Source organism: Nycticebus coucang, chromosome 10 (assembly GCF_027406575.1).
Source record: "Nycticebus coucang isolate mNycCou1 chromosome 10, mNycCou1.pri, whole genome shotgun sequence".
In the NCBI taxonomy this organism is placed as follows: domain Eukaryota; kingdom Metazoa; phylum Chordata; class Mammalia; order Primates; family Lorisidae; genus Nycticebus; species Nycticebus coucang.
Genome location: NC_069789.1, coordinates 97,645,158 through 97,789,336, shown reverse-complemented (window position 1 = coordinate 97,789,336; position 144,179 = coordinate 97,645,158). Strand labels below are relative to the sequence as shown.

Sequence of the window (144,179 nt, the reverse complement as noted above, 5' to 3'; positions counted from 1 at the left end):
CAAAGAGCAGTAACCTTGTTTAAAATAAACTACCCTAATCCTTATTTTATAGATAAGGAATCTAAGGCTCAGAGCCATGAACCAGTTTCTTTGTGCTGGGCACTGGTCAAACAGGGAAGTCCTCAAAATATCAGGAGTAAGTATTTCTCTAGGGAAACAAAGGTCTGTAAACATAAGCCCTTTATTTTCACCCCCATTGGTGATTCTACTAGATTCTCCGTGTTAATACTTTTTGTTCTCCTTAGGATCCTAACAGGTATAGAAAAACAGAAGGCAGCGAAAGTTAGCTTTATTGATGGCTGTTTAGTAAAACAGAAAATACAGAGCTTCTTTGGTAAAACTGGATTTGAGATTCAGACTGAAACCAATCTGTGACCATCTTCACACCTCACTCTAAATGTCCTATTGGTGGAACAGTTGAGTCCAATACCCATCCAAAGGTCGAGAAAGAAGCTGAGTCATGGTCCACCTCTGCCAACCGGGAACAACTGCCCTGGTTCCCCTGCTTCATGATAAGAGGAAGAGGTGAGAAAGCCCAGTCTCTTTACAAAACTCAGGGCCCAAAATACAAAGAAGGAAGGAGAGAAATGTGCTTGTGTTGCCATTCAATTTAATAAACATTCTGGGTTTTTTTTTTTTTTTTTTTTGAGACAGAGCCTCAAGCTATCGCCCTGGGTAGAGTGCCGTGGCATGGCAGCTCACAGCAACCTCCAACTCCTGGGCTCAAGCGATTCTCCTGCCTTCGCCTCCCAGTAGCTGGGACTACAGGTGCCTGCCACAACGCCCAGCTATTTTTTGGTTGCAGCTGTCATTGTTTGGCGGGCCTGGGCTGGATTCAAACCGACCAGTTCAGGTGTATGTGGCCTGTGCCCCAGCCGCTTGAGCCACAGGCCCCGAGCCAATTTAATAAACATTCTTAAGTGAAGTTACCCCATAGCTCATAAGCCCTCAAATTGCAAGTCATCCATCCCTGCTCCCTCGGATGAAAGAAATATGACAGAGAGACAGAAGTATCCACTTCAATACTCTCTGCTTGATGGGGAGTAAAGGTGTCTCTTCCATGGAAATGTAAGAGAGAAAAAGAATGAGTTCTTACTTTATGGAGGCTTTTCATTTTGGTCATCATTTCTCTCCAGCTCTACAGTAATAGCCCTCTTAATCCTGTTTGCCAACATTCTTTTAATTTATGTTTTTCTCCAGTATTGAAGAAAGTCTTCCTTGTAGAAGGTTAAACCATGACTCTAACTTTCTGCCAAACCGTCAATATTTCTTTAAGAAAATCACCCACTCTTTCCATGCCTCAGTTTCCTTTTCTATGAAAAGAAGAAAATGGTAATCACCAGGCAAGTTTTTGTGATAGATGACTTAAGACCATGGGGCACTAGAGAGTGCTAGATAGTATTCTCCTCTTCGTAATTCTTTTCCTCTTTCTTCTCTCAGCTACCCCTGCCTCAGTGCACAACATTCCTATTGGTAGGTACAATAAATAATGCCACCGTTCTTAGAATAATATAGGCTTGAGGATGGAAGTACTTAGCTCTTTCACCTAATGAATCTCAGCAGGCTCAGCACACCAGGCCTGACTCGGTGGATTCTTCGGTTTAGTCCTAAGCCTTTCTGCAGACATGTCTTAGATTGTGGTGTTGAAAAGTGACATGCTGATTACCTCGAACTGAAGCAGGAGAGAGAATGGCTAGAGACACAAGTTGCAGAATTAGTCTTATGGACACAATCACTGAAAATATCACAAATGAGTGCAAAGAGTAAAGAAAGCCAAAGTCCAACATGCAAGAAATATACCCTGTTTCCCCAAAAATAAGACAGTGTCTTCTTTTAAGGTGTGCTCCCAAAGATGCGCTAGGTCTTATTTTTAGGGGACGTCTTATCTTTCCTGTAAGTAGGTCTTATTTTTGGAGGATGTCTTATTTTCGGGGAAACTGGGTAGTATCTACATTTAGGGCAGTGGCCTTAGACCATAAATATGTCTTGAACCTTTTCATCAACATTGTCTTAAGTGTAGTCACGACAAACTTATGAAATGGTGCAGATAACGTGGTGATATGGCATTATAATGGAGGTAGGATTATAGCTTCATTATTAAATAACTTGTCTGTAAATAGAACCCAGGTTCCTTAACCCTCTGCTAAAGAAAAGTTGCTAAAATTGTGTGTGGTGAGAATGGAGAAAGCCCTACTGTGGCTGATGCAAATCTTAATGTGAACTTTCAAGATATGGCCTTTAGAGAGGAAATTCATTTTCCTGCTTACCTCACTATGTTTTTAAGCTCTTGGCAGAAAGGCCCTGAAAATAAAAGAAAATATTATTGGTGTTAGAAAAGTGCCAGTTTCAGCTAAGCTCTGTTGAGTTAATAGTTCAACATAAGAGGATCGGCAGAGAGGGTAAGAATAAATAACTCGAAAGGTTCCCTAAGCATTTGAATTTATGATGTAGAAAATTCTGTCCATAAAAGGGAAAAAAATTTAGACATGTAAAAATTATAGACAAGTTCTTCCCAGGCTTTAGTTATTAGCAAAAGAGTTTTCATAAAATGTAACATTTGAGTGTTTGGGGGTTCTTAACTAGACCTAAATGTTTCAAATATTCTAGAACTAAGTGGAAGGCACAGTGCAAAGAACTAGAAAGAGACTATCCTGTCCTTGACCTTACAAAGTTTAGAATCTAGAGGAGGATAACATTGAACATTGAAAGTTCTCTAGTAATACATTTCAGATTTTTTTTCTTTTGTCTTTGAGTTACATTTAGGTAAGACAACACAAATATAGACAAGATGAACCCAATCCTCTGTAAATGCCTGTGAAATGCCTTAGCTAGTCTATTCCTTGAATTAACAAACTCTCTCTCTGCAAAGAAGACTGGCTTCTCAGGGGAGATGGAGCACATAAAGTAGCCCAGAGTAAGCAATAGATTTGCTCCGTCTTCATGGAGTTTACAAACACATCCAAGAAGCTGTATTTGAACTTGTTTTTGTTTTTAAAGTAGTAAAATCACCATGAAGAAAGTATTAAACAAAAGAGAAAAATCATCCCAAATCTCACTACTCATATACCTTCTGGCTGTAATTTTTTAGATTCTTTTGCTGATCCTTTCTTTTCTCATCAATTCTGAATGTATTTGTAGCTTGGTCTTTGGACTTCTCATCTTTTCTATCTTCACTTGTTCCAAAGTGACTTCATGTGATCTCATGATCCTAAATGCCTTCTGCATGCTGATGGCCCTCAGGTTTATGATTCCAGTCTGAATACCCTGTGACCCCTTCAGAGTTATACCCATCCCCAGCCTTAGCCTGTGTTAATCATCATTTCCAGCTCTATAATTTTGTCACTTTTGCAATCTTATATAAATGGAGCTTAGGACCTATATCATACATCTAAACTGTACAATAGGAATAATAAAATAACCTTTTGAGATTGACATCTTTTCACTCAGCACAATTCCCTTGAGATCCATCCAAATTGATGCATGTATCAGCTGTCCCTTTATATGTACCACCATTTATTTAAACATTTGCCCATTAAAAGACATGTGAGTTGTTTTCAATTTCTGGTTATTAAAAGCTTCCATGAACATTAATATACATATTTTTACATGGACATATGTTTTTGTTGTATTTCTCTGAGGTTAACACCCAAAAGCATGATTGCTGGGTTGTATGTTAAGTGTATATTTAGGTTTCCAGAAAATTGCCTAATAATTTTCCAGAGTAGCTGCACTCCTTTACATTTCCAGCAACGTACGAGAGATCTGGTTTCTCCACATCTTTCCCAGTGCTTGGTACTACACGGTGCTTTGATTATAACTGTTCTAGAGGATATGTAGTGGCATTTTACTGTGGGAATCATTTTCACTTCCTTAATGATTCAAGATATTGAACATCTTTTCATCTGTCATTTGCCACCTGTATTCTTTTTTTTTTTATTAGATCATAACTGTGTTCAATACTGCATTTATGGGGTACAATGTGCTGATTTTATATACCATTTGGAATGTTTACATCAAACTTGTTAACATAGCATTCACCTCACTTATTTGTTTAGACATTTATACTCTATTAGTATATTTGTCATGAACTCTTGCAATATGCACAGTAGGTGAGGTCCCACCGATTACCCTCCCTCCACCCGTCCTCCCTCCTCCCCTCCCCTGGCCCTCCTTTTCTCTCCTTCTTTCAGGGCTATAATTATGTTTTATCTTTCGTATGAAAGTGTGGGTGATTATATATTGATTTCATAGTAGTATTGAGTACATTGGGTATTTTTTTCCATTCTTGAGATATTTTATTAAGAAGAATATGATCCAGCTTCATCCATGTAAACATAAAAGAGGTAAAGTTTTTTATGGCTTCATCATATTCCATGGTATACATATACCACAATATGTTAATCCCTTCATGGGTCGATGGGCACTTAGGCTGCTTCATGACACCTGTATTCTTGATGAAATACCTTTCATGTCGTCTTCCTATTTTCTAATTGTTTGCTTCGAGTTTTAAGACCTCTTTACAAATTCTATGTAAGAGTCCTTGAAAATACTTTTTCCTTTCCTGTCTTGTCTTATCATCTTCTTTCACAAAAGGGTCCTTTTGCGGAGAAAAAGTTATAAAAATACATTAACTGTATTTATTTCAATATTTCTCAATTGATTTGACTAAGATCATCTCTCTTTCCCTTTTTTTTGGGGGGGGCATAATCATCATCTTATAGATCACAAGTCTTCTTTAAAACATAGTCTTGCGAATGTTGTTCCAGACATTTCCTGCCTTCCACTTCCAACATCCAATTATATCTGTCTGGTGGACCCAGTTCTCTGAGTTCTATTGTCTACTTGGGATCAGGAACTAATCTAAGAACCAAATTTGTGGCAGTGGGGACTATCCGAATGCACCACACTACCCACTTGCATATTAGTGTTTTTGCCCAGGCCTTTCTGAAGATAAATTTAAAAGAAACAAGAAGTAATTTGAAAGGTGATAATTTTAGTATCTATGGGAGCTGTTTAAAAAAAAAAAAAAGCCTTTATATTGCTTTTTATGCATAGACATGGATTCTAATCCTGAATTTACCACTAATTTTGTTTGTGACTTTGGATAAGACACTCCATCCTGGGCCTGAGTATCTTCATCTGTAAAAATGAAAGAGCTGGAACATATTTAATGTTCTATAATTCTAAGCCACACCACTACACCATTCCACTGCAGATAGAAATCTCATCGATGATGAAAGTGTTACAGAATTCCCATCAGGAACACTCAAGGATAGGGATAATTGAGTACTGGTTGTGTTAAGTGACCCATAACATCCTTTTAGGGTGAACCGATTTTTTGTAGAATCTTTCTAATAAAAAATAAAAGGTGTTTTCTGCTTCCTCCTGGTGTCAGAGTGCTCTGAAATCTACACACCATTTCTCTGATTGTTTTATTTCTAAGCTAAATCAACCCTGAAGATCAATGATCAGGAATCAATTAGAGCAGAAAGAGACCATCATTCCTAGAGTTAAGTGAAGTGTGGGAGCAGGAGAAAAAAGGAAGAAGAAGTTGATGAGTTGGCCTGTGATAACTGATTAGTAGTAGGCAGACCCACATCTGTCCAATACGAAGAGTATCATTGAAACTGATTTTGGTTTGCAATTAATTGCAACATCATCCCTACTTAAGAGGAGTTCACAAAGAAAAGTACATCTCCTAGGCGATTTTGAAATCAGTTTAAAAGAGGCTTTTATATCCTAAACTGTCATCCCACAACTAAGGAGCAAAAAATTCGTATTTGTACTGAGGGAAGAGAAGGCTGAAAGTAGTAGACAGCCTAAGAAGGCTGATATCCTGGCACTGAAGGAGAGAGGGAGAAATGTCAAAGCATGAAATAAATCAGTGGAAGTCTGAGAGAACAGGGCTGAGGGTGGATAGGGAAGAGCATAATCATGAACTTACATTGGTATTTTGAAAACAACTTGACTAACTAGATCAATAAAAGTTTAACAATCTCAGACGTGAAAAAGATTTGAAAGGTAATTTTTTTTTTTTTTTTTTGAGAGTCTTACTCTGTAGCTTGGGCTGGAGTGTAAGTGGTGTGATCATAGTTCACTGCAGCCTTGAACTCCTGGGCTTAGGTTATCTTCCCATCTCAGCCTTCCAAGTAGTTAGGGCTACAGGCGCATGCCACCACTCCTGGCTAATTTTTTTGTTTGTTTAATTTTTTGTAGAGATGAGGTTTTGCTATGTTCTCCAGTCGGGTCTCAAACTCCTGGTCTCAAATGATCCTCCACCTTGACCTCTCAAAGTGCTGGCATTTTAGGCGCGAGTCACCACACCTGGCTTGAAAGGTAATCTGTTGCCAGTCACCTTTCCCTTTTTTTCTATGCTCAAATTTCTTTTTCAACATAGCCATTCATTTTCCCATTTGCTCAGCACATACCTTTTTGAGCTTTTACTACAGGTGAGGTATTGTCATAGACATTGAGTATACCACAGTGATTAAGATACAATTCTTTTCATCAGGGAGCTGACATTTTAGTCCAGTCTAATACAGTTAGGACAATAAAGGGACAGTTACAAAATAATGAGATTTTTTTGGGCTGGGAGGTAGAGACATATTGAAAGCAAAGTAGGAATGCTTACAGCAAGTGGAATACCCACAGGAGGGGAATTGGTGGTTGGGAGGGTAAGGTTGAAAAAGCATCACAATCAAAGAGGATTCTTCAAGCCTGGGGACTCCTTGAGGATCTAAATCACCAGTTTTATTCTCTTTAAGGTATACAGCAGGGAAGGGTAGAAATCTCAACTCCCAGCTTGCTATCAACTGGCAAAATATCCCCCTCTTTTAGCGTTATTATTTTTCATATATTTCAGATTCATCCATGCTTTCTTTTGCATCTGTTTTGCTTGTCATCCAGAGAACTGAAAATAGCACCACAGAATTTCAGCACCTGAACGTATCTTATGGAATGTAACTGGATGTGACATTTGCAGGGAGGAAACCAAGACCCAAGGAAGATAGCTACACACTGACATATCCTAACACAGCTGGGACTAAACTTCTAATCCAGTTCTTTTTTCTTTTTCCCATTATCTTTCTCCCCGACTTTTTTTTTTTTTTTTTCAGGCTATACTTACAATCTCCCTAGGGTGCTAGATAATACTTGTATATTATGGCTATTTTCATTTTCGCATAATTTTCCCAGGAAGATTTTTGTTGTTTCCTCTTTCAGACATAACCCGGGGACCTCAGGCTGGCCTCATTAACTGATCCCCGTGGCACCTTAAAAGACAGAGCTCCCCAGGGAGGTGCGTGGCCCAGGACTGCTGCTCCCTGGCTGCTGTGTTCCCACCAACCCTGGCCCTCTCAGCAGCTTTAAGATGCAAGTTTCACTCCGTGTTGATGAAGACATTTATGCCTTTCACCAGTCTGCTTTCTTCTAATGTCATTTACTACCTTTGTGGTTAGAATCTGTTCATACGATAATTAAGTGATAGTTTGGGGTGTTATTGGAGAAGAAACCCAACTACTTTCTCAAAGCGTTCTTCTGGAAATTTTTAGCCCCGGGAAGATTGTATTGCAGATGGTCTCAAGGAAATAAGTTATGACAACAATGCCCTTTTCAGAATTAGTTGTCTGGGGGTGGGATATGAGTCTAAATCTGGAGTAAATAGAGATGGATTAAATATGGCCAAGTTCTTTTCCCTTCTGTATTTTTGTCTTGCTACTTACAATGCCTTATTCAGGATCCCCACGCCCAAGTTGGTATTACACAGGGGCAGAAAAATGTGGCTACATTTATATGCAATTTGGGGAAGCCAAAAGCCCTCATCTGTTAAAAAGTTTCTCTTCCCACCGAACCTCCCTCTGATGAACTGGCAAGTTTCTCTATTAACTATGTATACTTAAGCAAAACACTCAGAGCCCTATCTTCAAAATGAGAATACTAAAAGGTATATTTTAATATGTGAGGTCAGACAATTAAGTTTGCAAACTCATCCTAAAATAGTGTTGCATACCTCATTGCTGAATATCACCACAGTCACCCTCAATGTACGCCCCTTGGAAAGCTATGCACCAATGCCAGTGCCTAGGCCACCCTTCAAAGCAATTTTGTAACTCCTTTTCTGGAATAGCCATCAGAGTTGTCATCTTATGAGGTCTGACAATTGAGTTGGTAAATTCATCCTAGAAAAATTATTTTTTAATAATTATAATGCGTTGAGTGCTTGTACCATGATATTATCATAACATTAAAAAATTATCATTAAATACATCTTCCCAACAACCCAGTGATATGGGAATTACTAATCTCCTTTTACATATAGAAAACTAAGGCTCCAAAAAGTTAAGAAAAGGTAGGTAACTTGCCTGAGGCAATAAAACTAGAAAACTCTGAAAAAGGAATTTAGATCCAAAGCTTATGCTATTTTCTCATGATGCTGTACACTTCACAGGCTTTGGAATCGGACATATTTGGATTTGAATTAATGAAAATCAATTTTGTTTTGTGATTTTCCTTTTTACTTTTTTGGCAGTCTGTTAATGAAGTCTTTGGATTTTTGTTTTTTTATTGTTGGGGATTCATTGAGGGCACAAGATATGTCGCACACTGAGACCCCAGCTCCCCACCCCCTCCAGTTTGTTTTGTTTATGGATCTCATCTTTGCTTCTCTTCATTTGCCTACTTTGGATTTCTTGAAAAAATGCTCTTAGTTTATTAAAACTATTGCCAGTACTTCAAAGAGCAGGAGTTCCAGACAATTCAGTTCTACAATTTTACTGAGCAAGTATCATGTATTCAAAGGTAGTGAGCACCCAAGACATCCCTTGCACCTTGATTCACATTTTTTATTGCACTTATTACCAGCTAATGTGTCATATATTTGTTCTTTAGAATACTGTCTGTCTCTGGCTTGGCGCCTGTAGCTCAGTGGTTAGGGCGAGCCCAGCCCAGGCCTGCTAAACAACAATGACAGCTGCAACCAAAAAAGTAGCTGGGCATTGTGGCAAGTGTCTGTAATCCCAGCTACTTGGGAGACTGAGGCAAGAGAATCGCTTAAGCCCAAGAGTCTGAGGTTGCTGTGAGCTGTGATGTCACAGCACTCTACAGACACTCTTCTGTCTCCAAAAAAAAAGAATATTGTCTGTCTCTTGCTCTAGACTGTGAGTTTCATGAGATTAAGAACAAACCTCATTTTGTTTAAAGATGTGTCCTTAGCAACAAAGTCATCCTGGAAACTTGTAGGTACTCTACAAGCACCTGTTTAAATGATTGAGTGACCAGTGAGTACTGAAGGAGATATAAGGGTGCATTAGAAAGTTTTTGGTCTCAGTATGTATACCTGGTTGGAGTCTCAAGACACAAATGAATGAATCTGACAAACAGCATAAAAGGCAGTTTAGGTGGTATAAATCTGAGGCCTGAAATTGATATGTGAAAGAAATTTAACTCCTATGTTGTAACTAAACTTAAACTGAATTTCAAGCTCATATTCTGCTAGGATGGCAGAAGCTTTATGTGCTTTCTCTCCTTTCCCCAGTTTGAATCTAAGGTTTGTGGAGGGGGCTTCAGCAGGCCAAGCCTCTAGGGGCGGTGCTGTCTGGACCTCATTCATTTACCCACTCCGTCCCTCACTGCGACACCCTCTGGTCCTCTCTCAGTGGCTCTTCTAGGTCTGGAAGCTTTTTCTGTCCCTTCTTTCTCCCACCTAATGTCAAAGGAATTCTTTTGCTGCTCTTCAGCCATCTGCTGAAGACTGCCTTCGGATACTCTAGGCATCTCTGTTTAGAGAACTGGATGCATCCTCTGCTCTTGAGACTACCACAGACCTGAAACCACCTTCCTCGGCCTACATTACATGAAAAGTTAATATCTTATGTCCACAGAACTCTCTCCTTCTTATCCACTCCTTTTCATTATGTGTTCCATTCCCAAGCCTGGAGGAATATTTTTCTACTGTGTATAATGGGAAACACCTAACTCCTCAATCCACGTGTTTCCCAAACATTTCGGATTTCCTCCAAATCTTTCCTGAAAGATTTTTGGAAGAGGCTCACAAGCTTTTTGTCCTTCCATGGAATAATGAATACAGATAACTGTTAGTTTGTATAGAACAAAAAAAAGAAGATGGGGAAACATCAGGGGTGGAGGAAGCTAAATATTTCAAAAACATGATTTTACGATATTTTCATTTGGTAAATCTTTGCATTCGTTAACCATCAAGAAGTACCTACTGTATGCTGAAAGTCAGTTGTACTTTTTTACCTTGAGGCAGCTAAGGAGGGATTTTGACTGATGTACATAATAAGCCTCTTGTTTTCTTTGGCACAATCTGAGGGAAATACTTTCAATAAATATTTTCAGGCTTTAGGAAATACATCCCTTACCTAACTAATGGGTCTTAAATTTCACATTTACACAGTCATTTTTGTTTGGATTAAGGCATTATATCTTTAGAGTACTGAGAAATATGTACCTCAAGGGGTAAAACTTTATCTTGGCTAAGACTGCATATTATCCTGGAACGAACATGAGATCTATAGTCAGAAATATGGGCTTGAACTCCAGCTCTGTCCCTTACAGGCCTGAGTGATTTTTATTATCAAGTCCCTACTTAAACCTCAGTTTCATTATCTGTAAGGTTAGACTAACAGTCATGTCAGCCTCATAGGTTGTGAAGATAAAGTGAAGCTGTATCTGTGAATAACACTGTAAACGCTGAGTTGAATCAATGCTCACCTGTTCATTATCTAACCTCATCCTGGACCCCACACCCCCCATCACTGAGCATTCTGGTATGACCCATAATCTTCACTTGTGCCCCACTCCTCCCAAGACTACCCATGATCTTATCATGCACGTAGATGCCCATCTAAGAAACGGATCCTAAGACCTTTGACCTCCCCAAAGTCCTTTTTCCACTTTAAGAATCCAAATATATGGCAGAATCTAGACCTTGGAATACCATCATCTCTGGAATGGTAAATCCCGGAACTCCAAGATCTAGCTGTCATCTCCCATCCTTAGAGTCATTGTATTTCCCTTGGTCTACCTGCTTTTCAACTTTATTGTTCCTTAAATCTTGCCCTTTTCTTCCAGTTTATCACTCTTTTGATGGTTTCTTTTCTTTTTCTCCCCAATCTAGATTCACAGTGAATGTCCTAAATTACTTTCGCACTAGCACTTCAAAGTCCTTAGACTCAAATCCTTCTGTGTCAATTCCCCACCATCATAAACCCAGCCACCTGCCTTCCCCACACCTGCATTTAAGTTGCTGAGCTTTGCTATAGTATACTACATATCAGTGTGTATTACTGCTGATAAAAATTTGTAGACTCCAACTCAGTGGCAAAACTTGTACTATTTGACAAGTCTTTCACCTGTTATTGCTCAGGTGTCTCTTCCTTCTCTCATAGGGGTTGGTCCATATTTTCTTTACATTTCACAATGTAAAATGCTGAGTGTAAAGATGGATCCTTATTCTATCCCTGCTGCAACTTCAGTGATGATCATATCTGCTAAGTTTATAGAAAAAAAAGATGAAAAAAAAAAGATTATCAGACATGAACGCTGTTACCATCTTACCTGTGAGCCTAAAAACTTATAAGTTATTTAAATATATATTTATTCCCATTGTTTCCACATCTATGTCAAAAAAAGCATCTCTTTTTAGTTCAATGCTAATTTCTTCCTATATTTTCTATATTTGATCTCCTCTTCCCATAAGGCAGTTTTGCTTTTATGATTTTCTTCTAAACTATATTAACTAGCCTTTCCTTTTTTAAACATCTTTCAAGTAGGCTATAAACCGGGCCAAGGCCTCATAATAGTAATAACCATAATAGAATAATAATAATATATCTTCCTTCTCTACACCCCTATGTCTCTCCTTTTTTTTTTTTTTTAAATTAAGTCAAATACACATAGATCATGAATACATTCATGCATACATGGGGTACAATGTGCTGATTTTTTTTTATACAATCTGTTTTTTTTATTAAATCTTTTGTACATAGATCATAAATACATTTATGCCATTTTCAATGTGTTGATTATTTGTAACAAATTGGAGTGCTTACATCATACTAATCAACATAGCTTTCATCACGTTTACTCAATTGTAGCATTAGGACATTTAACCAATCAAGATAGCTTTCTCCTCATTTACTTGATTATTGTTCTCAAACATCTATGTTCTACACGTGACAGATTTGACTTGTACCCTTGTCATATGCTCCATAGGTGTGGTCCCGCCTTTTACCCTCCATCGAACCACCCCCCTCCCCTCCCACTCCATTTCTCGCCTTCATCCTAGGCTATAGTTGTGTTCTATCTATTCTGTCTTTCATAAGAAAGTGTGAGTAAATATAAGTAGGTTTCATGGAAGTAAAAGTATCCAATGTCTCTCCTTTTTATCATTAAACGCCTCTGAAGATTATATATTCTTTCATCAGTGTGTCTCAACCTCCCAATCACTCCTTGGGGTTCAGCCCACTGTTCACCCTGAAGCTGTGACTCATTTTCAACTTGGAAGGACTCTTCCAGGTTTTAACTTACTTATTCTTGCCCTGCCTCTAAAAGTCTTTCAAATAATTATTGCCTTTTTATTGCTGTCATTGTTGTTTTCTTTACCTCAATAACTATTTTTTCCTCCTTTTTTGGTTTTTCATCTTCTGGTCTACTCCTTAAAAATAAATAATTTGGGCCAGGTGTGGTGGCTCATTCCTGTAATCCTAGCACTCTAGGATGCCAAGGCAGGTGGGTCACCTGAGCTCAGGAGTTTGAGACCAGTATGAGCAAGAGAGACCCCATCTCTATTAAAAATAGAAAAATTAGCCGGTTGTTAGGGTGTACACCTGTAGTCCCAGCTACTCAGGAGGTTAAAGCGAGAGGATCATTTGAACCCAGAAGTTTGAGGTTGCTGTGAGCTGTGACACCACTGCACTCTATCCAGGATGACGGAGTGAGACTGTCTTACAAAAAAAAAAAAAAAAAATAGTAATTTGAAGGGCTTCATCCCTGGCACTCACTTATTCTTATTCTTTATACTTCCATGGGTGTCAATCAACCTCTAAATGAAAATGATCATGAAGATTACTCGTTAAGCCCAAACCTGTCCCTGTGCCCTAAACTCATCAACTGCCTACCAGGACGCTTTGTGGAGACCACACCAATGTCATCATCCAGGCCCATGGCAGTTCCATGATGAACTCATCTCCTATCTATGTGCCACCCCATCCCCCTGGGACAGATCTGCGTCTCTGTTTTTATTACAATCCCTACTTATGGCCAAACCAGATCACCTAAGTCAGAAAACTGAGAGGTACTTGAGCCTGTCCCTTCCACTCATCCTATAAAATTCTGAAGCTATTTTCTAATATTTCTCATATTCATTCCCAAATTCATCCCACTGCTACCTACTTAATTCAGACCCCATCATCTCTTCTTTGATTCTTGCAATTGTCACCTAACATGTCTTTATTACTCTGGACTTGCATGTCTTAAATCACCACCACAATGATATTTCTAAAGCATAGCGTCTTTCTTCTTCAATGGCTCCCTATTTTTTATAGATAAAGTTCAAACCCTTCAGTTGATAAAGGGCATTCATGGTCTATTACCACGCCTTGCCTCAATGTTTTTAGGCCCACATCCTGCAAATCTGCTTACTAAATGCTTATTCATTCTTCATGATTCAGCTCAAAACTTATTTCTCTCCATTCTATCCACCCCACAGCCTCTCTGAGTTCCCTCAAGTAGAATGAGTTGTCTTCTCTTTTGTATTACTAATTTTCCTTTTCTGAACTTAATCACTACATCTATTTTTGTTCATATTTGGCATTTATCTCTTCCTCTAGATTGTAATGCAAGAGAGATCAAATGCATATCTTAGTTGTCTATATAGTCCCAATAGCTATGATAGTGCCTGGAGAAGAGCTAGTTCTCAATATGCATTTTCAAAGAAATAGTGAAGTGTTAGAACTTGAAGCGAGTTTTGAATGATGAGTGAAATAATATGATACAGTAAGAAATAAGGACGAAGGATGCTCCAGAGAGAAAGAGAGGAAGAAACTGTTGTGAAAATTATACACTTCATGATTCCAGGAAGTGCCATTCATGTGATGTTATGGACTGAGTTCAGGTCTCATCCAAATTCATAAGTTGAAACCCTAAACCCAATATGATAATATTTGGAGGTGGGGTCTTTGGAAGGTTATTAGGATGAGAGGAGGTCATGAGGATGGAGACCTCATGATAGGATTAGTACCCTTATAAAAGAGACACTAGTGAACTTGTATTTTCATTCATTCTCTCTCTCCCCATGGGAGAAAACAGCCTTAGGCAAGCCAGGAATGGAATCCTCACCAAGAATCATAGAGGCCATCACCTTGATCTTATACTTCCCAGCCTCCAGAAGCACAAGAGACAAATGTATGTTGTATAAGCCACTCAGTCTGTTACTTTCTTATGGCAGCATGAGCAGACAGACACATGTCATAAAGTTTCTTTGGTAATTTCCAAGCAGAAGTTTTTATGCATCCTATGCAACCCTCCAATGTCTTTCTTCTCATACTACTCTGGTATCTACACAATGTAAAATGCATGTCTTATATAAATCAGAAGCATCTGGAGAACCCTGATTATGAGTTGTGCATCTCATAGTCTGCACAACCACACACGGCACTCCTGTTGTGAATCTGCTCCAAAACAGTACATACAACAAGTTACCATCAGTGGAAGGTCATTGGAGTTAGGGAGGGGGAATAAAGATTCAAGAGTATAGATTGTAAATAGAAATCATGAAATGAAAATTATATTTTCTAGGGGCAGCGCCTCTGGCTCAATGGAGTAGGGCACCGGCCCCATATACCAGAGGTGGCTCAAACCCGGCCCTGGCCAAAAACTGCAAAAAAAAAAAAAAAAAAATATATATATATATATATATTTTCTGAACTTTTTATTTCCATATTCTGGATGATAGTTTGAAAAATAATACTTCTTAAATTATCTGATGCTTGCCCTTTATAAACTTCATTAATTCATAGACATGCATGTGACCATATTTGGAAAATTAAGTAAGGAGTTGGATATCAAATTTTCTCCCACTAAAATATTAGTTTGCTCCCGGGTGATTTATATATAACTAACTATAACTTATCTGATCTAACTGGTTTGCATTCTTCTAGAAAATATGAATGAGGTCTGTCTGACATTTTCCCCACCTCTTGTTTTCTCTGGCATTACTAGGTAATTCAAATATTTTATCCGCTCAGCTCCTAATAAGGAAAAAAATGTATAAATTAGACACTAAATGTTTTGATGGTAGGGCTATTAAGTCTATTTCCTTTTTACAAAACATAATTATTCTAGACATAAACTGTACCTTCCATATTGGTAGAGAGCCATGGTTTTAACTATAACATCAGTCACTGGCCTAAGAAGGAGCTTGAAGCACATAACCCAGAGCTAAGGAATTTTTTCTCAAAACCAGAGACATTAAAGGTTATTTAATATTTCCACTTTACAAGAAGGAAACTAGGATATGTTGAAGTGACTTGACTAAAGTCTGTATTGACTGTGCCTTATTTCCGTATTCCTCATGCTCTGAGATTTGAGGCTTTCTTCCTGGAGACACTGTCCCTCCCAGAGCTAACTAATTCCTAGAGAAAGCAAACTCCCCAGAGTGCATGCCTTTGATACACAAACCTACCAACCCAAACTCTCATTTTCTGTTTTTATGAAACTCTCACACACCAAGACATTTCCCCTGCCCTAAATCACCTCAGGGCCAGGTACCTGACAATCAGGACACACCAATACCTCCCACAACCCATCAAAAGTATTCAAACTATCCAGTCCTGAACTTACTCACTCACCCCTTGCCAAGAAATCCCAGTAAAGGCTCTCCCCTCACTTCTTTCTGCCTCCTGACTGGTCTGGGTGATTCCCCACCTGGTCCTAGGAATCTGTCTGTATAAACTGTTCCTTGTGACAATCATTTCCACGTCTTCCATCTAATCATACCTGATTAAAGCAAATCCCAGGTACACCTTAAATAAGATCACATAGATTAGCTGTAAAAGATACACGCCTAAGACCTGAGACTCAGACGGCTATGCCTCAGTGCTGTACCCCTATATAGCATCTTCTCCTGCCATCCTGAAGAGAGGGAGGAAGATCAAGGGCACACACTGGGGAAGACTAAATGAGCTCACAAAGAGAAATTGCTCTTAGAAAGTAAAATTTTTTTAAATTATTTTACGCATAAAGTATACTGTTTCTTGGAATATCTAAAAATTCTAGAAACTATTTATGAGTACGCATACTGTACTCCTATGGGAAGGGGTTGTTATGAAATTGGGCTGGTACTAGCTTGCTCACTGTTAATTGTTAATAGGTATCTGTGTAAGACACTGTGCTTATCCTGGTGACAAATTAGAAGATCAATGGGCCAAATTCTTATTTCTAGGTGTCTCCAGTCTGGATAACATAATATCTGTCTTCAGCATATCAGAGCTGGAGGGGTGTAAGAGAAAAGATACTGTAGGATAGTATAGGAAGAAAAAAAAATCTCTTTGGGATAATCAAACAAAGTTCTACGTTTAAATAATAGATTCACATAATTCATAAAAATATGTTCATCATGTGAACTCAAACTAGAAATTAATTTGGTTATTTTATGTGTATATGAGAATGAACATATCCAAGTATCCATTCCTGTGTCTTGGTATGCATGAGGTAAGAGCCTTAAAGTGAAGTGTTTGTGCTGCATGCTTGAGGGCAATTAAGAGGTGGTATCTATTTTCCAACCAGGTCCAGGAAGAAGGTTCTGACACTTGAGAGATGAAGACTAGAAAAAACTCAAAAAGGCTGTCTTCAAGAGGAATATAGTGAAGTCAAGACAGTTCAGTACTGTTTTAGGGTCCAGGTAACAATGTGATGCAGAGAGAGGAAAGAGAAATCCTCATTGCTCTGGATGAAGTTAACAGAAAATTAAAGGGACCCAGCTTTCAAGCTCATAAAGGATTTGCAATGTTGAAAGTACAGGGAACTGGTATTTAAGGCAGTAATGAGGCGTCCCTCTCAGGTGACAGATAAGAAGGGGACAGTAATAGAAGAAGGTAAGCATACTCTTGAATGGGTCATGAGATCAAAAGTCCTTGTCTGAGGTTGGAGGCTTATAATACTGAATCACTTTCGGACTTCAAGGCAGGGAAATTTGGGTCATTAATATTAATATGATTTCATTTGTATGAACCCTAGGGTTGTAGGACCTGGAGACATGACCAGTAAGATTGGCTACATATTAATTTTCTTGTCTTATCATCATATCAGCTCCATACAACTATTATGTTATCATTAACTCTATTTAGCACATGGAAAGAAAATGGAACTGAATATTTAAATGCTTAGAATCACAGTTACTACTAACAAAACTGAGAAGATAGCTTTGCAGTTTTCTGACTCTGGTCTACCATTAGTCTCTGTTTCTTTTCCTTTTTTTTATTTTTAGGATTTGTGGGGAGTTTTTTTGATTTTTTTTATTTTTTCAAATTAATATGAGGGTACAATTTTTAGGTTACATTGTTCTCACTTCCAGGGTAAAGCTCCATTTGTAAAAGAGCCCCTCACCCAGGGAGCATGTTATACAGCCTCACAACGTGCACACTAGGTGAGATCCAGCCTCATGCCCCACTTCCTTCTGTGAAATGTCCTCCTCCCTCCTTCCTCCCACTTCCCTCTACCCCGAACTGGACTATATTAGTGTTTTACTGTTCTTATGAGCATGTGATTGTTTATATAGCAATTTTATATTAATATGGGGTCCACTGGCTATTTATTCATTAGTCTCTGTTCCATTTTGGTTTTGAATTATCATTTGGAACATGAAAATGTAATTTAATCACCAATCTTCATGTATACCAAACTGACTTGCCTGTCTTACTTTTCTAGAATACTTTGCCTCAATGAATCACATGAATGAATCATTTATTTTGACATTATCTAGAATCTCTCAAATCTAATTGGAAAAGTGGACATAACTCAAACACAGCAATTAAATAGATCTATATTCTTAAACTCTGAAGAGTCACTATCTACCAGTGTATAACTATTTATACGCTATGAAATTAGAAAGTTAGCACGTATGTATTTGAGGTCATTTCACCTAATCATTCAGAGATATTTATATTGGTGACAGAGTTCTTTTTCCTCACCTAAAAAGTTCACAAGGACCTTATAGCTTTACAATTGGGTCACTCTGTGGAATCTTCAGAAAATAAATTTACCTGTTCAGAAGAGAGATAATTGGGAAAATATACAAAACTACTGATACTCTGTCCTGCAAAAACATTTTTTTAAAAATTCTTGTTTTCATCATTAATGAAATTCATGCATCTGTTATTTGGATGTTTCTCCTCAAAGGACAACATAAAATTCAAAAGTCCTCTAGGGAATTAAGCATTTTAATTTCCCATAAACTTTTCCTTCTGAAAGCAGAGTTGAGTCAGATGATGAGAAAGAAAAATAATCACTCAGTCTTTATTTAAATATGCAAAGTCAGACTGGATCAGAGACCTTGATCTTTCCCATTCCTCATGGTTTTTAAAGCTTTTAAAAAAGATATTGCTTTACTGAAGTATAATTTGGATATTTTCCTTCCTGTAAGTATACAATTCAGTGACTTTTAGTAAATTTATAGTTTTTCAACTATCACCATATTCAGTTTTTAGAACTTTTTTATTGCCTCCAGATTTTCTCTCAAGCCCATTTGCAGTCAATCTACAAGCCCCATTTCCTCTAGCAGCAATCAACCACTGCTTTCTGTCTGTATAAGTTTGCCTTTTCTGGTCATTAAAAAAAATGGAAGCATAGACTATACAGTCTTTTGTATCTAGCATTTTTAATTTATAGTATTTCTAAGGTTGATCTATTATTGTGGACTGCATGTTTGTGTCTCCCCAAAACTAACAGATCATGAAGGTAGGGGCCCATGATGGGATTAGTGTTCTTAGTAAAAAAGGAAAGAGACTAGAGCTTACTGTCTCTGTTGTCGGATTCCCAGGAATCTGGGATTGATGATGTTTTGAGACTTTTTTCTTGTTTTCATATTTAAGCTGGGCTTTCTAGGTGTCTGAATAGCGTGATGTTTAGCTCAAGATTGGTCAGAGATTGTGCCTAAACAATTTTATCCAATAAGGCATCTAGTCCCTGCTGATAGATTTATGTGTGAATTGGTAAGGTATAATAAGAGATGTATTTGCTCATAGTCCCTGGTCTCTGTCACAGAGCTCCTAAAACCCGTGGAGTTTCCTGAGTGATAGGGTATCTTTGTTATATGGAGGTCCATTTCTACGATCACACCTGAGTTTATGCTAATGAGGCAACACAGTGAGACTCTTAGGTAGCCCTAGAATGGAGCTGGTTACCAGAAAGGCAAGAGATTACAGGGTTAGAACTTTCAGCCCTGCTTATTGACCTCCTGGGAAAGAGGAGAAGTGCTAGACCCCAATACAATAATAATTAGGACTTTTAGTCAATAAGGCATCTAGCATTGAACAGATCAGACAGAAAATCAACAGAGAAATATTGGACTTAAACTGCATTACAGATGAAATAAAGCTAATAGAAATTTACAGAACATTTCATACAACAGCGGCAGAATACACATTCTTCTCATTAGTACATGAAACATCCTCCATGATAGACCACATGTTAAGCTAAAAAAATAAATTTCAACAAATATAAGTAAATAAAAATTATATTAAATATCTTCTCAGACCATAATGGAATAAAACTTGAAATCAAGAGGAATACTACAAGCTGTACACATGGAAATTAAAAAAGATATTATCCAGAATTAATACTATGTAAATGAAGAAATTTTAAAAATATATTGAAACAAATAAAAACGGCAACACAACATCAAAAACCTAAGGGGTACAGAAAAAGCAGCATTAGCTCATAAGTTTATAGCAATAAACATCTACATCAAAAAAGTAGGAAGATTTCAAATAAACAATCTAGCATAATGTACTTCAAGAAACTAGAAAAGCAGAACAAATCAAACTCAAAATTAGTAGAAGAAAAGAAACAATAAAGATCTGAGCATAACTAAGTGAAATAGGAACTAAGAACATAAACAAAAATGAAATGAAAAATAATTTTTATAATATAAACAAAATTGATGAACAATTAGCTAGGTAAGAACAAAAAAGACCCAAATAAATAAATTCAGAAGAGAAAATGGAGACATTGCAACTGATTCAACAGAAATACAAAGGATCATTAGAGACTGTGAAGAACAATCATACATCAACACATTAGAAAACTCAGAAGAAATGGACAAATTCCTGGATACCTATCACCTACCAAGATTGAACCCCACAGTAAGTAGAAAAACAAAAACAAACAAACAAACAAAAAAACCCAATAACAAGTAACAGAATTGAATCAGAATAAACAGTCACCCAACAAAAGTACAACAACAAAAGTCCAAGAATGGACAACACTACTGCTGAATTCTACTGAACTTTTAAAGAAGAATTAACATCAATATTTCTCACATTATAACAAAAAATAGAAGAGGAGGAAATTCTTCATAGTTCATTTTATAAAGGCCAGTATTTATAATGCTAGTTCAGAACTATAGTGACCAAGAGGGCATGGTATTAGTATAAAAACAGAAAAGGACACAGCAAAAACGGAAAACTAAAGGACAATTTCCCCAATGAACATGGCTATAAATATCTTCAACAAAATACTAGCAAACCAAATCCAATCACACATCAAAAAGATAATACATTACTAAGAAATACGATTTTCCCAGGGATGCAAGGGTGGTTCAACATGCACAAATCAATAAATGCGATAAATAATATAAACAGAATGAAGGCTAAAAGCCATGTGATCATCTCAATAGATACATAAAAAGCATGTGATAAAATTCAACATACCTTCTTGATAAAAACTCTCAACAAATTAGGTATAGAAGGAGCATATCTCAACAAAATAAAGGTCACATATGACAAATCCACAGATAATATCATATCAAATGGGGAAAAATACTAAAGCCTTTCTTCTATGCGCTGATACAAGATAAAGATGCCCACTTTCACCTCTCTTGTTCAGCATAGTATTGGAAATCCTAACCAGAACTATTAGGAAAGAGAATGAAACAAAGGGCACCTACATTGGAAAATGGAAGTAAAATTGTCCCTCTTTACAGTTGACATGATCTTATATATTTAAAAACCCTAAAGACTCCACAAAACAAAACAAGACAAAACAAAAAACACCTCTTGGAACTGATAAATGAATTCAGTGTATTTGCAGGATGCAAAATTAATATACAAAAAATAAGTAATGTTTCTATACAACAATATACCAGCTAAAAAAGAAATCAAGATGCATTCATTTACAATAGCCAGCAAAAAAAAAAATACTTAGGAATAAATTTAATCAAAGAGATTAAAGATGGTTTAAAAAAATCAATGAAAGATCTCTACCAGGAAAACTACAAAAAATGTATAAAAGAAATTGAAGAGGACACAAAAATGGAAAATCATCTCATGATCATGAATTAGAAGAATAAATATTGTTAAAATGACCATATTACCCAAAGCAATCTACACATTCAATGAAATTCCTACCACAATACCAATGACATTCCCCATAAAAATTGAAAAAAAAAATCCTAATATTCATAATATTCAAAAGACCCTGAATAGCAAAAGGAATACTGAGAAGAAAGGACAAAGCTGGAGGAACCACATTACCTCACTTACATACTACAGAACTATAGTAACCAAAAGAGCATGGTATTGGCATAAAAACAGACACAAAGATGAATGGAACAGAACAGAAAATCCAGAAATAAATCCTTATATTTACAGCCAACTCATTTTGAACAAAGGCATCAAGAACATAGATTGTGAAAAGACCATCTCAAAAATTGTGCTGGGAAAACTGGATCTTCACATGCAGAAGAATGAAACAAGACCCACTTTTTGCACCATATACAAAAATCAACTCAAGATGTATTAAAGACTTAAACATAAGACCAGGAAACTATCAACCTACTAGAAGAAAACATAGGGGAAATGCTTTAGGATGTTGGTCTAGGCAAATATTTTATGGTAAGACTTCAAAAGCACAGACAAAAACAAACAAACATAGACCGATGGAACTATACGTGTATTAAACTAAAAAGCCACCGCACAGCAAAGAAAGCAACCAACAGAGTGAAGAGACAAGCTATAGACTGGAAGAAAACGTTTGCAAACTATTCACCCAACAAGAAACTAATATCCAAAATATACAAGGAACTCAAACAACACAACAACTAAAAAGCAAATAATTCAGTTAAAATGAGAAAACAATCTAGACAAACATTTCTTAAAAAACACATACAGATGTCCAAAAGGTATGTGAAAAATTCACACCATCACTAATTATCAATGAAATGCAAATCAAAACCACGTTGATATATCATCTCACTTCAGTTAGGCTATCATCAAAAATACAAAAAATGTACATGCTGGTAAGAATGCCTGGAAAAGGCAACTCTTGTACACTGTTGCTAGTAATGTAAATTAGCACAGCCTTTAAGGAAAACAGTTTGGAGATTTCTCAAAAAATTAAAAGACTAAAAATAGAACTATCCCAATACTAGGTGTGTGTCTAAAAGAAAGAAAATCAGCATATCAAAGAGATAACCGCACCCTCTGTTTATTGCAGTTCTGTTCACAATAACCAAGATGCGGAATCAACCTAAATGTCCATCAGTAGAGGAGTAGTTTTTTTTTTGTGTGTGTGTGTGTGTGTGGTTTTTGGCCTGGGCTGGGTTTGAACCCGCCGCCTCCGACATATGGGACCGGTGCCCTACTCCTTGAGCCACAGGCACCGCCCAGGAGTAGATTAAAAAATGTTCATCCATAAAAAAGAAAGAAATCCTGTCCCTCTTGGCAACATGGATCAGCCTGAATGACAGTATGTCAAGTGGAACACTTGCATTGAAAGATAAATACCATATGTTCTTACTCATATGTGGGAGCTAAAAAACAAAAATTGAGCTCACAGAAGCACACAGCAGAATGGCAGTTATCAGAAGCTGGAATAGGTAGAGGGGAAGGGAGGTTAGGAAAAGATGGGTTAACAGTAACGAAGTTACAACTAGATGGGAGACATAAGTTCATGTGCTCTGTAACTCTGTAGGAAGAATATGGTCAGTCATAATTTAGTATATATATTCAAAAAGTTAGAAGAGAGGATTTTGAATGTTCATAACACAAAAACGTGATAAATGTTTGAGACGATGACTATGCTAATTACTGTTTGATCATAACATATTGTATGCATGTATTGGAATATCACTCTGATAAATAAAATATGTATTGCTTCAGCAATGTGTACACTGAAGGTGCTAACTTCACCACAATGCCATATGTCAATGGAACAAAACTGCACTTATACCCCATGAATATATACAAATAAAAAATAAATGGGAAAAAAACTAATCCATTCATTCAATTAAATAAAAATTTTAAAACTAAGTACTTATTTTGTTTTGCCCTAATAAACCCTGATGGTTTTGATTATATTTTTATTTAATATGAAATATTTATTTCTGATATAGTGAAAAATACTAACTTGACATCTTCTTAGCAAAGTATCTCAAGAATGGAAGAAAAAATATCCAGTGTACTCAGCCCTACTATGAAACTAATTTATAGCTTTCATATGAAAGCTATAACCCAATTATAACCTAAGAATATGGGGAAAGAGACGGGAGGGGAAAAGGAAGGATGGGTGGAGGGAGGGTAATTGCTGGGACCACACCTGCAGTGCATCTTACAAGGGTACAAGTGAAACTTACTAAATGTAGAATATAAATGTCTTAACACCAATAACTAAGAAAATGCCAGGAAGGCTATGTTCAATAATTAAGAAAATGCCAGGAAGGCTATGTTAACCAGTGTAACGAAAACATTTCAAATTGTATATAAAACCAGTGCATGGTACCCCATGATTGCATTAATGTACACAGCTATGATTTAATAAAAAAATAAATAAATTGGTTCTCATTTTTACCCTATTCCAAAAAATATAATTATGTATTTTTAAAAAATCACTCACGCTGTATTCCATGAATATGTACACTTAATATGGTACCAACTAAAAATGGATATTAAGAGGGTCTATTTAATTTTTGTTTAGAAATCTTATCTATCAATCTCAGAGTGCACTATATAGGTATTGACTTACTGCTGTGAAAGAAATGGTACTTAGAAAGCACCTCCAGAGAAATTAGAATTCATTGTGAAAAAAGAGGACATCTTTGGCCCTTAGTTACCCAGAATCATACATTTCATCATAACTTAAGTAGTATATTTGTGGTTGATGCCATTTAATGAACTTCTTTATATTTGTAGTAGCTAAAGATAAAAAAAAAGAAAAAAAACAGTACTAAGAAATTATTCTTGTACTATAATGTCAAATATTTTACTTGACAATAAATATATAAAATAAAATTATAATAATTAAAAAAAGATAATTATCATAAATGAAGATTTGAGTTTTATGAAACATTATGTGTTTTCTACATCTAATGACGTGTGCCTGTGAGTTTGCTCTTTTAATAACCTTACTGTGATGGATTACATATAAAGATTTTCTGATGTTGAAGTATTCATACATTCCATATTCCAATAAAAATATGATTTAGTTTAGTATGCCTGCCTCACCACCAGGAAGTTTTTCTATGTAGAACACTAGGTCAAAGAAAATGTAAGAACAGTTCTCCTTTTAGCCTTGCTCCCCTTTTAGTCTTTATCTGGAACTTAGACTTCATATAGACACTCTTTGACCACCATATGTGTCCCCACACTTCAGAATCTCAAAGGTTCAATTAAAGAGTCACAGATGAGCTTAGAGGACCATGCCATTCACTCTTGTCATTTTAACTAGGTTGATGACTTCCACACACATATCACCCTAGTCTGATTGTGTCATAAATTTTAGACTCACTTATCCTTTGGCCATATCAACTTGGGTGTCACACAGGCACCTCAAACTTACGGTGTTCAAAACTAAATTTATTATTTATTCCAAACACAAAATTCTGCTGCTGTTCCAGGACTCAGGCACTGACATCTATGCAGTTATTCAATGAGAAGCCTAAAAGCAAGACTCCTCACCCCAGGTAATTCTACCTCCTCATATTTCTAGACTCTGCCTCTCCTTGACATCTGTATGTTGGCATATTCCAGTGTAACTGCTATTCTAGATCATGGCCCCATTACCTCTTTCCTGGGATACTAGAATCATGTTCTAAGTAATCACTTTCCTCCATAATGCAACCAGAATATGAAATAAATCTACATTCATATTTTGAATGCTCCTTTGAATGCTCCCATCTTACTGTTCTGAGAATAAAATCCAAGTGCCTGACAATGTTGTCCAACTTTGTCCCTACCTTCCAAAGCTTTTGCCAACTCCTGCCTTTACGCTTGTCCACTTGTCCGTTTCTATACACGCAATACCCCATAGTCCTTTGCTTCTGCGGTTATCTTTCTCTAGAATGCCATTCCTGCCTTTCTTAGTGTGGCCAACTCATATGTCATCTTCTCCATTTAGGCTTTTCAGAAACTCCAAGTGGGGCACTTTGTTCCTCTCTATCATCATACTCAATTTGAGTATTTTGTGACAACATATTCAAATTTAAAATCTATGGAATATGTGGCTCTCTAATGAAGTAGTAAGATCAAAAGTGGGATTGGGGGCGGCACCTGTGGCTCTAAGGAGTAGGGCACCAGCCCCATATACCTGAGGCGGCAGATTCAAACCCAGCCCCAGCCAAAAACTGCAAATAAATAAATAAATAAATAAATAAATAAAAATAAATAAATAAATGTGGGATTTGATTTTTTAAGACAATCTTTGTTCCCTGAGCTTCTAAATACATGACACATAGTAAGTACTTAATATATTTATGTAATATTAAACTGAATTGTAATATTGACTATGACCCAAATTAATCTAACCTTAGAAATGTCAGTCTTTCTGAACCTTATTTTTTATGGTCTAAACTGCTGTGCTTGGGCTAACTAATCTTTTAGGTCCAACCCTGGTCTAAATTCTAATTATATAATTCCATTATCTTATGGCTCAGTGAAAGTACAAACCATTTCATATTTAACCTCACACATAATACCTGACCATAATCTTCTGCTGTATAATTCTTGCCAGAATTATTACGCACTAAGTTATTCCAATGTATTTATAGAGATGTCTTTTTAGAATAATCTAATTATGCTTTTATTTGTTGCTGCAAAGGTTTGCTTATTATTTTACAACTAAACCCCATGTTTATATTATATTCTTCTTTCTCATGGCAATCAATCTATATTAAATTATCTTGTCCAAAAAACAAAGCTCATAAATGAATTTTTCAAAGATCCCAGATGTTAGGTCTTTCATGGTTGGAATAGAAAAAATAGGATTTCAAATATCGGAAAAGGTGCTTCTCTTGATTACTCTTTCATATCTTCACTAAAGAAAGGGTATATTTGGTTGAGCATGGTGGCTCATGCCTGTAATCCTAGCACTCTGGGAGGCCAAGGCAGGTGGATTGCCTGAGCTCAGGAGTTCGAGACCAGCCTGAGCAAGAGTGAGACCCCGTCCCTAAAATTAGCTAGGCTTGTAGCAGGTGGCTGTAGTCCCAGCTACTTGGGATGCTGAGGCAAAAGGATCATAGTGCCACAGCACTCTACTGAGGATGACAAAGTGAGACCCTGTCTCAAAAAAAATTAAATTTTAAAAAGAAGGTATATTTGATATTTTGTGAGATCAACCCGTCTAAAACCTCTACTTATACTACAGTTCTAAAAACTTATTATAAGGCTATTATAATAAAAAATCTTGAAAATGAGCCACATGGGAGACCTGAGACCAAGGTGGAAAATGATGAGCTAAAAACTTTAGTGGAAGTGAATCCATCTCAATCTATGTGTGAATTAGCAGTGAGATTTGATGTTACTATTCAACTATATTGAAAAAAGTCAGCAAGGTAAAGAAGATGGATAGATGGGTTCCACGTGAATTAAACAACATCAGAAGAGAAGTCATCTTGAAGCTTGCCATTCCTTGCTATCACAACATAAAGGTGAATCATTTCAATATCATATTGTTACAAGTGATGAAAAATGGATAAAATGCCAAAAACTGAATAGTTATGAAAAAAGCTAATGGCGTCTGTTTGGTGGTCCAGTGCTAGTATTACACACTACAGCTTCATGAAACCTGATCAGTCGAGTACAGTGGATGTCTACTGCAACCAGTTAGACAAAGAGATGAGGATGCTTGGGAGCTGAGATTGGTCAATAAAGACAGACCAATTCTCTTGCAAGAAAACACTGTCCCACAAACCATAGAAGCTAGGCTTGGAAACTCCCTGTCATTCGCCTTGTTCACTAGAGTTTGCACCAACTGACTAATGCTTCTTTCAGGCTTTAGACCACTTCTTGTAAGGAAAAATATTCAATCTCAACAAGCTATGAAAAATGCTACTTACTCTCTGACATCTTTGCTGCTGTCATAAACAAGCTACAGTTAATTGTACTTCTTGTTTGAGATACAATAAACTAAACTTTTGATTTGAAATTGGACACTTCATATTTAATGGCCTTGAGATAATCCACCAATTAAGTTTCTGGACTATCAAACTTCTTGGGGAAGTTTCAAATAGGAGAATGATGAGGCTCAGGATATACAACCCTAATATATAACTGTAGGAGTCTAGAAAATGCCATCTCAAATTTTTGCTATGATATTCCAAGCTCGTTATTTGGAGAAACTGCAGACACAAAAGTAGCTTTAAAAAGTTGCGTTATTATAAAAGAAATTTATAGCTATAAAGGAACTCTTCATTTGTAAGTTTCTCCAGCTCAACACCAGAAAAAGAACATGAAATCACTAAAGATTCTTAAACAATATAAAAGGCATTGACTTACATCTGTATAAAAAACCTTACCTTTATTTAAGATGCTTTTCCTGCCATCTCTTCTTAACTGGGTCTTTCCCAACACTTTTCTTTGTTTCAGAAAACAATGGCATTTATGTCTAAAATTTAAACTTTCTTCAAGGTCTACTCTAGAGATCTACTCATTTCTCTGGGCTTTCTTTCTCTCATGTACACATGTTTATAAAATTCTGTTTGTTAACCTGTCTTTTGTTACAGGAAATCCCAATTAAGAACTATGAAGAGGAGAGAGCAAACAATTTTTCCTTCTCTACAAGAACAAATATATTCCCAGTAGTTTCATAAAAGCATAATTCAAATATAACTGAACAAATTATTTTGAAGACATTTATAAAAATAAAAGTAATGTTTTATGTGTTTAAATTTTTTGAGCTGGGAATTGTTGACTGCTAAGTCATGAGAGAGGATCTCCAAGATTGGTTTTGCTTAGAAACTGTTGACTTATTTCTCTGAAACACTGTCACTATTGTTTAATATTGATAAGTTTATGGGACTTTTCATTTCTGTCATTTCCTTTTTGATTGAGATGACAAATTATTTTTTGAGCACTAGCAGTTTGCAAGGCACAGTGCAAGGGATGGAATAGAAACAAAACATAGGAATATAAAACATGTATATGTGCGTATCACTTCATTTGGTGTGATAGAGTAATAAGACATGTGCATGCATATACATATGTGTATATACATTTATAACAATAAGTAATAATATAAAACAATAAATTAAATCCCAAATTACTCTTAAACTGTGTATGAGGGAGAAAATTGAAAATTTCCTCTCTACCTTATGACGTTTCATTAACTGGGTCTATAAAATAAACTGACAGTAGACAGCTTAATAGGAGAAAAACCATTTTAATTATGTGCATATACACAGAGGAGTCCCACAAAAGATGGGACTCTTAAAGGGCCAGATGATTGAAGTTTTCGTAATATCTTGAGCTCAATAAAGGACTAGGGGCTTGGGCCTTTTGATGGTGACAGAAGTTGTGGGAAGGTAAGTGGAGGAAATACACAGTGAACTAAGGTGGTCTTGTTATGTAAGTAAAGTCCCTCAGGTAATAAAAGTTGTCTTGGAGGAACTCATCAAAGTAGGTATCCTGTAATCCCAGCACTTTGGGAGACTGAGATGGCAGGGTCCCTTGAGCCCAGGAGTTTGAGGCTTCAGTGAACCATGAACTTTAGGCAATAGCATGAGACCTGTCTCAAAATAAATAAATAAATAGAAGAAGAAATAGGGGATAGTGAAGTTTGTGAAAAAGTCTATCTGGGTACAGTATCGCTTCTCCTGTGAGTTAATCTTCCCTCATTGATGAGGTTCACAGACAAGATCCATGACAACTGTTCTTTTTGGAGGAGTTGCCTTTAGGCAGATCACAGACTTCACAGTTCATAAAGAGCTCTTTCCTTTATTTGATGTTTCCCAAGTGTCTTCTGTTCAAAGTTATTAACATACCAACGTGACACATTTGGGGAGGCACAGGAAGGATAAAAAAAGGATCTGACTAGTATAGACCTTTGAAACATACAATCTAAGTTGATAGTGCAGTTGTACAACTATAGTAGAAATAAATTTGAGCATCAAGTTAGTGTTTTTTGTCTTTGCTTTATTTTTAATTTTCTAAGAGAAAGGGTCTTACTCTGTTGCTCAGGCTGGAGTGTAGTGGCCATCGCAGCTCCCTGTAACCTCAAATTCCTGGTCTCAAGTGATCTTCCTACTTTAGACTCCCAAAGTACTGACATTATAGGCATGAGCCACCAGTCTTGGCCCAACAGTTAAGTGTTTAAAATGCTGGTCTTCTTTTGTGTTTATTGCCATAGATTTTATGTACTTGGAGGAAAAGGCTGTGGGGAAACAAGTTGAGGAATGGCACCTTAATGCCTTACTACTGCTTGCATATCTTTTCCAAATTTGTAGGGCTTCTACAATGCCATAAAAGAGCAATAATGAACTAAGAGGGCAGGAAAGGAACATAGAGGGGGTCTGCGGCAGAGTTTTTTGGTTTTTCCTTAGTTCTGCTGCTACAGGCTAAGTATATTATAGAGATCTCTTAATCTCTGTGTATCTCAGCTGTGTCATTTCTAAAATGAGGATACAAATACAAACACAGGGTTGTTACTATGATAGAGAAATGTGAGAAAATGCTTTGAAAGGCCAGAAGCAGATTATGTATGTAAGGTCCCGTTCTGTATTAAAAGTAACTGGAAAACAAACACAGGGGTGTTTTCTCCTGGAGGGAAATTGTCTTTGAGTCACTAGGATGAAAGATTATGAGAAATAACAGTCTGTATTCTTGTGGCCAGTTACATAGCTTCTGAGGAGAAATCACTACTCTGTCCTTTTGACTGAGGAGATATCGTCCTTTCCTAACTGAAAGACAAACATATATATAATTTTCTTTCACCAATGGTGCCCCCAGTGTTTTAAGTTAAAATTTTATTCTGACAGAATAAAATAATAATGACATTATTTTTGGAATATTTTGGGGAGGTAGCAGAAATAAACCTCTCTAAAATAAATCATATGTTTTCTCTTAAAAAGAGCATGTTACTCCAGAATATTAGTCTGATTTTCAACTTTACAGCTTTTAATACTAGCACCATCTACCATTTATATTTATTGTGTTTAACTTTGAGGTTTCTCAAGGTAAGCAGTAAAATTTCTTTTCTAGCAAGGCAGGAAGAGGAGCAGAAAAGATGGGATTATTCTGATATCTCCTGCCTGAAGTGTGATTGATATTAGTGAATCATATGGTTCTCTAAGGCTTGGAAAAAAGAAGGGATGGAAGACAATGGTCTCTGTGATTCTCACCTCAGACCCACCTGAATGGGAGCATGTCCTCTTGCAGGTGGAGGCCACCCAAACAAAAGAGAGCCAGGTTCTAAAACAGCCTAATCATCTCATTGTTCCCAGACATTCAGCCTAGATATTCATGGCTTTTTGTTTTGTTTTTTGCATTTTGTTTTGTTTTGTTTTCGAGACAGTCTCACTTTGTTGCCTTTGGTAGAATGCTGTAGTGTCATAGGTCACAGCAACCTCAAACTCTTGGGCTCAAGTGATCCTCTTGCCTCAGTCTCCCAAATAGCTGGGACTATAGGCACCTGCCACAATGCCCAGCTATTTTTAGAGATGGGGTCTTACTCTTGTTCAGGTTTGTCTCAAACTCCTGAGCTCCAGCAATCTACTTGCCTTGACCTCCCTGAGTGGTAGGATTACAGGTATGAGCCGCCATCCACGAGACTGCTTGGTTTACTTAGTCAGTAATCTAATTTTTACACTGTTTGGGCAAGTAGATTATTAGGTAGAAAGGTCTGCTTTCAATTCCTAACTATGTGAAGACTCCCAAGCTCTTCCCAGGTTTCCCAGTTTAACCACGTGACTTTTAAATTAGGAAGAAAATACAGCTTTCTTTGGTTTTGAGGGAATCAATTTCTAAATCTTGGCTTTTGGTTTTTGCAGTTTCTTTTTTTCAGTCCAAATAGGTATGCTGTTCTTTATTTTTAAAAGGATTTATTTCTTTATAAAGAGAAAAATGAATATGGTAGAACCTCCATAGTTGATCATCTCCCTACATTTACTGTCTTCTTAAGTTGACCTAATTTTCATAGACTGGACATGCACTACATACACATGTCAGTATAGTAGGCCTAGTTCCTTATGTTGACAATCTCCATATGTTGACCAGTTTGTCTTTTGGGTGGTCAACTTAGAGGCTCACATATTATATACACATATAGTCATAAAAGAACTTCTGATAAAATGAACATTATGAAATAAAGTTTTCTGGCCAAGCATAGTGGCTCCTGTCTGTAATCCCAGCACTTTGGGAGTCTGAGGAGGGAGGATCCTTTGAGGCCAGAAGTTTGAGACCAGCTTGGACAACAGAGTAAGACCCTGGGTGTCGTGATACATCCCTATAGTCCTAGCTACTAAGGAGGCTGAGGTAGGAGGATTGTTTGAGCCTAGGAGTTGCAGGTCACAGTCAGCTGTGATCATGCCCCTGCACTCTAACCTGGGGGATAGAATGAGACCCTGTCTCTAAAAATAAAAAAAGATATTCTGGAGACTAGAGGGGAATAAGTAGTAAGTAAACAATATGTGGTAATTAGCATTTAGTGTACTCCTACTGTGTGCCAGGTGCATGGTGGTACTTATTTATAATTTCCAAGCAAAACAAGAACATTGTTAGTCTTTTTTATACATGAACTTTATGGTACCTTGTATATAAGCAATATGAGTTTCAGGAACAGGAAATAACTTAATATCATATAGAGGGAGATTGTGGATTTGAAATCAAGAATCTTTTCACAGCATAATCCTAGCACTCTGAGAGGTAGAAGTGGGTGGATTGCTTGAGCTCAGGAGTTTGAGACCAGCCTGGGCAAGAGTGAGACTGCATCTCTTAAAAAATAGCTGGGTCTTATGGTAGGCACCTACAGTCCCAGCTACTTGGGAGGCTGAGGCAAGAGGACTGCTTGAGCCCCAGAGTTTGAGGTTGCTCTGAGCTATGATGCCATAGCACTCTACCAGATGCAATAAAGTGAGATTCTGTCTCAAAAAAAAAAAAATCTTTTCACACCTAAGCTCATGTATGATTTTTCCACTTTATCAAATTTCCTCTCTATCTAATACATTTCTTAAGATATGTGTTAAAGACAACGCTAATGGCCCATGTTTTTCCTAGATGTCATTAGTTTGGGATGATATTTTTTTTAATTTTTTAATTTTTATTAATTTTTATTTTTTAAGAGACAGGGTTCTCATTCTAGCATGTGTCACCATACCCGGCTAATTTTTAAAGTATTTTTTTGTATGGATGAGGTCTTACTATGTTATCCAGGCTGGTCTTGAACTTCTGGTCTCAAGTGACCTTCCTGACTTGGCCTCCCAACATACTGAGGTTACAGGTATGAGCCAGCATGCCCAGCAGTTTGAAATGATTCTTCACACTCTCCCAGGTTGCTCATGGTGTGCAGTGTCGCCCTGAACCAAGCATTAAGTCAAACTCCTTAGCCTACTCAGACTTCCAGCCTCCATCCCTCCTGAGGTCTCCAGCCAGGGTGTACTGGGATGACCCTGCCTTACTTTTCCAATCTCTTTTACTATTATTTCCCTTCACCACCCTGGCCATGGGCAAACCAAATGCCTAGGTGTCCTCTCTTCCTCCGTGTTGTCCCACCTCCAGGCCTTCACTCTGCTAGGCATCCCCTTCCTTCTTCCCCCACTACACTCACCTACCTTAATTCTGCAGCCACTGAAGCCACTGAAGCTTCCCTTGTTTGTGGCTGAAAGTAATTTCTCTCTCCTGTGAACTTCATAATAATCTCCCAGTATATTTCTAGTGAACTTACCACTTTTCAGTTTGTAGTATTGTTATTCATATTTGAATCTCATTTCGCCCTCTAGACCTGAGGTCAAGATCTATGTTTTATCTTCCACAGAGCCTAGCTTCTGTATTAGAAGTTAACAGAGAAGTGAAGATGCTAGATTTAGAAAAAAAATGTTTAAAAGCATAGATAGTCAAATTTGAATTTCAAAGGGAGAAAAAATAACTTTAATGTATTTTATTTTTCATACCAAATGTTACATGAAACATATTTCTATTAAAAAAATCTCCATTCCTTACCTGAAATTCACATTTAACTAAGTGTTCTATATTTTATCTGGCAATCCTCTTGATAGACACTTACCAAATAGTTTTTAAATGAATGAATTTCATCTAAGTGCTCCGAATCTGAGACTACAGCATCATCAGCACAGATTGAAGTACATTCCAATAGTCACAAATTATAGATAGTTTTGGAAAGGTTTGCAGTGGTAATTTAGCAATCTTGTAGTTTTAGGATTATTAAAAAGGGGAAAAAAAAAGAGGATCTCTCAGAGACCTCTCCAAATCACACAACTAACTAATGTTCAACTATCAAACGAACTTTTTAAAAAATTTTTTAATTTTTTAAAAAATTTATTGTTGGGGATTCATTGAGGTTACAAGAAACCAGGTTACAATGATTGCATTTGTTAGGTAAAGTCCCTCTTACAATTCTGTAAGGTAAGACCAAGACCCCATCCCCCTCCCTCCTTCCCTCTCTCTGCTCTTCCTTTCGCCCCTCCTCCTGCCTTATTTCTCTCTCTTTTCTCCCCTACCCCCACCGTGTCATTAATTGTCCTCATATAAAAATTGAGTACCAAAACTGAAACTTTTAAAAATAAAAAATAGATCACCAAGCCTCAGAGACCTACAAGAATGAAGAGAACTTTTGTATATGTGAACTGTACTTCTGTATTTGCTCAATTTATTCATGTCAAGGCTGGCCTTAGTAGCTCAATCAGCCGTTTTACTGATCTACGGCTGTACACATTTGTACACATTGTCTCAAATTATTAAGTCTCAAGAGTCACTGACTGCCTTGTCTGTCCGATCAACCCTGCGTGCTAAATGAAATGTGATGATAAAATGATCCCTGAAATATATTCATAGAGCCAGGGAAGATGCCTGTAAAATATCTAGGTCACAATTTTGATTCGCCCCACTCCTGGCTGCTCTTCTCTTCCCTCCATGCCTGATACCCCCACTTAGGGCACTCAGAGAGCCCTGCCAGCCAGGCCTCTTTCCTTGCAAGACTTTCTCTCTCTGGCACTTCTCCTTCCCTTTATCAGACCTTTCCTGCCCTGGTCTCATCTAATAGTCAGATGGAAAAACAACCTGATAAACTAACCTAAGCAAAGTTGTTAAAGGCTAACATGGATTCGATAGGCTTAATATGCATCTCCTCCAAGAACCAGAACTAATGTCATAGTTCTTCACTTTTTGTGAAGACTCTGCTGATTTACAAGGTTAACTGCTTCCTCTTGGAAGCTATCACCACACTTCTATCCACCCTCTGGTATAGTACTGCTTTTAGCTATTTATAAATACACACAACATGCCTTCTTCATATTTATACTGCCAACGTCTAATAAAGTACATGCCTAATAATAAGCAGTCAATATATATTTGTTAAATATTTTAAAATTTTATTTAAACAGGAATTCCTAGATATTTAATAGCAATACAATGATTCTTTAATGAGTAGAGGGCCAAACATTGAGACTAGTCAACAAGGAAGGTTTTTAGGTCTTGGTTTAACAAGTAGTCTTCAGTTATGTCTAGCATTTCAACCTTGATGAACTCTTCTGAGAACAGGATTATTATCAGTTCAGGAGTGTTTATAAGGCAGATCATTACTGACCCTAGATGTTTCATTTCTTCTAATTATTGTCTCTATGCTATCTTAAACCTCTCTTATTTTCTTTGATGACATCTTGGAAAGATTCTATAATTTTCTGGTCACTTTTAATGATCAAAACAGACTTGCTCCATTTAAAACAGGAGGGGAGAGAGTGAAACAGGGCAGGTTCTCCCACTCCTTCCTTCTCTCTTTCTAGGTCTATTTTTTCTGAAGTTGGGGAATGGGAAGAGGGATTAGAGAATCAGAGATCATCTTACAAAAAATCCATATGCTGGACCACGTGGCGTAAGGCATTTCTGAAATCGTCCTGGCTTGGAATGGCTGTGTCCTTTCCTGATGGCTTCTGATGCGGTGGTCTCTGCAGGGACAGAACAGCTTCTTGGAGAGGTGTCCAGTTGTCCTGTCGCTAGTCTCCCTCCAGTTCTGCTGCATATTTTTTCTAGGTAGGGCTCCCTCTGGGCCCCGCATGAGCTGCTTTACAGATTATGCACCTGACACCAACGACTGTATCCTTTCACATGGAGCTTCAGAAATGATTGATTCTAATAGACGTATTCTTTGCTTTGGTGCTTTAACACCCTACCAATATAGCCTATGCTAGTAAGCCTCCTGACTTTAAAATATCTAAACCAGAAATAGGCACTTTCCTCCATGATTACAAACATGCTCTTCTCTCAAATTCCTTGTCAAGCTGCCCTAAGAATTCTTTTACCATACTCCATTGTATTCCCATGGGAGCTCTACGGTGGGCCATACTTCCTACAGATCAGCTAGGAACAAGATGAACTCCCTTTTATTGGCATCCCTATCTACCGTGACTGTCTTGCTGCACTCCCACCCCAGCTGACTGTCCCCTCAGACAGCTCTTCTTAGGTAGGCTCAGTCATCCTCAGAGGTCAGCTGGGGGTGAGGCCACAAACTGTGCTTCTGAGGATGCTGGTACATAGCCACCTACAGAACTGATAAGGACTCTAGAAGAGGGATCGTTGGCAACTTGGCTGTGCATCTCAAAACAAACATTTTCACTATTAGAAAACTATCATGTTATTGGCAGTTTGGGGCTTTGGCACATTTTAAATTTGTTTCTAAACTATCACTCTGTTACTCTTATTTCAGTTTTATCTTAGGTTTAAAATCCACCAACACTGTCAGTGCTGCTTAAATCAGATGATCTTCTGTTGAATGGAAACTTATTCTCCTCTGTGAGACATCTGAAGTGTCACCAATTCAATTAACTTGCTGTTTTCTTTTTCTTCCCACTCTGAAGATTTCCAGACAGTGCTTGTTAAGAGTTATTTCTAGGAAAAATGAAACAAATCACATGTACTCAGCATGCTACACTCAAAGGACATTGGTAACATAAAAACAGTAAGTAATTAGTATGCAATTTTAAAAGGAGATAAAAATCCAGGGACTGTATTTTGCTCTGAGGAAAGCTGGCACATTTGTCCTGGCTTGAGCCTTCAGGATATTTATTGATGCTGCCCAGGAAGGCTTTTGGCTCATGATACTATGAACCATATTTTATGGGTTAAATTGTGTTCTCCGAAAGAGATATGTTGAAGTCCTAACCCCTAATACTTTAGAGGGTGACCTTATTTGGAAATAGGGTTGTTGTAGATGTAATCAACTTAAAATGAGGTCGTTAGGGTGGGCCTTAATGCAATTACTGGTGTCCTTATAAAAAATGGAGATTTGTATACAGAAACACACACAGGGAGAAGGCCATGTGAAGATGAAGGCAGAGATTGAGGTGGTACATCTACAAGCTATGAAATGCCAAAGATCACCAGCAAAGTGCCAGAAGCGAGGGGACAAGAATGGGACAGATTTGTCCTCACCCCCCTCTGAAGAAACCTACCCAGCAGACACATTGGCCTTACACTTCTAGCCTTCAGGGCTGTGAAACAGTGAATTTCTGTTGTTTAAGTCATCAGGTCTGTGGTGCTTGTTATGGCAGGCCTAGTAAACTAATGCACCATTTGTGCAATTCCTAATCTCTCAATTTCTGAATTCATGTATAAAAAGAACTCAGTTCCTTCTTGGGAGAAACTTCTATAAGGGGTAGAGCTAAGATAGAGAGAATGGCTGCAGGGATTCTGATTTGGGGAGGCCACTCAAAGCCCCATTTCCCACCCTTAGCTTTCTAGCTCCTGCTATCTCTCCTTACCACACCCCTTTTCTGACCCCAAAAGATGAGGCAAGGAAAAACTTATTCTAGTAGACCATATACTTATTATTTTCTCTGAAATAATTTTGTCCCATATAAACGTAGGATTCTAGATTGGCAAAGTGGTAAATAGTTGGAGAAAACTTAAGTCTTTTATTTCTGAAATAAAAATGAGAATTTTATTATTATCTTTTGAATCAGAAAGGACTTATCAAGTCACCTAGAAAAAGCCTCTCACTTTACTAAGTAGGAAATCAATACTGGAATATTTTCCAGCCCCCCAATCCTTCCATTTACTACTACTGGTAAGAATGGATAAAGCAGAAACCTGGGGATTAAGAAACTCCAACACTTGGGTGGGGCCTGTGGCTCAAAGGGTTAGGGCGCCGACCCCATATGCCAGAGGAGGAGGTGGCAGATTCAAACCCAGCCCCGGCCAAAAACTGCAAAAAAAAAAAAAAAAAAAGGAAACTCTGACATTTCTGCAACTAAACGTGAATGACATGACCTTGGCTTCAAGAGTAATTAAAAAAAAAAAAAAAGGACTTTACAAACACACAATTTGTTCAACTATAGGATTGAAGTACAAGGGGGATTTCAAAGGCAGGAAAAGAAACTAACATTTATTAACCACCCTCATTGTACCACTGCTTTACACTCACTGTCTCATCTAACCTTTATCTCAGCAGACTTATTAGCCATATTGTATACGAGACTAAATTGAGCATGTCTGGTAATCTTCCCTGAAAACAATCACCTGTAACTGGCAGAATGGAGAATGAAACCTAGATCTGTATTCATCTGCTGCATTAGCAGTTTTGCAGGTGGACCACCTGCATCTGATTTTGGGGAACTACTTTAAAGTGCTAGTTTAAAGGTCTTAAACCCAGAGATCCTGATTCAGTTGGTTTGTGGGTGGGGTTCAAGAATTTTCATTTCAAACAAGGTCAGCATCACACATAAGTTTTACACAAGTCAGCAGTGCACCACATTTTAAGAAATTTTTCTTTGGGAATGATTCTCAAGTGATTCTTACTTTTTTATGTATTAGTTCAGGTTAGTCACTTCACTACCGAAATTGGGCTACACTGAAAAAGAATTAAACCCCCCTCCCTATTTCCATGTTTACTGCATGTTTTTAATACTAATATTTACTGCAATAATATTAAATTGAATTCATACTCAACTGGAACTTAATGAATAAATGACCTATGCAGCACAAGTGAGTTACCAGGAAAGTTATTCACGACTTACATACTACGTGATGCTAGTGTGCGTTTTGCAAAGAACCATTAGTCAGTGATGCTCTGACTTCTGGGTTATTTGAATTAGTTCAAGGAAAAGTTAGGCAATGACACAGGATTAACAAGGTTGTACTTTTATAAATAGAGACATTAAAAAAATATTGTCTGTTATAATCATCTTCAAAAATAAATGATAATTTGATAATATTAAACTGTTTTTTAAATCTAATAAATTGAGCTTTATGAAAAACTTGCTGTTCCTATTTTTCACATTTAAATTAACAAAACTTCATCAGGGACCAAAACAAGTTCACAGATTAAATAATGTCCATGGATCATTGTTAACAGGTGTGCAAAGTCCAAAGAAGAGGACTCAGTTCCTGACTTTAAAGGTTTTGCAATTTAATTAAGATAATCTAATTTATCTGCATGAAATGACTCAAAAACAATATAAGATAAAAAAAAAATATGATATAATTGAGTACAACCATACTCAGACTGTGTTTAGTTCCAGACTACCACAATAAAGGGAATATTTCGATAAAGCTGAGTATTGCCTAAAGTTGCACCATCCTTTTGTTTTCTTAATAAATATCAAAGTTATGTTTACACTAGACTATGAGTCTTCAATGAGTAGCAATCTTTTTGCTGATAGAAGGACTTTCCTTGATGTTGACAACTACTAAATAGTAAGAGTGGTGGTTGCTGAAGACTGTAGTGGCTGTGGAAATTTCTTAAAACAATGAAATTGGTCACATTGACTGTTCCTTTCATGGATGATTTCTCACCAGCATATGATGCTCTTTGACAACCTTTTACCCACAGAACTTCTTTTAAAATTGGAGTGAATCTTCTCAAACTCTGCTGTTACTTTATCAACTAAATTTTGCCATAGTCTAAATCCTTTGTTCTCATTTTAACAATGTTCATAGCATCTTCACCAGGAGTAGATTCCATCTCAAGAAACAACTTTCTTTGCACAACCCTCCAGGGCAACTCATTCCTTCAAGTTTGATCATGAGATTGCAGAAATTCCATCACATCTTTAGGCTCTACTTTTTTTCTTTTTCTTTTCTTTTCTTTTTTTCGAGACAAAGTCTCACTCAGGAGTTTTCCCTGGATAGAGGGCCATGGCATCATAGCTCTCAGCAACCTCAAACTCCTGGGATTAAGTGATCCTCTTGTCTCAGCCTCCCAAGTAGCTGGGACTACAGATGCCTGTCACAAGACCCGGCTAGTTTTTCTATTTTATTTTAACTTACTTTTTTTTTGTAGAGACAAGATCTCACTCTTGCTTAGGCTAGTCTCAAACTCCTGAGTTCAAGCAATCCACCTGCCTCAGCTTCCCAGAGGGCTAGGATTACAGGTGTGAGCCACCATGCCCCGCTTAGACTCTACTTTTAATTCTAGATCTCCTGTTATTTCCATTACATCTGCAGTGACTTTCTCCACTAATCTTGAACCCTTTCAAAGTCATCCATGAAGGTTGGAATCAACTTTTTCCAAACTCCTATAAATGTTGATATTTTGATCTCCTCCCGTGAATTACAACATCCAGACTGGCAAATCTTTTCCAAAAGGTTTTCGATTTACTTTGCCTAGATTCATCACAGGAATCACTATCTATGACAACTATACCCTACGGAATGTTTATTGTAGCCACCTTCACCAATAATTCTAGCTAGATCTTTTGAATAATTTGCTGCAGCTTCTACGTTAACACTTGCTGCTGCAACTTGCACTTTTGTGTTATAGAGATGGCTTCTCTCCTTCAACCTCTGCTAGGTTCAATTTATTCTGCAGCTTCCTCACCTCTCACACATCATAGAATTGAAGAGACTGAGAGCCTTGCTCTGGGTTAGGATTTGGTTTGAGAGAATAAAGTTGTGGCTGATTTAATCTTCCATCAGACCACTAAAACTTTCCCCATATCAGCAATAAGGCTGCTGTGCTTTCTTATAATTTGGGTGTTAATTTCCTTCAAGAACTTTTCCTTTGCATCACACCTTGGCTATCTGTTTGGCACAAGAGGCCTCGCTTCTGGCCTATGTTGGCTTTTGACATGCCTTCCTCACTAAGTTTAATCATTTTCTTTTTTTAAGAGACAGGGTCTTGCTCTGTTGCTCAGGCTGGAGTGCAGGAATGGTATTATAGCTCACTGCAGCACTGAACTCCTGGGCTCCTCAGCTTCCTGAGTAGTTAGGACTACAGGCATACACCACCACATCTGGCTATTTTGTCCTTAATTCTTGTAGAGCTAGGGTCTTGCTATGTGCCCAGGCTGATCTCAAACTCCTGTACTCAAGTGATCCTCCTGCTTTGGCCTCCCAAAGTTCTGGGATTACAGGAGTGAGTGAGCCACTGCATCCAGACATATGGTTATTGGTTTCATTTTTTAACTTCTTCTGCTATGGTGTGAATGTTCTTCCCCCTAAATTTATATGTTGAAATCCTAACTCCCAAGGTGATGTTATTACATAGTGAGGCCTCTGGAAAGTGATTAATTAATGACAGTGAAGACCTCCTGAATGGGATTAGTTCTCTCATAGAGGCCCAAGAGTGAAAGACACGGAAGGTGCCATTTATGAACCAGAAAGCGGGATCTGACCAGACATCAAATCTGCCAGAGTGTTAATCATGGACTTTCCAGCCTCCAGAACTGTATGAAATAAATTTCTGTTGGGTTATTAGCTACCTGGTTTATGGCATTTTGTTATAGCAGCCTGAAGACACTTTTCTAAAACACACGTAACTAATTCAAAAATGAGAATACAGTTTTTTTTTCCTGAGGTACTCATTAACTCCCTTGAAATAAGTGAAAACAACACAGGATATAAAAATTGGATGAAAATAAAAATGTCACATTGGACAAATATTTTTAGCAATTTCCAGTTTGAGCTAATAAATCCTAAGATTCTTTGTACTAACAACATTAATATAGCTTGATGTGAAAGTTTGAGAAAAGATCCTAGAGGGGTTGGAGTGTAACACACCAATGTCTTGCTTCCTTAAAGCTTATCACAGTTTAACAAACGATGGTTATTTTATGGTTCTAAACTACAAATCCCACTTGACTTTTTAACAAAGATACTGTTTACACTACTGCAAATACATAGCTCAGTTCTCAAAACCACTAATAAAAAGGGACAGAACTGAGGAACTAAGCGGATTAATTAACAGGCCTGGAAAGATTAAAGGGTAACAAAAAGCATAGCTACTTTGAAGTCAAAGCTATTTTTCTTTTTAAGCTTGAACTCTAAACATGTATTTTAAAGCCAATAAATTTAGAATCTAATTTTTTTTCACCTAGAACATTATGTTCACCCTGTTTGTCACTCTAATTCTGTTTACTTATGTAAAGGAAAATGAAATAAAACTTTCAAAATGTGTAAGGTTAACATCAGTGCAACAGTGCCACCCAGTGAATATGCTGTACATATAAAAAGTTACTAGAATTTATCATTTTATTTAATAATAGGGTATTTTCAGTATTATCTATGGCGCCATTTATATTAAATTATACACGATTCAAAAATATATAAAACTATACATTTTTACTTATTCACTCATAATTCATTACAGTTAAGATATGTGAAGGATATTCTAATACTTGCAAATATAGTTTTGCATATTAAATGTTGCCTATAATGTCAGCAAGCCAAACACGGTGGCTGAGAAGATACATCACTATTTCTTTTCATGAAATATTACGTAAATATAAAACTATACTACTCCTTTTCTTTTGTAGTTCTTACCTATAGCTCACACTACAGTATGTAATGTCAGAGATTTTCTGTCACATGCTCTAAATAGAAACTAAATGTCTGTAATTTCACTTTGGCCTACTATTCCTGGTTAGTCATATTTTTAAGACATCAGTAAATATTATTCGTGATTCACATAAGTGAACTGAATGATAGCATCAATGTCACAACTATAGAATTTGTAAATCAATCAATAATGTGACGTGGCCAAAAATGCTAATATGATTTCATAGCATTGAAGTGCAATATCCCCCCCTTTTTTTATTGTTGGGGATTCATTGAGGGTACAAAGAACCAGGTTTCACTGATTGCATTTGTTAGGTAATGTCCCTCTCATAATTATGTCCCACCCCCAAAAGGTGTGTCACACACCATGCCTCCCCAACCCCTCCATCTTCCCTCTCTCCACTCACCCCCACCATGTACTAGGTCATTAATTGTCCTCATATCAGAATTGAGTACATAGGATTCTGGCTTCTCTATTCTTGTGACGCTTTACTAAGAATAATGTGTTCCACTTCCATCCATGTTAACACAAAAGATGTAAAGTCTCCATCTTTTTTAATGGCTGAATAGGCAATATCCCATTCTATGCTGACAAGACCATAGTTGGAGAATTGTTTTCAGTTTTAAGTCCACAAAATTGATAGGATACTTTTTATCATCTTTTTATTTCTCATAGAAGTGTAAGCAAAGGGGGGAAATGGCAAAAAAGAGCCAAAGTATACATAATAAAAAAGAACATTTCTTTTTCACTTTGACCCTCAGTTTCCCTCCTCAGGGGCTACTACTATTACTTTCTCCTGATAGATGCACCATGTTTAAACCATATTTTAAAGGTAGTTCAGTTTAACAACAAACACTGATTAGATGTCCAGTTTGTGCCAGGCATGTTGTTAAGTGCTAGGGAATCAAAGTTCACCAAGCGTCAACCTTGCATAGTAGAAACAGACACAAAACAGATAATTTCAATATAGCATAAACTTTACTTAAGTACGCAAAGAATCCATTCATCTCAGACCTCTCTTCTTGAATTTCAGATTCATTCTTCCTATTGCCACAGGCACCTTGAGCTAGACATGCTAAAAACTGCATCAACTTTCAAGTAAGTTTGCCTCGATGTTACTTCAATCAGAGACTGGCACCCCATTTATCTAAGTGTTCAAGACAGAACATTCATTCACTCATTCATAGTTATTTACGAAGCCTTAGTGTAAGGACTTACGCTAAGCTATGGATACATGATAGCAAATAGAACTTGTTAATGGAATTCTATCCTTGATTTCTCCCATTTCTGCCTTCACAATTCAGTCACCAAGTTCTGCCACTTCTCCTTCCTAAATTCTTCTGGCATCTATTTTCATCCACACAGGCAATACCCTAGAAAGGGTGACAGCTTCTTTTCCCTTGTTTACTATAATCATCTCCAAATTGGTTTCTCTCCTTCTACTAGTAGTGCCACTGTTCAATTAATTATTCTCAGAGAGCCAGATTCATCATATAAATCCAAACCTGATCCTGTTTGAACCACTCAACTGATTTAACTCTTCTATATCAGTAATACTCTTCGTTATCTGGTGGTCACTATTTACCTCTCCAGCTTTGTCTAGAATGTCTCAATCTCTAGACCAGTGGTTCTCAACCTGTGGATCGAGACCCCTTTGGGGGTTGAACGACCCTTTCACAGGGGTCGTCTAAATACATCCAGCATATCAGGTATTTACATTATGATTCATAACAGTAGCAAAATTACAGTTATGAAGTAGCAACGAAAATAATTTTATGGTGGGGGGTCACCACATGAGGAAATGTATGAAAGGGTTGCAGCATTAGGAAGGTTGAGAACCACTGCCATAGACTGTATTCTCATCTCACGCCCAGGCCTTCATAAACATTGTTAACCTCTATCTGGAACACATGACCTTCACCGTTTAAATTCCTGGCTATTCTCAAACATGAAATCAATCAGGCTGAACTGCTTTCTTTTTCTTTTTCTTTTTAAAAATTCCTTGTCTTCCTTCCCTATGAGAATATAAGATCTGTCAAGGCTATTATTAATTTTGTTATTACCAAATTTTCTTATTCGCTATCATATTTCCAGTCTTTAGTTGAGTGGCACAAAATAAGGGCTCAATGAATATTTTTTGCATGAATAAATGAATGCCAAGAAAGCATGGAAAAAAGTCAAGTAACTCGGACTATATAATAAGGAAAGGCTCCTTGGAAGACCTCTGAAAAATATGTAAGGATAAGGAAGAACTAGCCAAAGAAAATTAGGGTAGTCTAGATAGTCAGTAAGAATGAGAATAGGTGTCAAAGTGTAAAAGAGCCTCATGAATGGGAAGTGGGTATGATGGGAGATGACACTGGAAAGCGAAACAGTGGCAAGATGATGGAAACCCTAGAAAATGAAGCTATGGAGTTGGACTTATGGTTGAAGGAGAATGTGGAAGAGGGTGTAGAAATTTAAGGAGGCAAGTGAAATGGTCAATTTCCATCTGAGACTGGTCATTCTGGCTGCTACATACAAGAGATTTGGTGCCATAAGGTGGTGGGGAGGTAGAATTAGTAGTAGAAATGAAAGGAAAGGATAAATTAAGAGTTTGAAGGGCTCACGAGTCCTCCCAACTGAAGAAAATAAATGCCTAACTTGGGATTTCTTTTTTTTTTTTTTATTGCTGGGGATTCATTAAGGGTACAATAAGCCAGGTTACACTGATTGCAATCGTTAGGCAAAGTTCCTCTTGCAATCATGTCTTGCCCCCATAAAGTGTGGCACACACCAAGGCCCCACCCCCCTCCCTCAGTCCCTCTTTCTGCTTTTCCTCCCCCCCATAATGACCTTAATTGTCATTAATTGTCCTCATATAAAAATTGAGTACATAGGATTCATGCTTCTCCATTCTTGTGATGCTTTACTAAGAATAATGTCTTCCACGTCCATCCAGGTTAATACGAAGGATGTAAAGTCTCCATTTTTTTAATAGCTGAATAGTATTCCACGGTATACATATACCACAGCTTGTTAATCCATTCCTGGGTTGGTGGGCATTTAGGCTGTTTCCACATTTTGGCGATTGTAAATTGAGCTGCAATAAACAGTCTAGTACAAGTGTCCTTATGATAAAAGGATTTTTTTTCCTTCTGGGTAGATGCCCAGTAATGAGATTGCAGGATCAAATGGGAGGTCTAGCTTGAGTGCTTTGAGGTTTCTCCATACTTCCTTCCAGAAAGGTTGTACTAGTTTGCAGTCCCACCAGCAGTGTAAAAGTGTTCCCTTCTCTCCCCAGTATCTCTGGATCCTGAGCCTTCCTGGAGTTGCTTCTTATTAGCACCCAAGTGTAATTCCTACCTTCTGCTAAATTAAATAATAATCACTCTTTATCTTCTAAAATCTTGAAATTATCTCATCTTTTTAATCTTCGCATATTTTCTTGTCTACATGATATTTTTTTTAATTTCTATTACCCTGATTTCTGTGGAGTTTGGGGAAGGAGCACTGTAGTGGATTGAATGGTGGCCCCCAGAATGGTATATCACCCAGATACCTGTTATTGTGGCCTTATTTGGAAAAAGTGTCCTTGCAGATGCAACTAAGTTAAAAATCTCAATTACCCAAGTGGCCCCTGAATTCAATGGCCAGTGTCCTCATCAGAGACAAAAGAGGAGAGACATAGGGAAGAATGTAATGTGAAGAAGGAAGCAGAGATTGGAGTCACGTGTCTACAGGCCAATGAACACCAAGGAATACTGGCAGCCACCAGAAGCTCAGAACACCAGTATGGAACAAATTCTCTTTTAGAGCCTCCAGAATGAAACAACACTGCCAACATCTTTATTTCAAATTCCTGGCTATCAGTTCAGTGGGAGATTAAATTTCTGTTGTTTCAAAGCAAAAATAATAATAATAATAAAATAAAAAAAATAAAAAAATAAATGCCTAACTTGAAGGACGAGGTCAGGAATAGCAGTAGTTTTGGGATCCATGAGCAAATAGGTTAAAACAATGAGAGTAGCTATTTCCCCACGGGAAAATACAGACAGAAAAACAATTCAAGACTGAAACTTTCAGAAATACTATTTAAAGGACAGCAGGAGACTCCACAGAAGCATGAGACAAACAGACAAAAATAAGGCAAGCAAAAGGAGTTAGGTTTCAAGGAAGGTCCAATAAATGATATCCTATGTAGTAGAGAAGTCTAAAAAGAGAAAATAGGGGGGTCAAAACATTGGTGGAGAAATTCCATTTTATCTTCTGAGTTAGACAAATAGGAGAGGTAGATAAATGTGGCATTGATGGAAGTGGGGGAAGTTAAGGTATACGTTGTCTGATGGCTTTAATTTTCTCAATTCACTTGGAAGAGGGTACTGGAAATGTCTATGGCCCTAGGGAATCTCTATTCAAATGAATGGGTGCCTGAAGGTAAGTAGAGCATAGAACCCAGTCTTAATAGTTGACCTATTCCAGCCAGGCACAGTGGCTCATGCCTTTAATCCCAGCACTCTTGGGAGACTCAGATGAGAGGATCACTTGAGTTCAGGAGTTTGAGATAGGCCTGAGCAAGAGTGAGGTCCCCATCTCTACTAAAATTAGAAAAAATCAGCCTGGTGTTGTGGTGGGAGCCTGTAGTCTCAGATATGGGAGGTTGGGGCAGAAGAATCACTTGAACTCAGGCGTTTGAGGTTGCTGTGAGCTATGATGACACCACTTAACTCTAGTATGGGCAACAGAGTAAGATTCTTTCTCCAAAAAAAGGTCATCTATTTCTACCACATTAGAGAAAATGAATCATCTGATCTGCTAAAAACAAAGCAGAAATAACAACTTGGAACCTGTATCACTTAAAGAGATTTGTTTAAAGCACTAGCAGGCTGCTATAGTCTCACTGAACATCTCCATCTCGTTACTCAAAGGTACATCCATTCAGTCCTTACAGGTCTGTTGCCCAGACTTTAAAGTGCAATATATTCATAAGGCTTTTTTTTTTTTCTGCAGTTTTTGGCCAGGGCTGGGTTTGAATCTGCCACTTTTGGCATATGGGGCCAGCGCCCTACTCCTCTGAGCCATAGGCGCGACCCTTAAAGTACAATATAGAAAAGGAACAGGGAATTAAAATTAGAACAGGAACAGGCAAAACCAACTGCAGATGCATATGAATGTGTTAAGTGCTTTAAAAAAACCTTTGAGAGTAGTCTGGTCACCTTCTAATAAAGAGAGGAGGCTGGGAAGGAGATTGAGGAAAGTGGTTAAGTTTGTTGTAATAGAAATCACTGTAAGTTGTAGAATGCACCTGGGTCAGAGACACTGGGCACAGGAAAATGGATAAACCCAGCAGTACAGTCTGGAAAGGGAAGACAGGGAAAATGAAACAGAATAGCAGATGAGAGTGCAGAGGAGCATCAAAATATAATTCTACAATAGAAAGAATACGAAGTTTAATTTTCTGTAGTAGTTAGTGCTTTTATGATGACAAAACTCAAAGAATCTTGGGTGAGAATTCTGCTCTTCCATCCCACAACTCACAATGACGAGTTCAGGCAACCAAATTTTGAAAAACTCAAATTTACCCTTGTAATTAAGACAACTTGAATAAACACTCAGTATTTTCATAAATAATTTCAATTTTAGCGTAATTATCAATTTGTCATATCAATAGTTAAAGTAATACCCAAATAACATTTTTTTTTAAGAGAGTCTCACTTTATCACCCTCAGTAGAGTGCCGGGGTGTCACAGCTCACAGTAACCTCCAACTCCTGGGCTTAGGTGATTCTCTTGCCTCAGCCTCCAGAGTAGCTGGGACTACAGGCGCCCGCCACAATGCCCCGTTATTTTTTGTTGCAATTTGGCCGGGGCTGGGTTCGAACCTGCCACCCTTGGTAAATGGTGCCAGCGCCCTACCCACTGAGCCACAGGTGCCGCCCCCAAATAACATTTTTTATTGAAGACAATAAAATGGAGTCTTGCTCTTTTCTTCCTTCATCTTATTTTTCTCTTTCTACATGGTCTGTTCTATTCATGGCTATCATATAGATCACTATTTTTATCATCTAGCCTCTCAACAGACATTTGTTGAGCGCTTGCCGACTTTTTTTTTTGCAGTTTTTGGCCAGGGCTGGGTTTGAACCTGCCACCTCCGGCATCTGGGGTCAGTGCCCTACCCCTTTGAGCCACAGGCACGCCCGTTGCCGACTTTTTTTTTTAAGAGACAGAGTCTCTGTAGATAGGCTGGAGTGAGTGGTGGTCCAATCACAGCTTACTACAACCTCAACCTCCTGGGTTCAGGCCATCCTCTTGCCTCAGCCTCTCTCTCTGTGAGACTACAGAGATGCACCACCACACCTGATTAAGTTTTAAAGTTTTTTTTTTTTTTTTTGTAGAGTCTGGGTCTCACTATGTTGCTCCAGCTGGTCTCAAACTCCTGTCCTCAAGTGATGCTCCTCCCTCAGACTTCCAAAGTACTGGGATTACAGGCGTGGACCACTGCACACAACCACACTTGCCTTTTAAAAGACATTTTACTAGATACTAAGTACAAATAATATAGTCAAAATAACAGCTAATCATGCTCAAGATTTTGCCAGGCACTTTACATGAATTAATTCAGTTAACCTTCTCACACTTTATAAACCAGATAGGACTGTCACCATTACCTTACAGATGCAGAAAACAGCTCCATTAGGTTAATCAACTGGCCTAAGTCTGCACAGGTAGTAAGTGATGTAGCCAAGGATTTAAATCCAAATAACTGTGCTCTAGAGCTGTGCTCCCCACCCCTGCTTCTAAGGAAATAAGAGTTTAGTGGAGGATAATCAATTTGAGCTGGCATGTGCCAATGGGAAAGATCTCTTTTTTCTCCTTTCCTCGCTGACCTCTGATGTTTTCTAAAAACCTACTTTCCTAATTTACTTTTGAGTTTCACGTGCAGAGCGATGAGCTGAGAGAGGAAAAAGCTAAGATCAGGAGACTTGGGTTCTATTCGACAGTGCTACTCATTGTATGACTTGGAACAAACACTTCTCCTTGCATCTAGTTTTCTTACCTGTAAAGTGAGGGGATTTGACCAGATGAACTCTTAGGTTTCTTCCACCTCTCGAAACTGATCTTAAGAACAGAGAGTCAGAGGATCTGTGTCTACATCCTGGCTGTGTTACTGGTGAACTGTTGTGTGCAGCTTTGGGTCATTTGCATGCTCTCTCCGATTCAGAGCCCTCTTTTGAGCGGCTGATAATGTCTATCCTCTCCCTCTTATGTCCGCTTTAGAGAATCCTAAAAATGATTATGCCTACAGACATCTAACACGGAACGTAGCTCATAATAAACGTTCAACAAATTATCATTACTTTGGGACTCTATAACAGCCCTGTCTCATTGAGATAGAGCACCACGTCCATGTCTCTGTTATCCTCAACTTAGCAAACTCTGCTCTACTCGCTTGTGCTCTCTAAACCTCGGACCCCGAAAACACTCGCTGCCTTAGCGGAAGTCACTCACAGCTGGATTAAACTCCCACCTTGAGGTTTTCTCTAGGCCTCAGCGCTCCCACTTCCCGCAGAGTTGAGGTTCCGACTAGACGACAACTCCATTCACAACGGTTCCGTCAACAGCCCAGCGCCCTCCATCCCAAATCAAACCCCACCCCTTGAGTCTTTTGAGCCCTCCCGGCATCCGGCGCGGGCGGAAGCGGGGTTGGCGGGACGGGGTGGGACTTCCTGCAGGAGGCGGCAAGTTTGAAAAGTGGCAACCGTCAGTGTTTGCTGGGTTTTGCTTTTTGCTGTACCTGTTATCCGAACTCGCCGCCTTCTTGTGGGCGGCTCCTGCTGTAGGTGAGCGCGGACGGGCGCGGGAGGACCGAGGGAAGCTGAGGGGCGCGGCAGATGTCGGGACGCTTGGCCTTGCAGTGTTTGCCCTGTGTGCATCGTTGTGGGGGGAGGCTGACGAAACTAGCTCCTGGGAGGTGGAGTACGTGCCCGCAGCCCCTTGTTTTATTTTAGTCCCAGAACAAAACTTGAGCTCAGTTCCTAGGAAACTAATAGGTGTTGTCTGGCGCAGTATAAAGTGTAAAAGACGAGACTTGACCTGAAATCGGTCAATTTAAGGTTGCGTTTATGTCCGTTTGTTAGACTACTTATTGGGAAGGGCAGTGGTAATGGGGATTTTTCGGTTGCAGATGCTTCTCAACCTTCTGCAGTGCTCCATTGCGTAAACATTTCTTAACCAAATCCAAAGCCCTGAACCAAAAGGCCATAATATACTTAATGTAAAAGTCAAAGAAAAAGAGCAGCGTATGTATGTCACTATGCGTTCCTAACAGGACTAATTTACTCTCTACAAATTCAGAGAAGATTTTACTTAATTCATTGAACTTGGGAGTTATTTCTGTTGGTTTTTGTTTAACCTCTGTCTCGTAGAATTATGATTTGCATAGACTTGTTTATATTAGCCAAACGAAGCGTGTAAAATTTAACAGATATTCTTATAGTACCTTCTGTGCTCAGCATCCTGGTATTGCAAGCAGACGAGAAACCAGAGGAGTAATTCGCTGTTTATCTCTGCTGCTTGCTAGGCGTCAGAGGGTCACTTTACAGATATTAAGTGATTTGTATATTTTAATCCCATCTTAAGAGCTCAAACTATGGAGTTGGAAAGTGTCTCTCCTTCTTATCGCCTTCTCTCTCACACACACATTAATGAATAAATTGGAACTGGAATTGTACTTTGAAAGAGTAGTAGAATTTGGATACTAGAGGAGATTCCTAAAGGAAACTTTGGAAGTGTGGGAAAGTTAGGAGACTAACTTTGAGCAGAAAGTTCATTAGATTATTAAAGGTTTAAGAAACCAGAAAATATTTGATAATGGTGTGTAAGATGAGTAATGTAACTAATTTGTGCAGATGTTATGTTATACATGAGGTGTTTTATGAGGATTAATCCAGTAGCAGAGTAGGAGAGGGATGAGCAATAACAGTTATAAAGGTATTTTACACGTATGCTTTCTATAGTGATCATATCTTAATTCAGGTGTAGCTTGCTTTGGAAAAGTGACTTTTTCTGTAATCTTTCTTTGACCTAGTCCTTTTATCAACAGATTATAAATCTATGACTTACGTGAAAATATAGAATGCATATTTATGCAGAAAGGGGCAAATAATATGTGATGCATCAAAATCTCGATTCCAAGAGATTCTAGCTCTAAAATGAAATTATGAAATTTTGTGGTAGAAAATACAAATCCCTGATTAAGGTTCAAGTAACTAATCATGTGAGAAGAACATAGGGAAATTCTGGCTTAATAGAAGTGGGTCATGTTTACAAAGGTTCAGGATAGTAAAATTTCTAAAACAGTATCATATCAGTTTCAGTTGATTATAAATATGTATTTGTCAGTAAGTGCTATGATGTTCCAAAAGTTGCCATACATGGAGAAAATGGGAAATTGTAGCTAAATGAACCTTTATATACAAAATACTCTGTATGCATTGGCCGCCTCTTTCTACACACACACACACACACACACACACGCATGCATGGATGCACCCACACACACATATGAAGTCTTCTCCCCTGGTCATGGCAAACACGTTCCAAGAGATCTGTTGGTATGCAAGTTTCCTTGTGTATGGAGATTTTTGGGACACCGTGTAGACTAGATCAGCAGAGGCCATTGCCTGCTGTACTAATATTCTGCCCTAGGCAGACCCTGTATGGAGTGTCATGTTCAGTATGGGCATTGCATTTCAAGAAGACACTTAACAAAATAATGTGCTTTAATTTTTTATATTTCAAACATTAAGGGGGTTACAAGTGTTTGTTCTTGTTAGAGGATAATAGCATTTGCATAATGCTTAAGTCAGGGCTTTTGATGTGCCCCTCACCAGAATAGTGCCCATTGTACCCCTAGATAAGTTTGTATCCTTCTCCCCCCTTTTTGCTTTCTTATGTCCTTTATAGTGCTTTGTGTCCTTGAGTGCCCATAACTGAGCTCTCACTTATTAGTGACAACATATCAGGTATTGTTTTCTATCCCTGAGATACTTTACTTAGGATTATGGTCTCCAGTTTCAAAAATAGTATGTAATAGAAGAAGGTGAACAGGATAGTAAAGTTTCTAAAACAGTATCATGTAAGGAATATTTTGGTGTTAAGACAGCCTTGTGTAAAGAAATTATACTTACCTTATAGAAGAGAGAGTGTGACAAATTTGTGATAGCTTTCTTTACATGTTTGAAAGTGATGTCTTATAAGCATATTCTATATATGTAAATATATTCTATTTAGTTGCAGTGACTAGAAATAGGACCAGGAGGTAAAATTATAACACAACTTATTTCTATACACCATGAGGAAGAATTATCTAATGTAGGGAGACTTACTAAAGTAGGAAAAAGTAGCCTTGAGAGTTAGTGAATTCTGTGATGTTTTCAAATGTTCAGCCAGAACTGAGAAGTTATTTAATAATCTTTTAGAATGGCTTTCTTTGGGTGGCACCTGTGGCTCAGTGAGTAGGCTGCCGGCCCCATATGCCGAGGGTAGCGGGTTCAAACTTGGCCCCGCCAAACTGCAACAAAAAATAGCCGGGCCTTGTGCCGGGTGCCTGTAGTCCCAGCTACTCGGGAGGCTGAGGCAAGAGAATCGCCTAAGCCCAAAAGCTGGAGGTTGCTGTAAGCTGTGACGCCAAGGCACTCAACTGGGGGTGACAAAGTGAGACTCTGTCTCCAAAAAAAAAAGAATGGCTTTCTTTATTCATTAGAAGTCAGGCAAGTTGGCAGAACTTCATTTTAAGCTTAGTATTCAAAGAAACATTAGGAGGCTAAAGAAATAGATTTCTAAACTTGTGGACCATGTCATTTTGTTTGCATAATTGAGCATTGGTTCTCTGGGATCGTGCTGCTTCACTGGACAGTAGAGGACCTGGTGGTAACTAAACAGGTATTTAACAAATGGCTGAGACAACGGCTGCTATTGCTGCTGCTCCTCCTCTTACTATTGTTTTTCTGCCAGTCATAAGGAGAGGAAGAAAATGAAAAGATCTTAGCCTACTAGGATCACACAATGTAGTGTCAAAATTCTATAAACATAAATCCTTTAATTGTAACAAGTATTATGACAGAGTTATGTGCAAGGTTCTAGGACAAGTTTTCTTACCTGCAGTATTATTGCATTTTGGACTGGATAATTCTTTGCTGGGGGGGAGGGGGGCTACCCTTTGCATTATAGGATGTTTATTTTCACCTCTGGTCTCTACTCACTAGATTGCAGTAGCATCCCCACACCTGTTCTGACAACTAAAATTGCCTACAAACATTGTCCTGTGTGCACTGGGTGACAAAATTGAAGAACTACTACTCCGGGGGACACAGGAATAACTCACTGTCTGAGGACATTTGAACTGGTTTTGTTATTTTAAAGGTCTGGCTTTGGTGATAGGAATTCCTGCCAGTTGTGCCATCTATTCTTTATTTATTTCTTCCTTCTTTATGTACATTTTAACCTTACTAACCATCTCACTATGTATGAATTGACTAGGATGTCAAATCAGAATACAATTCTACCCTATATTGCTAGTAATTAGTCTTGTTAAGTCACCTGACATGCAAATGCAAAAAAGAAGCACATAGTTTCCCGTCTATCCATTCAACTAGTTCTCCTTTCCTTATGAAAGAACAGCATGAGGAAAAATAGCAATGACTGTGTCACTTTAGAATAAAAGTTTTTAGGATACACATATCCATATTTGTTTTTACTTTAGTGGGGTATTTGATGCTAGTTAACATTACTGTGAGTGGTTCAACGTTGGTTGTTAATTTTGTACTTCATTTACCAGTTTTGGATAATAAGAACTACTGATTATGGGGTGTTTCTGATCTTTAGTTTTTTTCTTCCTTCAGCCTAGCAGGAAACTCCCAGGATGGAAACACTGTCTTTCCCCAGATATAATGTAGCTGAGATTTTGGTTCATATTCGCAACAAGATCTTAACAGGAGCTGATGGCAAAAATCTTTCCAAGATTGATCTTTATCCAAATCCAAAGGTAAAATGTGGTTATGTGTTCATGTGAATAATGACATTTGTGAATAAGGTAAGCTATTAGTTCTTCGGTGTGTCAAGAAACACATATACTATTTGATATAGGCTAGTCATGTTCATCCAGAGAAAATCTCTCACCTCAAGTAATTTTAAAATAACATTAAGTTTATATGTGGGGCATCTTTTATATTCCCTTTAGGATTCAATTCTTTAATATGGTCGTTTTCTTATTAAGAAAAAAACTTTTAAACCATATTAAAGTATATTAAATTTTTTATTATTATTGGAATGGTGGTCTGAGGATATCATTTATTGGTAGAGATTGAAGGAACTTATTCCAAGTGGTTTCCAACCACAAAAAAAAAGCACTTAGAAACAATTCTCTTCGGAAGCTTACTTATTAATTTTTCTTGCATTATGCTCCAGGGGGAATTGACTTGTTTTGACAGGCATTGTTTCTTATATCTTTATTTATTAAATGCAAAAGTGAACTATTTATGTGTCACAGAAAATCCCAAAGTCTCCTTCCTGTTTTCTGTGTTGATCTTGAAGTGATAACATAGTGAAACCTGGTTTAATGATGTAGAACTCAATTTTTTTGATCTGATAGGTCTTTAAACTGAATAAATTTAGCTTTATGAAAAGATTACCACATTTTCTCTGTATTTCTTATTTTACTGCTCATCCAATAAAATTGTATGTGGGTCAGAACAGGTTCACAAGCTGTTTTATAATTCAAGACTTTTATAAAACATTTGGGAGCTGTTCATTTAGAAGATAAGATTTTAAAAATCCTGTATTAATTACCCTATTAAATGTACACTCCTGGATCAAGTGTTTCCTTAAAGGTTAAATCTTAGGAAACTTTAAATATCCACAGCAACAAACAAAGTTTCTGTGGTCTTTTTAAAAAGTACATCAAAAGTCTTTTTAAAAAGTAGTGTGCCATTACTTCTGCCACATGTCTGATTGCCAGTTCTGAAAGCTAACCTATCTTCTTCCCTTCCTTAGGGTGGACAGGTTGCTTGGATTGGATTTAGATATAATTACTCTTATTCTTAAACAACTTATCTTATTGAGCACTTATTATATACCAACAAACTAAGTTTGTGTGTTTTAAAATTGGGAAAAATTAAAGACTCTTTCAAGGGAAATAGAGTAATTTTGTGGTCTTTTTCTTCTCTGCTTTCATTGACTAATATTGGATGATGGTGATGATAGTGATAGAGCTTTAGGATCACACATCAGTGTGTGAAAAGTTATTTTTCTATTGTAGCCTGAAGTCTTGTACATGATCTACATGAGAGTCTTACAGATAGTGTATGGAATTCGACTGGAACATTTTTACATGGTGAGTTTAAGATGATACAAAATATGTTTTTTGCTGTATTTCTCCTGCTCACAATGCTTACTGGCTTTTAAGATAGGAAGTTCTTGATTTTAAGAAATTTAAGACTTTTATAAAATTAATGTTACTTGCAAAGGACTCTTAGGCATAGTAATCGTTTATAGTGATAGCTTCAATAAGACCATTGCCACAGTCAGAGACGTAAAGACACTTCTACATTGTTGTTGCTATGCAATTGCTCACAAATTTATAGGTTGGTCTTCAGAGACAGTAAAAAGCAACAGCAAAGTCTTCATATTGTTCTCTTCTCAGGAAGGACTCCCAAATTAACATAACAGGTATGTAGTAAGATTGAAAAGTTGAAGTGAGGCAACTGAGTTTATAGCAAATTAGGTGTTTCTAGTAAGAAATTCATTTTTATTGCAAAATCCCTAGGGTATTGTCTAAAAATGAACTAAAAATATCTCACCAATATGATTGCATATTTGAATTTTGTTTAAAAATCAAAGGTTTTGCTACTTTTTTGCTATGAAACTTCGTTAATTTCTAGTTTCTTTGGATGGATAACAGAATGTAATAGGGTTGTTTTAAAATTTAGAAGAGAATACATGTGAAATGCCTAACACAATATGTGATATTTAGTAAATGCTAACCACTTCTCCTTCATTTTTCTTATTTAAAAATATTGACTACCCTCTGAACCTAGCATTATTAATTTTGATGGCAACTCTAGCTTTGTACTAGGATCTTTATTATTTAACCATTTTTAATTTAATGATAAGTTAATTTGATTTAATCTGTGATTAAGTTTTTCTATAGAAGATTTTTCTTTTGTTGTCTAATCAATATATAATTTAGATTTTGTGATTTATTACGTTTAGATGCCAGTGAATTCTGAAGTCATGTATCCACATTTAATGGAAGGATTCTTACCATTCAGCAATTTATTTACTCATCTGTGAGTACAGAATTATTTTGTTGCCTTAGTCAGAGACGTAAAGACACTTCTACATTGTTGAACTTTATATTTACATTATATTAAACTTTCTTAATGACATAATTTTCTTTGGGAGTGGAATTTCTACCATCTTCCTCTCATTACATGCTATAAATATTCAAAATTGTAGACTTCCATCAAACAACTGCCTCCACCTCTGGCACTTTTTCAGAATGCTTTCAGTTGAAGTTCTAAGATGTTGCAAATCTGAAATTATTTGCCATCTTTGTGAAGGGCTTTGTGTTATTAAAGAGTATATCTTCAGGAGTGTGTGCTGTTATTAGAATCTATAACAACAACTCGGTATTGTATGAATACATGAGTAACAGAAAAAATAGGTTTTAGGGCCGTAGGATTATGCATTAAAATAGACTCTGGCTTTGTCCTTTGACATTGACAAATATATCCAGAAATCTCTTTTTGAAAATAGATATTTATAACCTATGGCTTAGTATATAATTTGCAATATACTTTGTAATATTCTTTTTTTACTTCATTGTCAAGGGACTCATTTCTGCCCATTTGCCAGGTGAATGACTTTGAGACTGCTGATATTCTGTATCCAAGTAAGTGAGAATTTAAAACAATGTCTGGCTTCAATCTACCATTTCACCTTTCCATCAATATATGTAAAGAAAAACATCTTCAAGGAAATTGGCTTTAGAAAGTGTTTTCTATTCTTAAGGATGAATTTTTTAATATCCTGTTGGATATTTTTTTTCCTTTATAGATCCACAAAAAAGCTACTCTTCTAATTACTTTTTCTTAACTCCTTCTGTTTTAAAAATGTTCTATGAATTTGGGAATATACTACAATAATATGCAAGTGTGATTTTATATAGTAGATTCATCATGCAAATTTTATAAATGTGACAATTACTTTTTACCAAGAAGAAATTGTCTTTTAGCGCTAATAAGAATAGTCATGTTGTTGTATTAGAATGTAAAATTCTACCTTTACTTATGTGTCCCTTAATTCATTTGAAACTCTTTTGAAATGTACTTTTTTTGTTTGGTATATTGGTATAAATTTACACACTATACAATTCAGTGATTTTAAGTGTAAATTGGATGAGTTTTAACATACGTATATTGTTATGTAAACACTAATGCAACTCTGTATAGAACATTACCATGACCTCCCACAAGTCACTCAGGTCCCTTTTGCAGTAGTCTCCTTTGGCAAACACTGTTCTACTTTCTATTACTATAGGTTTGACTTTTCCAGAATTTAGTATAAATGGAATCCTAAAGTCTGTAGTCATTTGTGTCTGACTTCTTTAAGAATTATGCTTTTGAGATTCATACGCTAACTTACACTGTAGTGCTGCTTTGCTAATAAGGTAATATGCATAGGTTCCAAAGATTAAGATCTGGATATCTTTGGGTGCCATTATTTAGACTACCACATGATCTATCTTGGTAAATATTCCTAGTACATTGGAAGAGTAGGTATCTTTGTTGTTGATGGGTGGAGTGTTCTAAATGTATTAATTTGGTGTAATTGATTAATAGTTCAAGCTTTCTGAATCCTGACAGATTTTCTGCTACTTATTCTATTGAACAGTAGATAAGTGTTGAAATCTTCGGCTATGATTGTGGTTTTGTTTGTTTTGACTGTTATTTTTATTTCTGTTTTGTATACCTTGAAGCTTTAGTTGTAGAGGTATACAGATACAGAATTGTTGTATCCTCTTAATGTTATATTCTTACCTCTGAAATATGCTTTGTTTGATATTAATATAGCCACTCTAAATTCCTTTTGATTTGTATTATCATGACATATCAAACTTTAACCTGTCTGTGTCTTTATTTGAAATAGGTTATGAACTGCATATGTTTGTAGTTGGGTCTCACTTTTTTATTCTCACTTTAATTGGAGTGTTTAGATCACTTACATTTAATGTAATTATTGATGTGATTAGATTTGAGTTTACCTTTATGTTGTTTGTTTCCTCTTTGTGTTCTTTATTTCTGTTTTCTGCATTTCCTGCCCTATTTTGATTTATTGGAATATCTTTTATTTTATATAGTAATGTATATGGAAAAGACATTCTATCTTATTATCTCCATTTTTGGCTTATCAAATATATCTTTTTTTTTGGTATTTGCAGCAGGGTTTAATATATATTTTTAACATACCATTGTCTATCTTCAAATATGTTATACCTTACAACAATATACTTTTATTTTCCCTGCTTCTGGCCCTTGTGCTATTACTGTATCATAAACTTTACTTCTATAGATATCATAAACATATGCATTGTTGTGAGATTTGCTTCAAACAGTTAATTATCTTTTAAAGGGATTTTTTTAAATGGATAAAAATATCTTTTATGTTAACTCGCATTCTGTTAAGTATATCCAAATTCCTATCTAGTATGCATTTCTTGTACCTGAAGGATTTCATTAACATTTCTTATAGTGTTGATAAAAAGCCTTTATTTCACCTTCGTTTTGAAAGGTATTTTTCCTGAATATTCTGTAGTTACAGAGGGCCAACTTTTCAAATGAAGGTTAGTTGAATTTATGGATGCAAAAACTGCAGCTACGCTTTGTCAGAGTACCATGGCCTTTTGCATAAGCATGCACGGATTTTGGTATCTGAGGAAGTCCTGGAACCAATCCCCCACCCCCACCCCCTGAAGATGCCAGCGGATGACTATAAAGAACTTAAGTTGACAGTTTTTAGTGCTTTAAAGATACTGCTCCAATGTGTCTTCTGGCTGCATTATTTCTGATGAGAAGTCTGCGTCTGTTCTTACCTTTGTTTCTCTCTATGCAATTTGTTTTTGTTTTGTCTTCCTCTCTGCTTATAAGATTTTCTCCTTATCACTAGTGTTCAGCAGTTTGTTTATAATGTGCTTTTGAGGGTTTTTTCTGCCTTTTTTCTTGTTTTGTTTTTGTTTTAGGTTTTTTTCACCTTGCTTAGGTTTGGTTACTTCCTTGGATATCTTTATATGTTATGTGAAATAGAAAATATTCAGCTATTCTGTAAAAGCTTTTCTGCTCTTCCTTTTTGTGGCACTCATTTCATATTTGTTATGCTGCTTGATATTATTCCTCAGTTCATAGATACTTTATTCATTTTTTTTCTCTGTTCTTCATTTTAAATAACCATTGATTGCTATGTCTTTAATTTCACTGATTCTTTCATTTCTTGGGTCTAATCTGCTATTAATGCCATCAATGTTCTTTTATTTCAGATATTTTATTTTTCAACTCTAAACGTTTGATTCATGTCTTTAAAATTAAACTTTTCTTTTTCTCTTAATAATGCTTATGATTTTCTCAATATATTTATAAAAGCTATTTTCAGGCTCTTATCTACTAAATTAATCATCTATGTTGGGGTATGCTTCTATTGATTGATTTTTTTTTTTTTCTTATTGATAATTTTGCCCTGTGGCTTTTTTTTTTTTTTCCATAGCTAGTCATTTTTATTGGATGCCAGACTTTGTGAATTTTACTTTGTTGGATGCTAGATTTGTTTTTTAACTACTTTAAATATTTCTGGTCATTTTCCTGGCGTTAGTAGTTTCTTCATGTTCATTGTACCAAGTAGTACTCAGGTAAGCATGAGGGGAGATGCCTCTACAGGCCTCTGGAACTCTTTGTCTTTGCAGATAGTTTTTATCAAGTACTGAGTCTCATACATCCTAGATGCTTTGGCCTCTCCAAACTCTAAACTCTGTCATCTTAAGTTAGCAAGACCTGTAGGTTTTGTTTGTGTTCCCCCTCTGGGGTACAGCCTGACAACTCTCCAAGTCATGGGCTGGTATATTTCTGGGGTTTACTTCATTTGGTTCTCTTGGAGATTGTTGTCTTATTATTGCCCCTGTGGTCCAGTCTAAAATTTGTTGCTTCATATACTTTGGTCAGTTTTTCTAGGTCTCTGTTGTTTCTTCATGACCCAAAGTAGTTTGTCTTTTTTTTTTTTTTCCCAGTTAATAATATCCTGACTTGTAAGTAAGAACAGATTCTTTGCACTTTGTTATTGCCTATCCACTCTTAGTTTATTATGGGCAGGGTAGGTGGTGGGAGAGGATGAATTTTCATTTTTAAGTTGGTTCAAAACTTTATTTAAATAATCTCACTCTATTTTAGAAGCAAAACGGACAAGTCGGTTTTTAAGTGGCATTATCAACTTTATTCACTTCAGAGAAGCATGCCGTGAGACATACATGGAATTTCTTTGGCAATATGTAAGATTTAAATATGTTTTGGGGTTACATATCAGATCAGTAACATCATTTAAAATAATTATTAATCTGTTTTGAAATGTTTGTCATAGATATCAAATTGTATGGCGTTTAGAATTTATTTTTACATTTATATAAAGTGGCAGATTTTAGTTACTGGAAGGCATTTCTCAGAATGAGGTTTTCTTTGATATTAGGTAACATCAGGGAAAGGCTGAGTTTGGGGGGTTTTATTTTTAGTCTTGTAACTGAGGTTTGTTTTCCTATATTAGGAACTGTTAGGGAGAGAATATTGATAGGCTTAAGGTCTTTTTTTTTAAGTTTGTGTATATACTATAGTGTTCTTTAAATAATTGTGATATTTGAGATTTATATTCACCTTTCAAATAAGTGCCTAACTGAACTGCTCGTGGTAGTGTTTATCATGTCTAGCATTGCATTATAAGATTCAGTCCAAGACAGTAACTTTAACAGAGAGAAAGTCATTTTTCTTTTTTCAGCAATTTAGAGAATTTGAGAAGATTATGAGTTATCTGTTTAATTTATTCCCATTTTTAGGATATTACACTCTTAGAAAAACACTGGAGTAACACCAGGCAATTAGACCTTAAGCTCTAGCTTTACTGAGCTATATAGGTAAACACTTCTTTGCCCATGTCATGCTAGGCTTATGCCTCCTAAACATCACATACTCTCCAAAGGTTGCACGTGTGTGTGCCAACTCTCCTTCTGTCTGTCTCTTTCTCATAATCACACACAATTTTGCTTGACTATTTATTCCTCTATTTTTAAAATACAGTTCAGACATCCGTTACCTCTTTGTAGCCCTCTCCAACCCATCTCCCCAGCCATTAACCAAGTTGGGTTAAGTGTTGTTCTTCATTGTTCCCATCATATTGCAAAATAACAAGCTATTTCACAGGTTTTTATTCATGTATCTGACTCTTCAAGGAGACTGAGCTATTTAAGTTCAGGAACTATGAGTTAGTCTTGGGAATTCCTAATATCTAGTACAGTTTCTAATGATGGTAAGAACTCAGTATTTGTGCTAGGTAAAGAAATTCCTCATTCGTCATGAATGCCTAGCTGTCTCAAATTTCTTATTTCTGATGGCAGAAATAGTAGAGTGAGTGAACATTTTTCAGCCTGTGCTAGGAAGCTTTTTTGGGGAAAAAAATCACCAATTATGTTGAAAATCAGAGATTTAATACGAGATTATTAAACTTGCCTTAATAGAAATCCTCTGCAGACAAAATGCAGCAGTTAAATGCCGCACACCAGGAGGGATTAATGAAATTGGAGAGACTTGAGTAAGTGGGACATGAACAAATAAAATAAATGCAGTTTCAAAATGCAAAGTGAATTGTAAGTAATATTTTATAACCCAGCAGTCCACCTTGTTTCTTTTAGCTTCCTTAATAGATTACTTAAGCTTGCCATTTCTAAAGAAAGAAAAATTCTTGTCCTTTTATCTAACTTTTAATTGTAAAATAGATTCTTTGGCTTCTTTCTTGTTGTTGGTGTGTTAGCCTGACTAGTTTAAAGTCGTTAACTTACTTTTCTAAGTTATATCTAGAGTATTTGTCTTCATAGATGAACAATAATTTTCTGGACTCTTTCTTCCTCCAGATCCATTAATGTCATTAAACATTTTACTCCAACAGAGTTTTTTGTTTTTGTTTTGTTTTTGACTTAGATTATATAGGAGAAAGAATAACTTGAAAGTTATGACTTTTGGTGTGTCCTCAAGTGTATATTGATTTTAAGTAGAAGGATTTTTTTGTTCTAATTGGTTGATGTCTTTGAGGTTATTTCCTTCAGGTGAGAACTTTTCCAAATTGTTCCTTTTAGTAAAAGTTGATTTTATAAGCTGCAGAAAGCTGAAAAGACTGGGGATAGGAAGTGGATAGAGCATGGTAAAAGACATCACAGATTAAGTCAAAGGAAAAGTGACAGACTGGGATAGAATAATTGCAGCAGATACCACAAAGCATTCCTAACCTCTGTTAACAAAATCCATGGAAGATTTCTAACATACAAGGTGCTCCTACAAACTGATCAGAAAAAAGATAAAAGAAAAATGGGAAAAAGCTATTCACAGAGAGTTTACTGCAGAATAAAAATAAATGGCTAATATGCCTGATAGGCAAAAACTAAACATGCAGCACATTCAGATGGAAGGGCCTGGACATAGGTATAAGAGATGTGGAGAGAGGAGAGCCAGAGCAAGGGTGGAGATACTAGTATTAAACAGGGAAGGGAACACCAGCTTCATTTTATTAGGAGTAAAGTTAGAAAGGGTGGACGAATGCATAGACCTGATGATAAAAAATCAAAAGAGCTCATCTGATTTTTATTTTCTCTCTGTAGTAGAGACTAGATAATCTGTTTTAAATGGCTGTCATATGAAAGCATGTAATTCAGAAACATGAAAGCAGATGTTTTCTTCTAAGTTATTTGAGGGCCAGATTTTATTTTAGCCTTTCAAAGTTAATACATGTTATTTTAATCTATTTTGCTGTGTTAGTTCTGTTCCAGTTGAAGAGCAAGAAGAGTTCAAGCAACTTTCAGATGCTATTCAGGAGCTGCAGCAATCACTGAATCAGGATTTTCATCAAAAAACGGTATCTGTTGGGAGAGACTTTAAATATAATTTTGTGTGTGTGTGGATGTGGCAGGACATGTTGAAGTGGTAAAACCACATTGCTTTCAATTACTAAAGAAAGAAAATACATTGCTGGGCCCCATATAGTGGATTTATACTTCTCTCAGCCATGTAGAATTAGGTTGGTTTGTTTCTGTTGCCAAAGTTATGTGCTGTCTTGTTGAATAAAATCTTTGAGAGTTTTTTATGTTTAATTTTGATGTTTCCAAACCATTCACTGTGGTACCCTGGACACTGCAACACACCCTCAAGGAAGCATCAAAATATTTCAGATTTTTGAGAGAAACACTACAATACTTATCTTTTGTCATACACTTTGTAACTGAACATAGTTCACAGTTTCAATGTTTGATTACTTACTTTCTTTTTCAATTTTTGTGAAACTGAGGTTTTGGCATTTACTATGGTAAAAAATAAGTACCATCTGAAAATGATTATACCACAGGAAATCAGAGTCCATTTCCAATCTGAAATACATACTCCATGGTGTGTGAAATTTATGCAGTACCTAATAGGTATACACCTCTAATTAGGGAGTAATTGTAGTTATTTAAGAATAAATTAAAAATTTTTTGTCAACTTATATGTATTATGTTTTCAGGGTGCTAAAAGTATTTATGTTAGGACATAAATACTTATGCAATTGTTTGGCCTTAATTAAATAAGGAGCTCTTGGATATTTCTTTTGGCCTAAGGGCATCATGAACAGAAAAAGTTTGAAGATCATCAGGTCTAACCCCATTTAATGGCTCTTTTTTCTTACCTTTATTTTATGAGAAAGTAGTAAGTGACTAAATTTAAATCTGTTTTGAATCATTATAAAACTTTGTTTGCTTTTTTCCCTTAGATAGTGCTACAGGAGGGAAATTCCCAAAAGAAGGCAAATATTTCAGAAAAGACAAAATATTTGGTAAGCTTTTTTTTTGTAGACTAGCATTTAAATTTGAATATATTGTGTGAAGGAGTATGTTAGCTTTGTGTGTAATTATTATAGTCAAATGTTTCATCCTTTTTCCCTCAAAATGAAGTTAACATTTTCAACCTAATATATAATAGATGATTATTGTTTTAAAAAACATCAAAACACAGAAATACAGAAAGTAAAAATCACCTGAAAGCAGCTTAGCAAACAATATGGTATATATCATGGATTATCCTTGATAATAATATAATAATAATAATAATAATAATAATTTGCTGTGCAAATATAAATATAAATGTGTAATTTTACATAAATGGAATTATACTTAACATATCTCAAACCTGCTTTTTTCACCACTTAACAAGAGGGGTTTCAAATAGATCTTCTACATTAGTGTTTGCATCTGTTGTTTGGTTTGTTTTTTTTTTTTAATTGTTAAATCATAGCTGTGTACATTAGTGCAATCAAGGGGTACAGTGTGCTGGTTTCATATACAATCTGAAATATTCTCATCAAACTGTTCAATGTAGCCTTCATGGCATTTTCTTAGTTATTGTATGTAGGCATTTGTATTCTGCCTTTAGTAAGTTTCGCCTGTACCCATTCTAAGATACACCATAGGTGTGGCCCCACCTATTACCCTCCCTCCACTTCAACCTCCCCCCTCACTTCTCCTTCCTTGGCCCTTTCCCCATAGTCTTGTGCTATAGTTGGGTTATAGCCTTCATGTGAAAGCTATAAATTAGCTTCATAGTGGGGCTGAGTACATTGGATACTTTTTCTTCCATTCCTGAGATACTTTGCTAAGAAGAATATGTTCCAGCTTCATCCATGTAAACATGAAAGGGGTAAAGTCTCTATCTTTCTTTAAGGCTGCATAATATTTCATGGTATACATGTACCACAATTTGATAGGGCGTTTGTGGGTCGATGGGCACTTGGGCTTCTTCCATGACTTAGCAATTATGAATTGGGCTGCAATAAACATTCTGGTACAGATGTCTTTGTTATATTGTGATTTTTGGACTTCTGGGTATAAACCTAGTAAAGGAATTATAGGATCCAATGGCAGGTCTATTTTTGGATCTCTTAGTATTCTCCAAACATCCTTCCAAAAGGAACGTATTAGTGTGCATTCCCACCAGCAACGTAGAAGTGTGCCCTTTTCTCCACATTCACGCCAACATCTCTGGTTTTGGGATTTTGTTATGTGGGCTACACTTACTGGGGTTAGGTGATATCTCAAAGTAGTTTTGATTTGCATTTCTCTGATGATTAAGGATGCTGAGCTTTTTTTCATGTGTTTGTAGATCGTGCGTCTGTCTTCTTTAGAGAAGTTTCTCTTCAAGTCCCTTGCCCACCCTGAGATGGGATCATGTGTTCTTTTCTTGCTAATACGTTTGAGTTCTCTGTGGATTCTGGTTATTATACCTTTATTGGAGGTATAACCTGCAAATATTTTCTCCCATTCTGAGGAGAAATGTCTGTTTGCTTTACTTACTATGTTCTTGACTGTGCAGAAGCTTTTTAGTTTGATCAGGTCCCAGTAATGTATTTTTGATACTGCTTCAATTGCCTGGGGAGTCCTCCTCATAAAATATTCACCCAGGCTGAGTCCTTCAAGAGTTTTCCCTGCACTTTCTTCAAGTATTTTTATAGTTTCATGTCTTAAGTTTAAATCTTTAATCCAGTGAAAGTCTATCTTAGTTAATGGTAAAAGGTGTGGGTCCAGTTTCAGTCTTTTACAGATCGCCAGCCAGTTCACCCAGCACCATTTGTTAAATAGGGAATCTTTTCCCCACTGAATGTTTTTGATTGGCTGTCAAAGATTAAATAACGGTAAGTAGCTGGATTCATCTCTTGATTCTCTATTCTGTTCCAGACATCTACTTCTCTGTTTTTGTGCCAGTACCATGCTGTTTTGATCACTATCAATTTATAGTACAGTCTCAGGTCTGGTAGCATGATTCCTCCTGCTTTGTTTTTATTTCTGAGTAATGTTTTGGCTATTCAAGGTTTTTTCTGATTCCATATAAAACTAAGTATTATTTTTTCAAGATCTTTAAAATATGACAATGGAGCTTTAATAGGAATTGCATTAAAATTATATATTGCTTTGGGTAGTATAGACATTTTAACAATGTTGATTCTTCCCAGCCATGAGCATTGTATGTTTTTCCATTTGTTTTTTCTTTTTTTTTTAATTGTTAAATCATAGCTGTGTACATTAGTGCAATCAAGGGGTACAATGTGCTGGTTTCATATACAGTCTGAAATATTCTCATCAAACTGTTCAATGTAGCCTTCATGGTATTTTCTTAGTTATTGTATGTAGACATCTTCAGCTATTTCTTTTCTTAAAGTTTCATAGTTCTCTTTGTAGAGATCTTTCATGTCCTTTGTTAGGTATACTCCCAAATATTTCATCTTCTTTGGCACTACTGTGAAAGGAATAGAGTCCTTGACTGTTTTTTCGGCTTGGTTATTGTTGGTATATATAAAGGGTACCGATTTATGGGTGTTGATTTTGTAGCCTGAGACATTGCTATATTCGTTGATCACTTCTAAAAGTTTTGTAATAGAATCCCTAGTGTTTTCCAGATATACGAGCTTATCATCTGCGAAGAGTGAAAGTTTGATCTTTTCTGACCCTGTGGATACCCTTGATCGCCTTTTCTTCCCTAATTGCAATGGCTAAAACGTCCATTAACATGTTAAAAAGCAATGGAGACAGTGGGCAACCTTGCCTGTTCCTGATCTAAGTGGAAATGATTTCAATTAACTCCATTCAATATGATATTGGCTGTGAGTTTGCTGTAGATGGCCCCTATTAGTTTAAGAAATGTCCCTTCTATGCCAGTTTGCATCTGTTGTTTTTTATATGTATATATTGTAATATAGAGCCTTTTAATTCCCTATTGTGGTATATGCATACATATGTACATACGTAAATTTCTGCATGAGGCTGCTTTTTATCTTACATTAAATTTCTCAATGTACGATTTCTGGATTATGGAAATACACATTTAAAATTGACCCATATTTCCAAACAGACTTCTAGAAAGATAATAATTTATATTCCTAGGAATAGAATATGAGATTATCTCTTTTCCTATATGTTTTCCAAAATTGGATGTTTTGGGGGTTTGTTTTTTTTTGTTTGTTTGTTTGTTTGTTTGTTTTGGGGGTGGTTTTTTGAGATAGAGCCTCTCTGTTGAGTGGGCTAGAGTGGCATGGCCTCAGCCTCCTAAGTAACTGAGACTACAGGTGTATGCTACCACATCTGGCTAATTTTTCTATTTTTGTAGTCATGAGGTCTCTCTTTCCTCAGCCTCCCAAAGTGCTAGGATTACAGGCATGAGCCCCTGTGCCCAGCCTGGTTTAGTTGGTTTTTATTTTTTAATTTTTGTCATTTTTATAGGGGAAGAAAATGTCATTTTAATTTGTTTGTTTTAATTCTAGTGATTTTTTGACCATTTTATTAAGTGATTTCTTATTATTTTGTGAATTACTTTTTTGTATACCTTACTTATTTTGTTCATTTTTAAAGAATCTCCATGATTTAGGCATAGTAGCTTTAGAATTAATTGTCATTCAAAACCATGATTTTTTATATTGGAAGGTTTATGTTTTTATAAGTAATATTATAATAAGGCCTTTATGGATATTGGCTTTAATTCTATACATAGAAAAACCTGCCCCCCTCAGCAGATTATTTTGTAATACTGTTTTCTTATTGTGTTTTATGTTTTCCCTATTATTTTAATATTTATAATTCAGAGACATCTGACATTTACTTTGGCATTACATATCCCTATTTTTCTATTATTCTTTTTGTTGGTGAATGCTTTTATCTGAATAGTACTTATTCATTTCTTTCTGTACCATTTAAATCTGATTAAAACAAAATAACCTTGTACTTATGTCAAGTTTGGGCCTTTTATAAAGGGAAAAAAATTGACAAAAGTTAGCACTATATAAGGAAAATGATCTCATATTGTAGAGCATTAAAAGAGTAGATAACATGATGGTTTACAGAACTCTAAGAATAAAATAACCTAATATGCAGAAATAACACAAATGTATTATTTTAAATATTTAGTTTTGGCCTCAGAGTTAGTTAATTAAAAGGTAAGAATTTTACTTTTGAAAGTTAAAAATATTTAGACGACTTATGTAAGCCTTGCCATAATACATTTCTATTATAAATTATTCAAGTTATGTGTGTGTACACACATACATATATATATGGGGGGTGGTCAAAAATGAATGGGCTTCTTATCTCAGCCCTCTTTACCTTGAGGTGATACCCTTCCTTTCCTTTTTCATGTATATATACAGATACATATAGTCATGTGTCACTTTTTTGTTGTTTTGTTTTTATAGCAATGCATAATACAGTGCTTTCACTGAATATTTTGAGGAAATCTTCCATGTCAGTACATAGAGTTATAGAGAGTACTCAAACAATATAAATGCATTTTATCAAAACTAATTTATTTTTTTTAGAGACAGAGTCTCACTTTGTTGCCCTCGCAGCAATCTCCAGCTCTTGGGCTTTGGTGATTTGCCTCCTGAGTAGCTGGGACTATAGGCACCTGCCACCATGCCTGGCTGTTTTTTTGTTGCAGTTTGGCTGGGGCCCGTTTCCAACCTGCCACCCTCGGTTATATGGAGCCGGTGCCCTCCTCACTGAGCCACAGATGCCACCCTATAGGAACTTTTTTAAAACATAATTTCAAACTGTAGTTAAGTTTTAAAAGAATTCCTAATACTTTTCACATTGATTTCTTGAATGGCTACATTAGCTTTTGAAATTTAGGAGAAGGGGATGAGCAAAGTGGCTCACTCTTGTAATCACAGCACTTTGAGAGGCCCAGGCAGGAGAATTGCTTCAGCCCAGGGATTCTAGACCAGCCTGAGCAAGAATGAGACTCTGTCTCCACAAGAAATAGAAAAATCAGCTGTGCATGGTGGCACGTGCCTATACTCCCAGCTGTTTATGAGGTCAAGATCTTGTGAGCCTGGAGTTTGAAGTTGCAGTGAGCTATGATGATTAAGAATAAGACACTGTCTCAAAAAAAAAAGGAAAAGGAATTTAATTCCATAAGCATGTATTGAATACTTTCTCAGTGCTATTACTTTGGGTACTAGAAGAACAAAGATGAGTTCGTAACTCTAATTTGCTCAGTCAATTATGAAACATATTAAATATATAATTATAGCATAAAGTTACATGGATAATAATTACACTGTTTATGAAAAAAAGTTGAGGAAGTGGGAGCAGGATTTTCAAGGATGAGTAGAAATTCAGCAGGCGGAAAGGAGTGAGATAATGATATTCTAGGAGAACCATACTGATCTAAGATAGATCACTTGGACTTGCCTAAACATAAGATTAGGATTACTAGATGTAGGGCACAGTAGGAAACAAGGGAGAGATAGAAAAGCAGAGTAAGAGGCATGTAATGCAGGGCCTTGAATATCATGCTAAGGAGCTTCATCTTTGGCCTATGGAAGAATATGTGCAATCAAGCAGGCAGGTGATGTCAGAATTTAATTTCACCACCAATAGTTCCATGTTCAAAGCAAGTGATCTCTATATTCTTATCCTTTATTGAAATCGTAAATCATTAATTTTATTTTCTATCTGATATATAAAAATGTTTTCTCAACAGAATGAACTAAAATTGTCAGTAGTTTCTTCAAAAGAAGTACAAGAGAGTCTGAAAACAAAAATTGTGGATTCTCCTGAGAAGCTAAAGAATTATAAGGAAAAAATGAAAGATACAGTCCAGAAGCTTAAAAATTCCAGGGTGAGTTAATATTTATATTTTAATGTTGCCTAGCTTTTTAAAAGCAAACTTGTATTTAATCATGTGTTAATTTTCTGATTTCTGGATTGTGTGCACTTCTCTTCCTCTTAAACTTTTTGACCTTATCCCTGATATGCAGTTCTTCTGTAAAGTGGGTATGGGGAAAAGAAATACAATTTCAAGACATTTGTTCAACTATGTGACAAATTCTTGAGGCTTTGTAATGAATGGTCAAAACAGACATTCTCTGTCCTCTGTTACATTATAATAGGGAGAACGATATTAAATAATTTTATAATTACATAATTACAAATTATAATATGTAGTATAGTCTATGTATGTATGGGGGCAAAAGGGATTATATGAGAAATCTCTGTACCTTCTGATCAACTTTGTTATGAATTTCAGAGTGCTTGAAAAATTAAAATCTATTAGAATAGCACCAAAAGTGGGGGTTGGGGGTGCAATGGGTTGGAGCAAGATGGCGGACCAGAAAGATTGGTCATCTAAGCTCTCCTAGTATGACTGGGGGGAAAAGAGAACCCAGCCATACTGGCACAGAGACTTTACCCAGAGTCATGGCTCAGGGAACACAACAAGGTGGTGAGCTAGATACGCCGTGTGATCCGGAGCCATGGAAATCTTAATTATTAGAGCAAGGACTCCTATACTTTTGGTCATGGCAGAGGAAGAGTTTGGCTTTGCTCAGGCTGAGGCCACTTTAAGACCTAAGCTCTGAGACAAGGTAATTTGAAGCAAAGGAGGAATTGAGAAGGAAAAAGGACAAGGAGTTTTACAAGAAGAAAGAACACATGAGGAGGAACCAACAGAAAAATTCAGGCAACATAAAAGGCCAAAACAGAGCACCTTCCCCCAAGGGACCATGAGGCACCTACCACAGCAGACTCTGCCTATAAAGAATTAATGGATTTAATGGATTTAAAATATGGATGATAAAGACAATAAAAGGAATGGACAAGAAAATGGGAAGACAGTACCAAAAATTGGATGAGAGATATATAGAATATAGAAAGGATATGGTGGAGCTTAAGGAAATGAAGGAGACAATCAGGGAAAGTGAAGATGCAGTAGAAAGTATAAAAACTAAATTAGACCATAGAGAAGAAAGAACCTCAGAGATAGAGCATAAAGTTTTCTAATTAACCCAGGTAGTCAAAGAGGCAGAAAAGATGAGAGAGAAAGTAGAACAGTCACTTAGAGAACTATGAGGCTCCATGAAGCATTCAAACATATGAATAATAGGAATCTCTGAAGGGGAAGAAGATTGTTACAAAGGAATGGAAGCCCTACTAGAGACTCTCATAAATGAAAACTTCCCAAGTTTTACTAAAGATCCTGACACACTCCTTTCAGATGGATATCAAACTCTGGGTGATCTCAGCTCAAACAGCTTCTCCAAGAGACATGGTAATGAACCTGTCCAAAGTCAAGATGAAAGAAAAAATCCTGCAATTGTCCAGTAGTAAGCGCCAGCTAACCTTCAGAGGCAGAGCCATTAGGATGACAGCAGACTTTTCACCTGAAAATTTCCAAGCCAGAAGAGAATAGTCATCCATCTTCAACATTCTTTTTCTTTTTCTTTTTTTGAGACAGAGCCTCAAGCTGTTGCCCTGGGTAGAGTGCCGTGGCATCACCACTCATAGCAACTTCCAACTCCTGGGCTTAAGCAGTTCTCTTGCCTCAGCCTCCCAAGTAGCTGGGACCACAGGCATCCACTACAATGCCTGGCTATTTTTTGGTTGCAGCCATTGTTGTTTGGCAGGCCCAGGCTGGATTCGAACCCCCCAGCTCAGGTGTATGTGGGCAGCAGCTTAGCCTTTTGAGCCACAGGTGCTGAGCCCATCTTCAGCATTCTTAAACAAAACAGTTTTCAGTCCAGAATTCTGTATCCTGCTAAACAAAGCTTCAAAATTGATGCAGAAATCAAATCTTTTGAGGATATACAAACACAGGAAATTTGCCACAACAAGACCAGCTCTACAGGAAATACTTAGACCTTTCTCAACACTGACCATCGCAATGGACCACCAGCAAAGTAAACACCCAGAAGCTAAATGTCAAAACTTAGCTTCCACAGTGGCACAAAGGATAAAACCACACAATGGACTTTCACAAAATAAGATGACTAGGATTCCACCACACTTACCAGTTCTCTCAATAAATTTCAATGGGTTGAATTCACCACTGAAGAGTCACAGATTGGCTGATTGGATAAAAAAGCACAAGCCATTCACGTGCTGTCTTTAGAAACACACATAACCTCGAAGGACAAATCAAAACTCAGGGTTAAGGGATACAAAATAGTATTTCAAGCAAATGAAAATCAGAAGAAAGGAGTTGCAATCTTATTTTCAGATACAAGTGGATTTAAAGCAACTAAACTTAAAGACAAAGATAGACACTTTATATTGGTCAGGGGAAAAATGCAACAAGAAATTTCAATTTTAAATATTTATGCACCCAATTTAAATGCTCTGAGACATGAAACAGACCTTGATGGGTCTGAGCACCGTGATATCCTATAATAGTTCAGGACTCTAACACTCCTCTGACATAACTGGAGAGATCCTCTAAATAGAAACTAAACAAAGATATAAGAGACTTAAATGCTACCCTAGAACAAATGGTAGTAATAGGCATATACAGAACACACCATCCCAAGCTAAAGAATATACATTTTCTCATCAGCCCATGGTACATATTCCAAAATAGATCACATCCTAATACATAAATCAAACCTCAGTAAAATTAAAAGAATAGAAATGATATCTTGTATCTTCTCAGACCACAAGGCAATGAAGGTGGAACTCAATTACAACAAAAACGTTCATCCTCAGACAAAGACTTGGAAATTAAACAACCCTATGCTGAATGATATTTGGGTTCAGGAAGAGATAAAAGAGGATATTGTTAAATTCCTCAAATATAACAACAATGAAGACCAGTTACCAAAACTGTGGATATAGCAAAAGCAGTCTTAAGAGGGAAATTTATCACATTGGATACCTACATTCAAAAAACAAAAAGAGAACACATGAACAAATTCATGAACCATCTTACGAATTAGAAAAGCACAATCTAATCCCAAACTTAGCAGAAGAAATAACCAAAATTAAATCAGAGATGAATGAAATTGAAAACAAAAGTATCATTCAGAAAATTAACAAAACAAAAAGTTGGTTGTTCAAAACCATAAGTAACATCCATAAATCTTTGGCCAGATTAACTAGAAACAGAGAAGTAAAATCTCTAATAACTTTAATCACAAATGATAAAGGAGAAATAACAGATGCCACAGAGATGCAAGAAATCATCTCTGACTACAAGAAACTCTTATGCCCAGAAATTTTACAATGTGGAGGAAATGGACCAAGACGTGGAATCACACCTTTTCCCTAGACTTAACCAAGAAGAAATAGATCCCTTGAACAGACCAATTTCAAGAACTGAGATCAAAGAAATAATAAAAAATCTCTCAACAAAAAAAATGCGCATACCAGATGGCTTCAAAGCAGAATTCTATCAAACCTTCAAAGAAGAGGTTATCCCCATACTGCAGAAATTATTCTAAAAAGTTGAGTAGGAAGGAATCTTCCCCAACATGTTCTATGAAGCAAGCATCACCCTGATACCAAAACCAGGAAAAGACCCAACTGCAAAGGAGAACTTCAGAGTGATTTCACTAATAAATATAGATGCAAAAATTCTCAAGAAAATCCTAGCCAATAGATTACAGCTACACATTAAAAAAATCATTCATCGGGCGGCGCCTGTGGCTCAGCAGGTAGGGCGCCGGTCCCATATGCCGGAGGTGGCGGGTTCAAGCCCAGCCCCGGCCAAAAAACAAACAAACAAAAAAAAAAAATCATTCATCATGATCAAGTAGGTTTCATCCCAGGGATGTAAGGTTGATTTAACATAGGCAAGTCCTTAAACATAATTCACCATATTAACAGAAGCAAAAACAAAGACCATATGATCCTTTCAATAGATGTAGAAAAAGCATTTAGTAAAATTCAAAATCCTTTTCTAATTAGAACACTTAAGAATTTAGGCATAGGTGGCACATTTCTTAATCCGATCAAAACCACCTATGAAAAACCATAGCTAATATACTGAATAGAATAAAACTGAAAGTTTTTCCACTTAGAACTGGAATCAAAGTTGTCCTGTATCACCGCTACTATTCAACATAGTGCTCGAAGGTCTAGCCAATACAATCAGGCAAGAGAAGGAAATAAAGGTTATCCAGATGGGAGCAGAGGAGGTCAAACTCTTGCTCTTTGCTGATGATATGATTTTATACTTAGAGAACCCCAAAGACTCAACCACAAGACTCCTGGAAGTCATCAAAAAATACAGTAATGTGTCAGGATATAAAATCATTGTCCACAAATCATTAGCCTTTGTCACTTGGGTTTTTTTGTTTTTTTTTTTTTTGTAGAGACAGAGTCTCACATTATGGCCCTCGGTAGAGTGCCGTGGCCTCACACAGCTCACAGCAACCTCCAACTCCTGGGCTTAAGCGATTCTCTTGCCTCAGCCTCCCGAGTAGCTGGGACTGCAGGCGCCTGCCACAACGCCCGGCTATTTTTTGGTTGCAGTTTGGCTGGGGCCGGGTTTGAACCCATCACTCTTGGTATATGGGGCCGGCGCCTTACTGACTGAGCCACAGGCGCCGCCCTCAAATCATTAGCCTTTGTATATGCCAATAATAGCCAAAATGAGAAGCTAATCAAGGACATGATTCCCTTCACAGTAGCTTCAAAAAAATGAAATACTTAGGAATATACCTAGTAAAAGAGCTGAAGAACTCTACAAAGAAAACTAAGAAACCTTAAGAAAAGAAATAGCAGAAGATAATTAGCAAAGGGAAGAATATATCATGCTCATGACTGGGAAGAATTAACATTGTGAAAATGTCTATACCTCCCAAAGCAATCTACAGATTCAGTGCAATCCCCATTAAAATATAAACATCATATTTCCAAGATTTGGAAAAAATAATTATTTGTTTTGTATGGAACCAGAAAAAAGCCCCATGTAGCTGAGGCAATTCTTACTAATAAAAACAAAGGAGGGTATCACCCTACCAGACTTCCGGCTATACCACAAGCCCATAGTGATCAAAACAGCATGGTATTGGCACAGAAATAGAGACAATGACAGTTGGAACTGAATAGAAAACCATGTGATGATACTAACCTCTTATGGCCACCTAGTCTTTGATAAACCAAACAAAAACATACACTGGGGGAAAGAATCCCTATTCAATACAGGTGTTGGGGCAGCTGGATAATCACATGTAAAAGACTAAAACTGGACCCGAACCTCTCACCACTTACAAATATTGATTCAAGATGAATAAAAGATTTAAATCTAAGGCATGAAACGATAAAAGTCCTTGAAGAAAGTGAGGAAAATATTGGCTTGGGGAAAGATTTTATGACAAAGACTTCCATGGCAATTTCAACAACAAAAAAAATAAAATCGGACTTAATTAAACTGAAAAGTTTTTGTATAGCTAAGGAAACAACCAAAGCAAATAGACAACCTTCAGAATGGGAAAAGATATGTGCATATTATGAACCGGAGAAAAGCTGGATGACTAGGATCTACAGCTCAATTTACAATTGCCAACCTAAATGCCACCAACCCAGGAATGGATTAACAAGCTGTGGTATATGTATAAAATGGAATACTATTTAGCTGTTTAAAAAGTTGGAGACTTTATATCTTTTGTATTAACCTGGATGGAGTTGGAACACAATCTTCTTAGTAAAGCATCACAAGAATGGAAAAGCAAGAATCCAGTGTACTCAATTCTAATATGAAGGCAGTAGATGATCTAATACAAGGTAGGGGTAGGAGAAGGAGGGAGAGAGGAGGATGGAGGGGGTCAGGGTGTAGGGCATACATCTTGTGGGTGGGACATAATTATAAGAGGGACTTCATCTAACAGATGTAATCAGTGTTACCTAATTCTTTGTGCCCTCAACAAATCCCAAATAATAACTTTTAAAAAGCCGAAAGAAAAAAGCAGCACCAAAAAGGGACAAAAAGTGTAAGTTGAAAAAAAAAATTACAAAAAACTAGGGTGCTTTGAGATGACGTAATGAGGGCAGCCTAATTTTGTATTGTGGGAATGAGGTGGAAGAGGGAAGGAAGGGGAAATTTATGCTAACATCTGAAGAATGAATAGCAAACTGTACATGGAAGAACATTTGAGGCAGAGAACAGCATGTGTGAATTCTGTGAGGTAGCAGGGAACAAGGTCTAGTCAAGGTTATGGGTTACTGTGGGAGATGGATGGAGGTGGAGCAGCACGAAGTTATAGATAGTTAAGCATCCTTTATAAGGCAAGGTTTTCAATCGATTTTTACAAATGCAAAAAGTCTTATTTAGCTCAGAATTTGTTATCCAAGTCATTCCTAAAAATTAAGGTTATCACACAAGAATAGACAAAGTCACTAGAACAAAAATCGGAACCCAGAAATCAATCTGAGTATTTATGGGAAAGGGATAGTTTATTTAAAAAACAGTTACAGCTCAATTAGCTATTCATCTAGAAGAAAAGAGGGTTGGGCCTACACCTTGCACCATTTACAAAAATAAATTTTATGTGGATTGCAAATTTATTTAAATTTTAAAAAGTAACAATTTTAGAAATTTTAGGAGAACATTTATTTATATAATCTTGAGTAGACTAGAGTAGATTTTGAAAATTAAGACTTAAAACCTCAAAACTAGGGCGGCACCTGTGGCTCAGTGAGTAGGGCGCCGGTCCCATATGCCGAGGGTGGCGGGTTCAAACCCAGCCCCGGCCGAACTGCAACAACAACAACAAAAAAATAGCCGGGCATTGTGGCGGGCGCCTGTAGTCCCGGCTACTTGGGAGGCTGAGTCAAGAGAATCGCCTAAGCCCAAGGATTTGGAGGTTGCTGTGAGCTGTGTGACACCACGATACTCTACCGAGGGCGATAAGGTGAGACTGTCTCTACAAAAAAAAAAAATATATATATATATAAAAAAAAAAACTCTCAAAACTATAGTAAAAGTAGATTAATAAGCACACATTTACAGCAAATATGAATACGGAATTATATCCCTAATATACAAAGAGCATTTATGAATTAATAAGACAAAGAAAAGAGGGAATAACGTGATTGGGCATTTCACTGAAGACAAACTCCAGGTGGTTGATAAGGGTAGGACAAGGGGTAGGCTAGTGGAGAAAAGGAAAAAAATCTTTGTATTGTTATAGTGGTTGTGTTCATCTTGTAATTATAGAAGAGGAATTAATCTTTCTAAAAGAATTAGCTATAATAGTTATTATACAAATGAATAGGAAGATATAAGTGAGTAAGATGATTGCCTAGGAGTAATCAGAAATAGTTTGAATATTAGCAGAATGAACTCTTTTAATAACCTTTGGAAAGTAATTCAGTGAGGGATTTAGTAAAATTATGGCAGTTTCCTTTGTTCGGGGATATCTGGCAGTTAAGAAACATAATTATATGTGCTTAGACAAATGTCAGTAGAAGTGCTTTGTTACTGACCTAGAAACTTTAATTGTTTTCTATTCTTAAGCTTTCAATATTAAGTGCAAAAATTATTTAAACACAAACAAATTGACATTACTACTGTAGTTTCATAAAGAAGAATGTCAACCTTCAGTCTGTTTTTTCTTTCAAAGCAAGAAGTGATGGACAAGTATGAAATCTATGGGGACTCAGTTGACTCCCTGCCTGCATGTCAGCTGGAGGTGCAGTTGTATCAGAAGAAAATACAGGACCTTTCAGACAATAGAGAGAAATTAACCAGTATTTTAAAGGAGGTTTGTATCGTGTGGAATTTTCATGTCTTTATTATGTAATAACTTACTATAGTTCCTTGGGTTTTCTTTTCCCTTTTTGTTATTTTCCTAAAGAAAAGCAGGATCATTCTATGGCAGTGTTTTTCAGCCTTTTTTTATCTCATGCCACATTCGAACCTAAACTTAGTACACTTACATTATGTTGATTAAAAGAAAAAAAGAGTAAAAAATATACTTACTGTGCTTCAACTGTCTTTCAAAATAATTTAATTAATCTTTAAAAATTTGTGCTGCACACCAGTTGAAATCACTGTTCTAGAGCATGATAGATGTGGCAATGAATACTGGGAAATAAAATACTCTCATTTTTAAATGTAGCAGTAGCAAGACCCATTTTCTAATCTTCTGGTGAAAAGAATAATCAGTTGACCAAGATAGCACATTGCCACATGTATTTTGAAAGATGGTGCAATAGTCCTCCCATATCGGGCAGAGAGAAGTTCCAAAACCCCCAGTGGATGCTTGAAACTGTGGATAGCAGTGAACCCTATGTGTACCCTATGTCTTGTCATATAATGTATACCTATGATAAAGTTTAATTTAGATTTGGGCACAGTAGGAGATTAGCAACAGTAACTATCAATGAGAGAATGATTGTAACAATACACTGTAGTAAGTTATATGAATGTGCTCTCTTTCTCTAAATATCTTATTGTACTCTCCCTTGTTTTATTGCAATGATGAAATGCCTACGTGATGAGATGAAGTGAATGATGCAGGTGTGGTGACATATCATTAGGCTACTACAGACCTTCTGACCATAACTCAGGAGGATCATCTGCTTCGGGCGGTCCTGGGTCATCACGCCCTTACAGTGTCTATGGCTGGGTGTTGATGACTAAAGGGCAGGGCGTATATATAGCGTGGAGACACTGGACAAAGGGATGATTCATATCCAGGGTGGGATAGTGCAGGACACAGTAAGATTTCACTATGCTGTTCAGAACAGCTTGCAATTAAAAAGTTAGAAAGTTTTATTTCTGAAATTTTCCATTTAATATTGTTGCACCATGGTTGACCTTGGGTAACTGAAACCACAGAAAGTGAACCCATGGGTGAGGGGACTGGTATAATAGAATTTTAAATTTGTTCTAGCAGTTGGAAACGATCTTATAATCAGAAAGCATAAAATCTCAACTTCGTGTCCAACACTATTGAAGTTTATAGCAAAGCTTTTGCCCTGAAGCATGGGAGCTAATGGCATTTTAGTTTCTCAGTCTAGACGTCTCCAGGTTCACTAACATTGCATTTGAGAAATGATTTCCTTTTTGGGAAGAAGTAAGGGTTAGAAGCTGAGATTGCCTGAGGTATTCTTTCCCAACTACATAATCTCCTCATCTACCATTAAGAGTCACCCAGAAACGTTTAAGATCTTCTGCTTTTGGTTGTTTCTAGGGGATACCCTTTTGTCTTTATTTGTGCTACCTTAGTTCAGACCCTAACCCCTTCAACTCTAGTCTCATGGCTGATCTGAACATACGTCTCTCTTCCAATCGCTGACAGACGGCATGATAAAAACACGTCTCTTGCTCCACTCAGCCCTCCTAGTGCTGTCCTATCGTTTCCTTTGTTCTGTCTACATCTGCTGGGCTTTCAGAATCTTAACAGTTTTATCTCATTTTAAAATTATACTTTATTAAAACTCATCCTAGGAAATATTCTTTCAATTTGCTTATAAATCATCATTGGTTTATTCACTTTAAATACTTCCCATGTAATACAGAGCCTGAACTTGGAGGACCAAATTGAGAGTGAAGAGTCAGAACTGAAAAAATTGAAGACTGAAGAAAATTCTTTCAAAAGACTGATGATTGTAAAGAAGGAAAAACTTGCCACAGCACAATTCAAAATAAACAAGAAGCACGAGGACATTAAGCAATACAAACGCACAGTGATTGAGTATGACGTTATCTTCAATTTTAGTATATTTGAAAGTAACTGGGATAAGCTAATATATCCCCTACCATACCACCCCGGCTCCAAAACTACTGTGTTTCCAAAAGGGCTTAAACAGTTTTATCTTCATTCCACATTTAGGTGACTAGAACAGATGAGTTATTTATGAAACTTACCCTGCTGAGCCTAGGTTCAGAGATGTTTTAGCTACCAGTTTGGGAGGATTAGATACACAATTCCAGTCTGAGTGTGTCATTCTTCCAGAGGGTTTCGTGCTACTGCTTGTTTCACTGTGCTGCAGTGACAGTGATTTAGAGGTGCGTTAGAGTGAATCAGCGGCTCTGTCATGGTCCAGCTGGTCTGTAGAGTTATAGCATTTACTGAGAAAAAGTCTTAATTTTTTATTCAGGTAAGAATTAATACTTTGCTAAACATGTTTTTTACCAATTATGTCAGGGTATTTCATTGGTAGGGTCTTCTCCCTGTCAGTTCTAAAAGTGTTTTCAGAACACCTGCCCCAGATACATTTATGAAGTTATTCTTTCAATCCCTAAAACATTTATTAGGGGTCAGTCATCTGAGTATTTTTTTCATATTTCCCTATGCAGATGAAGAAAAAGAGCAGAGCCTGAGGATTTTTTATTTGTTGTCAAATTGCCTTGCAGAAAATTTATATTATACTAATTCATGTTCCTAGCAACAGTACCTAAGTGTGCACAAGTGGAAAAATGTAACTTAAAATCTCCAATTTATAGACTACCTTTTGGGTGAAATTGTTCATTATATGCCGTGATGGGATTAGCACCATACTTTGGGGTTTTCATTTGTTTAGTTTTTAGCTTGAGAAGTGTTTTAGATATATCAAACAAATACTGACACAGGATCACTTTGGAATCAAAATTAGAATTAAGTGTTTGCCTTTTTAGGTGCCTAAAACAATCGTATTAGCTGTCTCTGTTTTCCTTTAGGGATTGCAATAAAGTTCAAGAAAAAAGAGGAGCTGTCTATGAGCAAGTAACTACAATTAATCAGGAAATCCAAAAATTTAAATCTGGAAGTCAGCAACTAAAAGATGCTACTGAACGGGAGGAACTGAAGTCCAAGGTGAGTATGTGTTCACAAGAAATTAATTTGAGATAATGTCAAGCATTTAAAATGTAAATTATATCACCCTCATTATGAAGATTTTGTCCATTCCTGGAGTAGAAATTGACTCCACAATTTACTTTTATTTACTTTTATTTCCATTTATAGCACCTTTCCTATTTCCTTTGTATAATTTGTCTATGTATTTCCTCTGTACCTTTTTCTTTCTTGGGTTTTTTCCCAACAACATATAACACAATGTTGTTCTTTGTAGTAAGAGTGGTTGTTCCATAGAGGTTCTGAGTTTTTTAGATAAACAAACTTGGATAGTTATTTTAAGTAATTTCCTATACAAAGTTTTTCCATTTCTGATAAAAGGATCTCAAATGTATTTCTTAGCATCACTGTTAAATGTATTTGAGATGTTAACTGAAAGGAAGCATCTTAGCTGCATCCCCAGGTGTTACAAGACTTTTAATGATATCTTTATCATAATTACCTAAATGATTTAAGTTTATTCTTTGCTTGTTTTGAGTATATTTAAGACTTACGTGCAATAAGAACAGGCATCTCGTTTTGTACCTTTCAAAATGCCGGTCCTATGCCAAACGTGAACTATTTACCTGTTTCTGTCCTTCTCTTAATTGCCAATGTCTTTAACAAGTTGTCTATTCCTGATATAGTACATTTCCATTCTCTTTAATTTTTGAAGTTGGATTTATATCATCAATTTTGTTCTACTAGAATAATTGTCCAAATTGTCCTACCAAAGTAGGACAATGCTATTCTGCTATTTATGATGCAGAATCCTTTGGCCTCCTTTTCTTTTCTCAGTATTCTACACTTTGCCTGTGCTGACACCTTAGGCCAGGTTTCTGAAATCCCTGGTACCTGATAATTATTTAAACACTTGCTGTCACTACTTTACACCATTCATACTCTATTTGAAAAATTCCTAATACTAAAAGAGTCACAGTAGACAATCCCTTACCTGTTGTCAAGGGCTTTAATTCCCCTGAAATATTATAGGGATAATCACTTTACATGTGAGCATTATCTCAAGGCTACTTTAAAAGGAAGGAAAGAAGAAAGATCTGGAGGAAGGAAAGGAAGAAAAAGAAAGTAAAAAGAAAATGAAATGGTCATGATTCCTCTCGCGTGGTCTGCCCAGCGCACTGTCCTGCTTTTTTCTGTCCTTCCTTTTCTTCCAACCGCTTTTCTTTCTTCTGACCCTTAACTGAATATTCACCAAGGATATTCACCAAGATTCACTCTTTGGCCCTCTATTTATCTCTGGAACAGAGATTTGAAAGATCTCAGGAGATACTTAATCATGTTTCTTAACCAAGTCAAATCGATAAGTATTTATGTGTTATCACATGGTCTGGGTAGTTAATGAACCAGTTACAAGTTAGTAACTGGTTACTAACTCACATTTGAGGTACCTTTGTCATAAAAGACAACCATGCCTACCTTATATTACTGTTAGTTTTATATGTCTATCTTTTGCCAATAACATTTTATGTTTCTTGACAGCAGCAATCGTGTATTGTTAACTTTTGCATAAGTCAAACCATGCCTAGAATGTTGCCTTTTAGGTAGTATGCGTTCCTTAAATATGTGTAAAATTGAAAGTTTATCTGGCTCATTGTTTCTTAAAATTAGCTATGTATTAGAATTCAATGATGAATTTTAAAATAAACAACACCCCTAACCCACCCAAATACATTGATTTAGACTGTCCAGCTTTGGGGGCCATGAACCTGTATTTTTTAGTATGGATTTTGAAAATTGGCGGTAGCGTCTGCTTGTTTTCGAAAGTATAGCACCCCTAACCACTCAAGCTGTTCTACTAGGACAGCTTTAGTTGTCAAAGTGGTGTTTCTTATTGAGTTTAAACTATTTATTTCTGTACTCTAGTAACCCAGATCTCTCTGGAACAAGTCTATGCCACATTCTACTTGATGACCTTTCAGACCTTTGAGGATAGTGATCATGATTTCTTTCAGCCTTCTCTTAGTAAGGTGAATTAGTCCCAGTTTTCCAGCCATTCTTTATGTAGCTTAAGTGTCAGATTCATTGCTATCTGTTTACTATTCTCTCTACTCTCTTGTCTTCATTCTGTTTAAAATCTAGAACCCAAAGCACAGTGCTTAATGAAGGGTTGGATTTTTAGCATCAGCATCTTGCCCTTGACTCATATTGAGCTTGTGATCAATTAAAAGACCCCTGTCTTTTTCACATACAGTTCTGCCAAGCTAGGACTTTTTTCACTGTATTTTAGTATAACTATTATTTTTAATTCAGTATTTTACCATTATTTCTTCTATCAATAGAAGGTTCCATTTTCTTTATTTTAACCTAGCTTTCAAAAATATCAAGGTCAGTTTAAATCTATCATTTTGTCATTCACATTAATTATTTCTCACTGCCTAGGGTTCCCTGCACATTTACTTAGCATATCTTTTTTTCCCCAGGATAAAAAATGTTAAGTAGAACATTTTGCTTCATTATGCTTTTATTCTTCAAAGTGGCATACAACTACTGATCAAAATTTTAGCTGTTCGGTTTGCTGGGTTATTCCAACCTACCTTTAACTTTGCCTACATCATCATACTCGTTTGTCCCACCAAAGCGTGGGCAGGCCTCTACATACTTTGGTGAAATCAAGACATTTGTTGTCAAGGAACTCTCCTTAGCTCCCTTTGTAATGTGTATGTTAACAATGCCAACTTGTTCTTCGTCCAATTCCTTCCCATAGATAACTTATTTCTTTTAGTTTCAGTTATTACCTTTATTTGGACAGGTTTCAAAAATCAGTATTTCCTGTTCTGGCTATTCACAACAAAAATAACATTCATAAAATTACATCAACATTTTCCTCTGCGTCTTCCTCACTTTCTCACCTGTTCCCCTTCTTCTCTTTCACTCAATTTCTTCCTATTCTCATAAAGAATTGAAATTTTGGACTCATTATAGATAATCTTGATATCCAAACAATCACCAAGTTAATTTCATGATTATATTTTACTCAGTGATACTGTTTATCACAATCCCTTTCTATTTATTCATTTATCACATATTTTTTTTTTGAGACAGAGTCTCACTTTGTTGCCCTTGGTAGCGTGCTTTTGTGTCACAGCTCACAGCCACCTCAAACTCTTGGGCTCAGACAGTTCTGTTTGCCTCAGTCTTCCTAGGAGCTGGGACTATAGGCGCCTGACACAATGCCCAGCTATTTTTTCTTTCTTTTTTTTTAGCAGGCCCAGGCCAGGTTTGAACCCACCAGCCCTGGTGCATGTGCCTGGCACCCTAACCACTGAGCTATAGGCGCCCAACTGATCTATCACATAATTTTATAATCCTTGCCAGGCGTGTTGGCTCAGGCCTATAATCCTAACACTCTGGAAGGTACCTCTCAAGGCCTTGAGCTCAAGAGTTTCAGAGTTTCAGAGAGCAACAGCAAGATCCCATCTGTACTAAAAAGAGAAAAACTAGCCAGGCAAAGTGTCATATGCCTATAGTCCCCGCTACTGAGGAGGCTGAGGCAAGAGGCTTGCTGAAGCCCAAGCGTTTGAGGTTACTATGAACTACGATACCATCACACTCTACCCAGAATGACAGAGTGAGACTCTGTCTCAAAAAAGAAAAAAAAAAATTTTTATAGTTGTCATGGATAGCAGCAACCCTTGCTGAATTTCTTTCTTGATTTTAGATTCTTCTATATCAAATCCACACTGAATACTAAATACTATCAATTTATCCCACTAAAATTTTACTCCCAATACAATACTTTCTTGTTTAAAACAGGAACTGTTTTTCTACAGTTTATTTATTCATTCAGACAGTATTTCAACAAATGGCCTATGCTTCTGTGAGGTATCAGGCATCATACTTGACTAAGAAAGTAAATTGTAAGGAAGGCAGGCATGATTTCCACCTCTAAGACTCAGAATTTTGTATGGAAGCTAATCATTTTCATTATTTAAGGCTCAATAGATATTATGTCCTCTATATCACTTTCTCTGACTCTTTTTATGTATCTTTGACTTCTCTCCTCTCTCATATAGTACTGTACTTTTAGTCTGTTCTAAATAATCTGGATCTGTGCTGTCCATTGGGGTACCTATTAGTAATATGTGGCTATTTACTTTTACATCAATTACAATGAAATAGCATTTAAAAATTTTGTCCCTTGTTTGCACTTTCTATACTCCAAGTGCTCAACATCCAATCTGGGATGGTTATATGTTCCTTTAGGGTAAAAAGTATAATTTCATCTTCCATTATACTATTATATTCTTTATGGAGCTACTTATAGAAGGAACCCAATAATATATTTGATTAATTAATATGTACTTGTGTGATAAATGGCTACACTGGATATAAAACTCCATAGATATTGTATAATCTTAAATATCTCATTTAAAAAGTGAGAAAATCTAGACCAGCACTGTCTGATAGAACTTTTTGCAGTAACGAGAATATCTTCTGTTTAATACTATAGCCAGCAGGCACTTGTGCCTCTTGAGCCCTTGATGTGTGGCTATGCAACTGAGGAACCACATTTTGAATTTAAATTAAATTCAAATTACAGTAAATTGAAATAGTCACCTACAATTAGTGGTACCATATTAGACAGTGTAGAACTAGTTTTTGAGTTTGAAAAATATTTAACTTCAATGCAGCTGTCACAGTAAGACTTACATGTGAATTATTGCGGATTAGTATTACAAAGTTCCACTTGGATATAGAACTCAATTGGAAACGCATCTGGTGTGTGCTGGCTTAGGACTTCGAATGTTTATTTCCTTCTTGTATGTGCCCCTGGGTTGGGCTTTAATGCTTCATCCATTTATGTGGCTCTACAGGCAGAATTAATCTCCTTCTTGGGAGTATGTTTGTTCTCAGGAGGATAGTATTCTTTGAGGTATGCTGAAATGGTTGGTTCAGATAGTTACAGATTGTATATCTTTATTTAGCCACACTTAGTTTTAATGGTTTCTTGTAAGTAATATCTTCCTACCAAATTTACTCAGCTTTCTTTTTAGCATGAATAAACATTTACTCCTATACAACTAGGAAGTTAAATTGATCTGTAGCTGCTGAATGAGTTAATTTTTTTTTTTTCTAATGGCATTCAAACAAGCTAGCAACTAATTCACCTTATTTTTCCTACAGGGTTTAAGAAATAAAGCTTTCAAAAATGTTTGATTTTTTTTCCTAATGGTTTATATTTTACAATAGTTATAGTAATTTGATATCTGTTTAGATCTTGGAAATCTAAACACACCCTCCTATTTGTGTATTAGAATTTAATAACCATGTTTGAATTTTTATAGTGCATTTAGCCTTAAGCATATACTTACAGTTACTTAATCTGAAGTAATAGTTGTTAAACTTGCATAGGTGGGAGAGCCACTGAAAATAATATTCTTTTTTTTTTTTTTTTTTTGAGCAGTGAATTCCTACTATGTCAAATTATAATCTGTGTAATTTATTCAAAATCAGAACCTATATTAGAACTTGAACTTAAACTAAGATAAGTATTAAACTATAGGTTTAAGAAAAATTGAACAGGAAAGATGCTTAAAGGGCAGCTATTTTATTTCTGTGGCTAAATATATCCTGTAGCCTTGTAGAATACCACTGTTTCTTGCATCATGGCTTGAGAATTGTTTTGTCTAAGAAACAAGAGTAATAGAAGGAGGATCAATATTACATTTGATAAGTATGAAATAGAAGAAAATATATACAGGCTAATATGTTTCTTATTTAATCTACAAAAAATTGTTTTGTTTTCATTTTTTTAAATGCTTAGCGCATTTATATAGGTTGTGAACAATCAGACCAGTTTTTTAAAGATATTAGTATATTTTTCAGTCATATATATTACTTACTAAATATGTTTACATACTTTTAAATGATGATTAGATAGGTTGGGCACAGTAGCTCAAACCTATCTATATAGTCCTAGCACTTTAGGTGGATCGCTTGCACTCAGGAGTTCAGGACCAGCTTGAGCAAGAGTGAGACCCTGTCTCCGATAAACAGAAAAATTAGCTGGGCATGTACTTTAGCCAGGGCAATGGAGAAATACTCTAGACTCTGTCTCCAAAAAAAAAAATTAGGGTCGAAGTTAGAGGTTATAGCTTATCTAGAGTAATCTAGTTATTTCCCATGTTTAGCATGGAAAACTCTAAAGTGAAATTTTTCTTTGGTCATTATAAATATTATTGTTCTTAATGTCTTGGAATTCTAACCGTTGTCACATGTCTTTGCTTTGTTCTAAGTAGCAGACTTTTTGGATGCATTTGTACAACTCACAGAATGAATTTTTAATAAGAGCAGGCATACACGTTTAGGTGTGTATGTGCATAAAAATTTAGGCTTTAAAAATATTAATGTGACTACAACTACTGGAATTCTTGGAACTCATTTTTAATTTAGGTTGCACAGAATAATTCTAATTCTATTTCATTTTCTGTTAGGAAATATTTCTAAACTTGAAAACTGCTTTGGAGAAATACCACGAAGGCGTTGAAAAGGCAGCAGAGGACTGTTATGCTAAGATAGATGAGAAGGTAGCTGAACTGAAGAGGAAGATGTTCAGAGTGTCAACCTGATTACACAAAATTACATGTCTTTTTGTAAATGGCTTGTCATATTTTAATTTTCTATTTGGAAAGAGAATAGTTAAGTTGAAGCTAATGGAAGCATCAAAAGTACCAAATGATGTAGGCTCAGTCAGTTCTTATGTACTCTCATAAGTGGATAGTTAATACGAATTCAATGTAGACTTTTATTAATATGTAATTAAAATAACTTCTGCATCTATTCATGTCTCTACTCTGCCCCTTGTTGTAAATAGTAGATGGAATAAAAGAAAACTAGTTACTTTTGAAATGTTTTTGTTATTATCATGGCTGTTTTGCTTGTTGACACACAGAGTCAGGGCAATTTTGAGCCCTGCCTGTGCCCCTAAGCATTGCAGTGGCGAATCTCATTTGATCCTCACATAGGCAACTCTAAGTACATATTTTTATTTCTACTTTAGAGATGAAGTAACTGTGAAGGCCCGCAAAGATTAAATAGCTGAGGCAGAATTTGAATTGTGTTCTGTATGGTGAAATCTGGAATTTTCATCTGTACCACACTTTCTAATGTAATCATCTGAAAGAGAAAGTTTGAGTATGGGAGTCTATTTCTTCACTGATGCCATTTTATTTTTATGAGAAAGATGAGTTAAAATATATACAATTATTAGATTAGTGCCTGACACTTGTAGACACTAAATACCCATTCTGTATTAGTATTTAGGGTCATGAGACTTTTCTCTTTGTCAGGTAGGGTAGCACCTCTGGTTCAGTAGGTAGGGCGGCAGCCCCATATACCGAGGGTGGTAGGTTCAAACCCGGCCCTAGCCAAACTGCAACCAAAAATAGCCGGGCATTGTGGCGGGTGCCTGTAGTCCCAACTACTTGGGAGGCTGAGGCAAGAGAATTGCCTAAGCCCAGGAGGTGGAGATTTCTGTGAGCTGTGATGCCATAGCACTCTACCGAGGGCGACAAAGTGAAACTCTGTCTCAAAAAAAAATAAATAAATAAACACTGTAAGTACAGACAAGGCCTTCAATGAGAAGAAAGTCTTGTAGGGGGTGGAGCAGAATAAAAACTAGGTGTTTGGGGAGGGAGAGGTGTGAGCTATTGCTCTGTCCTTTCCTTGCTTCTCTTCAAATAGTCATGGATTTTTATCTATAGAAAGGGCTGCCTGTGAGGCTAGGTGACAGGTGTAAACATGAACATATCTCTCTCTCCCATTTGAAAAGTTTTAACATCCCAGTACCTGTCTCTACCATTAGCTACTGTTCTTTTTTTCTCAGCCAAATTTCTAGAAAACCTAATGTATACCTGTAAATCTATTTCCTGTCCATCATGGCATTGCTACTTCTGTCTATACTAATCCTCTGAACTTTCAGGTGGTCATCCCAAAATTACTAGTTACCAAAATTCCATAGATACTTTTTATCTTTTTTAAATTCTACCTGTCCAATACTTTTTCCCCTTTATCCCAGTAACACTACCCTGTTGGTTCCTTTAATTCCCTGTCTGTTCCTTTGTAATTTCCCCCCTTGGGCCCCACTCTCTGTTCACCTCCTAAGTGTTTCCTTTCTCTAGGTGTCCACCCTTTGCCTTCCTCCTCACAACCTCTATACTTGTAGAAAATTTTGTCTGCACCCACAGCTTCAATCTATGCAAAGTAAACATTGTGTAACTTTTACTACATGTACATTTTATGACATTCATCTTCTGAATTTCATACTTGCATATCCCATGGTCAGTAAGTTTATTTAACCTTTTGGAATTCTGGTGAACACTAATGGACCCTTTCAGAATAATGTATTTCATGCATGAAATAAAATACAGGATTATAAAGGAAACTAATTAGATTCAAATATGATTATCAAATATTTAAAAGTAGTGTGGTTACTAATATCACTAACCGTAGTTTGGCCATTATTGGAAAAGGAATTCACCTACTTTCTCTCTTACGCCACTACGTCTCACTTTATCATGTCTGTTTAGTTAGCAAGAGCTACAGATTAAGATACCAAATCTCCGCCTTACATCCCCTTTGCTTGTGTGGCGAGTTTGCATCCTCACCATTTCCCACCTCATACACTTGCAATAATTTTACTGGCTAACCCAACTCTACAAAGGTATAAGAGTGTTTCAGCTGGCTAGACTTTGGATCTTTGGAGGCCAATGAGTAACCTTTTAGTATTTCTAGTCTAGCCTAGTACCAAGCACTTGGTAGGTAGTCACTAAAAGGTTTACTTAAGGAATAGCCATTTCTTTTCTCCCATGACCAAATTATAGTCATTGAGGCCAGGTTTATCTTTTTTTTTCTTTTTTTGAGACAGCCTCAAGCTGTCGCCCTAGGTACAGTGCCGCGGCATCACAGCTCACAGCAAGGTCAAACTCCTGGGCTTAAGCAATGCTCCTGCTTCCGCCTCCCAAGTACCTGGGCCACTACAGGCATCCGCCACAATGCCCAGCAGTTTTTTGGTTGCAATTGTCGTCGTCGTTTGGCAGGCCCTGGCTGAATTCTAACCCTCCAGCTTAAGTGTATGTGGCTGGCGCCTAGGCTGCTTGAGCCACAGGCGCCGAGCCGAGGCCAGGTTTATAATCCAGCACGAAACACTATCTTTTATATATCTTCTCACACTAAATACCAACATATGTTTTAGTAGTTTGATACTTTCATTCTCATCTCTTGTTGCCCCCAATGAGGTTAAAAGCCTTCTACATATAATAAGCCTTATTCAAGAGGCCCTGGGTACAATTCAGAGTAAAACTTACGTTTGGTGGTCTTGATGGAAGAATAAATTATAAAATATGGATTTTTTTTTCTCCCAGGGCCTTTTTGAAAATGGACCATGAAATCTTTTAAAGTTTATCAATATAGGAAGATTAATAGTCTGAAGAAAAAAGTGGCATCCTGTGCATGTGGCGTGTGCTGAGGCCTGATCTAAAAGGAAATTCCGTGTAGATACAGACTTCAGTTATCACTTAGGAGTTCAGGTACTTAGCTATATGTAGAACAAATACTTAATTTCAAGTTCAACTGACATATTTCAAGGAGCTAATCCATTTTATGACAAAGCAAGGGAAATTGAAATACGCACCTTGCAGGCTGAAGTTAATACATCTGATTTTAGTTTAACGGGATGTTTTCTATTTTTAGTAAGGTCAGAAAATTTTTATATGAAATTCCATTTCAAATTCAGGGCCTGCCACCTATTTCAATTAAGTTGGCACCTTCCCTTTGATTGAAATACACTTCTCGTCTTCCTACCCATATTGCCACCAGGGGGCATAACACAACTTGCATAACCAATGCTAAAATACCTGGATTTTAAGATTTGAAACATAAAAGCTGAAAACTTTAAAGTGATAGTAACAACTCAAAAAAAAAAAAAAAGTATGAGAACTTAGAGTCAATTTTTTGGAGTTGTACTAGGTTCTAAATACAGTAGAACTGCCACAGTTTATCACAACCATGAAGGCTGGACCTGCACCACACGTACCTATCAGTACAGTAGGTGTAATTCCTTATTCTGACCACCTCCGTATATTGGCCAGTTCATTACAGTTCCTTCGGTGGTCAACGTACAGAGTTTTTAAAAATATTACTACAAGGATGATTCTTATTCTAAGGCTCCAGTTTTGACTGTATTATCTTTTACATATTTTATTTAAGTCATCCTCTTAGTAATTGGTTCAGGATTTCTATTCTGTACAACTCTTAAAATTGAATTTTCCTGAGTTAAGAATTTGAGATTCCATACAAGGAGCAAGTCACTTAGAAAATGAACTTACAACACCATAGCTAGCATTGCTATCTCAGTGTGACATTTTCTGATAATCTGGTAAGTACCACAAACAGCCTCCTCGAATCTGTTCATACTGCCACCCGTAGACCTCCCTAAAATACTGCCAAATCTTTGACTATAACTCCTCCTACTTCGAAGGGTGATATTTTGGTGGATAAAATATTGTACATTATGGTAGTTCTCAAACCATTTGGGCTATTTGTTGAGCATGTCACACCCCAGAAGTTTAATTTGGTGGGTTTCTGAGGTTCAACAACTAAAACAAACATGTTAATTGAGCCTGATATCAAGAATCCTCTGAGATCACTTTGAGAACTATGATTAAGAGCATAAACTCAAATCAGTCTTCACTTTACTTTTCTTATAAAACAAGAACAAATACAGTTGACCCTTGAACAATGGAGGGGGTAGGGTACCCACACCCCATGAACTCGAATATCCACATATAACTTTTAACTTCTCAAAAATTTAATAGTCCACTGTTGAACAGAAGCCTTACTGATAACAAACAGCTCGCTGACACATATTTTGTATGTTATTTGTATTACACTACTGTAGTGCCAATGGCTGAGGCCAAAAAATTCTCATTGGATCTGGACAAACTGGAAAAGAACCCGGGAGCCATAGGCAGCCAGGATATGCCCTTTATTCAACTCCTGACATTCAGCAAACAGGCATGGGGAAACAGCTGCCTTTTCAGCTTGGGGCAGAAGGGCTAGCACAGGAAACGTCTTTTCTCCCCAACGCAGAAACCTGGGCCTTATATAGTAGCCAGAACAACAGTGGCTCCAAATTAAACTCTGAAGACGATTACTTAGAACACTTGGGACCTCCCGGCTTAATCATGGTTATTCAATTGGGCACCTGGCCGCCATCAGGCCTGGCACCTTGTGGCCTTCAAGTGAGAAAACCTAATTTAACTAATCTTCCCCACAACTACGTATACTATATTACAAGAAAGTAAGCTAGAGCAAAGAAATTGTTATTAAGAAAATCATAAGGGAAAGGAAATACATTTACTATTCATTAAGTGGAACTGGATCATCATAAAAGTCTCCATCCTCACCATCCTCACACTGAGGCGGCTGAGGAAGGAGAGAGGAGGAATTGGCCTTGCTGTTTCAAAGGTAGCTGATACATGGGAGGGGGTGAGGGAAGGGGAGGCAGCTGAGCCAGGTACCATGGTGTAAATTTTAGTGACAAAAATCTACATGTGAATGGACCAAAACAGTTCAAACCCAAGTTCAAGGCTCAGGTGTGTATTGCAAAGCATGTAACAATTGAGTGAGATCTGGAAAACAATTCGCACAGTGCCTGCCACACAGCAAACCCTTATGGTAGCTGGTGTTACTGTAGACAGAACTGTGAGTGCATTGCTGTGGGGGCCGGTTGCCGGACTTTGTGTCTCCTGCACTGCCTCTATCCTAACCCTTTACACCTTGTCCGTGATGAATGAAGAAATGGTTGTTGAATTAAAGAAACTAGTCTGTGTATCCAAAGTGGACACAGGACCCTGAAGCAAGTAGTTTGCAGGAAAATAAACCAACTTTGTATTTCTAGTGCAAAGAACAAAAATCATGACAGTTTTATCTTACCAGGGGAAACAAGGCAGGTATGCTCCTACTAAGGTGCAAACTTCCCTTGGCTCCACAGGGTGGCACTGCTGACTCCTCTTTCCCGGCCGGGTGTAGGGATAACATCTCATGGCATTAGAGAAAGGAGGATTTTCAAACCTCAGGATTCATCAGAGTCACCTGGGGGACTAAAACAGCTTACCATCCCAGAATTTCTGATTCAATAGGTCTAGGGCAACGGGGCTCTGGAATTTGCATTTTAATCAAGTTCTCAGGTGAAGCTGATGCTTTTGATTCAGGGATTACATTTATGGATGCACTGCGTTAAAGAAATCTATGGACAGCTAAGGTTAGGATTTTTCACATCTCTTTGCTTCTCAAACTTGGGTGTGTTTACAAGTCACCTGGAGGTCTTATTAGAGTCTGATTCAATAAGTCTGAGTGGGCTCTGGGCAACTGCAATTTCAAAAGCTCCCAGTGATACCAGTGCTGCTGGACATAAGCCACACTTTGAATATCCAGGGCAGACAGCCCTCCCTGCCTCTGTCATTGATTCTGCCTTCCGGTTGCCAAGTTCTTTGCCTTCCAGGACTGAGATGGTATATGTGAAATGCTTGGCATAGCACCCAGCATATTAGAGTCAAGCACTTCATACGTGTTAGAAATTATTCTGACGAAGTATTTAGCACAGTGGTTAAGATTGTGAGCTTTTGAGAGACAGACATTGAATCCCACATTTGCAACTTACCAGCTTTGTGAACTGGGGCTTGGCATAGGATGGTGTCGAGCCTTAGGCGCTTCATTATTTTCACATTGGGGAGTTTAGTAGTCTTTAGTACACAAAATGGTTGTAAAGATTAAATAAGATAAATGTAAACTACTTAGCACTCTTTGTAAATGGCTATCGTTAATAATAAAATCCAAAAAATAGAGGTGACAAAATTGGCTGCAGTGGGTGTTATGTGAGCTTTTACAGTTTAAAAGGAATAGAATTTACCCAGAAGGAATCATATGGTGATTATGACCAACTGCTAATTAGACCGCGAATGTTCATTTATTGCTATCAGGTGTGTCACCAGGTGAAGGAACCAGGACTCAGAAAATACTGAGATACTTAAGGCCAAGTCTTAAGACTAGATTGTGGGTGAGGGGCAGAAGGGGGTTACTTAAACATTAATGTCTTTTCAAAAGTTTTTAGAAAGCAATTGCCTTTTATCGGGAAAGGCAAATTTGTTCTTATATAATTAGCACAACTATATAGCAGTGCTCTTCTGAGCCAGAGACCATAATTAATTTTGTATCTACAGAACTTAGCATGTAATAGAAGCAAATTGGTGAACAAATGAATGAAATTACCGCACTCAACGGTGTAATAGGCTGTCTTTTGTTAGCTTTCCCTGTTTTTCTTAGATGGGTTCCTTTAGCCCTCTCACAGTCCTGATTTTAGCACTGAATGTCCCATGTTTCAGGAAACCCTTCAGTTAGGGGCAACCTGGATGGCTGGTCTTCCCAAAGGTGCATTTTACATGAAGCTCCTATTTGTCCACTTTCTCGCATATCTACAATTTGGGGGTTCTTTTGCTTTCACAGAATTCAGGGCCCCTCTTCTTCACTCAACAACTCAACGTTTCCCATCTGTTTCATTTTACTAAAAGTCCATTATGCACAAGCTCAATCTGAGCACATTGGAAGAAGTCAAAGTACAAAAGATAACTCCTGCCCGGAAGAAGTATTCATGGACTCTGTCTTCATCAGGATGCTATTAGTCTCCCTTTCTGCCCAGATCCCTGTATCCACTGCTTTGTAAGAAATTACCCAAATTCTTGGCAGCTAAAAACATGAAGTATTTATTATTTCACACAGTTTTTGAGGGTCAAGAAATGCAGGGGTGACTTAGCTAAGTGGTCTTGGTTTGGGGACTTCAGAGACTGCAGTCAATCTGTCCTTCAGGGCTGCCATCATCTGAAGGCTTGGTTAGGGCCAGAAGATCTGCCTCCAAGACGGCTCAATCTAATGACTTTTGGCAAGAGGCCTTAGTTCCTGCTGACTGTTATCACTTCCTCACCACAAGGGCTTCATACAGCTGCTGAACTTCCCCCAAAGCAAATGATTGCAGAGAGAAGGGGGTGGGCATAATCAAATGGAAGCCACAATGTTTTTTATTACCTATTCTTGAAAGTGACAACCCATCAATTCTGCCACATTCTGCTGATCACTTAGACCTACCATGGCACAATGTGGGAGGGGACTGCACAGAAGTATGAAAACCAAGAGGCTGGGCTCTGTGGGAGCCAGCTTGTGGGGTTGGTTACCACATTCCTCAATCCTTGTACTAGGGGTTCAGAGTTCTATACTCTAACCACCACATAAGCATGTAGGAAATGTTTTAAGGTTAAGTTAGGGAATCATTTCTCTGATTGGTCTGCTCATGTTGATGAATATATCCTCTTAACGCACGCGTGTATATCTCTGGCAACATACCTTTTCATCGACTGGAAATTTTCTCTTGTCTAATGTGATCACAGCACGACTGAGAAGAGGAGGCTCTCATTATCTCCCATGAAACAGATGGGAAACTTTGGCTCAGAGAGGTTCTTAGTGGCAACCAGTTGATTCACTTGCCCAAAACCCTAAAACGGCTGCCAATGTCCTCATTAGTTCATGTCTGAACTAGTCAGTTGGCATCCAAGCCCTCTTTGAACTAGATCTATATTTTTTCAATCAGATAGTTTTTCTCATTGACTCCAACATACGTTAGAATAATATTAGGAGTTGCTTCCAAATAGGATCTGACCTTCTTTCAACTTTTAGTAAAACCAATCAGATATTTACTAGACATGTTTCCAGAATTTGGGGACCCATAGCCTAAACTGTGCAAGCCAGGTGCAATTCCAAAGATTTAAATCTGAAAACTGGGAAGCACAGTGTGGCTCCTTAGCTCAGACTCCTATAAGAAAGACAAATGTGGATCTTTCCACCACAGACATGTCTAATGTGTCAGTCTGGGGCTACCACCAGGCCCCTGACTCTGTGTATTTCTGGGTTCACTGCAGTTTTTCTTTGAAAACTCAAGATCAGCCTATCTTACAGGAGTTCCAAAGATTTGATAGCTAAAAAGCATGTCCACAATAGTTGACTTTCCTCTCAAAAGTGGTTGCAGAATAAAATAGGCCCTACAAGACAGGCCTGCTTCTGTCAATCCCAGGAGACATACTGCCTCAAAGTTTCTGTAAGAGCTCACCAGCATGCAAGGTTACATATCATTGCTGTAATGCAAGAGGGCTAGGAATGTAAGTGCCCACTGTGAAGTTTTCCCTGGATTTTCCAGCTAAAATTGATCCTCATTTTCTATTTTCCATGAGGCCTCCTTGTTAAAAGAGAAACTCTAACAAATTATAGAAATCTGAAATGAGATCCTAGTCCAGAATCCCTGATACAACCTAAGTGAAGGCTACATTTTAATTGATACTCTGTCAAGCCATAGAAACCGGCAAAATTTTCAATGTAAAAAATTCCATAAGGGACTTAATTTGTCATTAGTTAGTCATATATTTCTATTCTGGAAGTAAATGTTCAGAATGTCAAACAGACCTTTTAGTTTGATTTTCAAATATGGTTAAAATATTTAATCATCAAAACTTTTACATAATGATTTGAGTTGAAAACATTTCCCTGTTTAAGAAAGGGATATTTCAGAAATATGCAAGGCGACTACATTGTGAATAATAATGAATGTCCATGTATCATCATTTAACAAGAAGACATGAGTGATACAATCTAAGCCCTTTCTAATAGCCCTTCCCAATTACTAGTCTCTTTACCACTATTAGGTAACCATTACCCTGAAATTGAAATTTACTAATTCCATGAATTCTTTTATACATTTACTGACCACAGGCAGTAACCCTCACTATATACAGCATTATTTGCACATTTTAAACTTTGAATGGTATACTTTATACATTCTGAAACTTGAAGTTTTTACCCAATGGGAACAACTTAAGAACGACTTTGTTTTGTTCACTACTCTACCCATAGCATCTAGACCAGTGCCTGACACATGGGAGGCACTCAAATACTCTTTGAATGAATAAGCATTATATTTCTGAGCTATTTTTCTATTTATATGCACAGCACTTCTTGTTTCATTTTCTTTTTTCTTTTATTTTTTTGAGACAGAGTGGCACTTTATCACCCTCACCCTCGGTAGTGTTCTGTGGTGTCACAGCTCACAGCACCTCAAACTCCTGGGCTCAAGTGATTCTCTTGCCTCAGCCTCCCAAGTAGGTGGGACTACAGGCGCCTGCCACAATGCCTGGCTATTTTTAGAGATGATGTCTTGCTCTGGATCAGGCTGCCCTCGAACTCCTAAGCTCAAGCAATCCGCCTGCCTTGGTCTTCCAGAGTGCTGGGATTACAGGCATGAGCCATGGTACTCGGCCCTTCTTCCTTGTTTCATTTTTACTTCTGTATAGTATTTCATTTCATGGCTCTGCCATATACTCCTGTTTCCTATTTTTTTCTATAATGAAAGTGCTGTACACTTTTTTTTTTACACATATATGGTAAACATTTCTCTGAAATATATACCAAAGAGGAGAATGATGGAGTCTCCAAAGTGATTGCCATTTTACATTTGCACCAGCAGCATTTGTGTGTTCCAGTTACTTCCAAACTCTGTCATCCCTGGGTATCATCCGGCTTCTCTCAAAATTTGCCGATGTGATAGACATGAAATGCTATTTCCCTGTGGTTTTCATTTTTATTTTCCTGTTGACTAGTGAGGATATGTATCTTTTCATGTATTTATTGGCCATTTATGTTTCCTCTTTGGTGAATTACCGGTTTATATTTTGGGGCCTTTTTTGTTATTTGGTTACTTATTTTATTCCTTATTGCTTTCATAAGCTAAAAATAAAAATCCTAAGCCCCCCACTGACTGAATGGACTCTTTCTTGGCCAAGGGGATCCCAGAGAAGCCTTAATAACTGAGTTCTCAGCTATGATGAAAACTTCCATTAGAGTTTAGCTATAACAACAGACCAGCGTTAATATTAAGATGAGATCATAAGACTGCCAAAACAGATTATTTGCTGCAATAAGATACCAAATTATAAACGGGACCTAAATTCATGTGCAACAAGACTTAAGTCATACCTGCCTATAGGCCGTCAGTCTTGCTAAGCAGGTCATTTTGACCCAGAACACTGTGGCTTGCTCTCACAATCTGAGTCTGACATAACATCCTTGTCTTAACTTAAACATCCTTTTCTGCTAATTCCAACTTTTTAAACAAAGCTTTGTTCCTTTAACTGATTGCAAATTAAAGAGTCTCTGAATTCACCTATGATCTACAAGCCCCCACTTCGATACCCCACCTTTTAACAAACCAATATATGACTTCCATGTATTGATTTGTGTCTTTGCCTATGACTTCTGCCTCTGTAAAATATATAAAACCAAACTGTGATCTTACTGCCTTGGGAACACTGACTCAAGACTTCTTGGGTTTGTGTTTCCCCTAGGCCTTGGTCATTCCTATTGGCCTTGGTCATTCCTATTCAAAGTGGAATAAACCACTTTGAAATATTTTATTGAGTTTTTTTTTCCATTAACACTTTCAAGGAAGTATATTTTAAAAAATATTGGATACTATCCTTTGTTAGTTGTATGTTTCTCAAATGTCTTCTTTGATGTGTGTTTTTTTTTTACTTTCTTTTTCCATAACATATTTGTTTGTTTATTTATATATATAATCTTGCTTCATTGCCCGGGCTAGAGTGCAGTGGCATCATCATAGCTCATTGAAATCTCAAACTCCTGAGCTCTGGAGACTTTCCTGCCTCAGGCCCCCAAGTAGCTGGGACTATAGGCATGTACCACCACTAATGGCTAATTTTTCTATTTTTCGTAAAGACAAGGTGGGTCTGAAAATTGCCCAGGCTACTCTCAAACTCCTAGCCTCAAGTGATCCTACCACCTTGGCCTCCCAGCCACAAACCATCACACCCAGTCCCACAGCACTTTTAAAAAAGCTTTTATCATAAAACTTGTCCCACTAAGTATTGATCACCCACTAAGTCGGTGATTTTCAACCAGAGTGCCGTGGTGTGCTGTGAGAGGATCTCAGATGTGCCATGAAAATTTTTAAAGATCATTAATGAAATTATTTTCGAAAGAAGTTCAAAGCACAGTAAGCATTTTCTTTTTTTTTTTTTTTAACTTTTTTTTTTTTGATCAACCTAATTTAAACGTGCTGTGGAAGTTTAACTATAGGAAGTGTGCCGTGAGATAAAATAGGTGGAAACACATTGTACTAAATTGTGACTTTCTAAATCACTAAATCCATTAAACATTAAGAAGTTTAATCCACTAGATTGTGAGTTTCCTGAAAGCAAACCATTTGTTAGTTAGGTTTGAGAGCCTAGCACCATGCCTTGTACTTACTGAGGCCTCTTAATTTTGATTTTTAAAAGAGATAGGGCTCTTTTCTTCACATATAGGTAAAAAGCATCCAGTAGGGACTAGTGCAGGAGTTGGCAAACCACAGCTCATGGGTCAGAACAGCCTCCCATCTGCTTTGTAAATAAAGCTTTATTGGAACACAGTTACACTCATTTGCTTACCTGTTGTCTATGGCTGCTATCCTGCTATAACAGCAGGGTTGAGTAGCTGTGACAGGAACTACATGGCCCTCAAGACCAAAATCTTTACTATCTGGGCCTTTACAGGGGAAAGTTGCCAACCCTGGTTTAGCAGACAAAGGCAAATGTACTAGAAAGCATGCTGCTATCACATATTTTCAGCCCTGAAAGAAAAGTATACCTAATCTCTTTTCTTGACATCTATTTTTTTAACATCTTAACATTTGCAGCTACTTATCTGCAATTCCTTACCACATCCTATCTTAATAAGTAACAAAATATAGAGAATACTTAAAAATAATCTAAATTAATTTAGGCCCCCGACAATCCTATCTGTCCCCAAATAATGTCTTCAATCTATCTTTAATCCACCAACCTGGAAATGGATCTTATTTTGTAAGAATCTCTCCCCCAAATTGCCTCGTGGATCATCCCTTACTTAAGCACAGGGGGAATGTCTTTGAAATCGCCCCTCCTGACCTCATTCAGTCTTCTGCTCACCGAGGTCATTCCTAAGTGCTAACTTATGACTGCTGATATTGTACCGCCTTATTTACCTGGTTGCACTTTGTAAAAATAATTGGGGCAGACAGAGAGGGACTAGGATGGGGGTGGAGGGTGTGGAGAAAGAGACAGAGGGAAGCAATGAGGAAGGAAGGCCCTAAAAGCATTTTACTAATTTATAACTTCTGGGGCTGCTGAAACTCGCTTTTGTATTTTGCAGCCTTTGACATTTTTTTTTGCAATTTTTCCATGTTAGTGCTGCTGTTCCAGTACCACAGATAAGAAACCTTCAAATCTTGCTCTGTTCTGGAATAATGAGATTGGAAAGAAAAGATCTTTTTCATCTTTTTAACATTAAAAAAAAAAAAGCTAGTCAAAGCCCAGCAGTTCAACAAATATTACTCATGTCATTGGCAAGAAGAAAAGGAGACTTTTGAATAAAAAAATGGAATAGACGAACACAAGGGGCATTGTTTGCATATCAGAAAAATTAATCTACATAGAACAGTGTAAGAGCCTGCAATTCAGAAAGCAAAGAATTAGGACAGCCCAGCTGAGAATAATTTTCTAGCCAGTTAATTTAATTGCATAAATCATTCCTTTGTTAGCAATAAAGAGATATAATTAAAATGAGATTGCCTCTAGTTTCTATTCTCTAGCAACTAAAGGAATTGATTTTGGGCAAAGCTTTCTTCCAAATACCAGATCGGCAAATTACATTTACCTTTTTAGAAAAGCTAAATTATTTTGCCGTAATATCATGGTGGGTTTAATTAATTATAGATCTGCCATATGATCTTAAAGAAATAATTTATTTAATGTCCTTAGAACAGAAGTTTGCAATCATATGTGTATCCCTTTGGTAGATGGTATGCAGATTTTTACAAACAGGTCAGAAGTTTAACAGGCAGCTGTCAGGAGGAATTTGAGGCAGTATAACGATTGTTTGGGGTTTGGGTTAGCTGTCCTTGTTTAAAATAAAAAAACGCCACTACTTAGTATTGCATAATTTAACTGAACTCATTTAGATTGGCTTTATTCTAAAATTGCTACTGGTAATTATTTGCTGTCTCTGAACCTTTGGGATTTAAAGAGCCTATAATTGTCTATTAAAGAGGGGGGAAATCAGATCAAAGAGGAATGCAAAAAGTCTCCTACTGTAAAGCACAGGTCTGCTGATCAGTCAATTGAATGTCAGAGAGAATTGCAAGCTGTGACAGAGAAGAGGCTCATTTTTATGGTAATGAATTAGAATTTTTTAAAATGTACTAAACTACACTTGCTCCAGATTTTTGAAGTTCATTGGCATTACTTGGCAACGGAGATTTGTACAGTGGTGGGAGGGATCCCAGCAGGCTTCAGAGGGCTCGGGCTCAGAGAAAACCATGCCCTGCACTATGGCAGCAAGTCTCACACCGCATCCAGGCCTCAGAGAGAATGGCGACCCTCTCTTCCCATTTCGTGGATGTGACTGTGAAATGTTTAGATTCACTTTTGCACTAAGATAAAATGTTTGCTGTGTCTGTTAAAGGTTTACATTTATTGACCTTTTACAATAAGAAATACAGACCACCATGAATAAATGGCAATTCCTGTGGCTCTGGAGAAGGTAGCCAAGAGAGAAAATTAGATCAAGACTCAGGAGAAATTATTATTTCTGCTGCTCGGTGAAGATCTCTTGCTAAAGGAATTAGACAAGGAGGACAGACATTTCTTTTTTTTTTTTTTTTTTTTTTTTTTTTATTGTTGGGGATTCATTGAGGGTACAATAAGCCAGTTACACTGATTGCAATTGTTAGGTAAAGTCCCTCTTGCAATCACGTCTTGCCCCCATAAAATGTGACACACACTAAGGCCCCACCCTCCTCCCTCCATCCCTCTTTCTGCTTCCCCCCCCAGGACAGACATTTCTGAACTTGAAACTCCTTCCATAAGACAGAACAGATGGGTCTGTGCTTCTTCCCCTGCTTAAAACGTCAGAGAAGATTCTGATGTCTTCTGTGCAATCGCCACTATGGACATCTTCTGGGAGGTACTGGTAAATCAGGGTCTTGTCCTGAGATCCCAGATGCCTTCTAAACTGTTCTCACCTACTGCCATGATGTTCCCACTCATAATCTTTCTCTTGGCTCCCTGCATGACTCTGGTCCATCACAAACCCTTTGGCTGTGCTCAAAGATGACATTATCTCCTCCCATATACTTAATACTGAGTGACCAACAGCATGGACTTGAGTAGCCATGAACGCAACAAAAATAACTGAAATTCTTACTGAGGTTACTTAACAAATGTCCCAATTTCCTTTGAAGGTCTGGACTGGGAAATTAATGTAAAAGTCATAGTTAAAATGATGGCATCAGCCAGAGTTGTTAAAAGAGCCTAAAATTATTACATAAGTAATTTCAATCTTAGCACCAGGTTCTAGGTAATCTCTGCTAACGAATCCCAACCTTGGGCCGTTTGAGTCTTGCTTCTATATGTAGTGTATAGTTGACCCTTGAACAACACAGATTTGAACTGGATGGGTCCACTTATGAGTGGATTTTCCTCTGCATCTGCCACCCTGGAGAGAACAAGGCCAACCCCTCCTCTTACTCCTCCTCCTCAGCCTGTTCAACGCAAAGGCAATGAAGATGAAGACCTTTATAATGATCCACTTCTACTTAATGAATGGTAAATATATTTTCTCTTCCTTCCGATTTTCTTACTGGTATTTTCTTTCCTTTGGCTTACTTTATTATAAGAATATGGTATATAATATATTATATATATAACGTGCAATGTATGTGTTAATTGTTCATGTTATCGGTAAATCTTCTAGTCAACAATAAGCTATGAGTGGTTAAATTTTGGGGAAGTCAGAAATTTTTCACAAATTTTCCACTTCACAGGGGGTTAGTTCCCTTAATCCTCACATTGTTCAAGGGTCAACTGTGTTGTTGCCTTCTCCTCTTCCTCCTCCTCCCCCACATCAATCAAGATTACAATCAGTCTCACAAACAATGAGGTTCAGCTCATACTTTCTATTCAGTAAGTTTATTCATGAGTGGTACAAATAACGTTGCTAATGAATTGGATAACTCAAGGGATCTCTGAACATTCGATGCACTTCAAATGTAATGCCTGACCTGAATATTTATCTAGAAGTATATATTAGTGTTAATATATAAGGATGGTAGGTATAATGAGAATACATATTATATCCTGCAGCATCTCCTGAATACTTGGTCTGCTCTGGAACATCATGATATTTATTCTTATAACATGGAGAGTGTCATATGCCATTGACTTTGTGGTGAAGAAGTTTAATGTTACATGTTTAGCCCAGGTACTAGGGACAAATTATCAACAGTTCCTAACAGCAGTCTCTGGATTTTTTACTCTAGAACTTAGATCCTAGTTACCTAATCTGGAGCAGAAAGCATTTCATTAAATTATTTTGCACCAATCTGAGCCGATATTTAATTAAACTATTTTGCATCAGTACCATAAAAGGCATTCATTATTGGAGTGTTTGAAAACAGGTTTGAAATACCCACCAGCCTACAAGTATTTTATGAAACCCAAATTGTTTTAAGGGCTTTATCCTTGTGAATACTGATATGAGTTAGTACAATTACTTGAAACCACCTGCCTCTGTCCTAGAGTTAGGGGTTCCGCCTACAACCTTGGATCATCATCTCTTCTCCGTGGTGTCCAGACCATTGCCACCTGCCCTGTTCCACATCCCTACAACATCCTTTATCTGTTTCTCCATATATCCCAGTGTTGTAGTGCTACTTCCCTATATGAATAAGTTGCTCAGCCATTGTCTGTGAGCTTCTCAGGCTCAGGAATAAAAGCTCATTTAATGTTTTATTCCTGACATCCAGAATGGTGCCTGACACAAGATCACTCATTGACTGTCTATTGTTGTTATTAATCAATACAAGAGAGAAGACCCACACATCCTTGGTCTCCTATCAGTTCCTTGGCCTCCTATGCACAATTCTTATCAAGAGGTGTTCTTTATGCTTTGTACCCTGCTTAACATAGGACCCTCTGCATTCTTGGTGTTAAGCAAATTTGCAGAATGAAAGTCATTGTGCCTTATGAAGGTCTTTTCTCAACCTCCAGGTGGTGTGTTCAGACAATGTCTAGCATGTGTGATACTAGGCATGGAAACCACCACAGCATGGCATTCCTCAGGGCTGTGCTCAAGGCCCTATTCTCGTGGTTCACACTTTCCCTAGGCTTTAATTATCTGCTTTTCTGATAACTCCCAAGTCCACCTGTCAAAGACAGACTCTTCTTCTGAGCTTCAGACACATGTAAGTCCCTGCCTTCTGGGCACCTGCCTCAAACCTCACACATCCAAAATAGAACTCATCATTTTCATCTTCCTTATCACAGCAAATGATACCTCCGGCCAACTGGTTGCACATGATTAAAAAAAAAAAAAAAAAGTCTTTCCTCATTTCTCTCTCCCTTATCCTCTACAACCATTCAATCAACAAGCCTACAGCTCTCTTTTCTAAATGAGAAAATCTGGACCTAATCTTTTTGCCCCATTCCTTGGGTCTGTCTACCCCATTCTGTCTTGCTCGTTTACAATTCAGATTATACAACTACTATTTTTGGAGAGGTATTACTCGTCTGCTTAAGAGTCTCTGCTATTTTCTCACTGACTTTGGGATAAAGCTTACTCCAAAACATGGCTTTTAATGTTCTTTCTGTCATCTTTGTCTCATGGCTTTCTTGCCCTTCAAAACCTTAATGTGGCTGCTGCTTCTTCACATGCAGACCTCACCATAAATGTTACTTCCTCAAAGATGTGCTTCTGGACTACCTTGACTAAAGCTGCTCTATTTCTAAACCACTCAAGTTGACTCACGTTCTTTTTTTTTTTTTCCTTCAATGAACTTATCAATACACAAAGCTATCTTTTTGGGGTGGGGTGGTTTGAGACATTCTCACTCTGTTGGCTAGGCTAGAATACCATGGCATCAACTTTGCTCACAATAACCTCAAACTCTTGGGCTCAAATGATCCTCCTGCCTCAGCCTCCCAAGTACCTGGGACTACGGGTCCTCGCTACAATGCTTGGCCAATTTTTCATTTTTTAGTAGAGATGGGGCCTCGGTCTTGCTTAGGCTGGTCTCAAACTCCTGAGCTCAAGGGATCCTCCCACTGCAGCTAGAGTGCTAGGATTACAAGTGTGAGCCACTGCATCCAGCTCCTACACAAGGTTATCTTATTAATGTTTCTCTATTGGTCTGTCTTCACTAAGATTTAAACTTCTCCTCAATGTCTGTCATGCTCAAAGCTGTATCTCCCAATTCTAGAACCATGCTGGGCATATGGTAGGCTCTCTATAGATACTTGTAGACCTACTGAAGCCTCCTTTACCTTCTGGCCATGTCCACAAATGTACCTCCTTTGCACAATTTGTTTTGCCGCTTCCTACACACACGCACACACACTTTTCTTTTAAGCTTGCTCACTACTATTTACCTTAAAATCTCTTTCTTCACCTAGGTTAAGTCCCCCTGTGGCATCCTCACATATCAGCTTATACATTTTCTATCAAAAACATATGACACCACTGGAATTATTGGTAAATACCTGACTTCCACATTAGACTATAGGGACCAGATTTCTTTTGTTCACTGTTATGTTCCCAAGGCATAGTATAGTTCCTGGCACATAATAAGTGCTCAGTAATAATTTGTGGAAGAATGAATGAATGAATGAATGAACGAATGAAGTGTTTCTGTTCTGAGGGGAATTTACAAATTCCCAAAAAATACTTCCAATAAACACTTCCTCTCAAAATAGTAGATGAGCACCCCTCTCTTACTTCAGCATGTAGGCGTTCAGTGGGGCAGGATGCTGAGTGCACAGGCAACAAGGATTAGAAAGCTGGGCCACAGCACTGAGCGGACAGAGAAGCTACTCCTAAGGTGATGGGTAATTAGCACACATTTGGCAGAGTGTATTGGAAGGAGCCAGCAGCAAACAGTATCCTTAGCAGTACTCTTGGAAAACACTCAGGACATAATGCTGAGTAAAAAAAATTAGCAAGTGCAGATAGAGACTAAGAACCCTCTTCTCATAGTGATAAGAACCTTAAAACACTGAAGGTCACAGAGAGGCAAGTGTGGGACAGGAACAGAGTGTAATATGTTAACATGTGGCAGGATCTACAACATTAACACAAGGCAGAGGAAGAGAATTGTAGCTGTTTCTCTAACAGAGCTTTTTTTTTTCTTCCCCTCTTGGCCTCCCAAGCTAAAGATTTTTTTTTTTTTAATTCCTTAACAAGGAAGGAATTGGAGATGAGCATCTGCTTTCGTTTTCCCATCAGTTGCTCTAGTTGTTGTATAGTGAATTCTTCCTAAGTTAGTCGTATTCCTTGAAGTGAATTTTTTCATTGACCATTCATACTTCCGTGTTTTCATATAAAGTCCTAACTTTTAAAAATGCCAAGGTTGTAGTTTGGACTGACTAGCTGCTAACAGTCAATGTTGGCTCTCAAATCAGCAAATTAGGCAATTTGTAAGTTTGCTTAAATGTATTTATTTCTGGGTATGCTACATAAAACTTCATGGAATTATTTGGAAGGTAATGAAATTTAGCCAGTGACTTGCCCAATCAAAGCATACTAGGGTGTTCTGATGGAAGAGAAGCCAGCTGGGCTCAGGAGAACAGAAGCTCTGCCTGTGTTCTGACTCATCCTCCTCATCTCACCTCTGTATCACCATGCCTAGTAACACTTCAATAGCATCTCTAAAAAAAGGACTTTACCACGCTAGCAAAGCCTTAAAATTAGAATTGTCAGATAAAATACAGGTTGCCCAGTTAAATTTGAATTTCAGATAAACATAGGACATATACCAAACAATAACTTGCCACTTACCCAAAATTCAGATTTCACTGGGCGTCCTGTATTTTTTTTTTTTTTAATTTGCTAGTTTGCTAAATCTAGCAATACTACTTTAAAAGTTCTCTCTACCCATAATCATGAAAAACCAAAGTTGGAGAAGTAAGTAAAATAAAAAAAAACCCACATTCACTGGGCCCTTACTAAGTGCCAATTGCTTTCCCATGCAACATAAATGCTAAGTTAACTGAGACTTTTTAAGGAAGAAAAAAGGTTGAGAAGGTGTGTGGGAAAAGGAGGCTTTTGTGAAGCTGGCGATTGGGTTTCCACACATGATCTTCTGCTGTTCCTAGTTTCATTAGCATAGTAGTTTGGTGTGTTTTGCTGCATTTATCTCCTTTGCTAAAAAGTCAGGAACTGATGATGCTGTGAACTCAATCCTCAGGAGTATAGGATAACTTCTTTTGGTGTAAGGGCGACGAACTACATCATTACCACCACAACACGCTGGGGACAAAAGGGCCCCGAGATAAGTCATAAACAACCAGCTGATTGATTGGCTCTAGGAATTTAAATATCTAGGCATTCATTTTAATTAAGCACTTCATTGGAAAACACATAACATAGACTACAGCCACTAGAACTGTGACAGCTATATTGCAATTTTATAGACCAAAATTTAATCAGCAGGTGCTGATTAATCCTGCTCTAAAAATCTTCCATAGCAAGGCAATTGCCCAGACCCTCTATACTTCAAAAGGGGGAAGGGGGGCAGCTGAAGCTGCTGAGGAAATAGATCGCCAACATTACACTTCTACTCCCTAGTTTTCTGGGAGTTTTGATTTCAGCTAAAAGCAAACTCCCCTCTTTAGCACCAGTGTCCGTATGACCATAGCACTATTTTTAAAACCATAAAGGAGAATGCCCTTTAAAAATTACACAACTCTGAGTTGACAAGAATGGGGCTGAAATTTTCATCGCTCACTTTCAGTCAGTAAACACAAGCCCCTCCTGGCATCACTTTCCACCCCCAACCCTTTGGTTTCCATTTCCATGCAGCATTCTTTCCCCAGATCACACAGGGTTTCTCTCCTTGGCTTACTCGGCATTCTTTCACACTCCTCTTGGATCAGCTCAACTTTGTCATTATTTTCTGATTGTATTAAATGGCACATCATCCCCACACATATGTTCTGCCTAGCACACTCTCATCTCCCTTGGATTAGCCAACTTTTGCTCCGGCTTCTTTCCATACTCAGCCTATCTGTAACCCCCTCTAGAAGCCATCTCTGCCTTCTGCCCCAGATGGTGGCAAGTGTGTACCTCCTGTGACTCCAAAATTACTTTGATGTGTCTGTATCACTAAGGTCCATGTATACTGGGTGGACATTTTTACATTACTGATTTTTTTCTGCTCATAAAAAATATAACTTGCCCATTTCTCGAAAAGATAGAATGTGGAAAAGGATAAAAAACCTTAAAAAAACACCAACAATTCTACCACTCAGAAATATGACATTAATGTTTTGGTGTATTATCCTCCAGGTTACAAAAGTTGCTCCATTTCTCCACCTCTGCCTGTCTGTAGTCTTGCCATTCGCAATGTGACTTTGAGGCTCCTCCCATCAGGAGGAGAGATCTATTTTCCCTGCCTTTAGTCTGAGTTGGCCTTGTGGCTTGATTTGGAAGGTAGAGTGTAGCGGAGGTGATGGTGTGTCAGTTCCGAGCTTTGCAGGCTTTCCATTCTTTTTAGAACCCTTAGGCTTGCCTGATGAAGAACAAAATGTCATTTGGATAACAGATGAATTATTCCATCTGAGGTTACTGACCAGCAAGCTCCCAACTGACCTGTTGGACAAACCTGGCTGAGATAAACCTGTATGAGAAGAACTGCCTAGCAGAGCCCAGCCTACATTACCTTCAGAACTCTGAGCTTGCTCCATGGATGCTTGCTTGACTCAAACCACTAAGAACTGTTTTGGAGGAGGTAGTAGTTTGTCATTCAGCAATAGCTTACTGGTACAAATTATTCTTATACAGTAGAGATCACACTGATTATAACAAGTTATATTCTGCTTTCCCCTTTAAAATAACCATATTGTTTAAGCAATTCTTAACAATTTTATGCTTTGTAGCTTACTATATGATATAGTCTAGACTGTGAATGTAGCATAACTTTTTATCATTTTTCTATTATTCTATATCTGGGCTGTTTCAAAAAATAGAGAAAGAGTAGCATGATGGACATATTGAAACTAGAAGCAGAGTTACTGAGCCATTGGTCAGCCAATTTTCATTGGTCATATGAAAATTTCAAAGGCCTTTGGCACACACGAACAAGTTTCTTTCCAGAAGGATTTTAAATATCTGCTCTGTCATTGTTGCTGCCTAAGGTGGCTTATCTCGCCACATTCTCACTACAGTTAAGTATTAATTTTAAATAAATTGTTAATTTAGTGGTTAGGAAAGGCATCGTCAATCTGTTTTTTAGTTTTTGTAAATGAAGTTTGACTGATGTTCTGTTTTATTGGAACATCAGTGAGTGATCACTTCATGCACACCGTTTGCTTTTCTTTCCCTCTTTTTCCCTTTTAGTGGTTGTGCACTGATACGTATGTTCTGTGTATTAATAGCAGATATTGCCAATAACTACTATTTGTTTAATGACTACTAAAGGGCAAATGCTTCACAGAAAGAATATCTGCAAACTACACACAGCAATTCTTCAAGGCAAATTCCTCTATTCTTCTTTTTACAGATTGGAAAACCAACCGAGCCATGGAGAATTATAGTTCTTTGCCCAAGGTTATGTAGGTAAGACCCATGTTCCAGCATCTGTCTCTTATTTTTGGGTACTGCGACTTCTGTCTGTCCTTCACTATTTTGCAAGAATTCGTTCTTGTGTGTTTTAAGTTGCCAGTTACCATATTATAGAGAGATTGTCTCTTTGCAAGTTGGTCTGCCTTTCTCACGAGAGTATACGCTTCCCATGGTTGAAATCACATCCTTGTATCTCCTGCATCTTACATGATTCCCTAGGTAATAAACATTCCATAATTATTTGTCAAACTGAATTCTTTGCTTTCACATTGGGTACCAATATCTTGATGGCCAAAATCTTTGTTAGATGGACTGTTGTATATATTAGTAGTCTTACTCCCCCAGTTAGATGTTGTATAATAAGCAGGCTAAATTACATTAGATCATTTTACTTCATTGATTTATTTTTTTTTCCAGAATCAGGTAGCAATTGATACAAGGTACACAGTCCATCATCATGATTGAAAACAAATACCACTGGTTTCCATCATTCCCCAAAAGGATATGATCCTGGATCACCTGAGGGAGAAAATTATTCACAACACTGTGCAATCCTATTCCATATGATTTGGCCAGAAGTACGTTGGTTGTCCTTACTCCCTTCCCCTGAAAGTTGTTGGTGGTCAGTCCAGCTATTTCTTAGGAAATGGTTCTGGAAAAAGGAAAAACTTAGCTACTGAATACAAGATCCATGTACACCATCATAGTCTTTCTTATACACCGGTCACTTTGACAATAAGATCCAAAGCCGTGTTTAAGAGGAGATTAAGGTAGCATAATGATACATGGAACCGGTGATTCATTTTATAGTTCCAACTTTTTTATTCTCTACTTTTAAATTTGCTCTAAATTGATGCAGTTCTTAACTTTGTCTCTTTTTTGAATGCCAGGTTGTACCTACTTCTTCTGTGGAATAATAGAAAGTCTATGGAATAATAGAAAAAGTTCTGATTAGATTTATGAAAGGAACCCTCTCCAATCTACATACGTTTTGTCTGTGGTATAGTTATATCTCCTTGGAAACAGGAAGGATGATGCCCATATATTTGCACAATGAAATAGTTACTAGGGTAACCAATGAGTTCTTATAGGCGCTTACTAAAATTTGTGTGTATATGCTTTCTAAAGCAAATCAAAATTAAATAAGCAAGACTCTTCTTTCCTGGGGGGACCCTGAGCTACCTTGGGGACGAACTGACAGAACTGCTAGCTTCAGCCTAGGGAAGAGTTGAAGCAGTCTGGAAATGCTGAGCCGGGCCTTTGCAGAAATGTGCAGCACCTGGCACTAGTATTTTAAAACCCTCTAGAGAGAGTCACCAGTTTTTTAAAAGCTGAGCAACAACTTGCTGAGCTCCAAACTAGGTCAGTGCACATAGAAGGTGGGAACTTTCTGTTAAGATTAACTTCTCCTTATATTTCATAACAGTTTCAAAAACAAGGTGGTGGGTGGGGGGACATGCTGACAGTGAAGGAATCTACTTTGTTAGACTTGTGCACACAGGATTTTTTTCCAATGGAAAATGACCACCTGGCTTCAAAATCCTGAAGTCTGTTTAATGATACCCAAATCAATTTTCAATTGGTAACCAAATAGGGGTTATTAATCAGTATATTGGAATCTTCTGGCAAATATTTTTCTCTTAAAAATGAATATACTATCAGTGCAGAAATATGCAACTAGATCGGTAACACAGCATAAATAGGCTAAAAATATTCAAATATATATGAAGTATGTGTTAAATCTGTTTTTTCAAAATGTTGGGGAATGGATAGCATGGACACCAGAGGCCACTTACCTATTTTGAAGAGACAAAAGCTAGATTCCTGTGTTGTACCTTGCATACAAATAAATGCCAAAAGAACTAAGTATAAATATCAGACTTACAAAAATATGGCAAGATTGCATGCTCTGTTTTTCATTAGTCCTGCACATTTTCTTATATACTTTATACTTTTTTTGCTGATGTGTATGAATAGGATATCCTTTTCAATTACAGACCATCTAATTCGTTAGTATTAAAGAAAGTTGTTCAACTAATCATGTGCCCAGCCACTTAATAAATGCTCTTCATAGTCTGAGTAGTTGTTACTAAATTGTGGTGGAATCTCTTTTATGACACGTTTGTATACACCCACATCTGCGTATGCGTGGATGTATTTTGTTTATTTCTTAGCTGTCAATCCCAGAATATTATTTAACTGGTGATGACAACACGCGTTTCTCTTGTTGCTGCCTTTTGGAAAATACGTCCATTCTTTTACCACGTAATTTTAGGTTTGTTACTAATTTTTATTTTACACTGTTGTTTTTAGACATTTTTATTTTATCACTATTTCATTTGGAATTTTAATTATAAACTGCTGTTTACTTTTATTAAATACAGTCTTTTACTAGTCAATGGTTTTTATAATAACAAACAGATTAAAGGTGAAAATCCACTTAACAATAGTTTTGATTTGTTAAGAAACCATTTAATAAAAATACACAAGTAATGTCAGTTATTAGTAGTTTTGATCCAATCTAGCCTTCTTGGAATAAATTCACTGGGTCATGATCGTTGATTTGCATGACTCTTTCCTGATGTTTTATTTGGATTTTTTTGTATCCAAATTCATAAATGATATTGCTCTATAATTTCTATGTTGTGGTTGCTTTTACCTTTTCTCATAAAAATTTTTGATGTTTATAATATCCTCTCTTATTGGTCTATTCAAATTTCCAGCTCTTCTGGAATAAATTTCGATAATTTATGTTTTCTTTGAAATTTGTTCATTTCATCTAGATTTTTCAAATTATTTGTTATACCATAAATATATATATTTCTTGAAATTCTTTTAGTTTTAACTATATTTGTAACTAAAACACTTTTCTTACTTCTGAATTAGTATATCTCTGTTCCCTCTTTTTTTGTCTTTCATTTCTTCTTCGATATCAGTGTTTACATATTTTTAAATTGTTAACACATCTTCGTCATTGTCTTTTGTCATTTTTTAGTTTAACTGCATTTTTCTTGAGAGGATTTTGGAATCCACTTTCTTTGTGGCCAATTGTATGGATATGTGTTCTTTTTAAGTTAGGTACAAAGTTCTATATATCTATGAAAACAAATGTATTATTTCTGTCAATCAAATTATTTACATTTTAAATGAGCGTCATATTGTGGGTATTGTATGACGTGTCAAATTCATAGAGGCACCAAAACAGACACTTTTGAATTTATCTTTTTCTTCCTTCAATTTTTAAAATTTTAATGAGATAAATTTCATATAAAATAAACTGTTCCCACTTAAAGCAATTAGGTGAATTCTAACATGTATAGAGAGGGTGCAAAAAAAGTATACACATTTTAAGAAAGGAAAAAACTATATTAAAATTGTAATACTCGAGTCACATTTCATGTCTGCAATTATAAGCCATACAAGATACAATATGCATGATAACAAGCTATCAGTATATATTGAGTATTATAATTTTAATACAGCTTTTTCCTGTCTTAAAATGTGTATGCATCTTTTTTGGCACACTCTCTGTACATGTGTTGTTATATATACTCATGAAACTATATCCATAGTCACAATACAGATCATTTTCATCCTCCTATAAAGTTTTCTTGCAATGCTTTGTAATCCATTTCTTCTTAACCCTAGTGCCAGGCAACCAGTGATCCCTGTTCTGTCACTGTGGGTTACTTTGTATTTCCTAGAATTTTCAATGGAATCATACAGCACATATTGTTTTGTGTTTGGGTTCTTTAATTCAGTGATAAAGATTTTGAGATTCATCCAAGTTTTTGAATGTATCAGTAGTTCCTGCCTATTTTGTGATATTCTACTATATGGCTATACCATGGTTTGTTTATTGATTAACCTTTTAATGGTCATTTGGATTATTTCCAGTTTTTCCTATTCTAAATAAAGATTCTATAAACGTTTGTGTACAAGTCTTTGTGTAGACATATTTTCATTTTTCTTGTGTGATAATTAGAAGTGGAAAGGCTTAGTCATGTTGTAGCTATATTAGATTCATCTTTTTAGACAGTATAAAGTTGTATTTTGGCTTTGGAACCAAATGTGAGCTTTGCCCTAGAACAATAGAATGGAATCCATGTATATTTATGGACCTCACTGATCTATGACCTTTCTGATATATTATTTTTTAAGTCTTTCTTCTCATTTTTCTACTTAAAATATGTTTTCCTTGATAATTCTTTTCCTCTTTGGGGTATTTCTTCCAGAAAATGAATATATTACAGAAATACAGTCCCATTGAGAGGCTGTACAAAAAGCAGTGTTTTGTTTTTTTTTGAGACAGAGTCTCACTATGTTGCCCTCACAGCTCACAGCAACCTCCAACTCTTGGGCTTAAGTGATTCTCTTGCCTCAGCCTCCCAAGTAACTGGGATTACATGCGCCTGCCACAAAGCCCAGCTATTTTTTGGTTGTCATTGTTGTCATTGTTGTTTGGCAGGCCTTGGCTGGGTTCAAACCCGCCAGCTCCAGTGTATGTGGCTGGCACCCTAGCCACTGAGCTACAGATACCAAGTCCAAAAAGTAGTTTTTTAAATCAAATAAATTGAAGAAATGCTTTCTAGAGATTTAAAATTCACACAAGTATTTTAAGGGCTCTTGAGAAGTCCTGCTTAAAACTACTCAATGGCTTCCCCTTGCCTTTAGATCAAATCCCAAGTCCTTAACACAGCCCTATGAACTCCACCTTCTGGCCCCTAGTAAACTCAAAACACTCTGCTCCATTACTTCCAAGAGCATGCCAAGCTTCTTCCTGTCTCACAACGTCACACATACAATTTTTTCTTCCTAGGGCTCCTTTCTCCAACTCTGCACCAGAATAATCCTTCATCAATCTTTTAGTTCACAAGTTACATATCATTTCATCTGGGAACACTTCTAGGCTGCAATCACATCCACATGATCTTCTCTCAGACTGCCTTGCGCTCTTCCTCTGTAGCACTGGTTATAATGACAATTAACTAATTATTTGTGAAATCATTTGATTAATGGCTGTTTTTCTAGCAGGACTGCAAACTCCATAAAAGTAGGAACTTGTCTGTCTTTTTTTTTTTTTTTAATAGAGCCACAGCATCTGCCTAATTCAGACAAATAGGAGGCACTCCATAAATAGTACTGAATGAACCAAGAATCCAAGTCAATTTATTTAACCCCGATTTCCTAAGCTTATTTAACCTATCTCTTGCTAGTGCCTTACAATATTAGTATTCAGTCAATAATGCTGTATGTGTATGTCTGTCTGTGTGCATATGTGTGTGTTGTTAGTAATTACCCTATTTACTAACTTAATAAATATTTATTGGGTGTTATGTGCTACACACTGCTCTCATCACTGAGAGTTCAGAAAAGTTTCTAAACTCATGTAGTTTACTTTTTAGTGGGGATATTCAGCCAATACAATTCCATAAATAAATAATATGTCAGGCGGCAAAGTGCTGTGAATAAATAAATTGTGCAGAATGAAGGAATGGGGCTTTGCTTTAATCGAGAAATATGGTCAGAGAAGATGTCTTTCATAAAGTGACCTTTGAATGAAGATCTGAAGTGAGCTGGGCCTGCTCTCTGGGGGAAGAGCATTCCTGAGAGAGGAAACAGCCATGGCAAAGAGGTGAGTGGCAGCTGCAGCTAAAGGACAGATAGGAGAATGGATGAAGTGGGGGGCAAAGAAGGTGGGGGAGGGCACCAGGTTATTCAGGGCTATGGAGGGTTTGGCGTTTAAGTCTGAGGGAGACATGAAGCTATTGAGCAGAGCAGGGGTATGATATCGTATATATTAGAGACGCTCCTGTGTGGAGGTTGTGTGTAGGAGGAAGCAGACTTAGCGGGAGTTTACTGGAACAGCGTAGGTCAAAGACAACACAGACTGGGGGGAGGGGATAATGCCACAGGTGGTAAGAGACGGTGAAGTTTGGGATGTATTTTATATATAGACACCAAGATTTGCCATGGATTGGGTGTGGAAGATAGGGAGGTTAGATTGCGGGTAAGGAAATCTGAGTTTGACTGGGTCACACTAAGTCTGCGACGCCTATTACAGATCTAAATAGAGACAGAAATAAGGTAACAGGAGCTATAATTCTAAAGTCAAGAGAGAGGTCAGGGCTCGAGATATAAATTTGGAAGTAAATGTCTATTGAGGGCATTTAAAACCAGAAATTGGATGAGATCATCAAAGAGGTGAGTATGGATTAAAAAGAAAAGGACTCTGACGACTAACCCTTTAGGACGTAATTGTTGTGTCACCCACAGTATGTGGTTAAAATTGATGACCTTGCTATATAACCATGTTTTCCTTTGCTCCCTATCGCCTAGATTTTTTTCATTGTATGAGAAAATTTTCTCTTGTCATTTTTTTAAACGTATTTCCAACAATCATTTAAATCAGTATGTGCTCACGATTCTTTTTATCTTTATCATTTTATGTTGACTCATTCCTCAATTAATAGCACATGAATTGAAGTAAACATTTTTAGGATTGGTACATAAATTATGGTTTTTTTTTCTTTTTTCTTTTTGGGAGTGTCTCACTCTATTGCCCTGGATAGAGTGCCATGGCATCATAGCTTATAGCAACCTCAAACCCTTGGGCTTGAGCACTCCTCTTGCTTCAGCCTCCTGAGTAGTTGGGACTACAGGGGCCCACCACCATGCTCAGCTAACTTTTTTTCTATTTTTAGTAGAGATGGGGTCTTGCTATTCTCAGGCTGGTCTGGAACTCCTGAGCTCAAGCAATCCATCTGCCTGGGCCTCTCAGAGTTCTAGGATTATAGGTGTGAGCCAAGGTGCCCAGCTCCATAAATTATATTTTCTTTTTAGTCCTTATGTATTTGTATCTTCAACTCCTTTTAATATTTGTTTTTGTTTGATTTTATTTATTTTTTTTTACAGAAAGGGTCTCACTCTGTCACTCAGGCTGGAGAACAGTGATGCAATAACAGCTCACTGAAAGCTTTAACTCCTGGGTTCAGGCCTCAACTTCTAAGTAGCTGGGACTACAGGCGTGAACCACCACACCAGCTCATTTTTCCTTAACATTTGAACTATATCTTCACTGAATAAGAATCCTAGAATTCTATTTTCTTTGTACTCAGTTGTTCTTGATCTATTATCTTCTAACATTTATCGTTAAAGGAGAAATCTGAATCCATCATGGTCAATACTTCATGTGTTTATTAGTTTTTATTAATTTATATTTTGTGGTGGTTGTTAATGATGTTTGTTTGCTTTTTTCTTAGTAAAATACAAAAAGTTTCCACAATTTATTCAGGTCTTGGTTTCTGCTATGTTTTTCATATTTTGCTGTTGTAATTATACTTTCGCCATAAAATAAATTATGGACCTTTCCATGGTTTCCTGTTGTTTAAAATAGCTTAAACTATACTGAATATAAATAATAAAACTGTAATCATTATCCAATCTCTTCTATGGTGTCTGGGCTTATTCAAATTTCCTGTTTCTTCTCAGGTAATTTTTATTAATTTATATTTTATTAGAAAATTATCTGTGTTGTCTAGATTTCTAAATGTGGCTCTACAGAGTGACATGTTGTATTCTTTACTAATTTTCAAAATTTCTTCCTTATGATTCTGTGTTCTATTCCTTTTCTGATTTTTACATTTTTACTCTTTTTATCTTCACTTGTTAAACAGGATTATGAAGAGTCTTTTTAATAGTTCTTTTAAATGAATAGCATTTGGAGATTAATCACTTCTAACATTTTTGGTTCAGATTAATTGTGACATTTATTTTATTAATTCTCTCCTACTACTTTCTTTTAAATCCTTTTATTGCATTACTGCCTTTTATTGCTGAGCATTAAGCTCCTTTTTTTAGGATTAATATTTTTAAATAGGCATTTTCATTTTTAACAAATTTTAGATAAATATTTAAATGACATTTAGTAAAAATTTCTTTCAGTAGAATTTTAGCCATTTTGATCAGTTATAATATAAAATATACTTATTGTTTTCTAGATTTTTTTATTATTGTTAACTCATGGCTGTGTACATTAATGCAATCAAGGGGCACAATGTGCTGGTTTCATATACAATCTGAAATATTCTCATCAAACTGTTCAACATAGCCTTCATGGCATTTTCTTAGTTATTGTTTGTAGACATTTGTATTCTGCCTTTAGTAAGTTTCGCCTGTACCCATTCTAAGATGCACCGTAGATATGGCCCCACCCATTATCCTCCCTCCACCCTAACCTCCCCCCTCCCTTCCCCTTCCTTGGCCCTTTCCTCATTCTTGTGCTATAGTTGGGTTACAGCCTTCATGTGAAAGCTATAATTTAGCTTCATAGTAGGGCCGAGTACATTGGATATTTTTTCTTCCATTCCTGAGATACTTTGCTAAGAAGAATATGTTCCAGCTGCATCCATGTAAACATGAAAGAGGTAAAGTCTCCATCTTTCTTTAAGGCTGCATAATATTCCATGGTATACATGTACCACAATTTGCTAGTCCATTTGTGGGTTGCTGGGCACTTGGGCTTCTTCCATGAGTTAGCAATTATGAATTCGGCTGCAATAAACATTCTGGTACAGATGTCTTTGTTATATTGTGATTTTTAGTCTTCTGGGTATAAACCTAGTAAAGGAATTATAGGATCGAATGGCAGGTCTATTTTTAGGTCTCTAAGTATTCTCCAAACATCCTTCCAGAAGGAATGTATTAGTGTGCATTCCCACCAGCAGTGTAGAAGTGTGCCCTTTTCTCCACATCCATGCCAACATCTCTGGTTTTGGGATTTTGTTATGTGGGCTACTCTTACTGGGGTTAGGTGATATCTCAAAGTAGTTTTGATTTGCATTTCTCTGATGAGCTTTTTTTCATGTGTTTGTAGATCACGCATCTGTCTTCTTTGGAGAAGTTTCTCTTCAAGTCCCTTGCCCAACCTGAGATGGGATCACGTGTTCTTTTCTTGCTAATACGTTTGAGTTCTCTGTGGATTCTGGTTATTAGACCTTTATCGGAGGTATAACCTGCAAATATTTTTTCCCATTCTGAGGGCTGTCTGCTTGCTTTACTTGCTATGTTCTTGGCTGTGCAGAAGCTTTTTAGTTTGATCAGGTCCCAGTAATGCATTTTTGATACTACTTCAATTGCCTGGGAAGTCCTCCTCATAAAATATTCACCCAGGATGATTCCTTCAAGAGTTTTCCCTGCACTTTCTTCAAGTATTTTTATAGTTTTGTCTTAAATTTAAATCTTTTATCCAGTGAGAGTCTATCTTAGTTAATGGTGAAAGGTGTGGATCCAGTGTCAATCTTCTACAGGTTGCCAGCCAGTTCACCCAGCACCATTTGTTAAATAGGGAATCTTTTCCCCACTGAATGTTTTTAATTGGCTAGTCAAAGATCAAATAATGGTAAGTAGCTGGATTCATCTCTTGGTTCTCTATTCTGTTCCAGACATCTACTTCTCTGTTTTTGTGCCAATACCATGCTGTTTTGATCACTATTGATTTATAGTACAGTCTGAAGTCTGGTAGTGTGATTCCTCCTGCTGTGTTTTTATTGCTGAGTAATGTTTTGGCTATTCGAGGTTTTTTTCTGATTCCATATAAAATGAAGTATTGTTTTTTCAAGATCTTTAAAATATGACAATGGAGCTTTAATAGGAATTGCATTAAAATTATATATTGCTTTGGGTAGTATAGACATTTTATCAATGTTGATTTTTCCCAGCCATGAGCATGGTATGTTTTTTCCATTTTTAACATCTTTAGCTATTTCTTTTCTTAAAGTTTCATAGTTCTCTTTGTAGAGATCTTTCACATCCTTTGTTAGGTATGCTCCCAAATATTTCATCTTTTTTGGCACTACTGTGAAAGGAATAGAGTCCTTGACTGTTTTTTGGCTTGGTTATTGTTGGTATATACAAAGGCTACAGATTTTTGGGTGTTGATTTTGTAGCCTGAGACATTGCTATATTCCTTGATCACTTCTAAAAGTTGTGTAGTAGAATCCCTAGTGTTTTCCAGATATATGATCATATCATCTGTGAAGAGTGAAAGTTTGATCTCTTCTGACACTATGTGGATACCCTTGATTGCTTTTTCTTCCCGAACTGCAATGGCTAAAACTTCCGTTACAATGTTAAAGAGCAATGGAGACAATGGGCAATCTTGCCTGGTTCCTGATCTAAGTGGAAATGATTTCAATTTAACTCCATTCAATACAATATTGGCTGTGGGTTTGCTGTAGATGGCCTCTATCAGTTTAAGAAATGTCCCTTCTACACCAATTTTCTTAAATGTTCTGATCATGAAGGGATGGTGGATATTATCAAAAGCTTTTTCTGCATCAATTGAAAGAATCATATGGTCCTTATTTTTTAGTTTGTTTATGTGCTGAATTACATTTATAGATTTATGTATATTGAACCAGCCTTGAGACCCTGGGATAAATCCCACTTGGTAGTAGTGTATAATTTTTTTGATGTGTTGGTGGATTCTGTTTGTTAGGATATTATTGAGTATTTTTGCATCAATATTCATTAGTGATATTGGTCTATAATTTTCTTTTTTTGTTGGGTCTTTCCCTGGTTTGGGGATCAAAGTGATGTTTGCTTCGTAGAATGTGTTGGGCAATGTTCCTTCTTTTTCTATATTTTGAAAGAGGTTTAGTAATATAGGTACTAGGTCTTCTTTAAAGGTTTGGTATAATTCTGATGTAAAGCCATCTGGTCCTGGGCTTTCCTTTTTAGGGAGATTTTGTATAGTTGATGCTTTTTCAGAACTTGATATAGGCCTGTTCAACATTTCCACTTCATTTTGGCTAAGTCTTGGTGGGTGGTGTACTTCCAGGTATTGGTCGATTTCTTTCAGATTTTCATATTTCTGAGAGTAGAGTTTCTTGTAGTATTCGTAAAGGATTTTTTGAATGTCTGAGAGGTCTGTTGTTATTTCATTATTACCATTTCTGATTGAGGAATTAGAGATTTTACTCTTTTTTTCCTGGTTAGGTTGGCCAAAGGTTTATCTATTTTATTGATCTTTTCAAAAAACTAACATTTGGATTTATTGATCTGTTGTTTAATTCTTTTGTTTTCAATTTCATTTAATTCTGCTCTGATTTTGTTTATTTCTTTTCTTTTGCGTTTGGGGTTGGAGTGTTCTTCCTTCTCCAGTTGCTTGAGATGTCCCAGTAAGTTATTAACTTCCTCTTTTTTCCGTTTACTTGAGGAAGGCTTGCAGTGCTATAAATTTCCCTCAGAGGACTGCCTTTGCAGTATCCCAGAGGTTCTGGTAATTGATGTCTTGATTGTTGTTTTGTTCCAAAAATTTGGTCATTTCCTTCTTAATCTTGTCTATATCCCATCTATCTTTCAGCATAAGGTTGTTTAGCTTCCATGTTTTTGTATGGGTATGCAGGTTCCTGTTGCTATTGAGTTCAACTTTTATTCCATGATGGTCTGAGAAGATGCAAGGAATAATTTCTATTTTTTTAAATTTGCTGAGGTTAGATTTGTGACCTAGTATGTGGTCGATTTTGGAGTATGTTCTGTGGGCTGATGAGAAGAATGTGTATTCAGTTTTATTTGGATGAAATGTTCTGTAGATGTCTGTTTAGTCCAGATGTTGAATGGTTAAGTTTAAATCTAAGATTTCTTTGCTTAGCTTCTTCTTGGAGGATCTATCCAGCACTGCTAACGGGGTGTTAAAATCTCCAACTACTATGGAACTGGAGGAAATCAAGTTGCTCATGTCTGTTAGAGTTTCTCTTATAAAATGAGATGCATTCTGGTTGGGTGCATAAATATTAATAATTGAAATATCATCATATTGAGTATTACCTTTAACAAATATGAAGTGTCCATCCTTATCCTTCCTTATTTTGGTTGGTTTAAAGCCTACTGCGTCTGCAAATAGGATTGCAATGCCTGCTTTTTTCTGCTTTCCATTTGCTTGGAGTATAGATGACCATCCCTTCACCTTGAGTCTATATTTGTCTTTTAATGTAAGATGAGATTCTTGTGTGCAGCAGATATCTGGCTTGAGTTTTTGTATCTAGCCCACCAACCTGTTCCTCTTTAGAAGAGAATTTAAACCATTCACATTAATTGAGAATATTGATAAGCCTTTCTAGAGTCCAGTGGACATTTTTAATCTTTTTGCGACTGTGGGAGTTGGAATTTGATCAAAATTTTCTGGGTGGGTTTACTTTTGTCGTGGAGGATTACACTGGTCTTTATGTAGGATGGGTCTGAGAATATCCTGGAGAGCTGGTTTAGTTATGGAAAATTTCTTCAACATGTGAATGTCATTGAAGTATTTAATTTCTCCATCATAAATGAAACTCAGTTTATCTGGGTACAGGATCCTGGGTTGAAAGTTATTTTGTTTTAGGAGATTAAAAGTCGATGACCATTCTCTTCTAGCTTGAAAGGTTTCAGCAGAGAGATCTGCAATCCTAATATTCTTGCCTTTGTAGGTGATGGTTTTCTTTTGTCTGGCTGCTTTCAGAATTTTCTCCTTCATATTAACTTTAGTGAAATTGATTATGATGTGTCTGGGGGATGTCTTATTTGGGTTGAGTTGTGCTGGAATTCCGAAACTGTCTGCTATCTGAATTTCAGAATGTCTTGGCATGTCTGGAAAGTTCTACTTTATAATCTCATAGACAAGAGACTCTGTGCCTTGTGAAGCCACTTCATTGCTTTTGGGGATCCCTATAAGATGAATATTGGTTTTCTTTGAATTATCCCAGAGCTCTCTGAGAAAGTGATCTGTTCTTGCCCTCCATTTCTCTTCCTCTTTGAGAGTTTGGGAACGTTCGAAAGCTTTGTCTTCAATGTCAGAAGTCCTTTCTTCTGCTTGCTCCATTCTGTTACTGAGGAATTCTACTGTGTTTCTCAGATCTTAGAGGGCTGCAACTTCTTGTCTCAATGTTTCAAAATCTTTGGTCATTTGGTCTTTGAATTCATTGAATTCTTGAGATATCTTTTGGGTTACTGCTTGGAATTCTAATTAGATCTTAATTGTTATCCATATTCTGAATTTGATTTCTGACATCCCGGCTATTTGTTTGTGTGTGGGATCTTGTGCCGTATCTGCCCTATTGTTCCTTGGGGGAGTTGATCTACTCTGATTATTCATATTGCCAGGGTTTTTCTGTTGATTTCATCTCATGATTATTTTTCACTGTTGCCTCTGGCTGTCCTCAGAGTTGGGGAGGTGTCTGTCCAAGATTAGACCTCAGCGGGGTCACTCTATTGTTGTTGGATCTTTGTAGGGAGTGACCCTATGTAGTTCCTCTGGGGATGCCCCAGCCAGGGAGTTCTGGTTGTGGAAGCACCTTCATAGTATGACACACCCAGATCCAGCAACAGGCAGGAGGTGGTGCGCATGGTTCTGGGAGTGCCTGGTGCCCAGTGACTTTGGCACAGAGAGCCCAATGCTCCAGCAGTCTCTGGCTGGGAGAAGGACTCTGTGTAGAGGCAGAGAGGGCTCCGGAGGGCACATGGCTACCAGAGTCCCTGGCCAGACAAGCGGGCCAGTGTGGAGGCAAGGAGGGTAAAGGAGGGAAGACACAGGGTTGCGTGGCTCCCGCAGTTCCTTGTCAGGGCATGTGGAGGCCTGGCGGGCATGGGTTGCGGGTCAGGGGTAGCAGCATAGCTCTTATGGAGGTCTGGGCAGCACCAAGCCCTGGAGTTTGAGGTTGCTATGCGCTGTGATGCTATATCACTCCACCCAGGGCAACAGCTCGAAGCTCCAGTTTGCCAAAACTGGTCTCACTCTGCCCCTGAGGGTTAAGGCTGTAAGGCAGCTCAGTCCCTGCCTTTAGGCTGCTCAGTCACTATATTACTAGCTCCTGCCTGATCCTTGCTCTGCAACCCTGAGGGTGGAGCTTGCTGGGCCAGTTTTCTCACAATGGCTCCCTGTGGCCCAGAGCTGAACACTATTAGCTACATCAGGCTCAGCAGCTCAGTCTGGGGCCCTAGACAATGCCCAAAGTTCTCCACACTCCTGCTCAAGCTCTCCCCAAGGCAGTTGAACTGAGTGCCAAGTCCAAAACAACCGAAACAGTTCACCAGCCTTTCCAGTTTGCAGTCTCACTGCTGCTTGTACTTATGGCTGCTGGCAGAATTAGGTCGATCGAACACACGCAGCCACTTGCTAGTTTTCCACTGTTTTTGTCCTCCTCTTGGGGTCCAGAAGTCCCTTATTGACTCCCTGTATCCTCAAAGGGATGATTATAGGCAGATCCCACCAGCCAAAGATGCCTAGAATCTTATCTCCCCAGACTCATGATGCCCATTCGCAGGGAAACAGTTACTTGGCTGCCATCTTGCTCCACCTCCAAACTCTAGATATTATAATTTAAATTTTAGCTTCCTTTTGAACCATTACTTTGTAGGAGCACTTTTCTTAATTTGTAATGAGTTACGTTTTTATTCCAACTTTGTTTCTAATTGTATTGAAATAAACGCATTCTACACAAATCTCTAAGAATTGTTAAAATATTTTATGACAGCTATGTGGGAGATGTTTGTAAATATTCCATGAACATATGAAACAAATTTATATTCTCCTTTTTATTATTTATTTATTTTTAATTTTATTTAATTATTTATTTTTTGAGACAGAGTCTCACTTTTTTGCCCTCAGTAGAATGCCCTGGCTTCATAGCTCACAGTGACCTCAAATTCTTAGGCTCAGGTGATCCTCTTACCTCAGCCTTCCAAGTAGCTGGGACTACATGTGCTCACCACAAGGCCCAGCCATTTTTAGAGACAGGGTCTTGCTCTTGCTCAGGCTGGTCTCAAACTCCTGAGCTCAGGCAGTCCACCTGCCTCGGCCTCCCAAAGTGCTATAATTATAGGTGTGAGCCACTGCACCTGGCCCATAGTCTCCTTTTTAAAGAGGTAAATTTGTCCCTCTCTCTCCATATAAACACATGTACACACATATATACATACTTACATATGCACACATACATAAAAATATGCATGTGTGTGTGTGTGAAAGAGAGAGATTATTTGTTGATTGCCTCATGCAGTCCCCATGCTTTTACGTAGTTTTCTCCGCAAGATCAGTGTAAGTACTTTTTATAAAAGCAACCAATAGAAAAGTAGGTAAAAGTTATAAACTGGCATTTTACAGAAAACAGACTGCTAGAGCCACCACAAATATGAAGAGATATTCACTGTTCCTATAATTAAGTACATGCAGATCAAGACCACAGTGACTTTCTATTTGATACTCATTTGATAGACACAGTCTACAATATTAAGTGGGAGAGAGAATGTGGACAGGGAAGATCTCCACACTTTGAAAACACTGACATCATCTTCCAATGTCAGCCACATATTCTATATGGTAGACATGGCGCCTAAGAAACACTCTTTCCACATCTTCAGCAAGAGATATGTATAAGAATATTTATTCCAGCACAGATAACCATACAGGGTGACATTTATGTCAGGAGATTGGAGGGGGGGAACAAGGAAGGGACAATATGGTTAGATGTAGGTTATTGTTGGTTTCCTATTAGTTGTTTTGGATAGGTTATGACAGGTGTTTATGACATAATTAAAAATAGTAAATATCCATCTATCCCAATAATAGTAGGCTGTAAATAGGCCAATGATGAAAAGGTATATGAATCAGGGATTATGGAAATAATCTCTTTTATGAACCCAAGGTCAAATAAAAAATTGGTCTTTTAAAAATCAACAATTTCCCTTTTTGATCAATTTATTTACCTTTGAACACTACCTTGTCTGATATTAATATTGACACTAACTTTTTGTTTGCATTGGTCTTATGCCACTTTACACCACCTCTCTATTTTCATTATTCTTTTGTGATTCTTTAAAAATGTGTCACCTTGGATTTTTAAAAAATGTGTCAGCCTAGCTCACAGCAACCTTAAACTTCTGGGTTCAAGGGATCCTCTTGCTTTAGCTGGGACTGGCTAATTCTCTTTTCAGTAGAGACAGAGTTTCACTCTTACTCAGGCTGGTCTGGAATTCCTGAGCTCAAGGGATCCTCCCATCTCAGCTTCCCAGAGAATCACTTGGGGTCTTACTAATACACGTATACAGTTTCTGCTCAGTCGGGCTGAGGTAGGATCTGGGATTTTACATTTCTAACAGGCTTCAAGTAATGCTAATGTTGCTGGTTCCATTCACACTTTGAATAACAAAGTCATAAAAAAATATATTTGATCTTTCTTTTTTTTTTTTTAAACTAAGAAAGTCTCAGTCTCTGTAATTTAGTAAGGGAATTCAATATATTCACAGTTAATAAAAACCTGCATATACTTAATTTTGATCTTCACATTCTACTCTATGTTCAGTAAAGGGTTTCATATTTCTTTTATGCTAGTTGAATAAAGTTACTATTTATTCACTAGTCCTCTTGTTTGGAAGTTCTAACATCTTTTTCTATTCAACTCATGGCGTTTTTCTGTCTTGACACCTGCAACTTATTCATTCAACAAATATTTAATGAGTGTCCATCATTATTTTTGAAGAGTATTTATGTTATTCTTTAAAAACAAAATGCCAACTGTTTGCTTCTCCCAAGACACCCTATTCATCCACTAATTTCTCTATTCCAATAAAATGAGCTCTTTCAATTATTTTTTTCTTTTCCTCTTCTTCCCAACAAGATAATATCTTTAAAATTCATTCACTCTTCCCCCATCTCTACAACCCTGAAGTATTGCTGAAGTATTGGCTTTTACATTATAGCATGTGCCTTCTCTTGTAAGGATTTTGGCTTAACAGTGATATTGCTCAATACCCACCACTGTGTCATGATTCTTTTAGATTTAGTTACATACATTGCAAACTTCATATCTCACTTCTCATTCATCTCCTTTTTATCTTCCCCTTGGAATTTAAATGTTGTTTAATGTCTTTTTCATTAATATTATATTCTAGATAGGGTATAAGAATGGCATGTTTTCTAAATTTTTGTGTATCTTCCTCTTATCCTGATAGATGATTGCTATCTTGGCTGGATATAAAAGTCTTGGGGTGCAGCTACTACATTTCAAAATTCAAAATATACTTTTCTAATTCAAGAAAGATTTTGTGCTCTAATTTACTATCCTTAAGTGCTCATCTATTAGTATAATATAATATTAGTATATACTTGTATTATTACTATCATACAAGCATAGTATTATAATCATTGTTTTGTTCAAATTACCATCTCTCTGCTTCAGGAGATCTTCTTCATTAGGAAGTTGCAGGTGCTGAGTGCTTGGCTTGGTCTTCCCCTTTTGGATATATTGTTTCATTCTTTCCCCAGTTCATTGCTTTACTAGTTCACCTGCCATGCATTCTTCATGGAGTCAGTGTCAGTTGTGAAGCTGAAATAGTGATATTTGTCCTTAAAGGCCAATGGTACAAAGACCAGCAGGTCATTTGTCAGTTATCTGAATTCCAAAACCTAGTGCTCTTTAACCTTAGATGGCAGGTACTGCTGAAGCTTCTCAGGAGCTGCAAATACCAGTCAGTCTTCCCAGTGCCACTTCTCAAGTTTGCTCTGCTCTTTCCTTTATGGGTTGATTCTATGGGAAGGCCAAGCTCAGTCTGGGAGGGTTCTCAGGGCAAAGTGACTGTGAATTTGGCACAGAGAGCACATGCTAGTGCATAACAAGCAGTCTAGAACTTACTAGATGTCTCCTTCTACTGTGAAATTTGTCTTCAGCTTGGCAATGAAGGGCTTTTCCCCCTTCCCTTTCTAATCTTAGTGCCGCTACTCCTTTTCCTCTCTGTTATGTAGAAAAGTTGTTTTTCTATGTCTATGCCACAAAGACGTTTTTGTATTTCTTTCTGGACTACCTTTTCAACCTGGCTGCCATACTCCTAATATGATCACTTACCCTCTAGATTTGGACCCACATCAGGATCCCCACTACAATGATTTCCAAGTCAGAGATTGCTCCCAACATTGAGGCATCATCAGGGGTCTTCAAACTTTTTAAACAGGGGGCCAGTTCACTGTTCCTCAGACCGTTGGAGGGCCACACTATAGTTAAAAAAAAAAAAAAAGCTATGAACAAATTCCTATGCATACTGCACATATCTTGTTTTGAAATAAAAAAAAAAGGGAACAAATACAATCAAACCACCTCATGTGGCCACATGGGCCATAGTTTGAGAACCCCTGAGAGGGCAGAGTTGTCTGATTATTGTATTATAAATGATGTCACATATCAGTGTCCTGAGCTTTCTGACATGATATCAGTCTATGGTAGAATTTTCCTGTGATGTTTTCCCAGAGGATTGCCTCTACCAATATCTTTGAGGTAAAAAGCTCAAAAAATTTTGCTAATGTTGGACTACCAAGTCAGACTTTAAGGAAAACAAAAGTTAATAATAATGTTTGGGCAAGCACATCAACTCTTATCCCTTTTTTCTATTTCTGCAGTCACTAGTGGAATTTAGATGTTTTCTTTTTCAACAGAAAGATCTGTGACTGACTTGGTAGAAAGTTATGGTTAAAATGATTTGGGAATGAAAAGCAAGCCTAATCATCTGGGGGAAAAATATCACTGACAGGCTGATTAATTTATTTTTGCATTAATTATACAAACACCTAGAGAGTAAGTGGTGTGGGTCTGCCTCAGCAGGAGTAGATTGGTTTGTACACTCTCTGCATCTAGTTCCTTAATTTGAACAGTTAGAGATATTGGTATAATTTTTGCTCGGATCACTCAGACTTCATAATTCTTATGATTTTTGTCATGCTTAATATTTATATGACATAGAGTGAGTGATTGATCTTCTATAAGACCCTATGGTCACTCACATTTGCTTATTACCAGCACATAGGGGGCAGTCTACAGATTTATGACTGCCAATAAAAGTTGTTACCAAAAGTACAGTTTCTTTTTTTTCCTATGTGCTAATTTCTAATAACTCTTTTGCATGAGAGCAATTACTGACAAAAGTCAGCCTCTGTTAATAGAGTTTATCACACTTCATCATATATCCTTTGTCGTTGCAAGCATTTTGACAAGCCCAGGGTTAATTAAAACCAAGAAGACAATAAAATACACCTAATCAAACATAACAGGTACAGAAATCAATTAGCAGATTTATAGCACTTCGGAGGTTTCCATAATGTATAAAATTCAAAGAAACTGTCGTTTCCATTTCCTCAAGACAGTGTAATTAAATTTCTAATTGAAACTATTTTTCAGTAGGTAATGTTCAATCTACCCAAGTTTGATTTGCATTAAAGTGGGGTCTACAAAGGTTGAAAGAGCCTAGAGGATTAGGAAGATCATTGAGTCATTTCCACTATTGTTATTTTGTCTATCTGAAAGTTGGGGAAAGTAATACTGTCTGAAAAAGGAAAGAAAGAAAGTGATGACTTGCATGGTAAAGAGAATAAGTGAAGTCTTGCAGGTAACAAGGACCTCTGTCTTTATATATGGTAAAAAAAATCATCAAGGGAAAGCAAACATCTCTAATAATTCTCAAATAATTCAGTAGTTTTGTCAGCATTGTGAAATAATTCATCTGACTTGTTTTCTCGACTCGACTGATTTTTTGACTGGATTGATGGCAATGATCCATTGCTTTGGTATGATATAGATGTGGCCTGAAATAAGCCAGGTGTTTTTGCAGTTGTATTCCCCCCTCAGCTAAATGAAACTTGTTGCCAATCACCATGCCTGGAACACTTCGGCTCAGTGGGGAGTGGGCAGGAGGCTCAGGCAGGCAATGAGTGCTGTCCAGGGTCTGCATTCCTAATGGGCTGGCTGACTGATGGGCATACTTTCTTCTCTGTCTGAGAATTTCTCCTTTAGACACTTGTGTGCCTTTGCTTGGTATCTTCTGAATTATTAACAAAATATCTTATTGCCATTCAAATTTAGAAATGATCAAATTCTTTCCCTTCCATCCAAAAGTATTCAATTACCATGCCACCGACATTTAACTTAAAAACAGTTTTGTGGCTTTGAACGATTGATTTTCCCTTTATGTAAGGACTACCCTCAAACATAATTATTAATCACAAAATAACTTGTATGTGTTTTATAAACTAGGAACTAAATCACACTCATTATTAGAATTTTACTTTAAAACTGTGAACAAACCAAAATTTACGAGTGCTTTCATAAAATGATTGCTATGAACCAAACTGCATGGTCAAAATTAGGTTTCAGATATTTCTTTTGGTCTGTGGGGCTGCCTCTGAAGTTGTAAACATATAAAAGCCAGATACTCTGAAAAATTTCAGGGAAAAAAGATCAGCTAAAACTATTGGAATTTACACAGACAACTGTGATGATATGCTGATTAATTATACTTTTCGGCTAAAAGTTAAGATATGCTGATGGCAAATTAAAACAAATGAAAGATTCAAATGTGGACAAAATAATTTTGACTCATGCAAAAGTGGATATGATGATGTTCACATAAGCCAGACCTTATGCTTTCTCTTTTTCCCTAATGCTACCCACCCCACCCCCTTTTTTTTTCCTGGTTGGCTCATTGTTTTAAACTACTTCATTTCAGTGTTAATGAGCATTAAATAAATATGAAAGAATTAGGTCACAAACCATCCATGGCTGGTTTACACTGCAACTATCTGTGCTCGCTCTGCTGTTGCTCAGTAAAAGATGAGTCAACAACAAACTAAGATTGAAATTGGATTTTAAAGCTGAGCTGTCTCTTGTTACATTCCTACGTTTCTAATCCTCCACTTTCAATCTTTTTTTTATTGTTAAATCATAGCTGTGTACATTAGTGCAATCAAGGGGTACAATGTGCTGGTTTCATATACAATCTGAAATATTCCCATCAAACTGTTCAGCGTAGCCTTCATGGCATTTTCTTAGTTATTGTATGTAGACATTTGTATTCTGCCTTTAGTAAGTTTCTCCTGTACCCATTCTAAGATGCATCGTAGGTGTGGCCCCACCCATTACCCTCCCTCCATCTTAACCTCCCCCCTCCCTTCCTCTTCCTTGGCCCTTTCCTCATAGTCTTGTGCTATAGTTGGGTTATAGCCTTCATGTGAAAGCTATAATTTAGCTTCATATAGGGCTGAGTACATTGGATACTTTTTCTTCCATTCCTGAGATACTTTACTAAGAAGAATATGTTCCAGCTCCATCCTTGTAAACATGAAAGAGGTAAATTCAATTCTTCATTAGCTCTTTTTTTTCTTCCACTCTTTAACATAAACATACATTTAATATTCAGTCTTCAACTCTTAGCCTTATTTTATTTTCTTTCTCTCTCTCTTTTTTTATAGGAATGCTTACATCAAACTAGTTAATACAGTCTTCACTTCATTTACTAAATTATTGTGTTAAGACATTTATACTCTATACTTAACAGATTTGACATGTACTCCACCTGAGAATTCTTCTATTCTATGTTGTAAATATACTTTGCAAATAACAAATCTCTACTTTCTACTGAGCCCTCTCTCTTGAGCACTGATTCTACTGTCCTCCCAGATGCCTGTTAGACTCTCCACTTTCTTTTGTTATTCTCTAAAATTCCAAAAGCCTCTTCCCAGCTCATAACTTCTCTTAGTGATGCCACCATTTTCTAAGTTGTTGGTAAAGTAGTCTGATTCGTAAAATAAACAAGACAAAAATGTATAATGGTTCGAACTCAACTGAAGTTCATTTTCTCTTTACATAGTAGCACAGGGTGGCTTTTGTCTGCCTACTGCCATCTTGAGGACAGTCTCAAGGAGGGTTGTCTCCAATGCAGCCAGTTGGAAGGAGAAAGGAGAATGGAGGATTGCATGCAGGAAGCTTTATACTCTAGACCTGGAAGCCCTGCATAATCTCTGCCCTCTCCTGTTGGCTCCATCTCAGTGTCATGGCCACACCCACCTGCAGGGAAGCTGGGAAATATAGTCTAACTGCCCAGGAAGAAAAAAGGAAATGGGTTTGGATGTGCAGCCATAAATCTCTGGCAGAGCCAACTAAATTTAAAACTAGACCTCAAGCTGGGCACCGAAGTTCATGCCTGCAATTCTAGCAGCATGATAGGATTGTGGCATGTGTCTGCAGTCCCATCTACTCAGGAGGCTGAGGCAGGAAGATCACTTGAGCCCAGGAGGTTGAGGTTGCCATGAGCTAGGCTGATGCCATTGCACTCTAGCCAGGGCAACAGAGTCAGACTGTCTCCTAAATATATAAATAATTAAACTTATGGATTTCAATTCTTCTTTATTCTTTTTAGCAGGTCAAATACTGGACCAGATCCTGCTATATTATCACAGTGTCTCTTATTGAGTCTTCCCTTAATACTACCTAATATTACCACTTGGTCCTGACTCTTATTATGTTATGTTTGGACCACAGAGTTAGCTCTCTAGGGGATCTGCACAACTTCTGCCTCTTCTGCTCCAATCTATCCCACAAATCCTCTTCACCCTCACTGTCCTGTGTACAGCTTTCATTGGTTTATGTCACAGATCAGAACCTTCAACAGCTCTCTCTCTTTTTTTTTTTAGACAAACTCTCACTCTGTCACCTTGGGTAGAGTATGGTGGTGTCTATCCAAGCTCCCCAGCTCCCTGTAACCTGGAGCTCCTTGGCTCAAGCGACCCTTCTGCATCAGTCTCCTGAGGAGGTGGGACTACAGGTGGATGCCATCGCACCCAGCTATTTTTTTTTATTTGTTGTGGTCTCCAACTCCTGAATTCAAACCATCTTCCAGCCTCGGCCTCCCCAGAGTGGTAGGATTAGAGGTGTGAGCCACCACATCCAGCCTAACAGCTCTCTTGTCTAACAGATCAAATCTGATCTTTTCTGCTCAGCTTCAGTGATGGATATAATTTGGAGCCTTCTCTTCTTACTTTAGCCAACCTTGCTCTCTTACTTCTGCAAGTTTCTGCAATGTGTTTCTATACCACTCAATTCAGATATAAACATGAACTGTTTTGTTTTTCATCATTTGAAATTATCTTATGTGATTTAGAGCTATCTTTCTTTCTATGTTGTGAGCTCCTTAGGAAAAAAGATGATCTCTGAGATTCCTTAGTGTTGTTCTCCGTATAATCTAGTTAGCACATTTCTTAGTGTATACAATGTTGATATTCAATAAATACATGTTGATGAATAGGCTAGCTCTGAGAAAATATTAGTCATTATGCTGATCTTATGATGTTTTATTCCCTAAAGATGTCTGCTATATTGGCAAATCTTTGTTACAAACTGCCATTTATTTATGGAAATCTATGCTTAATTATAATTGGTGTCAAAGTATCTCAACATAACCAGATACAAAATAGAGACATTTAAAAGCCTGGGGAAATGCATTTCAATTAGTTTTTTTTTTTTATTATTAATTCAACCAACAATTTAAATTCTGATCCATGTCCTGAAGAGGCTCATAGACTGAAAGGGAAGCTGGGATGCAGGCATACTGTGCTAGGCAGGATTCTGAAATGGCCCAAAGAGGCCTGCCCCCCGCTATGCCTGCTTTGTGTAATCCTTCGCCTGTGAGTATCTGTGGAATTTGTAGACATGATGGGATATCACTCTCACAATCATGTTATATTATATAGTAAAAGGAATTGTATAGATAGATTTAAAGCTTCTAATCAGTTGACTTTGAGTTAATTAAATGGGAGATAATCTTTGGTGGGTCTGACCTAGTCAGGTGAGCCCTTGAAATACTGAACAAAAAGCTTTCCCATGGGCCAGGGAAAATTCAAAAGCTACATTGTGAACTGACTAGGGAGGGAATCACGTAGTTAGGATCTGAGTGTCCAGAGCATAGCTGAAAAGAAAGTGGGGATCTCAATCCTATAATTGTAAGTCATTGAATTCTGCTAATTCTGAGTGAGTTTGGTGAGAGGATCCTGAGCTCTGGAAGAGAGTGTGGCCCTTCTTACACCTTGACCTTGGCCTGGTGAAACACTGAGCAGAGAGCTCAGTTACGCCATGCCTGCATCTGTAAGTAACAGGCACATGTAAGTTTAAGCCTCTAGTTTGTGGTAATTTGTTACATAGCCATTGGAAATTTATACAGATGTTTCTTATAATATATTAGTTAATTGATATGATACACTATTATATATGAGTTTAATCACGTTGAGATTCTATATATTTTAATTTTAAGACTTGTACTACTTCCAACGTAAGACCTCCTATCAGACAAAAAATATTTTTGGACTTGAAAGTACCAGTGTTATTTACTTCTATTTTCCGGACCCGAGTCAGCTAACATCTAAGCTAACTCAAGGACACATAGGTTGCCCTTGCCTAGTCCATTTTCAAAGACTTCTGCAAAAGATTATTTCACCCAATTATCAGTGTTTTATTAGGGGGTTACCCCTTCTTCACTCTTCTCTATTCCAGCATGCATATTGTGCTGACTTAACATTATTTTCTGGGTAGCCCACTAGGATGAATATTCTAAGAATCTTTGGAGGAAATCCAAGTAATCTCTTTCCTCTTTAAAAAGTGAGTTTTAAAGGAAGTGGTTCCTGAGCAAAGCCATGGCTCTACTGCAGAGCAAGCACTGTTTCCAAAGATCATTAACAATGCTAATGAGAACAGTAGCCCTAGAGTGGAAAAAAGGAGACAATGAAGAAGTCGTCTCATCATAGAAAGAATCTTGGTGAGGTAGAAAAAGCCTGGGAGTGTGAGTCAAGAGATGTGGTCTCTGCTGGCTGAGAGGCCTCGCAGAGCTAAGTCTGTTTTCTAATCAATGAAGTGGGGCTGTGAACTAGATGATCTTCGACTTCCCTTCCGACTTGGAAACCAACGAGTCATCCATGCAAAGATGAAATGGAGGAGAAATGAGGGATCTTAGAGGAGAATGTCAAAGGCCTAATGTGTGTGTAAGAATATCAGTGAAAGAATATATACCCTGAGGATCAATTGGTTCCCACATAGAGGCAGAATGGAGTTGCCTTCTGCACGGCAGCAACTCTGTGGCTTCCCACTGTTGAAATTTCTTAATCTGAAATACAGAATCCCTCCTGCCCCATTTCCTCTGGCCTTTGCCATTATTCCATTCATTTCCTTACCTGGTCTCTATGTCCTTCCAAGTTGAACTCTTTACTCTGGTGAAAATGTAACTTATACTTTCCCACCTGTTCTTGGCTTTTGTACTACTCATAAGTGAACTGTTCTGTCTCCCATTTTCACCTGACAAATCCTGGTCTTGAAAGTCTAACTCAAAAAATACCTTCACACAGCTTTCCCTGCCTGTTCTTCTCTTCACTTAACGTTGTGACTAGACTTTTCTTTTTTGGAACTTCCTTTATTATTTACCCCTTTTTGAAAATAAATCTTCTTCTACCTTAATGTTGTTTGTGGATTTCCCATTCCTCATGCTGCAAATGTGTAGATGTAAGAAATCGAACTGAGGGGCTCTGAATCCAGGCCCAGCCTGAGGGATTCCTTGTACTAGCTTGGTTGCCTAATAGCATCTTGTCTTCTTGTAATCCTTTTTCCTGTTACTAGAGTACAACAAAAGTAAAAAGGTAATTTTCTGACAACATATATAAGTTCTCAGGAGATCTGTCTAGAGAATACTTATGGTTATAAGATTCAGGACAGCAGATGCTATGAAATTAGTTACGTACCTTCGTAGGAGTCTTGCATAAGCCTGATGGTTGGCCAAGGTAACAAAGGTTCAGAGAGAATGGCCTATTAGGTGAGAGCTACATATCCAGTCAGGGACTGCAAGGCAGGAGGTTTGGTTCCCTCCTCTGCTCCAATATGCTTCTCTGCTTCAGGGCCCAGCCCCGAAATTGCTCAAGGCTGCTATAATCCCTGTGGCAAAAGTATCCTCTGAATGAAGGAAACGCTGATTTGATTTGTTTATTTACAGGTTTTACTCCCAGATGGAGCCTCCAGACTTCCAGAATCTCAATAATGTTTTATTTCCTTTTGGGCCATGGCTGATTTGCAGTGATTTTCCACTTATAATTTCCAAGCTGAATACCTTTTTTTTTTTTTTTTTTTTTTTTTTGTAGAGACAGGGTCTCACTTTTATGGCCCTTGGTAGAGTGCCGTGGCCTCACACAGCTCACAGCAACCTCCAACTCCTGGGCTTAAGCGATTCTCTTGCCTCAGCCTCCCGAGTAGCTGGGACTACAGGCGCCCGCCACAACGTCCGGCTATTTTTTGGTTGCAGTTTGGCCGGGGCCGGGTCTGAACCCGTCACCCTCGGTATATGGGGCCGGCGCCCCACCGACTGAGCCACAGGCGCCGCCCCCTGAATACCTTTATAACTTTTTCTCTTTCCCCTTTTTTACAACTTGGAGCTGAAGTTAAGAATTTAAAGAAAAACAGTTGTACGCAATTAAGGGGAGATTGCAAAGACTTACAAACAGAAAGTCCAACGAAAGAAAAACCTGGGGGAAACAAAAAGAAGAACTTTGCAAGGGTCGCAAGAAAGATGGAGAATATGTTCAGTACTACTCAGTGTCGCATAAGCCAGGGCTGCACCAAATGCTTGCTCATCATTTCATCATCATTACAGTCTAGCAAAATTAAATAGTATGTCTAAGATAATGTAATTAGATTACAGAAATGAGGTTTGGATTGAAGATCATTGGACTTCAGAAACCATGTTTTTTTTTTTGTTTTGTTTTGTTTTTTACCACAACTTGCCAGGGGATGCTGGATATACAAGGGCTGAATGTGGATCAAGGAAGGGGCTGGTTGGAAGACAGGTCTCTTCCTATTCTTGAGCTTAAAACAGAATAGTTGAGTTGGAAGACACCCTGGAGCATCCTCTAATTTTTAGCCTGTATGTATGAAAGACAACCAGTGAGGCTTTAAGGACCTTAATTCAGATCAGATGCATCTCTGTTTCCATTTTCTTTAGTTTTCATGAGTCTCTAAGTAGTCATCTGGGTCCACAGGTGCTGTTTCAAGTTCTCTACTAATTCTCCTCCCACATCCCTCCCCACCAAGGATAACTTTTAAAAATCCACAATGGCACATCCATCCCAAGTGGGTCCTAGAGGTCAGAGTTCCCAGACTGAAAGGTAATAGAGAGATGTCTAGCAGAAAATAAGGACTAGAGTCAGCTCCGGGCCCATTACTTGGGTGATCATCTCAGGGTGCTGATGTCCTCATAATATACACATCACAACCCATCCTTATCTTTCTAGCCTTCCTGAAGTTTAAACTGTGCTCTTTTGACGTGGTGGGGTTAGGAGAATAAAAGTTAAACACAGGAAAGGTGGCATTGTTTGATCACTTGTTCATTCAACATTTCATGCTATACTGTGGGGGGGAAATATACATAAGCAACACACACAGCCTCTGATTTTGAGTTTACAGTACTGGAGACACTGGCCTGAGATTTGAGAATAATAAGATTGATTTAAGGAGGATGGGTGCAGTGGCTCATGCCTGTAATCCTAGCACTTTGGGAGGCCGAGGCCTGTGGATTGCCTGAGCTCACAGGTTGAAGACCAGCCTGAGCTAGAACAAGACCTGGCCTCTAAAAAAAAAATAGCCTGGCATTGTGGTGAGCGTCTGTAGTCCCAGCTACTTGGGAGGCTGAAGCAAGAGAATCACTTAAGCCTAAGAGTTTGAGGTTGCTGTGAGCTGTGATGTCACGGCACACATTGAGACTCTGTCTCAAATAAAAAAAAAAAAAAGATTGAGCGGCACCTGTGGCTCAAAGGAGTAGGGCGCCAGCCCCATATACTGGAGGTGGTGGGTTCAAACCTGGCCCTGGCCAAAAAATGCAAAAAAAAAAAAAAAAAGATCGATTTAAGTCAGTGGAAGGAATATGGCTAAGTGCCTAAATGCAGTGCATAAAATAGGTTTCAGGATTATCAGGATTATCAAGAGAGCAGGATAAAGAGGAGGCAAAAGAAGGTGGTTGAAGAGGCACACAGAGGGGCCCACAGGTTTCATCTCCTCTCTCAGAACATGAGAACTTGGACAACAGACTAGGGCTGTTGGGTTGGGTGACCCTGGTGCCTCAGCGAGATTTGCCTAAGAGCTGACTTCAGTGAGTACAATAGAGGTGAATGACTGAGTGGTGGTGTCCAGGGACAAAGCCAAAACCAGTGGAAGGCAGGCAGTTTTACCCAGTGACCAGAGTGGGCTGCATGGGAGGAAGTCACCATGGCGATTGGAGTAGTGGTCAGTGGTCTGTCTCAGAGGCTGGATAATGAAGTCTGGAGCCAGACATACAGGCTTTCAGCTTCACCTTCCTGCTTTATTCTCCAAGAAACCTTGAGATAGTTTCTTGACCTTCTTGTTTTGCAATTTTCTGATGTTTAAAATGTCATCGATTATTATGGTAGTCACCTAAGGAGTGGAACGTATGGCTAAATAGTTCCTGACACATGGTGATCAAAACTGCCAGTAATTATTAGTTATTACTAGTTGAGGGCAGCTCTCTAAATTTAGTTTGGGCTGCTAGTTATATTTCGAGAAAGATTTTCAAGTTTGATCTTTATCAATCTCTTCGTCACTAGGCGCTACCATGCCTTAGCCTATTCCAGACAGAACCGAAGAGAAAAAAGATGAAAATAAGCAAAAGAAACAGGAGGCACTAAAACAAGCTTCCATGGTCCTTCTTCTCTGAGAGTTTCACTGGGGCTCTAATTTTAAAGAAGGGTGCATGAAGATTAAAGAAAGGGGAATGAACACTTTCAACCATCTCGTCACACGGAATCTGTCGGCACTAGAAACACTATTCCGGTGCCCTTTCCAGTTTTCCCTGCTTTTCCTCATGAAGCATAATAATTCTGTTTTGTCCTCTGCCTCCCAGACTCCAAATGCTCTTTCTTTTTTTCCTAGGCTACATCCCGTGCAACTCCAGCAATGTGAGCAAGCTTTTGTTCCCGGTATTGGCAGCATTTCCCCTTCGTTTTGTCCCCCTGCCTGTCTGCAGGTCTCAAGGCTGTTCTGCTGTCGGAGATTGCAGGGAGCTGGTGGATTCAAGCCATGGAGCTTCTTTTATGAGCCAAGTGCAGAGAAAGGAGCCTTTCATACACTCCAGCCTGCAGTCAGGTACTCCCTGGTGGGCTCCTCACAAAGCAGCCTAGGCCTGGAGTTCTTCCCTGGAGTTTGCATTTGTTGCCTTATAAGGTGCATTCCTGGCTTTGGGCAGAAGGAAACGGCCGCCCCAGAGCAGCAGCTCCCTCTGCAGCCACTGTGGACCGGTTCCCTGCACAGCCTACAGAAGTCACTGGCTTGACCCGGTCCTCCCTAAAGCCAGCCTGAGTTCTTTATTAGTGAGCATGAAAAATGCTTCAATCATAGCACCAGATGGTACCCAAACCAATTTGGATTGTCAGCTGAAGCCTACTCATTTCCAAGGACTTGGTCTAACATCAGTGTTATTTCCCTCAGTGCCCATCTAGCCCTAAGAGATGATCTTGCTTAGATGATTTTGATGAGAAATCATATTTTACTCTACACAGGACCGCAATCATTACTTCTCTCCATCTTTATTAATTCATTCAACAAGCTTTTATTGAGTGCCTGCTGTGTGCACTAGGCATTTTAGGGTATTCCAAAGAGAAATTCATTTCTGTTTGACAAATATTTGTTGAGAATCTGCTACATATGTGCCAAACACAGTCCCAGAAGAGGTCCTTACCTTTAAACAACTCATGATTGTGGAGAGATGAACAGTCTAGTTACATCATGAGTATTGGGGAGGCAGGTGACCCAATGTCTGGTCTTAACCTCTTTCAATTTTGCTACTTAAATCATAAACAAAATTTTGTTTGGTACTCTAGTCTCTCCATCTCCCTGTAAAAGAAGCTGGAAATAACATTAGTATAGTACCCATGTGGGTTATTAGCTCAGAATTAGGTTATGGATGGAGGGGAGAGTCAATAGTTTGGTTCTCTGCTGCCGTCCTACTCAAAGAGTGGTCCGTGAACCAGCAGTGGTGGCATCTCCTGGGAGCTTTTTAGAAACTCAGGTTCCACTGCAGACCTGATGGAGTTTTAATAAGATCCACAGGTGACTGGCATTCCCATTAAAGGTTGAGAAGTACTGCTCTGCTAGTTATTTATCCCCTTGGTGTTCTAACCAGGATGGTGGGTATGGTGAAAGATGTCGACATGACATTTATTCTTTCAATGAATATTTATTGAGCATCAACAACTCTGTACCTGCTAGTTACATAAACACTTTATTTAAAGAAAGAGGTGCAGGAAGTTGCTTACACATGGGTCACTAAGTTTTGGACTGTGTCACCCTGACTTGAGGGCCACACTTGATTGAATGCAGATTCGGGTCTCAGCCCAAAACAGTCATTGATGGGCCAATGAATTTTATGGTATTCTGGTAAGAAAACTCTCTGAAGTAGGGTTTATATTGTATCACTAACCAGTCAGAGGCACCTTCTTAGGGAATTCAAAAACTCAATGGAATTGATGTTCATCATAGGAAGAATTAGAGAGACCTACTTTTAAAAAAAGCAAAAAGAAGTCATTAGGTTGAAAGCATCTAGAGAATAGAAGAAAAAAGGACAATATCATTGTTTTTAAAGGTTCACTTAGAAAAGTATTGGGAACTTCACATATATGACCTGTAATCCTTAGGACATCACTGAAAGGCAGACGTTCTTATGTTTTGAAGATCAATCTGAACTCTGAAAAGAGGTAATTTACCTATGATCACTCAACTGTAGACTAGTAAAGGCAGAATTTGAACTCAGTTTCAGAAGGTTTCAAAGCCCAGAGGTGCCAGTTTTTTCATATTCTCTTCCTTCAGTGTATTGTTGGTGTTTTCGTTTCAGCCTTGGAGTATTCTGAGGATACTCAGGTTCAAGGGCAAAGTCAGGGGCATGACTAACTTTTCAGAGACATGTGAAGGGAGAGTTTCAGTGTCCTCAGAAGGCTTGAGGAACTGCTTTCTCACACAAACCCACAGGAGGGGACTGTGGGAACTATCACATGAATCCTGGCTTTCTGCAAGGAGTCTAGAATCTTTTTGATACACAGTTATGATTTAATAAAAAAAAGTTGAGAAAAAAGAAGTCCGAAATATTTTTTAAAACTGGTTATATAAGTTCACATGTATGAGGATTCAGAAACTTAACGCAGGTGGCTGGATCTTAGAAAGCCTTAGAAAGCCTTTAGAAGGGCTTAAAATAGGTGACGAGGAGGAGGAGGGCCCTTTAGGCTGGGACTACGGTGTGAGCAAAGGCAGGAATAATCCTGTGTGGGGACCAGAGGGAAAAGTGAATTATTTGCTCCCATATCTCAAAGGAACATCTAATCCAGGCTCAGTGAGTGTGTGCTGTGTGCAAATATCTGCCAGGAATTTGCAGGTCCGGTCAGTGACTGGAGGGAAATACTTAAGGGTCAGAGTGAGCCTGGAGAAGAATCTAAATAATGAAAGAAAAACAATGAACCAGTGAGTCCCTAAATGTGGCCTGCTAGAAGGTGTATGTGAGTCAGGAGAAGGGCCCCTGAAGGAGTCTATGCTCAGAAGAGTGGGTGGGCTAGGAAGCAGGCTAGTAAAACTCGCCTCTCCTTCTTACCACTATCAGTAGGTGAAGGTTGCCAGAAGTTAGACTCTCCACAGCTTTGTTCTTGAAGAAGGTAGGGATTCTAGCACTTGAGATATCTCAGAGTCTATAATTATAGGTGCTAGAGACTGTTAGTGCTCAACAAATGTGTGTGTGTTCCCTAACATTTTTTCAGTTTTTCTAGAATTTAGGAGGTGATTGGTTTTGTCCAAAGGGATACAGGCAGAAGTGATAGAATTCACTTCTGGGCCTGGTTCTTAAGAGCCTTCCATGTATCCTTTTACTCTCTCTTGCTCTTCTTTAATGATTTCAAGGCTGCATGTTCTAGATAATGTAGCTACAAAATGTGGGCGAGCTGCCTCAAGGGCGTTGGACTTGAAATATTCATGCTGAGCTGCTGAAAGTTTGGGATTTGTTGGTTATCAGCATACAGGACCAGATATAGATTTATTTTTGCTTATCACATAGTAGTTACTCACAGTAGTTTGCTGAGTGAATAAATGAATCTTTACATCAGTTACTAAGGCCAGGCAGGTCTGATTTTTTTATTTTCTACTCTTTGAAAGCACATTGTTTTTTAGACACTTTCCCCTTCAAAGTTACTTTGATGTCATTTTTTTCCTGGAGTTATCTGAATGTTTCAGACAAGCTTGGAAAAAGAGTGAAAGGTGTTAGAGTGATTTTTTTTCCCCCTGACCTTCCCTCTGGTAGGGATCATTCTGGGGGCCCCTTTTTTACCGGACAATGCTGCTAAAGAAACCAGACTGGGCAATGAACAAGTCACAGCAGAGGGCTGCTGTAGTGCTCCCTCTTACCCATTGAAAGACTCTGTAAATTAAGGGAGTTTTTTCAGAATACTACAGATCTCTGTGGTCTACACACTGTTTTTGTTGTCTAACATACCCACCCAGTTATGTCAAAACCTCTAAGTTTGAAAGAGATCAGCTCTGTGTTATACTAAACACTCCTCATGGCCTTGAGGCTCTGATTCATACAAAAAAAGGTGCAAAGTCAGACGGGGAGATGTGGACTCAAGGCAGAGAAAAGGTCTCCTGCTGGGTGGCACCCTTTTCTCTTTCCTTACAAGTAAATATTACCCACTTAGCTCCTCAATTGGAACAAGATGAGGATTTGTTTGGTTTGCAATTAACGACTAAGTGAAACCTTCTAGAACTATATAGGCTTTGGGGACATACATTTCCCACCAGGCCTCAGCTCCCTCCATCCTTTCCACTAAACATTACTAACCCACACACCTGCTGAGAGATCAGATCCCCATATGGTCTAGTAGGAATCCGTGGCCTAATTTTTTCAACTTCAAAATGATAATATGATAATAGCAACACAGATTTTTGTTTGTAGAAAAGTGTTTGGGGAACCTGGGGACACATCTATGATAAAACTGCGTCATTCACTAATTAATACATGTTGCAATTTGGGCCCCAGCAGAGAATTTATATATCTAGTCCAGAGAGAACTCATTTACCAAAATTCAATAATTTATTCCAGAATCCATTTAGAGTAACTCCACAGGATTACAGGTGTGCAAAGCTGTTTACCAGTCATGGATATTTAAGGCATTTTTTTTTTCTGAATATGTAGAGAATAGCTCATTATTGGGAGGGGAGCTGAAAACAACCAAGCTTTTCAAAGAACCACCAAACAGTGTCACACAAGTGGGATGGTATTTTAGAATGTGCTGAGCATTGGGAGAACACAAAGATTGTAGCTGCTTTTCTACCACTGGCTAGCTGTCCCACAGTATTTTTCATTGTCTGCTTTTGTAAAAATTAGTTCCACTAACTGATCTCTGAGTTCTTGTCTAGTCCTAACAATGTAAAGTTTTCTGGAAAGCTTAAAACACAAGGAACAGTATAAATGCATAGCAGAGTGGAAGTGGGGGGCCGGTCTGTGGGGTCAGTTTCAAGGTCCCTGATTAGTCTCCATCTGTGAGCGACCCTGTATTCAAGGTTTGTTTTTCTCCTTTGTCTCTCCTGGTCTGTTTCCCATCGTCTCACTTTCACAGACAGTAGGCCTGGTTGGATGGCTTTCTTGCTAGCTCCATTCTTCCCTTCCAGGGGTCTGAAGGGTGGAAATAACAGACATCAGGGCTTAGGAATTAGAATAAGTGGGATGAACATCAGACCTCACAGCCTGTTTCTGTCTGAAGCTGCTTAAGAAAGGCAGACTCCAAAACAAAGCAGTGCTGGGCTTCTCAACTGCACAGTGCTCGTCTGGGGAGCAGAAACCACCCACCACCCTGCATTTTCTTTCAGGACCTCAGGGTGCCAGTTCCTATAGCTTTGGAAAGCAGTGTGACCTTCCTGAATGCCCTGGCCCAGAACCATCTTAATTCTACTTAGTCTCACCATGACATTTAAGAGAACGTGGGTAGATGCAGGCAGCCAGGTTGACTTAATTGCTACTGAACTTGTGTTTGATTTCTAGCGTTCACCTCACTGAGCCTTTAAAAATGAAGCAAGGAAGAAAACGTAATCAGAAGCCAGCTTTCTTCACAGGCAGTCTAAAGCCTCTAATAGAAAATCTGTCCTCTGCAGATAAACACTGGGCCCCAAGGAAGGAGTAAGAAAGCGTCTGGGGGTCTGGTTGGCTCAGAATAAATCCCCT

General features: G+C 37.5%; 1 protein-coding gene and 1 long non-coding RNA gene across 3 annotated transcripts; one reads left to right on the top strand and one right to left on the bottom strand.

The window, feature by feature from the left end:
- Positions 1-35,024: 35,024 nt before the first annotated feature.
- LOC128596676 (uncharacterized) lies at positions 35,025-50,072 on the bottom strand. 2 transcript variants are annotated; one of them, XR_008383122.1, is made up of 2 exons: positions 49,954-50,072; positions 35,025-36,560 (listed from the first exon to the last, which is right to left on the bottom strand). It is a non-coding gene; the product is annotated as an uncharacterized LOC128596676 (long non-coding RNA). The 2 variants fall into 2 exon arrangements; XR_008383121.1 differs by lacking the exon at positions 49,954-50,072 and adding an exon at positions 49,483-49,941.
- A 66-nt stretch (positions 50,073-50,138) lies between these two features.
- NUF2 (NUF2 component of NDC80 kinetochore complex) lies at positions 50,139-88,218 on the top strand. Its single transcript, XM_053607799.1, has 14 exons — positions 50,139-50,266; positions 54,329-54,471; positions 55,744-55,818; positions 56,697-56,773; positions 57,317-57,378; positions 60,920-61,017; positions 62,251-62,324; positions 63,542-63,638; positions 64,527-64,589; positions 70,280-70,417; positions 78,135-78,275; positions 80,038-80,213; positions 81,179-81,314; positions 87,788-88,218. The coding sequence occupies exons 2-14, from the start codon at positions 54,349-54,351 to the stop codon at positions 87,920-87,922; spliced, it is 1,395 nt and encodes a 464-aa protein (XP_053463774.1). The 5' UTR covers positions 50,139-50,266; positions 54,329-54,348; the 3' UTR covers positions 87,923-88,218.
- The last annotated feature ends 55,961 nt before the right edge of the window (positions 88,219-144,179 follow it).

Bases quoted from the DNA above. Each gene is read 5' to 3' on its own strand.
- NUF2 (XM_053607799.1), top strand. From the start codon at position 54,349: ATGGAAACACTGTCTTTCCCCAGATATAATGTAGCTGAGATTTTGGTT. The intron at 55,819-56,696 runs GTGAGTTTAAGA...TATTACGTTTAG, and splicing joins GACTGGAACATTTTTACATG to ATGCCAGTGAATTCTGAAGT. The intron at 81,315-87,787 runs GTGAGTATGTGT...ATTTTCTGTTAG, and splicing joins GGGAGGAACTGAAGTCCAAG to GAAATATTTCTAAACTTGAA.